This window comes from Nyctibius grandis, chromosome 11 (assembly GCF_013368605.1).
Source record: "Nyctibius grandis isolate bNycGra1 chromosome 11, bNycGra1.pri, whole genome shotgun sequence".
Lineage (NCBI taxonomy): Eukaryota > Metazoa > Chordata > Aves > Nyctibiiformes > Nyctibiidae > Nyctibius > Nyctibius grandis.
In genome coordinates, this window is record NC_090668.1 from 26150628 (window position 1) to 26289771 (window position 139144).

General features: G+C 50.0%; 4 protein-coding genes across 10 annotated transcripts; all 4 read left to right on the top strand.

Moving 5' to 3' along the window:
- The first annotated feature begins 15853 nt into the window (after nucleotides 1-15853).
- NOX5 (NADPH oxidase 5) lies at nucleotides 15854-24441 on the top strand. Its single transcript, XM_068410618.1, has 15 exons — nucleotides 15854-15973; nucleotides 16119-16269; nucleotides 17173-17383; nucleotides 18458-18692; nucleotides 19403-19556; nucleotides 20282-20457; nucleotides 20616-20798; nucleotides 20966-21098; nucleotides 21767-21888; nucleotides 22586-22657; nucleotides 23066-23190; nucleotides 23502-23586; nucleotides 23753-23852; nucleotides 23943-24109; nucleotides 24310-24441. The coding sequence occupies exons 1-15, from the start codon at nucleotides 15854-15856 to the stop codon at nucleotides 24439-24441; spliced, it is 2166 nt and encodes a 721-aa protein (XP_068266719.1).
- Nucleotides 24442-31684: 7243 nt separating this feature from the next.
- Nucleotides 31685-86595, top strand: GLCE (glucuronic acid epimerase). 4 transcript variants are annotated; one of them, XM_068410853.1, is made up of 5 exons: nucleotides 31685-31776; nucleotides 46994-47093; nucleotides 75087-75649; nucleotides 78798-79043; nucleotides 82542-86595. In XM_068410853.1, the coding sequence occupies exons 3-5, from the start codon at nucleotides 75100-75102 to the stop codon at nucleotides 83564-83566; spliced, it is 1821 nt and encodes a 606-aa protein (XP_068266954.1). In that variant the 5' UTR covers nucleotides 31685-31776; nucleotides 46994-47093; nucleotides 75087-75099; the 3' UTR covers nucleotides 83567-86595. The 4 variants fall into 4 exon arrangements, 3 of the variants coding, with proteins under 3 accessions (XP_068266954.1, XP_068266953.1, XP_068266955.1); XR_011049029.1 differs by lacking the exons at nucleotides 31685-31776; nucleotides 46994-47093 and adding an exon at nucleotides 59596-59686 and having other exon boundaries at nucleotides 82542-83702; nucleotides 84111-86595; XM_068410852.1 differs by lacking the exons at nucleotides 31685-31776; nucleotides 46994-47093 and adding an exon at nucleotides 59596-59686.
- A 3887-nt stretch (nucleotides 86596-90482) lies between these two features.
- On the top strand, nucleotides 90483-101378 carry PAQR5 (progestin and adipoQ receptor family member 5). 4 transcript variants are annotated; one of them, XM_068410313.1, is made up of 9 exons: nucleotides 90483-90711; nucleotides 92890-92936; nucleotides 93394-93619; nucleotides 93872-93999; nucleotides 94128-94333; nucleotides 94990-95116; nucleotides 96629-96725; nucleotides 97738-97879; nucleotides 98766-101378. In XM_068410313.1, the coding sequence occupies exons 3-9, from the start codon at nucleotides 93569-93571 to the stop codon at nucleotides 99011-99013; spliced, it is 999 nt and encodes a 332-aa protein (XP_068266414.1). In that variant the 5' UTR covers nucleotides 90483-90711; nucleotides 92890-92936; nucleotides 93394-93568; the 3' UTR covers nucleotides 99014-101378. The 4 variants fall into 4 exon arrangements, with proteins under 4 accessions (XP_068266414.1, XP_068266415.1, XP_068266416.1 ...); XM_068410314.1 differs by having other exon boundaries at nucleotides 92890-92932; XM_068410315.1 differs by having other exon boundaries at nucleotides 92897-92932.
- Nucleotides 101379-103031: 1653 nt separating this feature from the next.
- KIF23 (kinesin family member 23) lies at nucleotides 103032-119942 on the top strand. The gene is made up of 24 exons (XM_068409831.1): nucleotides 103032-103042; nucleotides 103173-103242; nucleotides 103378-103506; nucleotides 104874-104979; nucleotides 105799-105935; nucleotides 106605-106714; nucleotides 107257-107427; nucleotides 108367-108408; nucleotides 108845-108957; nucleotides 109109-109230; nucleotides 109747-109849; nucleotides 110176-110255; nucleotides 110346-110465; nucleotides 111228-111387; nucleotides 111925-112092; nucleotides 112320-112477; nucleotides 112848-113021; nucleotides 113725-113904; nucleotides 114302-114583; nucleotides 116502-116732; nucleotides 117768-117850; nucleotides 118140-118218; nucleotides 118337-118407; nucleotides 119927-119942. The coding sequence occupies exons 1-24, from the start codon at nucleotides 103032-103034 to the stop codon at nucleotides 119940-119942; spliced, it is 2916 nt and encodes a 971-aa protein (XP_068265932.1).
- Nucleotides 119943-139144: the final 19202 nt, after the last annotated feature.

Below are 139144 nucleotides of genomic sequence, written 5' to 3' on the forward strand. Positions count from 1 at the left end.
GGCAGGCACATTTTTTTTCCTTTTAAACAAAATGTAACTAGTTACACTTCTCGTTTTGTTTTTAGGGTATGTAAAGAAAATTCACAATCTGGGGGAGGGGGAAAGTACCCAAAAACCTTTTAAAATCTTTCCCTCAAATGAATCAACTGGCAATATTTTCTTTGAGCAGACGGACTTTCCCTTTAGCTGTGTGTGTTCTATAGGCTGTTTCTGCTGTCCAAAGACTTCCAGGTGTTTAAGATCCTCATTCCTGAAGTACAATGTGTAAAAAAAAAAACAAAAAACCCTCTATTCAGGAGTTCCTAGAGTGCATCCCCATTTGAAACCCATCTCAGGGTCTCAGTATTTGCATTAAGCATTTTGCATTTCAGCCGCTGTTGAGAGAGCAGAGTGCCTGTGGTGTCTCGGTACCTTGTGATTAAGCTATTTTAAGTAATGGTGTAGCCAAACAGCCTGGTGATGTTTTGAAACGGGTAGTCATCGTTCTGGTAAGCCATCTCGTGGTGCACTGTGGTGGAGGTGTGCCACGTATCTGGCGATTGCTGTACTGCATGTTGTATGAGTTGTATGGGGGTAGTTGAAATTGGGGACTTAACCTCAAAGTGAACAATCGCTGTGATGCTTCTTGTTTCATACCATGTTTCCTTGATTCTCCTCCCACCCCCAAAGTAGAGACAAGCCCTAGCAAAGAGGTGTGCAGTCGCACTGCATTCCTCCCGCTGGTGAGTTCACAGAATCACAGAATCAATGAGGTTGGAAGAGCCCTCTGGGCTCATCGAGTCCAACCATTGCCCTGACACCACCACGTCAACTAGACCAGGGCACTAAGGGCCATGTCCAGTCTTGTCTTAAACCCCTCCAGAGATGGTGACTCCACCACCTCCCTGGGCAGCCCCTTCCAATGGCTAATGACCCTTGCTGAGAAGTTCAAGCTGGCTGCTGCAGGTTTGTGAACGATAGGCAGTAGATCTAGACGCAGTGACACTGAGAAAGGGGCTGGTGCCGAACAGCATGCTGCTTTTTTATTTTATTTATTTATTACTTGAGAAAATGGATGCAATAAATGCCAGTTTGGGGATCAGCCAGCTGACCCTGACTGGGAAGTGCTGTAGGTCTGCAATAAGAGAAGTTGAGGATGTCTAGAATGACTTTTCTCTGTCGCAGATCTTGGTTTGCAGCTCCCCAACGTTCACACGCATTCACGACTGCCCCCCCTCCAGCTGTGGGTCTATTACTAGCCAGTTTGGTATTGACAGGTAAATCACTAAAGCTTCTCTAATGGAGCCAGCACTGCTGACCAGAAGGTGTTTGTCCCTCCTTGGGTTATTTTTATCTGAGTAATGTACAGGAACTTGATAATAGTTTGAGATTTTTTCGTTAATTTTTTCTCGGTGGAGTTTCTGAATTGCACAAAACTCACCGATGGGACTCATCACAGAATCATTTAAGTTGGAAGGAACCTCTTGAGATCAACTAGTCCAAGCCCCTGCTGAAGCAGGGTCAACTACAGCAGGTTGTCCAGGACCGTGTCAAGTCAGGTTTGGAGACTATATCTCCTCTGTGAGCAACCTGTTCCAGTGTCTGACCACCCTCCCAGTAAAACCAAAACCAAACCAAACCAAGAAAGTGTTTTCTTGTGTTGAGATGACACTTCCATTTTTTTTAATTTGTGCACCCTGCCTCTTGTCACTGGGCACTCCTGAGAGCAGTCTGGCTCCCTCATCTTCCCTCCCGTCAGGTATTTATACACACTGGTAAGATCCCCCTGAGCCTTCTCTTTGTCAGGCTTAAGAGTCCCAGCTCTCAGCCTCTCCTTGTATGAAAGATGCTCCAGTCCCTTAATCATCTTTGTGGCCCTGCACTTGACTTGCTCTGGGACAAGTCCACTTCTGTACTGGGGTGCCCAGGATGGCACACGCTGGTAATGAGCTGAGGACCTCGCTGGCTTTTTGCTTTCCACAGTTGGTCTCAAATCTCCATTTCAAGGGAGAGTGTTTTGTCTGATGTTTTTTCCAGCCTCTGTGACCACCATGAGGTGACTGGTGGGTTCCTGACTCCAGGAATGTATGAATTTGGGGTTTTTTTGAGACGAAAAGGGCCACAAGATACATGCAGGCTACAGCACACTTTGTGAGTGTAGAACCAACGTCTTATTCAGGAAGACCTTGGCTTTGTCAGCCCTGCCAGGTACTGGCCGTTTCTCTGTCCTCTCTTCTGTCACACTTTATGAAAACTTTACTCCATTCTTCCAATTTTTAGCTCTGCTTTGGCCAAAGCAGGTTCTCCACGAGTGTATTTTGTGCCATTCCTTTGGCATAGATTGGCCAGGAATTCAGAGACATCAGCAGCCTTGTTGGGGCAGTCACCAGCATAGTCAAGTAGCAGGGGGAGAAAAGAGAATTAAATCTCATGGTTAGGTAGAACGTACCAGTGGAGTCTGGCAGAGGTACAGCCGCTGTTGGGGGTGACTGACTGCCTGTGAACTCCCCCTGTGTCCCAGTAAACCTATTTCCTAAGAGCTTCTAAATACCAGTTGTTTCCTAACAAATCATTCTGTTTATCAGCACAGAATACTTCATACCACCAAACAGCAAGCAGAGCTGCAAGAAATTATGAGTATATTGTTAGGCTTGAGGCCTGAACGTATTTTCTGGAACTTAATGCCATCTCTGTGTTCCTGTTATCTCCGATTCCTAATTTAGATCTGAGATCTCTAAGGGGTTCATTTGACACTACTCTTTACTAGCACTTTCGAAATGTCAGGCATATGCTTGTCAAATTTAGAGCTGCTTTAAGCACGATTATGCATGCATTTAAGTGTAGTATTTAAGTGATTTCATGAACTGTATCAGTAAGTTTATACTAATATAATTACACTGATGCTAGCAAGTTTTATGAATTAACTGTATTTGTTTCCAAACAAATGTAGTTAGTTGTATTGTACAAAATCTGCGCGTAGACAAGCCCTTACTTTTGCTAATGGTAGTGTTACAAAGGTGGGGTGTGTTTTGTAAGATGCATCATAATATCCTTTCCCTTAAACAAGGGGAAACTGAGGAGTTGGAACAAGATGCTTTAGTAAAAAGTGGGTGTAGATTTTGTTTGGTTTGGGAGTTTTTGGGGTTTTTTTTGTTAGGTTGGTTTGGGTTTTTTTTTGTTTGAGGGAAGAGGGGGGCTGTAGATTTCACAGAATCAATGAGGTTGGAAGAGCCCTCTGGGCTCATTGAGTCCAACCATTGCCCTGACACCACCATGGCAACTAGACCAGGGCACTAAGGGCCATGTCCAGGCTTTTCTTAAACCCCTCCAGAGATGGTGACTCCACCACCTCCCTGGGCAGCCCCTTCCAATGGCTAATGACCCTTGCTGAGAAGAAATGCTTCCTAATGGCCAACCTGAACCTCCCCTGGCCAAGCTTGAGGCTGTGTCCTCTTGTCCTAGCGCTGGTTGCCTGGAAGAAGAGGCCAACTCCCACCCCGCTACAACCTCCCTTCAGGTAGTTGTAGACTGCACTAAGGTCACCTCTGAGCCTCCTCTTCTCCAGGCTAAACACCCCCAGCTCCCTCAGCCGTTCCTCGCAGGTCAGACCCTCCAGACCCTTCCCCAGCTTGGTCGCCCTCCTCTGGACTGGCTCCAACACCTCAACATCTTTCTTGAAGTGCGGGGCCCAGAATGCTTTTCCTATCAAAGCATCTGTTTTTTTTAAATGAATGTGTTGATGTTTCAGTAACGTTTGGGGGGGAAAAAAATGTAAAATCTTCCCAAACTGAAAGCGTGTTTTAGTTTGCCTTTCCCACCTCATTTCATATTTGATAGTGGAAAGGGTCTTGTTTGACTTTCAGACTTCACATGTTGTTATTTTTGGTGTTTTGAGGTGGTTCTTGTTTCAGCAGTTCCAGCCAAGGGCCTTGTTTGGAGCATCTCCTTCCCGTGGGTGCGGCGCAGGCTCGCAGGAGTTGCTGCCCGGGTGCTCGCAGGGGGCACAGGACGGCTGCCAGGGCCAGCCCTTTCCCCTCGCCCCTGCTCCCACCACGACCACCCTGGCAGCGGTGGTGCCGCGGATGCTGCAGGCTGGTAGCTGGGCCAGGCTGTTTTCTCCTCTGTTTTGAAATGCAGACATCAAAGTGGAAGAAATGTTCTAGTAAATTTGTTTTGAAACTCTAAAAGAAAACTTTCCTTTTCCCATGTGTTTTCCATTTTGTTAGTTTTGCAATACCAACTTTTCATCCTGATTCAGATTTTTTTTTTCAAAACCAAAAAAAACACACAAACATTTTCCTGGAACAGAAATCATTTTTTCACACATTTATTACCATTGATTTTTGTGGGACTACTGACATACATAAAGTTAAACAGCTTACAGAGCATAAATTTTGTAATAGGTTAAAAGTGTCCCGTCAAACTGTGGATAATAAATTCTGGATATAATAAATTGTTCACAACTTTTTTTTTGGGAAAAAAAAAAGAGTCTGCACTTCCCCCGGTGATTTACAATGGCTGGAACTTTTAAAGGGCCTAAATTCACTTTGCCATTTAAAATTATTTTAAATACTTCCATAAGGAGACAGTGATGCTCTGTTGGCCATACTGCTAATTAAATATTTACTATACTTCTGTACTGGTGGCTGCACCAGGAACTTGGAAGTGCTGATGCAGGCAGCCCCTCCCTTTGCTCTGCCTGCTCTCACCCTGGCACCGCAAGCCTTTCATCCCTAAACCTCTTCTGACTTACATGGATTTTATTGCCAAAAAAATCTCTTTGACAGGTGAAAATGTCTTTCTTTGAAGTTCCCTGGAGAGGCAGATTCCCCTTCGCTGCGCCAGCGCCCGCCTCGCTGTGTGTAAATGTTTGTTTGCTCCCTGAGCCTTTTGCCTCAGCTGTGCTCTAAATATTCCTCATTTAATGAAGCAAAGTTCTTTAATTACTATTGTTCTTTGTGAAATGGCTCACGGTCCCTTGGTCTTTTGATACTATCAGACTGAAAGGGAACAAAAAAATCCTTTAAACAATTTTCTGACTCCCTCTAGAGGATTTCTTTCCGAGCCCAGAAATAGCTCCGCAGTGGGAGAAGCCGAGCGTTGGGTCGCTGCGCCTGCACAGCCAGGTTTCACTGCAGATTACATCTTTTCCAGTACCCACAGACTCCTTTTTTCTGTCAGTCGCTGCTAATGTCTCCCAGATTTTATTCCTGCTGCTCTTTAAATATAAATGCTCGCAGTCCATTTTCCCTTAGGCAACGCGAGTCCTCTGCCGAAGGACCTGGCTGCAGTCGCTGCCCGGAGAACAGCCCTTCCTGTGATGTGCTAACTCGTCTGGACCAAACTTGCTGAGACTATCAAGTAGGAAGGTTGATTTTAACACCTTTTGGATGCCTCCTCTCCCATTGCAATAGTGAAATCCTAATGTCTGTCGTGAATAGCAACTCATTTTCATGATGGCATATTTTTTTTCCCTTTCATATCAAGAGGTACAAATAATTTTCTTGTATTTCTACCCTTTCCCTATTGCTGTCCATTGTGCCATGCCACAGGGGATGAAAAATGCCATTAAAGTTGGGCAGACTGGCGTGGCTTCTTTACAAAGGTCACAGGAGTGGAGACCTTTTTACCAGAGCATACTAATGCAGCCCTCCTCTGAAAGGTGATAACGTGGTGACCATGGTCTGTAAAGAAAAATGCTTCAGGGCACTCTGTGTGAAGCTTGTTTCTCTGACACATGTTTAAATGATAAGGAACTTATTCCTCATATTTCAGATGCATTATCTTACAGAATCCCAGAATCAATGAGGTTGGAAGAGCCCTCTGGGATCATCGAGTCCAACCATTGCCCTGACACCACCATGTCAACTAGACCATGTGATTATACTACTGAAGCTAGTGGCATTAGATATATTCTTTTCTGTGTTTCTTAGTACTAATTTTTAAAGGTGGTTGTAACTGCCTAGAAGCCACGTAGCTTCTGTGTGCTTATAAAAATATATTTACGCCCTGTCAGTTACAGGTTAAGGGCTGTTACTCCATCACGTCATGAGGGGCCTGGAGGAACATAATGTTCACGTATTTAGGGAAGCAGCAAGCTGAAACAGCTCGTCTGCAGTGCTTAAAGTAGCAATCTGGTGTGACTGCTTGAGCTTTTCTGCCACCAAGCGAGGCCGAGCATGAAGTGATGAGTGACTGGCCTGTCTTCTCCCCACAGTCGTCGTCTCCCGTGACTGATGTTGCTTTAAAGTTTCATTTTCTTCGTTGCATTTTCTACCTGTTTCTTCAAATTATTCTCTCATTTCAAAGCTTGTCATTTGTTTCACTGGAAGTATTTGATTATGACCCAAACCACAGGCATTTGCATAGTAATAGTGCATTAGTCTGTTGTTGATGGAAATGGTAACTTACGTCAAGACTTTTCTTGCTTAAATCAAGACTTTATCAAGAATGATGTTGTGAGTTCAGCGTGTGTCTGAAAGTGAGTGAGCAGGATGGGAAGCCCAGCAGCGTGACCCATGGAGTCACCATCTCTGGAGATGTTGAAGAAAAGCCTGGACATGGCACTTAGTGCCCTGGTCTAGTTGCCATGGTGGTGTCAGGGCAATGGTTGGACTCGATGTGCCCAGAGGGCTCTTCCAACCTCATTGATTCTGGGATTCTGTGACCCTGCCCACAGCCGGCTGCGTGGCCACGTGCTGCTGGTGCCGGCTAGCCAGGGCAGGGGGACACTTCTACCACCGCTGTTGCCAACCTGAGGAAAGCCCATGAATTTATTCCAGTCTGAGCTCTTGTCCTTCCGTAGCGAATCACTCTGTAACCTTCGACAGGAGCAGGCACAGAAGAGATCTGGCATTTCTCTTTGTACAGAGGTCTCTGCCCGGTGGTTAATTGCACGTGTGCCTGCGGGAAGCCGTTGCTCATGTTAGTCATGCTGCATAAACCACCTTTTTCCCTCTGATGGCTTGTCTGAGAAGACCAAAAAACTTTACATTCTTGCTCAGAGGTTCAGTGAACTAGAGTAAATTATGGCTTTTTCACAGTCTTCTCCGTACTTTTTTACGGAATATATATTTAAAATATTTAGCCATTATAGACAAATTTACAGAAATAAAAATAATACTAGGCTTTGCCTCCTGTATAGTTATAAAACTTTTACATTGTCTTCACAATCTTCTAACTGAATAGACTGTTAAAACACTATTTGTACCTCAAGGCAATGCAAGATAAACCTGTTAAAGGCACTTATTACCTGAAACCTTTACATACACTGTTCCTGGAGTGGTAGAAGTTGTAGGGCTGTTGCTAACTGAGGCATAAGGAACATTTGGAAAGAGCAGAAGGCGCTTGCAGGTGTCACCAAAGTTCATAATATTTCTATTTAGTTGGCAGCTTACTTGGTAGTAGCATTTATAAATGTTGATTTAGAGGAGGGGATACTTTCTCCCCTGTAAACCCTTGGAGATCCCTTAGATTTTCAGATTCTCCCATTGCTTGAATAGAAGTGTAGTTGTATTTTTTTTTCCTTGTTCTCAGGTTAATTTTTAGTCGTTAAGATTGTTCATCGAAATTATGAAATTAGAAAACTTCATGTTGTTGAAAGAACTGCATGAAAGTCTCTATAAAACCTCTTGGAGAGCCGATCGTGCGAGGAAAGCTCGCTGTCATCAAAGGTCAGATTTATTTTCTTTTGTGGTTCCAGCCTTGCACCAAACATCATTTCTTGTGTGGATGCTGTTCTGTAAACAAAGCTTTAGCTGAAAAAGTTACAGGATCTTATTTATTACTTACATGTTGAGGTATTGCGAAGCCTCCCAAAAGTGAGGATAAAGCCAGAAGTTTATTTGCGTTCTTCCAGCAAAAAAAACACACAGCCTTTTTAGCAAATAAATGTTGGTGTAACATTTTAATTTGATTTTAAAACAATTAGTTTTGTTTGCAGCTCTGTTTCCTAGCTTGGTGTTCCTGATTAACCATGAAGGCTTGTTGGGAAATTCTTATTATTTGACATTGCCTGTCTCAGAAAAACATAGAATTAGGAAATAATTTGGATTATTTTAGGTTGAGCAGTTACTGCAACACAGCCTTACTATTAAGCTTTAATATTTAATATTATCTTTGACATTTTTCCCTCTGCATGTCCTTTTAATTAGGGAGACTTACTGAAGTGCCATTTTAACATGATCTGGATAGTCACAGCGCCGTAGGAGCGGCTGTACAAATGCTGGGATTTCACTAGTCTTATTCTGCTGCACAAGTTATTTAATAGCTGAGGTGGGAACTTGCAGAGCTCCTTTATCTAGCAGTAGAAGATCAGATCTCATTTTTATATTACCTTTCATGTATTTTTTCCCAAGCTGCTCTTTTTGTATTGCTCAGGAGGGACCAGTCAGATTTTCTGTGCTCGTGCAGTGCCATACAGGCAAATTGTGACTAGCTTTATTTCTGACTCACATGATCAGGTCATCCTAACAATTTCAGAGCAAGGTGGAAGCCAGTCACCCCAAAATAAACCTCTGAGCTTTTGTGAGCGCTCTGAACGCTTTCAAGCATGTACCTGGGGGATCATGAGGGCAGGGTGGCACGGGGAAAGAAGATGTGTCATATTCTCTAGAAGGTCAATAATTGGAAGTGGTTGGACTGCGTTGAGTTAAAGGGTTGTTGAGAAACAACCATGGGTCATTAGCCATTGGAAGGGGCTGCCCAGGGAGGTGGTGGAGTCACCATCTCTGGAGGGGTTTAAGAAAAGCCTGGACATGGCCCTTAGTGCCCTGGTCTAGTTGCCATGGTGGTGTCAGGGCAATGGTTGGACTCGATGAGCCCAGAGGGCTCTTCCAACCTCATTGATTCTGAGTCACTAGATAGGGTGATTCAATATGTTATCTTTATTGAGATGCTACATAGGAAAATGATTCTTTAATTTTCTCTATTTTTTTTTTTTCAGACGTTCTGATCCTCCAAAGCATATTCCAGATTGGAAGGGAATCTGTGTTCCGGAAAAAATCCGTATGAATTTCAGAGTCCCAAAAAAAAAAAGAAACCTAACAGTAAAAAAGAGACCCCTCTGTTCTTTCACAATAGAGCTGTGCAGCTTTCCTTTACCAGAACTGCTTATGACATGGCAACTTCTATTCAAAGCAGAAGATTATACAGTACAGAGAACAGCAAATCCAAGCCTATGTATCAAATTGAGATCACGTAGTTTGTGTTTGTGCTGAGCCACTGATTATGGTTCTAAAAATTTTTCTTTCTCTTAGCGTTGCAGCACAATTTCAGGAATGTGAAATGTGTAGAGGTAATTTTAATGACGAGGAGGACTTGGGAACATGGATGTATTTGTGCTCACGGAGTGTGAGATATACTTTAAACAGAAGGATCCTCCTCATCCCAGATAAATATGATTAGCCACATTCTGGGGTACTTTTCATCAGTCTAATGTGTCTCATTTCTTTTTCCTTTGCCTTAAAGACTTTTTTCATTAATTACTCACTGTGTTGGTGCTACTGTGTACATGAGAAGCCAAATTCTTCTGCTCTTGAAACTATTAGGAAGCTTTCCTGTTGGTTTTCATGGGAGCGATGTCAAGGGAGACAAATGGGGATCCTAATAGGTTCCCAGTATGGAAAGACTTCCATAAATTTCATTTTAAAATTTGCAAGGTGAAACCTTTCATAAAGATGCTTATTTATTCCTAGCGAAGAGGATTAATTTCACCAAATTAATATATAATATTAAAAAAAAAAGTGTAAATTAAAATGTTGAGTTGAAAGTGTTCATTTGCAAGTTGGATTTTGACATTTTTAAACTTGAAAAAGCCCGTGTTCTCCCCCACATAGTGCATCTAGAGAAGCAAATTTATGAGTTGTGAGTAATATAGAATATTGTAAAGATATCCATGTAGAAATATGTAAAGAATATATTCACAAATATACTGTTTTTTTTTCATGGCCTGGTTCGATTGCTTCTTTACTAAAATTAGGAGCCTTAACTTTGAGTTTCCAGGCCTCTCCAGGCATAATGTTTTGATTAAAGTTGTCTCCTTCCACCCCAGTTTTTTTTTTATAGTAGTTTGTCTTAATTTGGACCTAAAAAATTCAGTGTGATGATATGGCGACGAATATTATCACTTCAATGAGCTGAAAGTCCTGATGTGACTGAAGTTATTTTCTGTGTTTGACAGATGATGGTGGATCATCCCTCCTCACCTGCTGAGATTTCTGCTGTAGACACGGTGCTATAGCCCATGATAAGAACTTTCCCCCTGCACAGGCACAACCCACACTTCAGCTGCATGCTGAGCAGCAGGACCTTTTTGAAACCAAGGAGCTCTTGAGGAAGGCATCCCATGCACGTTTCCCACGCTCATTAGGGCGTAAAAGCTGGAGCTTTCAAGAGCAGCGTGGTAATAACTCCATTTCACTGCAGCGAACTAGAGGATTCACTGCATTATTCATCCATTCAAGAAGGCAGGGCTACCCTCTAGTGTGGCAAAACTCATGGGTTTGCTGTAAATATGATAATTATTCTAGTGAAAGTGCATTTGTACTAAAGTTTATTTGTGATGTTGGCTCAAGGGTGAGTGTAGCAAATGTACATCTGACACTGGCATGAACACACAACTTAAAAGCTATTTAATACTCTTTTGCAGCATCTCAAACAACTCCCTCTAGGACAGAAGCAGCTGAAGAAGAGGAAACCCTGAAGATCCTCATGGACATTTTGCAGCAAGTCATGTGAAATGAAAGAAAGCACTTCAAGAAAGATGTTGAGGTGTTGGAGCGAGTGCAGAGGAGGGCGACCAAGCTGGGGAAGGGTCTGGAGGGTCTGACCTGCGAGGAATGGCTGAGGGAGCTGGGGGTGTTTAGCCTGGAGCAGAGGAGGCTCAGAGGTGACCTTAGTGCAGTCTACAACTACCTGAAGGGAGGTTGTAGCGTAGTGGGAGTCGGCCTCTTTGTGATTAATTAATAAATTGTTTGTAAGACTTTCTGCAAGACCTGGGGGAAGAATTTGGATGCAAAATGGAAACAACCTCCATGACATCAGCAAACGTCACTGACATACGCTCTAGTCGTCTCTGGGGTGCTTCTTGGCAAGAGCCCCTCGAAGTGTGTCTGACTGTGGGGTTAAAAATCAGATGTAAATGGACTTATCCCTCCTTCTGACTTCCAAAATACGGTACCATTGTGAACTTGGCCACGTGCACCGAGGAGCCACGTGCTCTGTTCTGGTTTTCAGAGTATTCAGGCTTCCAAAGTAGTTCCGAAATAACCAGGTAATTACGGAAATGTCACAACCAGATGCTCCTTAATGGCTCAGTTGAAATCCTTTTTGTATTTGACATGAAGAGCTTTACCAGGGCTGACTTAGCTGAGCCCTTTAAAAGGGTACGTGTCTCCGTGGGACCGAATCCACGGCTGACTGCGGAGCGTGGAGCTGGGAGTAAACCCCCCTGAGAGCTGTATCAAACCTCTGAACCAGGTGAGGTTCAATATTAAGAACACCATAGTACACTGTTCTCCAAAGAAAGATTTTTTTTTTGCCACTTTTAATGTAATCTAAACACTTTTAGTTTTCTGCTTCGTAGAAATATTTGTGTAAAATCTGCGCTGACTTAAGTATTTGTAGGTATAAGTTGCATCGTTTGTTAATACGTACGTCATTTCTTGCCTTAATGCAAATATTCTGAGAGCTGGTAAATATAAAACTATCTTAATTTTTTTGAAGAAAAGGAAAGAAGATATTTTGAGGAGGATTCTTTAGATTGATACATTTTATTTCCTCAGAAATTTTTGGATAGTATTTAAAAATATATATATATAAAATTATTTTTCCATTTAAAGGGTGTTCATTTCTCAAATCTAATTCTTAAATTTGTAAACATTTTATTTCTCCCGTGTCTGTACGTATTTCTTTGTTGAGTGTCTTTACCTGGAACCCAGCACTGGGGTATTAGAAAGGGTCATTAGCCATTGGAAGGGGCTGCCCAGGGAGGTGGTGGAGTCACCATCCTGGAGGGGTTTAAGAAAAGACTGGACATGGCCCTTAGTGCCCTGGTCTAGTTGCCATGGTGGTGTCAGGGCAATGGTTGGACTCGATGATCCCAGAGGGCTCTTCCAACCTCAGTGATTCTGTGATTCTAAGGACATTAAATGTGTTTATGTGTTTGATTTTGGTCTTGGAGTGACAGCCAGTTGAGGCGCCATCCGGTGAAGTTTTACAGGTGTATAATTTGACTCCAGAAAGTTGTTTTAATTAGTGATTTAACTGGAAAGAGCCTGCGTTGGGCTCCGCTCTAGGTTTTCGTAGAACTGGGTCCTTGTCTCCGGTCTAGCTTGCGTGGCTTGGGTTACCCTCGTACATTCCAAAAATTCTGTGTTTGTGGTCGCCTTTGGAAGCCCGAGAGGGGAATCTCTGCAGGCAGAGAAAACAGAAGTGCTTTTCTTGAGAGACTGACGCGTCAGCCTTATTTTCATAAACTTATATGAGGAATTTAAGACAAGAACTGAAATAAAACAGATTTATGCTGGTACATCTGCCAGCTCCAAGGGGAGTAAATAATCCAGTGTCCCACTCTGTGCAATGTCCGATGTCTGATTAGAATGATGTTCTTTCTGTAGCAGCCTGACCACAATTTATTAAGTCATATTAGCAAATTTAAGCTCTCTTCTTTTTTTTATTTTAGATATCTACAGTGTGTTTGTATAGGGGAGATACTCTGAGTACAAAGGAGGGCTTGTGTCTGTAGGATCCAGCACATACTTGAAGGGGATTTATATTTTACTCTCCCCTTTCCCTAGGAGATGGTTTCATGACCTTGGATTGCCAGTTTTAAAGTGAATTTATCTGGATTGTGAATGGGTGGTTTTAGCTCAGTTCAGAATTTGGGCTTGGTTTGTGCTGGATCCCAGCAGGGAAAGCTGCAACTCTGTGTAAAATACACACAGTGGGGAAGAAATACTGCTGGGAGAGTAACCCCCTGGGAAGTGCATTGCTGGGCAAGGGAGCTGCGTAGCAGGCAGTGTCTGCAGCACCCAACAGTGTGTCAACAGAATCCCAGAATCAGTGAGGTTGGAAGAGCCCTCTGGGCTCATCGAGTCCAACCATTGCCCTGACACCACCATGGCAACTAGACCAGGGCACTAAGGGCCATGTCCAGGCTTTTCTTAAACCCCTCCAGAGATGGGGACTCCACCACCTCCCTGGGCAGCCCCTTCCAATGGCTAATGACCCTTGCTGAGAAGAAATGCTTCCTAATGGCCAACCTGACCCTCCCCTGGCCAAGCTTGAGGCTGTGTCCTCTTGTCCTAGCACTAGTTGCCTGGGAGAAGAGGCCACCTCCCACTGCGCTACAACCTCCCTTCAGGTAGTTGTAGACTGCACTAAGGTCACCTCTGAGCCTCCTCTTCTCCAGGCTAAACACCCCCAGCTCCCTCAGCCGTTCCTCGCAGGTCAGACCCTCCAGACCCTTCCCCAGCTTGGTCGCCCTCCTCTGCACTCGCTCCAACACCTCAACATCTCTCTTGAAGTGCGGGGCCCAGAACAGTAAAAGGGTTTTAAGAAAGTGCACAAAACCAGATCTACCTATTTTAACCCAAATAAGAGCTGAGAAATAGCTGCTGTTCAGACCCTGCAAGCTAAAGCCTTAGCGTGGTTGGGGACATCAGCCCTGGTGTGAGGAGTGACTCGGTCGTGGCCCGAGGAGATGCTCAGAGGCAGGCAGAGCGAGGGAGTTTTCCAGCTGGGATCGGCTGCCTCGGCTCCGGCGATGAAGCAGAACTCTGCCGCGTAGCGTCCAGCACGTCTCCCTGCTCGCCCTGTGCTGCCTGGAGCCCCCTGAGAGCAGCCGCAGGAGTAGAGCACAAATGGTTTACTACCTGCTTTCTGGTTCTGACATCCCCATGGCAACCTCCTCCCAGCTTAGTGCCGTACAAGTAGGATTTGTTCCGAAAGGAATAAAGGTTGCAGTGTGAACGAGACACTTGCCCGTGTGTTCCTGATGGCCGGTGAATAAGGGTTGGAGCCCCGGGTGAATACGAGATCCTGGCTGGATGTGGCAGGGCGGGCGCTCACCGAGGTCAGGCTGCTTAATGGTGTGAGAAATGGGAAATAAAGGAAATTAAAACAATGATGTACAACAGCTGCCATCAGCTACACTTTAAATATCACGTGGCAACGGCGTAACCGGGCTGCGGCGACAGACCTGGTGCCAGCGCTGGGTGTAAGAGAGGAGAGAGGAGGGATTAAACCCGGCGTGGAGCAGGAGGGGGCTCGGGAGTGACCTCCTGGCCATGCTCCCAGCTCTATCCCTGCGTGTTCTCTCAGGGAACACCGTGTCCTTCTGCTGAAAACTCCCGTTTTCTGTCCCCCAGGAGCCTCTGGAGCAGGGTGAGCAGGAGGGGACGGGGCTGCGCGGCACGGGCTGGGTCGGAGGTGTAAAAAGGCTCGTTGAACGCAGCAGCTCCGAGTCGATTTTCTCCTGGTTTGCCAAGACAAGGAGAGCCGGTGGTGACAGGGTGTGGGGGATTCGGAGCTGCGGAGGTCTGAGAAGGAGATGGGGAGGGGGACGGGGACAGGGAGGCGAGAAGGCAGGGATGGAAGGGGACGGGGCCGAGGAGCAGCTGGAGAGGAGAGGGAAGGGGAGAGGGGGCTGAGTGCCCACGGGGAGCAAAGTTTCCCATCTCCCTGCTCTGGTTTTGTTCGCGAAGGGGAACCCCGGAGCATGTTGCTGCTGGCACCCTCCTTTCGTCCCGGCATGTTGCTGTCGCTGGGAGCTGTGAGGGTCTGGGGATGGTTTGGTCTGTAACACCGAGCTCTCAGAAGTCGGGGAAATCCAGGGATTAAGGTGTGGGAGTAACAAGTTCAGCCTCGCTGAGCACCCGCTGTGAAACACAACTCCTGGGTGACTGAAGGGACCGGGGCAGCCTGGGGCCTTGGACCAGAGGTATCTGGTTAACCTGCGGAGGCTCGAGAGCAGGAGAGGAAAGAGCAGGAGCCCGCCCTTCCTCCACAGCTCCTGGGGAGGTCGTGGGCTTGGGGCTGAGCCGTGAGCTGGACCGTGGGCTGACCCCCCCCAGATGCTCTGCTCCCATCCCGGCATCCATCCCGGCATCCATCCCGGCACCACCCCTGCACCCATCCCGGCACCACCCCTGCACCCACCCCTGCACCATCACTGCGCCCATCCCAGCACCACCCCTGCACCATCACTGCGCCCATCCCAGCACCACCCCTGCACCATCACTGCGCCCATCCCAGCACCACCCCTGCACCATCACTGCGCCCATCCCAGCACCACCCCTGCACCATCACTGCGCCCATCCCAGCACCACCCCTGCACCCATCCCAGCACTACCCCAGCACCATCCCTGCACCAGGGTGGCACTATCCCTGAACCCATCCCAGCACCATTCCTGAACCCACCCCAGCATCACCCCTGCACCCATCCCAGCACCATCCCTGCACCCAGCATGGCATCACCCCTGCTCCAGGCACGGTGGGGCTCAGACAGCCGCATCTTTGGACATGCCTTGGGAGGAAAGATCAGGAGGGAAGGAGTTACCCCCCATCAGTACTGCCACCACCTCCAGCACCGTGGCGGTCCTGAGCAGTGTTGGGCACAAACAGGGCTCTTTGGTACCTGGGAGTTTGGGGCTGGGTGTGATGCAGCACCCACACGCTCCTCAGACGTGTACCAGCGAGGGGTGCCCCAGCGAGCCGGGCAGAGAGCAGCCACCCCTTTTCTCTGCAGCACGGGGAGGCTGTGGGTGGGGAAAGCTTGGCAGGAGCAGTAAAAAAGCAGATTTTTGAAAGCTGCAGGGGGTGAGCAGGGGCTGCTGCCCGTCCCGCGCTGCGCCTCCCCGCAGGTTCCCGCACCATGAGCGCAGCCGAGGACGCCGAGTGGCTGCGGTGGGTGACGAAGCAGTTCGGGAGCATCGCGGGGGAGGACAAAGAAATCGACTTGGAAGAGTTCAAAACCGCTCTGCAAGTGAAGGAGGTGGGTGCTGGTGCCCGACACTGAGCTGTGGTCTCTTATTAGTTAGAGAAAATTAAGCTTAAAAATAGAATTGTGTGATGTTGTGTGAGAGAGGGAGAGAGAAACCTCGCTGGCTGTGTGAGAGCCTTTGTCCCCCTCCCCACAGTCCTTCTTTGCCGAGAGGTTCTTCACGCTGTTCGACTCGGATGGGAGTGGGACCATCAGTTTGGAGGAGCTGCTGGAAGCCCTGAGCCTGCTCGTACACGGGACCGCCACGGACAAGCTGAGATTCCTCTTCCAAGTGTATGATGTGGATGGTAAGATGATGAAAAATAGATTAATTGGGGTTTTTTTGGACCAAGATGTGATTTGCAGGGCAGCTCGGCTGCGGGGCTGGTGTCATGTCCCCTCGTAGGTTAAACACAGTTGGGTACTAGTGTAGGTTGGTCTTCACTGCTGGATCTTCACTAAAGGTGAGGGTCTGTCTGGCATAACGCTGCTGCCTTCATGCCGTGATGAAAGCACCAGAAATCCACCTGAAAGCCAGCGACTGGTGGTGTCAGGGCAGTGGTTGGACTCGATGATCCCAGAGGGCTCTTCCAACCTCATTGATTCTGGGATTCTGGGGAGCTCCGAAGCATGGGTTGGCTCTGCCAACGCCGTCGGTCCCGTCAGACCGCCTTATCCTTGACATCTCCATCGCGTTTTTGTGGGCCTTAGCACACGTGGAAATTAAACCAGCCACCACCCGAGGGTGTAGAACTGAAGCAAGTTAGTGGGGGGGTTTCTCTGGTTGTTTTTTTGAGTTGTGCAATGGATGAGGATTGTTGGACATTGGTGTCCACAAGTTCATCGAATTCTTGGGTCAAGAGGACACAGCCTCAAGCTTGGCCAGGGGAGGGTCAGGTTGGACATTAGAAAGAATTTCTTCTCAGCAAGGGTCATTAGCCATTGGAAGGGGCTGCCCAGGGAGGTGGTGGAGTCCCCATCTCTGGAGGGGTTTAAGCAAAGCCTGGACATGGCACTTAGTGCCATGGTCTAGTTGCCATGGTGGTGTCAGGGCAATGGTTGGACTCGATGATCCCAGAGGGCATGTGCCAGGCAGGGAGGCAGTTTCTGCATGGAGGGAGGCAAGTGATCTCTGCACTAAGGGTGCAGGATGAAGGTAGATCCCCAGGGCTGTCGGGGTCCCCGCTCCGAGCCCCGTGTCACCCGCGCAGGCAGCGGGGCCATCGATGCGGAGGAGCTGCGCGTGGTGCTGCGGTGGTGCCTGCGGGAGAGCGCCTTGGCCCTGCCCGAGGAGCGCCTGGCAGACCTCACCCGCGCGCTCTTCGAGGCCGCCGACAAGGACCGCAGCGGCTCCATCACCTTCGAGGAGCTCAGGGAGGAGCTGGAGGCTTTCCCAGAGGTCATGGAGAACCTGACCATCAGGTAGCTGCGGCGGCGGGTCCCTCCGGCAGCCCCACGGGGCTGTGGGTTCCCTGCGAGCACCCCCAGGAGACAGCCGGGGGGTTGTGCTCTTGGTAAGGCTCTCCTGGGGTGCCCAGAGCACGAGGTGCTGGGCAAGCACTGGGAGCAACCCAAGGGCCTCATGGTGCCGAGCTGGGTGCTGGGGGGATGCAGGGATGGGTGCTAGGATGGGTGAGGGATGGTGTTGGGATGGGTGCAGGGATGATGCCATGCTGGGTGCAGGGCTCAGGTGCTGGGATGGGTGCTGGGATGGGTGCTGGGATGGGTGCAGGGATGGGTGCAGGGATGGTGCCAGGATGGGTGCAGGGGTGATGCCATGATGGGTGCAGGGATGGTGCTGGGATGGGTGCAGGGATGATGCCATGCTGGGTGCTGGAATGGGTGCAGGGATGATGCTGGGATGGGTGCAGGGATGATGCCATGCTGGGTGCTGGAATGGGTGCAGGGATGATGCTAGGATGGGTGCTGGGATGGGTGCAGGGATGATGCCATGCTGGGTGCAGGGCTCAGGTGCTGGGATGGGTGCTGGGATGGGTGCTGGGATGGGTGCTGGGATGGGTGCTGGGATGGGTGCTGGGATGGGTGCAGGGATGGGTGCAGGGATGGTGCCAGGATGGGTGCAGGGGTGATGCCATGATGGGTGCAGGGATGGTGCTGGGATGGGTGCAGGGATGATGCCATGCTGGGTGCTGGAATGGGTGCAGGGATGATGCTGGGATGGGTGCAGGGATGATGCCATGCTGGGTGCTGGAATGGGTGCAGGGATGATGCTAGGATGGGTGCTGGGATGGGTGCAGGGATGATGCCATGCTGGGTGCAGGGCTCAGATGCAGGGATGGGTGCAGGGGTGATGCCATGCCGGGATGATGCCATGCCGGGATGATGCCATGCCGGGATGATGCCACACTGGGTGCAGGGATGGCGCTGGGATGGGTGCCGGGCTCGGATGCAGGGCTGGGTGCCAGCCTGGGCGCAGAACTGCCCCAGCTCCCCCCTTCCCTTGGGCAAACAGCCATCTGCTGCCTTTGCCCCCAGCGCCGCGAGCTGGCTGAAGCCCCCCCAGCCCCCCGAGAGGAGCCGCCGGCCGCGGTACCTGACCCGGCCCTACTGGCACAACCACCGCAGCCAGCTCGCCTGCCTGGGCGCCTACGCCGGCCTCAACCTCCTGCTCTTCGCCCTGGCCGCCCTGCGGCACGCCGGCCTGGGCGCGTGGCTAGCGGTGGCCCGGGGCTGCGGGCAGTGCCTGAACTTCAACTGCGCCTTCCTGGCAGTGAGTGCGGGTGCCAGGAGCGACGCCGAGCTCGGGGGGGTGATGGGGTGAGGGTGACCGGGGCTATTGACAGTCACCTTCACGCGGGGACCTTACCCCTGGGCCAGGGGCTCCGTGGGGGGAGTCCCTGGGGACTTCTGCCCTTGTGGGACCAGGGTGTCCCCTCTGAATAATTATGGATAAATAAGGGGTTTGGGAGGCTGGGGGCTCTTTGGGACAAGGGCACTGGTGGCACCCTGCAGGTGGGGCCTTGATTTCTGCCTCTGGGTGCTCTCCAGGCTGACACCCCGGCTCTGCAGCCCCAGGGGACCAGCTCCTGGCTGAGCCCCCCAGCATCTCCGATTGCCCCCCTACATCTCCAGTTGCCCCAGCATCTCCAATTGCCCCCCAGCATCTCCGATTGCCCCCAGCATCTCCGATTGCCCCCAGCATCTCCGATTGCCCCCAGCATCTCCAATTGTCCCCCAGCACCTCCGATTGTCCCCCAGCATCTCCAATTGCCCCCCAGCATCTACAGTTGCCCCCCAACATCTACAGTTGCCCCCCAGCATCTCCGATTGCCCCCAGCATCTCCGATTGCCCCCCAGCATCTCCAATTGCCCCTCAACTTCTCCAATTGCCCCCAGCATCTTCAACTGCCCCCAACATCTCTGATTGCCCCACAGCATCTCTGATTGCCCCCAGCATCTGCCTCTCTCCCTCTCCCGCAGGTGCTGATGCTGCGGAGGTGCCTGACCTGGCTGCGAGCCACCCCCGTCGCCAAGGTTTTGCCCCTGGACCAGCACGTTGTGTTCCACCAGCTCGTGGGGTACGTGGTGCTGGCGCTGGCGGCCGTTCACACGGGCGCCCACGTCGCCAACTTCAGTAAGTAGCAGCCCCGGGGCAGGGGACACCCTTCGGCTGCCACGGGTTTATCTTGGGCAACACCCGCTCTGTTCTGCCCCACCAACCCTGCGGGGGGGTCCCCCCTCCCAGTCCCTCGGCTAAAGTGGAAAGTGCCCCTCGGTGCAGGGGGCATCACCCACAGGGCGCTGAGGAAAAGCTGCAGGGGCCTGGAGCGAGGCCTGAGGGGGGGATACTGGTGTCCTGGGGGGCTGCAGGTGTCCCAGGGAGGGGATGCATGTGTCCCAGGAGGGATGCTCGTGGTCCATGGAGCGGGGATGCTCGTGTCCTGGAAGGATGCAGATGTCCCAGGGAGGGGATGCTCGTGTCCTGGGGGGATGCTCATGTCCCAAGGAGGGTGATTTGAGGCCTGGCGAGGGGGTGCCCATGCCCAGGGAGGCTGCGAGGCTGCAGGCAGGGTGCAGGCAGGGTGCAGGCAGGTGGAGGGTGCGTGCGGTGCCGCACGGTCTGTGTTCTGGCATCCCCCTCTAGTGGCTTCCCAGCCGGGCAGCGAAGGCTCCTGCTCCCCCACGCAGCTCCCCAGTGGGGTCTGCGCCCCCCAGCCCTGCGCCCCCCAGCCTTGCACTCCCCAGCCTTGCACCCCGTGGCCCTGCACCCCACAGCCCTGTACCCCACAGTTTGGTGGGTGCAGCAGGAACTCGGGTGGGTGCCGTGGGTGCCCGCGCTGACCGCCGCCGTGTGCCCAGGCAGGCTGGCGCAGCGGGACGGGCACCCCGCCCTCGCCCAGTACCTGCTGTCGGCGCAGCCCGGCACGGGGGGCCTGGGGGGCACGGCCTCGCAGACGGGGCTGGCGCTGCAGGGGCTGCTGGCCGCCATGCTCGCCTTCTCCAGCCCCTGCGTCCGGCGGAGCGGCCACTTCGAGGTGGGTCCCGCGAAGCCCCAGCGGTGCCCAAAGCTGCTCCGTGGAACCGGGGCGGGCGGGTGGGTGCCCGGCTGGGTGCTCACCACGCAGCACCCGTCAGCTGCACCGGTTTTGGTTCGTCCTCAACCCCAGCCTCGCCCCCCACTCCTTGCCCGCAGATCTTCTACTGGACCCACCTCTCCTACGTCTCCGTCTGGACCCTCCTCCTCCTCCACGGCCCCCACTTCTGGAAGTGGTTTGCGGTTCCCGGCTGCCTCTTCGCTCTGGAGAAGGTGGTCAGCTTGGCTCGGCGGCGTGCTGGGGGGCTGCACATCGTGGAGGTCAACCTGCTGCCCTCCAAGGTCAGCCCCCGTGGGGGTCCTGCACCCCTTCCCACCTCCCAGTTTGAGGCCAGTTCGAGGTGATTTCTTTTTGATAGCGCAGCTGGGCAGAGAATAGGAGAATAAAACCCTTCCTTAGGTCAAAGCTGTAAGTCCATCTTGTGCTGGCCGCTCTCCTTGTCCCCTAGGTCACTCACCTGGTCATCGAGAGACCCCAGCATTTCCACTACAAGCCCGGAGACTACGTCTACCTGAACATCCCGGCCATTGCCACCTACGAGTGGCATCCCTTCAGCATCAGCAGCGCTCCCGAGCAGCAAGGTCAGCGCCAGGATGATGTTCTGCATCACCAGGATGATGTTTTTCATCCCCATGATGATGTTTCATGTCACCAGAATGATGTTTTGCATCACCAGGATGATGTTTAGCTTCACCGGGATGATGTTTTGCATCCCTGAGATGATATTTTGCCTTACTGGGATGATGTTTACATCATCGGGACGATGTTTTGCATCCCCATGACGATGTTTTTCATCCCCATGATGATGTTTAGCTTCACTGGGATGATGTTTTGCATCCCCGTGATGATGTTTTGCATCCCCAGGATGATGTTTTGCATCACACAAGCCCCGTCTAGGTGGCTGGGTCCCCTCTGAGGGTCATGCAAGGAGGTGTCCGTGCCCACGGAGCAGGGCAGCATGTGTTCATGCATGCCTCAACTCACCCACCTCCATCTCTGCCTGTACACAAGTGCTGTATAAAAACATGCTCGGGTTATTTCAAGCAAGGCGTGGGGACCAAATGACACCCAAGTGCCCTGCCTGGCTCTACGGATGCCCAAGGTTTGGGGTTTGGGCTTCACCCAGGTGTTAGAGCAAGCCCAGTCCCCTGCTGCAAGCCCGGGGCTGATGTAAAGGATGTCGGTGGGGATCACTGCCGGGTCCCCAGGGATGTAGGATGCCCACCCACCGCTCTGCTTCACCCCACAGAGACCCTCTGGCTGCACATCAGGTCGCTGGGCCAGTGGACCAACAAGCTGTACGAACACTTCCAGCAGCCCGAACCGCCCAGCGGGAGCCTGGGGGGGACGAGACCCCAGCGCTGGGCGCAGGTGGGTGCGGACGGGGCTCGGCCTTTGGCAACCTCAGAGCTTGGACCTTACAACGAGCACCCCCAGCCAGTGACGCCTTGGCCTTGGCCTTCCAGGAGGGTCTCTGCAGTGGGGCCAGCTCGGAGGGGGTGTCCGTGGCCACTGGTGGGGACGGAGCCGTTCAGCTGACGTCGTATAAAGCCACCGGCGCTGCTGCCCCGGGAGAGGAGGACCCGCCGGCGGGGGGGGTGAGCACACGAGAAGCTCTCAGGATATTGATTGTGTCTGGGCTGGAGGAGCAGTGCTTGCAGATAATGAATTTACAGGCGTCATTTTTAATGAGTTTCTCTCCCTGTCCCTCTTTTGCTGCTCTCTCCCCCCTCGTGAGCAGAGGTTCCCCGCGCCTGCGCCCACTGCCCAGGCCAGCACGGTCGCTGCCAACCTCTTACTCACCCCCCAGCTGGGTGGGATGTGGATAATTGCCTTTTTGATCAATACTCCAATCGATAACGTCATCAGGTGCCACGTTCCTGGCGTTGGTGGGACGTCCCACCACAAGCACAGGCACCACGCTGGGCTTGGCTGGAGCAGCACCCTGGGGCTGACCGAGGGATGGGGCTGGCAGCGTGTGCGGCCCCGATAAACCCAACTGGGGAACCCCCCTCCCCAAAAAAGCAAAGCCAGGGAACAGGCAGGGTGTGCAGCTGGGGAGGAGGAGATGGTCCCAGCTCGCTCTGCCTCGCAGGTCTCCGTCGGGCTGGGTGAGACCCATCGGCTCTGCAGCGTCAAGGTGAGGGATCCCGCGGTCCTTCCCTGGCTCTGGTGAGCAGGGCTGTGCCCAGCGTCCCCAGGGGACCCACCCGTGTGCCCAGCCACCCTACATGTGTCACAGAATCACAGAATCACACAATCTTTTTGGTTGGAAAGGACCTTTAAGATCATCGAGTCCAACCATTAACATAACGCCGCCAAGGCCACCACGTGTCCCTGGTCACGGGTGGTCCCGGGGGGCTTCATGCTCCTGCCTGGCCCTCTTCTCTGCCTCTGCTCCCATAAAACTCCCAAAAAAGACCCCAGACTCTGCCTGGGCTCCCTAAGCGTGCAGCACACCCTGCGCGCTGCTCCTGCCCGCAGCCTGGGAGTTGTTCTAGCACCCACCGGCTGCTGGGTTTCTCCCCGAGGTTCTCGTCTCTCCTAGTGCTACATCGATGGCCCCTACGGGACCCCGACGCGGCGGATCTTCACCTCGGAGCACGCCGTGCTCATCGGCGCGGGCATCGGCATCACCCCCTTCGCCTCCATCCTGCAGAGCATCATGTACAGGTTGGTGCCGCCGCGGTCGTGATCCCCGATACGAGCCCTGACACGGCTTTGGGGGGCACAAGACCTAACGTGTGCCATGGTGGACCCATCCTCTGACACCTCTCTGTTGGCCCTCCTCACTGCTGCCCTCGGGACCGTAACACACGGCCCCCAGACCCACCGCTGCGTCCTCACTCGGTGTCAGGGGACTTCTGCTGCAGGGACCCCGCTGGCAGGAGGTTGGCCATGGGCATGGGCCAGAGCTGGTGGGGAATGGGTGCCCGGGGTCTCCCTGGGTGCTGGGGCAGGCAGGGCTGCGTCTGCCCGTGCAGGTACCGCCGGCGAAAGCGGAGCTGCCCCAGCTGCCACCACTCGTGGTGCGAGGAGCTGCGGGACGAGGAGATGACGCTCAGGAAGGTAGGAACGGGCAGAGGGGGATGTGGGACCCAGGTTGGCCCTGGGGACAGGGGCAGAGAGCCCACGAGCATCCCTCCCCGTCCGGGAGGTACGGGGCGGTGGGTGGCTGGATTTGCCCCCCGTGCTGCCTGCGGGCTCTGAGGCAGGGGCTGCTCTGTCCTGTCAGGTTGACTTCATCTGGATAAACCGGGACCAGAAGCACTTCGAGTGGTTCATCAGCCTGCTAACGAGGCTGGAGATGGAGCAGGCGGAGCAGGAGACGGGAGGTGAGTGGGAGGCAGGGCCTGGCCAGCACAGCCCCCATCCCGGGGGTGCCCAGCCCGGCCCAAGGCTGGACCCTGCCCTTGAACGCCCAGGGCGGTTCTTGGAGATGCACATGTACGTGACGTCAGCCCTCAGCAAGAACGACATGAAGGCCATCGGGCTGCAGGTAGCCCTGGACCTGCTGGCTGCCAAGGAGCAGCGGGACTCCATCACGGGGCTGCGGACCCGCACCCAGCCCGGCCGCCCCGACTGGAGCAAGGTGAGGGCTGGCCCTGCCCCGCCACCAAAATCCCACCCGTGGGACGGGAGCCACGTCCCCCAAACCCACTCTTTGTGGGGGACACCACAGGAGAGCCCGTTTCGGAGTGGGAGGATGCCCCGGGGTGCCCAGCCCCAGGGAAGCCTCTCCCTCCCGTGGCCCTGCCACCGCCGCCTCCTCTCCCCTCGCCTCCGCCCCAGGTGTTCGGGAAGGTGGCGGAGGAGAAGAGGGGCAAAGTCCAGGTCTTCTTCTGCGGCTCGCCGGCGCTCGCCAAAGTCATCAGGGCGCACTGCGAGCGCTTCGGCTTCCGCTTCTTCAAGGAAAACTTCTAACCACGGGCCCTCACCTCCCTGCCCCTGCCAGCCCCGATGCGGGGTGATGGGCTCCAGCGGCCGGATCCTGCTGCACCGCCCGTGTTGGCTCCCGGCTGCTGCTTGATCAGAGCTGGGGAGGGTGGGATGCATGGCGAGCAAGGGATGGGGAGGGGAGGGGGCTGAGCTGGGCCCACGGGGCTTTGGGGTGGAGTGGGACAGGGTCCTGAAGGGGATGGGGTCCTGCAGTCCTTTGGGGTGGAGGAGATGGGTGTCCAGGAGCATCTGTGCAGGGGTTTTGGGGGGGCGCAAGGACCAGTGTCCCAGAGCACTTTGGGGTGGAGGGGGATGAGGCCCTGGATCACCTTGCAGGGCTTTGGGATAGAGGGGTGGGGTCCTTTGGGATGGAGCCCTTTGGGATGGAGGAGACGAGTGTCCTCCATTGCCTTACGGGGCTTTGGGATGGAGGGGACAGGGTCCTGGAGCCCTTTGGGATGGAGGGAACGAGTGTCCTGGGGCACCCTGCAGGGCTTTGGGAGGGAGGGGACAGGGTCCTGCATCACCTTGCAGGGCTTTGGGATGGAGCCCTCTGGGATGGGGTCCTCTGGGATGGAGGGGATGGGGTCCTCGGGGATGGAGGGGATGGGGTCCTGTGGATGGAGGGGATGGGGTGCTTTGGGATGGAGGGGATGGGGTGCTTTGGGATGGAGGGGATGGGGTCCTGGGGACGGAGGGGATGGGGTCCTGGGGACGGAGGGGATGGGGTCCTCTGGGACGGAGGGGATGGGGTCCTGGGGATGGAGGGGATGGGGTCCTCTGGGATGGAGGGGATGGGGTCCTCTGGGATGGAGGGGATGGGGTATTTTGGGATGGAGGGGATGGGGTCCTTTGGGACGGAGGGGATGGGGTGCTGAGGGAGGGGATGGGGTGCTTTGGGATGGAGGGGATGGCGTCCTCTGGGATGGAAGGGATGGGGTCCTTTGGGATGGAGGGGATAGGGTCCTCTGGGACGGAGGGGATGGGGTATTTTGGGATGGAGGGGATGGGGTGCTTTGGGATGGAGGGGATGGGTGTCCCGCAGCACCTCGCAGGGCTCCGGGGTGGCGGGGCCGGGGTCCCGCAGGAGCCCACCACCGGAGCGGTGCCCACAGGAGGGCACTGCAGCCTCGGCAACCAGGGCCGGGCCGGCGGTCGGGGCCGGGTCTGCGCTGCCCTGGGCCCCCCTGGGCCCCCCTGGGCCCCTGCCCGAGGGTAGACCTGTCTGCCCCGAGCCCCACCCTGCACCCCGGGACGGGGTCAGCTCCAAACCGCTGGGCCCCAGGGTGCGGGGGTGGCCCCAGGGTGCGGGGGGGGGTCCCCACGCGTGGCTGGCAGCAGCGGGGACCCACCACTGCTCAAAATAAATGCTTGCGTGAAGCTGCCATCGCTGGCAGATTTATACGGGCTTTTATGGGCCACCTGGGCAACACGGTGATGCTTTTGTGGAAAAGCAAATAAAAAGAGAAGATTAATGTAGATGAGACACTTGTCTGATGGCAAAGTCACCCGTGGGGACAGCAAAGTCTAACCCGGAGGCGCTGGAGCAGCTCCGGCCATCCCGGCACGGCCAGGGCATCGTCCCGGCACGGCAAGGTGCAACGTGGGTGCCGAGGGACCCGCGCCCTGACTCACAGCCTGAGTGAGGCAGAAACCCCCCAAAATGGGGACTCGCACCTTCTTGCCCTTGTTTTTCTTGCAACCCCAGCGAGCCGCTGCCGTAGCCCCTCCTGCCCGAGGTAACCCCTGCAGGGGGGTGGCAGGTTCGCTGGGGTGACACCCAGGACCCCCTGTGCCATGCCATCAGTCCGCTCCACTGGCCTCATCCCAGACCCGCTGGGATGCTGGCACAGAGACTTTATCACTGAGCCTGAATCAGGATGGATTTGGGAGGCAATCGGCCCCAGGGATATGGTGAAATCTGGAGCCAGAGAGGAGAAATCATTTGGGGTGGGGGCTGTGACACAAACTCCGTGGCCAAATCTGCTTCAGACAGCACGAGGGATGTGTTGGGTGATGGGGTTACGTCCAGGGCTGACATGTGACATGAGATGGAGCCAGGCTCTTCTCAGTGACATCCATTGACAGGACAAGGGGCAACGGGTGCAAGCTGGAACACAGGAGGTTCCACATAAATATGAGGAAAAACTTCTTTACAGTGAGGGTGACTGAACACTGGCACAGGCTGCCCAGAGAGGTTGTGGAGTCTCCTTCTCTGGAGACATTCAAAACCCGCCTGGACACATTCCTGTGTGACATGGTCTAGGTAATCCTGCTCTGGCAGGGGGGTTGGACTCGATGATCTCCAGAGGTCCCTTCCAATCCCTGACATTCTGTGATTCTGTGTCTGTGATGGGTGCAGAGACAGCGACGAGCTCTCAGTGCCCCGTGAACATGCAGCACGGGGTGAAGATCTAAAGTCAAGTGTCATTTTTTCTTAGCCCTGGCTGATGTGGGCTCTTCACCTCCTCGATCAGCAGCAGCACGGACACGTAGGGCAGCTCAGGGATCTGAGCTCCTCCAGCAGGAGCAGTGTGGGAGGGGGGTTCCCTTTCCTCTCCATCCCACCGCATCCCTCTGACGACGTGTGCCCCCGCTTCAGCTCGCTCTGCAAAGAGCCTCCTCGGCTCTGCCCTCCCCATCATGGCTCCACGTCCCTTCCACGCTTCATCTGAGGAAACCAAGCTCAGGAGCTTTTCTAGAGACCCACACTGCGAAAAGGAGCCTGGATGTGACCCCAAACCCACAGGCTGATCCTCTGGGGGGGGGGCATGGACCAGGGCACCCGCTCACCAGCATCGCAGCCCATGCGCTGTAATTAAGGGGCTGTTTCAATCAGGGGATGATGTAAGATCCTGCTCGCCGCATCCGAGGGAAAACCAGGACAGCTGCAGCCTCCTGGGGCTTGCAGGGACAGAAACACCCGGAGTTACGGTGTTTTAGGGATATCTTGCAGCTACACTCCTGTACTCACCCGTTTATGCCCATATATCGTCACCAAAGACGCCAGGATAAAAAAATATAGCTGTACGTGGCAGTGTCACATGGCCGAGGCAAACACACTCGTCTCAATCCTAAAGAAGAGTTAATTACATCTCCCCCTTCTCCCTACGTTTCGAAGCGATTATAAACAGAATGAATCATTATGTGGCTGCTGATAAGCATCGTCATCCCGCATCCCCGCTGAATTGCAGCGTGCCCAAGTGCTGCAAGTAAAAAAAAGTGAATTTAGCTCTTTTTGAGCATTGTGACACCAGGGCACCCAAAGCAGAAGGATTTTTGGGGGAGAAATAATGCAAAACACCCAAGAAAAGGCGATGCCACGCTGGTGTAAACACGCAGCCGTGCTTTCAAAGGGCAAAAGGGTCTTGCGAGCCGGGTGGGCTTTGAGTTTTATCTTCCCATTAGACGAAGGTGTCGGTGTTTGGGGACAGAATCACAGAATCAATGAGGTTGGAAGAGCCCTCTGGGCTCATCAAGTCCAACCATTGCCCTGACACCACCCTGGCAACTAGACCATGGCACTAAGTGGACACGGAGATGTGCAGCGTGGCAAGGTGCCCACCAGCACACATACCTTTTGCAGTTGTGTATATGGTTCTTCAGGAGGAATTTGGTTGCTCCTCCTGTTTTTGGGGGCTTGCAACGTGCACCTTCCCCCCGGCATGATCCTGGAGTGTTTTCCATCACCAGCGGGCAAGCTGATGCTCAGCAGATGGTGGGGAAACTCTCTCCAAAGAGGGCTGGAAGACAGCATCAAGGTCAGCGCTGACACGCTGAACACCGAGCTGCTCACATCCCAGCCACGGCGATGAAAAATTAATGAATTTCTTCCCTTTCCATCCAGCAGAAGCTCCGTCAGCTGCCGGTTTTTTTCCCCCTCTCGCCATCTCCGGTTCGTCGGATGTTTCCTTTGGATCTGAGGAATAAATGATTAAAAGATGTGAAAGTTGGGGAAGGGGGGGGGGTTGCTGGTGTTCATGGGGTTTGGGGGCTGGAGCAGCGGGGTACAGGCAGCGTCAGCTCCTCAGCCAAACCATCCTCATCTGGGATGCCCAGAGAGGGGCTGCTCCCTCCAAACCCACCTTGTTTTGGGGTTGTTTTTCACATTAAAGCAACAGGAGGCTCCGAATGAGGAGCTGGGAATGCAGGGGGTGAGGCTGGATAATGATACACCTCCTGATTAATGCCTTCCCTCGGCTGCCTTCATTATTGTGATTACTCCCGGGCTGTAGCATAGCAACAGCTAATTGTTGGTTGGATGCAAAGCGCATAATTCCCTGTATTAAAATTTTATTAAGATATAATTGCATTCATCTCGCAGCAGCGGATGCTTCAAAGACGCCGAGAGGCAGCAGCGCTTGTCGGGGCTCCGCTGTGTTCACCCCGAGCCACCGCTCCCCCGGCGCAGCCAGAGAGGGGAAAACCTTCAAGAAACTGTATTTATTAACAGTATGATCACACTTGGCATATTCTATTACTAAGTAGTCGTGGTACATAGATATTATTCACTTAAGTAATCAATCACTGCCAACAAATTACAGGATACGGGGAATGGAATTAGCAAAATGAACTATGGATGTAAAATTCATCTGAAATTCGATTTAGGAGCAACATGAGCTGTCAATTAGGCTGCCCAACTGTTTGAGCATCGTTTTGTCTATCAGAATTTTTAGATAAATGTAATTAACGTTTGCTGTTAAATTGTTGTTGATTTCATTGATATAATTATTCTGCGGCTCCTAATATTTTGCTTGGATGATATCACAGAATCACTGAGGTTGGAAGAGCCCTCTGGGCTCATCGAGTCCAACCATTGCCCTGACACCACCATGTCAACTAGACCAGATATCTCATTAGCTGGTGGCTTCTAATTAGGCAAACGAAGGACCGGTGGTGATTGCTGGGTCTTCTTGTTCCCTCTGCCTGGTGGGGCAGGGCAGGGAGATGCTCCAGGGCTGGGGGTTGGGTCTGCTGCTTTTCCGTGCTCCCTCCGGGGCTGGGGTGCTCCCCAGGTCACAGGCAGCCCCTGCTCACAGCCAAGAGTTGTTTTTCCCTCCGAAAGAGAAATATTTTTGCCAGCCACATAATTCCCACGAGTTACTTTTAACAGACACAGCTTTCCCCCTCCAGCTCCACGGAGTTTGCGAGGTTATAAATCAAGCTGATATCTGACACACAGGCCTAACCCTGCCCCTACTGCGGCCGATGGAAATGTTTCCACTGACGTCAGCGGGATTGATCTCTGCGCACGGACTGTTTGTTCCCGAGGTTTTTAAGAATTCATCTCCTCCTTCCATCGCCAGAGACAGAGAGCAGCAGTGGAGGTAGAGGAGCCATCTAATAACCACATATTAATACATGAATCACCAGCTTAGAGCCCAGTGCAGGAGAGGCTGGGAGGAGAACAAGTGAGTGTGGTGTTGGGCTGGGGGGAAGGAAGGATTTCAGAGACAGCAGCTCATCTGGAACAAGATACTAGTTGCAATGTAAATGTTTTTATGCTGGCATCCCATACCTGGACACCTCATTTTCACTATTGAAGGAAACTGTCAATTTTTTTTTCATTTAATGCTACCTCCTGTACAGCACTTCAAGAACTTCTTGCCTGAAAGCAGAAAGATGAATTCTGCTCGACCTATTACAGCCGCCCAAGTCTGTACGAGCATCGGTGGAATTTTGAACTCATTTGCAATGGAAATTTCTCGGCGCGGCTGGCTCCGCTCGCACGCTCCCTCTGAGCACAAAGAGGAACAGCAGAAGGCAACAACCTTTCATTATCTTAAAATCTCTTTGCGTTTTACCCTATGATTTTGTTTTCACGGCGTGTGACAAATAAGACATAACTTAGACAAAGGAGCGGGGTGTGTATGTGCCTTTATTGCCATGGAAACAATCTTTGGGCCAAGCTAAAAGAATAATTCTTTTAAGACTGATCCTGCTTTGCAAAGCCACCAGAATCCCAAGGTTTGAGAAGTCCTGGCAGCACATGACCTTCACCAGCTCATGCAACACACAGAATCCCAGAATCAATGAGGTTGGAAGAGCCCTCTGGGCTCATCGAGTCCAACCATTGCCCTGACACCACCATGGCAACTAGACCAGGGCACTAAGTGCCATGTCCAGGCTTTTCTTAAACCCCTCCAGAGATGGTGACTCCACCACCTCCCTGGGCAGCCCCTTCCAATGGCTAATGACCCTTGTGAGAAGAAATGCTTCCTAATGGCCAACCTGACCCTCCCCTGGCCAAGCTTGAGGCTGTGTCCTCTTGTCCTAGCGCTGGTTGCCTGGGAGAAGAGGCCGACTCGCACTGCGCTACAACCTCCCTTCAGGTAGTTGTAGACTGCACTAAAGTCACCTCTGAGCCTCCTCTTCTCCAGGCTAAACACCCCCAGCTCCCCCAGCCGTTCCTCGCAGGTCAGACCCTCCAGACCCTTCACCAGCTTGGTCGCCCTCCTCTGCACTCGCTCCAACACGGAGCTGTTGGAGCGAGTCCAGAGGAGGCCACGGAGATGCTCAGAGGGCTGGAGCCCCTCTGCTCTGGAGACAGGCTGAGAGAACTGGGGCTGTTCAGCCTGGAGAAGAGAAGGCTCCGGGGAGACCTTCTAGCACCTTCCAGTGCCTGAAGGGGCTACGGGAAAGCTGGAGAGGGGCTTTTGACAAGGGCATGGAGTGACAGGATGAGGGGGAACAGTTTTAAACTGCAAGAGGGGAGATTGAGATGAGATATTGGGAAGAAATTCTTGGCTGTGAGGGTGGTGAGAGCCTGGCCCAGGTTGCCCAGAGCAGCTGTGGCTGCCCCCTCCCTGGCAGTGTTCAAGGCCAGGTTGGATGGGGCTGGGAGCAACCTGGTCTGGTGGAAGGTGTCCCTGCCCGTGGCAGGGGGCTGGGACTGGATGGGCTTTAAGGTCCCTCCCAACCCCAACCCTGCTGTGATTACTTTAATTAACAACCCCCTCACGGATTATTTCAATTAACCCCCCACAGCCCCGCGCCGATCGCTCCCGCCCTGCAGCGGCCCCGCCCCGCGCCCCGCCACGTGCGCCCTGCCAAGAGGCGGGCCGCCGCGCAGCCAATAGGCAGCGCCCCCACGCCCGGCGGGCCCGCCTCCCCCGGCTTCGCGTATCCCATTGGCTGGCGGCAGCTCCCGCCCTCACCCGCCGTTCTCGCGGGAAGTAGGGGCGGGGCCGAGCCGGGCCGCCCGCTCCCGCTCCCCCGCCCCCGGCGCTGGGGTTCCGCTGCGGCCGCCGAGCGCTGCCGCTCACCGGGAGGCCCCGCCGCACGCCCCGCCCCGCCCGCCATGTCGGCGGCACCGCGCAGGTAGGGGCGCGCCGGTGGCTGGAGCGGGGCGGGGAGAGGTGAGGCCGTGGCTGAGGGGGAACGGAGCGGGGGCGGCACAGGGGCTGTCCGCCGGTTGATGGGAGGGGCGGGAGCGGCCCCGGCCCCGCCGCGGGGCTGGTGTCCCCGGTGCAGCGGCCCCTCCCGCCCGCCGCTCCTCGCCCCGCCGGCGCCGCTGTCACGGCGCGCCGCGGGCCCCGCGCCGCGCGTTCCCATTGGCCAGAGCCTTCGGCGCGCCCCGCCCCCCGCGCTCCCATTGGCGGCGCGGCGGGAAGGCGGGGCGCGGCGCGGCCCCTCCGTGCGCCCCCGCGTCCCCGGCGCTGGGGTTCCGCCGCCGGCGAGGCCCGCGCCCCCGCAGGTAGGACCCGGCCCGGCCTCCCGCCGCTCGCCGCGCCTCCTCCGCCCCGCGGGGGGCCCGGTGCCCCTCCGCTTCCCCCGGGGAGGCCTCGCTCAGCCCCTCCGGAGGAGCCACGGCCCCGCGCCCCCTCCTCAGCCGCAGGCGGGCCCCCCGCGGCCCCCTCCTCCCTCAGCGGGTGGCCGGTAGCGGCAGCCTTGGGGCTCTCTGAAGGGCGGGTTGTGTCACCCGGCGGCCCGGGGCTGCTCGGGTGGGCTGGGGAGGGCGCCGGGGCCCCCCGGCCTCACCCTGCGCTGTGGGTGCCCGGCTGGGGTTGGGAGGTTTGGGGTTTCTCTCAGAGCCCGGCGGGGAGAAGGTGGGAATGGGGGCGGGGGGGTTGCAGGGGTAGGCGAGGAGCCCTGTGTTTTCCCCCGGGTGGGATGCCGGCGCTGAGAGTCCTGCCTAGAAAAACCTCCAATTGCAGGTGAACCGAAGTCTAGAAGCAGTAATTGCGCTAATTGAGGCCTCCCCGGTGAACCCCGCGTGTTTCTTGGAGGGGAGGCCAAGCTGCCTCCTTCGCCTCGGCAGCGGGACGGGGTGTCACCGGGTGAGACGCGGCGTGGTGTGTGTGCGGGGTCTGGGTAGGCTGGGAGAATAACCGGGAATCGTGTTTAATCATGTCACGCAACCCAGGGTAGAGGCGGGCGAGTGTTGTCAGAGGTCAGCTCCTCAATGACAGACGCAGCTCAGGCAGCTTCGCTGAACATATAGACTCAGACCAGGGATGATACCAGTCAGTGCTGGGCAGTCCCCGCTCAGGCACAGCTGCTCTTCTGCTCCATTAAGGCGTTTCGTGCGTGTTTGTTTCTGTACCTGAAATGTCGAGGTATAACCAAAACGACCCGCAGGCACTCGCAGTAAGGCTGAGATGCTCGGTCAGGCGGTCGTAAAGCTACGCTCAGCTCAGAATGTTTTATTATTCTTTAGTTTTTCACTGGGAACTTAAGGTGTGTCAGGCTTTGTCAACGCAAGCTCTGAAACACCTTCCAACCAGCAAACAGCAGGTTTCCCTTTGCTGGAATCAGTGAAGTAACAGCCACCTGTAGACATATTTATGTGAAGGATTGCTTTGTGCTGTAGCAGGTGTAACAGGATGAAATCAGCTTTGTTAGGAAGGCTGCAGCTGAGTGGGTTTGTGCTGGAGGTATGTTAGTATGGGAACAGGCACCCTCCTTACTGGGACTTAATTCAAAGAGACGTGCTCTTCGTTTTGCCCTCTGGAATTCACAGCCACTTGAACAGTCTGGAGAGGAGGAAACCTCATCAACATCCTCTCTGGGAAGGGGGAAATTAAAATCATATCCGTGTTTTTTGTAAGAGCTAGAATGAGCGCAGGTGAATACTTGGGTAACGAGGACAGTACATTCCAGGATCGTGTGTACTGGGGCTTCTTTCAAAATACAGCATGAAAAGCAGCTGCTACGGACCTTGCACATGAGGCTGTGGAAGATTTCTCACAATAAAAGAGATTTTGGGCACTTTATTGTAAGGCAAAGTCATGAGGACACAAATAAACATGTGCTTATGCTGTAGGTGCAGACATGTTTGAGCGTCTGTGGGCTGCTCTGATTCTGTCCATTTTGAGAAGCAGAAGCAGGATGCATGAGAGCTGTGTTATGATGCAAAGTTTCAGCTAATATATTCTGCCTTTAAGCAAAATTTTAATGTTGCAAAGGCAAATAGCTCCCAGCTTCCCAGGTAGCTGAAGAGGATCATTGTACACGCAGGAGCGTGATCTTCCAGTTCTTCCACACGGTGCTTGTTGGCTTCAGGGGAAGGCAGCACCTCAGACACAAAAAGTGTGGGGTTTTGGGGTTGTGGTTTGAGGGTTTTTTTCACTATTAGGAACTTGAGCCTTTTGGCTTGTTCCACTAGACACAGGAGTTGCCAGTAGTTAATAGTTCTCGTGGTTAGAGCTGGCCAAGCAAGAAAGGTTTTTAAGGACGTTACGTGCTTCTAGACTTGGCCAGTTGTAACAAGCCTTAACAATATTTAATATATCTGTAGAGGCGTCTTGCCCTGCTGTTGTTTGGCACAGTTGTGAAATCTGGGTGAAATATTGCACTCTGTTTATTTAAAGGCATTGCTTTCACTTCAGTGAACTGCTAACCCTTGTGATACAGGTGTGATCAATAAATGTAACTGAGGTCAAAGGCATCTCGATTATCCAGGTGCTCTTTGTACCTTTTTTAAAAAAGCGAATCCCTTCTTACCAAGATAAGACATAACTTCCACGAGTGTTTGTCTGCCCAGCTTGTGGAATGGCTTTTGACATTGTGCTCTAAAAAGGTAGGAAGTTTTCCTTTAATAAGGAGATACTGGCACGGGTTCCTTCAGGTGGTCTTAACTTTTCATGAGGTAATAATGTCACTGTCTGCGTTTGGGATGGTAGCTATTTCTTTTTTAAATAATCAATAAAAGTATCCTAAAGCTCTGCTTGGACAAAGCTGCCCCTTTTGTATCACGCAGCGTGTTACACAGCTAAAAATTAGTAGGGACCTGAAATGATTAGTATCTGGCTGGTGGCCCAGAAAGAGGGGAAGCTGGGTCTGGCAGCATTTGACAGTAATTTTCTGTAAGACAAGTGTCCTCAGCTCTTTCATTGTCCAATTGATTCTTTAACAATAGTGCTCCCATTTGTAACGCTGGGTCTGTAGTGCTGCTCCGGCAGGAGAAACAAGAGGTGTGTTGGTCACCAACCAGTGCACATGCTGCAGTCAATGAGACGTCTTGGGCGAGTGCTTCGGAGAAATAGGTAAAATGTTTAAAAAAAAAAAAACAACCCCAAAATCCCCCACAAATAGCATTTGACAGGAGGTGGCTTACAGTACTGGTGTAACATGGGCAGGTGATAATCAAAACTGCTGCTTTGTGATCTTTTTGCCTAATGGTCTTAAGTGGTCTTCTTTCTTTCTGTTCGGAGTCTCTACCCCTTTGGTAAGAAAAGGGAAATAGTAAGCTGAATTTCACTGAGGTTATGTTTAAAGTGGCATTCCTTCTCTGAATATATAATTGAGCCGAGAGATTAAAAGGCATCTGTGTTTCTTAAGCTGGTTACTTTAGTATTTGGGTCTGTTTTTAATGAACTCGCTTTCATGTCTGCGCTGCAGTCAAAACTTTAAGATCTAATTTTTGCTGGTTTTCAAAGCAAGTTGACTCATCAGCTTAGCCTTGTGCTGCAGACCTAAAATGTCGGAAGACGTTCCCCTTTTTACAGCATCACCATTTTGTGATTTTCCTTTTTTTTTTTTTCACCCTAATGCTAAAATTCCGACGCTCCTAAATAAAATTTGGGGATTAAACGCTCGTAGTTGGGGACTGTTTGCTCATGGAATTAAGCCTTGTGCAACTTCAGCTTTTCTGCGGTTACGCTGGATTTTCACTTAGCATTTCTAGAACGAAATGTAAATTTGCCTTCCTATCAGCACGCACTCTTCTGACTCCCCTCTGTGCTCCACGCTTGCAGCTTTTCCTTCTGTTTTTTCACCTCATCTCCTCGTAGCACCCTTTTTGCTTCCAGCTCCTTCACAGTGTCTTGACGGCGCTGGAATGTGGCACATCCTCTGTGCGTGATGGCTTTTTAATCCCTCCTGGCCACCAAACTTTGTGCCAACAGAGCCCCAGGTGAGCCTTGGCACTTGCATTAATCTGGGTGAAGCAGTGTGCAAACCTGCGGCAGGATAGAGAGACTTTGGAATGATCTAGCTAATATTTAACAAAGTTTACTTGAAAACCGTGCGTAGCTTCTGTGTTTTCAATGTTAATATTGAATTTGAAATCTTGGAGGTGACAGATAAAATACATGGTAATGAGATCCTGCTAAAGAAAGCTCACTGCTAATTCCAAAGGAAACGAGCTTTTAATTAGTGTCTTATCTCAAGTATGCCACCTTTTCTTTTTTCCTCGTTTATGTTGCTTGTATTATTAAAGATCAGCTGGTGTCCCCCGATATGGGAGCCAGTTGGCTGGTGTCGCTGTATAAAATCTGATTTACAGGCTCCTGATTACGTGTAGCTTGTTGATCACAAAATGAATTGGTTTGGCCGTGTTTTCAGGAGTTAGGATTTATTGTTGTCTGAAGTCGCACTTTTGGAAATTAAGATGTTCAGGGAATACCCATGTTGCTGCTCGTGCAATATCTACTGTGTAGATACTTCGGAGCACTGAATCTCGGCTCTTGCAGGAATAATATATCCCCTGTTTCATTATAATAAAAACCTTAACACAGAATTTTCTGAAGCAACTGTAAATGCTAAGCAGTAAGGCTGGCCACTCAAAAAACCCCAAAAAACCTCAAAAACCCTTTTAGCTTGAGCTTTAAAATGTATCTCCTGCTGGTAAGGTTGAGATTAATAAGGTTGATGTTTGATTTAAAGTTCTTTTCAAACGGGCTTTCCACAGCAATATTAGTTTAAGAATATGTAAAATAGCAGGTAGGATTTTTAAACTTCAGAAAGCGTGCATGTGGTTTGGATCCAGATGAGACACACATAGCTGATGGGGATTAAGGAGCCAAGTCTGCCTAACGAAGCTCACTTGAGCAAAGGCTTTCCATGTCTAGCAGGGTCCTACGTTTCTGCCCTGGATGGTCACTGGAGAAGGTGCTGGGGAGGTACCACGGTTCAGCACGTGCTCTGCAAATGGCAGTAGTGGTGGTGGTGGCCACCCGTGTTTGCTGGGTTTTAGGGCCACAGACCCATGAAAAAGCAAGGTAAGAAACAGAGGTGGAGTGAGGGAGCATAAAATGAGCTTGACTTGGCAGCAGAGCGCTTGATCATCTCATACGTGGTGGGAACTAGGAAGGTTAACGCTTGGTTTAGCTTCTAAAGTGGCTTCATTGAAGCTCAGTGTTTTCTCTCCTGCTTCTTGCCATGAAAAACGAAGCCTGTTCCAGAGTATTAGAACTTTTTCTGTGTCCCCATAGGGTGCTTCTGAGTTTGGTTTAGGCTCTGTGTTTCGGTGAGAAGCCTTCTGAACAGGCAAGTTCAATAGGAGCGTCCCCGAGCTGGTCTAGCATGGGACATGGGGCTGTTGGTGCGTTTCTTTTCCTCTTTTTAATTGCATTACGGTATGCAGGAAATTCCAGAAAGTTTTGAAACAAAAAGGGTTTATCAGGAGCTCCTAGAGCCGGTCAGGCCACGAGGCTTCCTTCAGAGGTGAAAACTCAGGATCTTTATTTGCCCTTCTCAGTCTCGGACATACCAAAGGTTGACCTCGCCTTCAGGAAGCGTGTCTTGTGCTTGAAAAGGCAGCTGTGTTCCTCTTCAACTTTGGTTTCCATGTTGAAAGGGAAATGATTTCCCCGTTTCTTCCTGGGTGTGGTTTTCCTGAAGAAATATTTTTGCTGTTTCCTTCTCATATAGAAAAAAGAAAGTCTAAATCTAAACAGAACGAGCTTATTTTACCAGTTATTGTATTTAATGAATATTTGAATTTCCAATAGAAATATTCTCTACCAATTAATTCCTGCAAAAAAACACTTGAAGTAAAAAATTGTTTTTACTGGTCAGTCAAAATGGGCAAATGTCATCCACGCTTCCTACCCTGCTTCCTTAACGGCACGTTGGCTCGGCTGCAGGCGTTCAGAGCCAGCCAGGCTGTGAAGGCGACTGTGGCAAAAAATCATCTTTAAAAATCATGCCCAGCAAGTGCAGCTCTTGTTGCTTATGGTGAGATACGTTCCCACAAAGCTTTCAGATTTGTAGGCTTGTTGGTATCTCCATTTAATTTTTGAATCCTTCTGGTATTTGCCACATTTTTAGATAGAGCGGAGTTATTTCACAGAATCCCAGAATCAATGAGGTTGGAAGAGCCCTCTGGGCTCATCGAGTCCAACCGTTGCCCTGACACCACCATGGCAACTAGACCAGGGCACTAAGGGCCATGTCCAGTCTTTTCTTCAACCCCTCCAGAGATGGTGACTCCACCACCTCCCTGGGCAGCCCCTTCCAATGCCTAATGACCCTTGCTGAGAAGAAATGCTTCCTAATGTCCAACCTGACCCTCCCCTGGCCAAGCTTGAGGCTGTGTCCTCTTGTCCTATCGCTGGTTGCCTGGGAGAAGAGGCCGAAGGTTATCTGGTCAGGTAACCTTCACACAGTATTTGATTTTACTTTTTTTTAATTCATATTTTCCCTGAATAGCTGATGGATGGATTGCTTTGTGTCGTTGGGTGTTATATGAGATGGCCAGATCCTGTTTTGACTGAATAAGAAATAATGGATGGCTGCTGGCTTAATTTTCTTTCTGATGATTTGTTTTAAGCAGCATTTGAACAGATATGAGGATTAATTGTTAAATTGCTTATTGAGCTGAGCATTTAAGAGCACGTTGGGATTTGTAACCAGTCGTCATAAGCGGGCAAAGCAGGGTTAGTGAGCTGGCCTGTGTGTGTTTAGTTGCTGAGTGTCTCAGGTCTTGAGAGAAAGATGTCATACGTCTGCAGAAGCGTCTGTCAAATCAACATACTCTTCTGAAAATAGGATTCTGGCTTGTGGTTTGAAATGGAAGGGCCTTTGAAAACACTTCTTACCATATATTGTTAAAAACTTTGACTTTGATTTTGGGGAAGTTGAGCTATGACTTCAAGACAGATTTATTCATCAAGCTCTCCTGTTAAAGAGGTACCTGAATATGAAGTTGAGTACAGAAGGCTGCTGGTTGTGTTGTCTTAGCTGATTTTGTTACGTTCTTTAAAAAAAAAAACCCAAAAAACACTGTTAACTGTACTGTGTATCTCAAGCTGAAGGACTAATCTGCTCTTGCCATCCCCGCTGTTTAATGTAGGCTCTCTTAAAAACCCTAAGAAGCTTTCCTCTCCTCATAGGGCTTTCAGATGTCTCTCTTTCTAATGATAAATGTCAACAAATGAGATCAGAGCATCTTCTGCTGCAGTAAAGGAGAAGTAATTTTCTCAATGTGGTTTGTTTTTTTTTTAATATGCTGTTTCTCCACGTTAACTGAGAAACCAAAATAGGTCACGGATTTCATGCTGCAAAGAAGGCAAGTGTTTTGGTGATGTGTGGATCCACTGGTGCTCTGGGACTGTCTGCTTGTACTAAACATGAGCCAGCGGTATGCCCAGGTGGCCAAGAAGGCCAATGGCATCCTGGCCTCTATCAGGAATAGTGTAGCCAGCGGGTCTGGGGAAGTGATCGTCCCTCTGTACTCGGCACTGGTGAGGCCGCACCTTGAATCCTGTGTCCAGTTCTGGGCCCCGCACTTCAAGAGAGATGTTGAGGTGTTGGAGCGAGTCCAGAGGAGGGCAACCAAGCTGGTGAAGGGTCTGGAGGGTCTGAGCTCCGAGGAACGGCTGAGGGAGCTGGGGGTGTTTAGCCTGGAGAAGAGGAGGCTCAGAGGTGACCTTAGTGCAGTCTACAACTACCTGAAGGGAGGTTGTAGCGCAGTGGGAGTCGGCCTCTTCTCCCAGGCAACCAGCGCTAGGACAAGAGGACACAGCCTCAAGCTTCACCAGGGGAGGGTCAGGTTGGACATTAGGAAGCATTTCTTCTCAGCAAGGGTCATTAGCCATTGGAAGGGGCTGCCCAGGGAGGTGGTGGAGTCACCATCTCTGGAGGGGTTTAAGAAAAGCCTGGACATGGCCCTTAGTGCCCTGGTCTAGTTGCCATGGTGGTGTCAGGGCAGTGGTTGGGCTTGATGATCCCAGAGAGCTCTTCCAACCTCATTGATTCTGTGATTCTGAGGGAAGCACCGAAAATAGCTCAAAAGAACATAAACGACATCCCTTGGTTGCAATGTACCCATGAAGCTAGGGACAGGATCCCGAGCAGAGCGGCTGGAGGACAAGCCCCAGAGCAGGCAGCACCCTCGCCAAGGGGCAAAGGCAGTGTGCTCGGGGTGAGAAATAGCCCGGTGCTTGCGATGCCACAGGCATCGAGAAGCATTTTAGCAAGCTCAAGGGCAGCAGCACATCTGTAACAGCACGCACCGAGCGCTGGGGGTCTTGGTTTGTCTGGGCTGTGGAGGTGACCGAATTCTTACTCTTTTCTAATCCTAAAACCTTGCTGGCATTAATTTACCACCAACATATGGCTGAGCAGGATGAAGCTCTTCCTCCCACCTACCCAAAACCAAGTAGCTTTCCAAGAGTGTAACTTCCTGGGAAATTCAGATGTTTCTGGAAGAATACTCACCGCATGAAAAACACAGCAAAACCCACCGAGATGTGGAGGAAGGTGGCTGTCATTGCACAAAGCAGGTGACACCTCAGTTCTGGAGCTGGCATATAATCAGGGTTTTAACTAAGTTCACCCTCTGTGTGGCAGCTCCAGTTTGAGGAAACCTGGTGGAGGTACCTGGCCCTTCACACTGGGAGGCTTGGCGAGTCCCCGCCGCGGCGTTTTGAAGGCAGCGAACAGCTCTCAGCACGCACCCAATGCGGGTTGTGCAGCAACTTGCCATGAAACCTCAGCTTGCTGTGCTGTACCTTCGCACTTCTCTTGGCACGGTGGTGATTCCTAGCTTGGATGCTCGCGCGCAGTGACTCCGAGGTGGCCAAGCGAAGTAGGTCAGTTATTTTTAAGCGTTATGATTAATTTATAAATGCCATTATTTTTTTAGAGGTGAGGTAGATCTAAGTGCTCAATCTGATGCGATGGGTGGCTGTTTACAACAGAAAACTGGTGCTTCACAGTAAATTGCAAGGGAGAGTTGGAAGTAAGTGGAAAGGATTATTTTTAAGCTTTAAGCTTTGCATATCTGGAGATTTTTCTTTAACATGAAACGGCTTTAGAACAGAAAATCTTTCGTGGTATGTAAAGCTTCCAAAACCCTTGGCAGATGGGTAACTTTGTTTCCAAACATCAAATGTTTTAGCTGTTTAATGCCTGGTTTTAAGCGTGAACAGCACTCTTGGAGAATGTTCACATGAAGCCTGCGGGGAATTAGGCTTTTAAAAAACTGTTTCTGTTATCAGGAAAAGCGAAGAATTATGGAAAACTTAACGCAACACTTGGACTCCTTTGCATAATACACAAAATAACATCACACTGGAAAAAAGAGGTCTTATTTCCACGAGATTTTTCAATAAAGGGCTTTTCTATCACTGAATGTGTCGTTTATTGGTGCTCTGGACAGGAGGTCGTGTATCCCTATGGGTATAACGTGGAGAAGGTCGGTCACGATGCACATCTAGTGCTTAAACTCATATTTGATCTTTGAACTGCATCTAGAAGTAAATATTTGGTGCCTAATATCTTACAGAAGTATTACATACAGAGGAGGGGAATTTGTTCTTAAACTTTAAGCCGAGAAGGTCACAGAGCTGAGAATTACAGTAAACACCAGCAGTGAATGTTACGCTTTAGACAAAGGATTTTGCACAGTTCTGAGTCTTCTTAGAAAGGCAAGTCTTGGCGTTGGCATTCAGTGAAGTATTCTCAGTATTTGTGGACTGTAAAATTATTATAGATTAATAGATATGCAAATGGGCTGCCACAACACTGCAGGCTGTATGGTAATGCATAATTGTGACATGTTTTTTAGCTATTTGCAACAATTGGCTTTCTTGCAGGAGTGAGTTTTATCAGGTTCTCACCTTTTTGAAGATATAATTGTCAAGTCTCTTACCTAAATACATTCTTTTTTTTTTTTTTTTTTTTTTTACATTTTATGGTATTAGTGGCTTGGGAAAATGAAGCTTACAGATCAATTGCAGAACTGCCACATTTTGATGGTTCTTTTTCATGTTCCGAAGACTTAAGGTGATGCTGCGTTTCTCTGATGCTTATTAATTGCTTCATCTCCCGACCAGTGTGTTTACAAAAAGGGCGTGATATCAGGAGGGCAAAAGTCGATCGGTTTCAGTGCCTGGAAAGCCTGGGTGTTCAAGCCCTGGAACAGTCAGGTTTACTCTCATGGTGTTTGCTGGGGTATAGTGCTTGCAAGGTGCATGTTCTTGTGATGGTGGAGCAGCCATCGGCTAAACATGAGCCAGCAGTGTGCCCAGGTGGCCAAGAAGGCCAATGGCATCCTGGCCTCTATCAGGAATAGTGTAGCCAGCCGGTCTGGGGAAGTGATCGTCCCTCTGTACTCGGCACTGGTGAGGCCGCACCTTGAATCCTGTGTCCAGTGCTGGGCCCCGCACCTCAAGAAAGATGTTGAGGTGTTGGAGCGAGTGCAGAGGAGGGCGACCAAGCTGGGGAAGGGTCTGGAGGGTCTGAGCTCCGAGGAACGGCTGAGGGAGCTGGGGGTGTTTAGCCTGGAGAAGAGGAGGCTCAGAGGTGACCTTAGTGCAGTCTACAACTACCTGAAGGGAGGTTGTAGTGCAGTGGGAGTCGGCCTCTTCTCCCAGGCAACCAGCGCTAGGACAAGAGGACACAGCCTCAAGCTTGGCCAGGGGAGGTTCAGGTTGGCCATTAGGAAGCATTTCTTCTCAGCAAGGGTCATTAGCCATTGGAAGGGGCTGCCCAGGGAGGTGGTGGAGTCCCCATCTCTGGAGGGGTTTAAGAAAAGCCTGGACATGGCCCTTAGTGCCATGGTCTAGTTGCCATGGTGGTGTCAGGGCAATGGTTGGACTCAATGAGCCCAGAGGGCTCTTCCAACCTCATTGATTCTGTGATTCTGTGAGTTGCTGCAACAGCCAGCAAGGGTTAGTCTGGGTTAGTCTGGTTTAACCCCGTGGGCATGAGTCAGGCTGGTTCCTCTTTCTATAGGACCAAAAATTACCCTCTCACCAGGAATACAGTTGGGTGAAGCCAAACACCGGTTTTAAAATGGGCAAAAATCAGAATGGAACCGAAATCAGCTCCTGAAATTAATATTGATTTTTTTTTTTATTATTTTTTTGGGGGGAGGATGGTACAGTATTAGTGCAGCTTTGTTGCGTGTGGGTTCAGACAATTAAGAATCCCACGTCTGCCTTGAATGTTTCATGAAGATTAATGCCATCCTCCTACTGAGCAGTTAATTGGGTGCTATCACTTTAACCACCTTATTTAAATTGAAAAGCGCCCTTAATAAATGACAAATGTCCGTGTGAAACTCGGTGTGTTCAGTGCACTGAACGCAGGCTGCTGTGCCTGCACCTTTTCTCCTCTGCCCTCTTCTAGCAGGCTGGTACTAACCTCAAACCCATGGGTCTTTGCAGGCCTGTGGCATCTCAGCTGAGACATCAGGTAGCAGCTCCTGACTGCCCGTACCGCTGTCCTGTCCAGCTGGGAGGCGACAGAAACGCTGCCTTAGGGAACAAACATCCCTCTCAGAATCCCAGAATCAATGAGGTTGGAAGAGCCCTCTGGGCTCATCGAGTCCAACCACTGCCCTGACACCACCATGGCAACTAGACCAGGGCACTAAGTGCCATGTCCAGGCTTTTCTTCAACCCCTCCAGAGACGGTGACTCCACCACCTCCCTGGGCAGCCCCTTCCAATGGCTAATGACCCTTGCTGAGAAGAAATGCTTCCCAATGTCCAACCTGACCCTCCCCTGGTGCAGCTTGAGGCTGTGTCCTCTTGTCCTAGCGCTGGTTGCCTGGGAGAAGAGGCCGACTCCCACTGCGCTACAACCTCCCTTCAGGTAGCTGTAGACTGCACTAAGGTCCCCTCTGAGCCTCCTCTTCTCCAGGCTAAACACCCCCAGCTCCCTCAGCCGTTCCTTGGAGGTCAGACCCTCCAGACCCTTCCCCAACTTGGTCGCCCTCCTCTGCACTCGCTCCAACACCTCAACATCTTTCTTGAAGTTTCAGTGCTGAGGCTGAGTTGGGAGAAGTGAAGCTGAGTGGGGCAAGGCTTAAAACAAAGCAGATGGCTCAGACCAGAGAGCAAATCTTGTCTCTACTGAAGGTTAGAAGTCTTCCATTTTATGCCTGTATTCGGAAAAGCTCTTGATAAATGTGCAACTGTGTGTGTGAATTTTGCCTTCAATGCGTGAGTCAACTGATTTTCTGCCGAGGCGCCTCCTGAGGAAGCCAGCGTGTTGGGCTGCTGCTTCCAACGTGGCTTTGGGCTCCTCTGAACAGAAAATAGCCGCTCTCCATCCCTCGGGGCTGTGTTAAGTGTCACTTGTGCCTTCTCCTGCTCGGTTTCTGTCCTCTCACCCTCTAGCTCCTGCAGTCCTCGTGGAGCTGGCTGAATGTCTGGCTGCGTCGAGATCTCCAGCCCTCTTCTGAAGGTACCGCAGGGATTTCTTTGCTGTTGGAGCGATGCCCTCCTCTAGCCCCCGGTGCAAGCTGTTTGCATGAGCTGCCTCTTGCCTTGCAAGAGAAATGGGGGTAACGCACCTGCTTGGCTGCTTCGTGCTCAGCCTCCAGGCAATCTCCTGGGTTTATTTCCAGGCTCTGCAGCTGTTCTTTCCCCAAGCCAGGAGCAGGCAGAAACAGAACTTGGCCAGCTTGACTCTCCTGACTGTGTCCAAGCTGTTGCAGGGATGCTCCGTGTTTATGCTCTGCTGCCCTGTTGTAACGAACCGGCTGGGCAAAGGCCCCCTTGCTCCCCACTGTCCCCAGCACCGATCTCTGCATCGGCGTTGGACAGAACTACACCAGTTTCTGGAATTTTACCAGTATTTTAGAGAGGGATTCTCCTCGATGAAGAGATGCAGGGATATTTCTGCTGCCTGTGTCGAAAACCAGAAGGAATGTGCAAATCTGATGTGTCAGTGGGTCACAGAATCAGTGAGGTTGGAAGAGCCCTCTGGGATCATCGAGTCCAACCATTGCCCTGACACCACCAAGTCAACTAGACCAGGGTCTTGTGCCTTCTAAGTCAAATGTCTCCAACATGTTGATTACTTTTTTACTTTGTGTCTTACAACCAGGTTTTTAAGACTTTTTTGGGCAGAATCCTCTGAATGGTTCAATTTGGGCAGGAGCTGAACTTCTGCAGGGCTGGCTGTCATCTTCTTGGCCTGAGACACGTAGCACGTGTGTTGGCACCATCCTTCGTCTATGGAGGACTGTCTCAGACAAAAATATCCCTCCTTTCTCCTGTTGAAAACGTATATTTCTTCTCTGGGAGTTGTTCCTGTATGACCAGAGTGCAAAACGGGGGAGTTCTCGCCTTGCCACTTGAAGGCAGTAGGGCGAACTCTTAAATAATAAAAATAAATCTCTTGGGGGAGCCAAGTGAAGGGCTTTCTGGTAGATGTTACGTGAACGTACTGTGCGGTCTTTAAAAATACATATTGTGTGTAGAGTGGTTCTCGTGTTCTGCAACCTGGCTGTAAGGAAAACACATGCGGTGCTTTGTTGGTGGGATTTTGGCTTTGTTTGCTTCAGTTTATAAATAAGTGCCAAGAAAATGAGTATTTTCTTGTAAAGATGTTTTCAAGGCCACGTATTTATTTCTTTTTCAAAGGGAATCGTGGAAGACAAGCTGACAATTTAATGGTGCATGATGCACTGATAAAAATGTCTGTGTGGTTGCGTTTAATCCTTTAAAGGAGAGAAAAGAAACACGGTGGTTATCAGCATTCAAAAGGCAAGACACAGGCTTAAGCGTATGCAAAGCCTTGGAGAGAGACTGAAGAAATGTAGTGACTATGTTGCAGAAAGCTTCTGACAGGCACATCACATCTTTGAAAGTAAGATTTGAATTATTAGAGCTGCCTTTGTTTATTAAATTGAGCCCCCAGCGAGAGTATTATAGGATGAAATACCGTGCAGGCTCAAGTTGGGTTGGCATAAATTTTAATGGGTGATATAATTTACTTTATTGAGCTAATTCAGGAAGAAAATTCAAATAGATTTTTTTTTAAAAGATCCAGGTGTGTCTGAGCTGAAGAAATAGACTTCAAGTGCACGAATAAGCCTCCTTTTATGGAATCCAGTTTGCTTTTAGCGACGGGTAATCCTTTTAAAACCAGGCTTCTTCGAGGCAAACTCCAACAGAAGAGGTTTTGTTCAATTTTAAATTGGGAGTGCGAGGGAAGGATGGAGAGAGCTAATAAGAGAGTAATTATACACGCTATTGCCAAGTTGAGGAAGGGCAGAGACCATTAAAATGCCATCTTAGGAGTTAATTATATGGCATTTCAAGTCGGTGCTGGTGTCATGATTGCTGTTTAATCCATGTATATTTAGGGTCTTGTGTTCATGAAATCTAATTTCTATTTTAAGGAACTTTAGGTGCTGCGTTATGAAATACTGTGGGAAAAAAAAAATAAAAATCTTCCATCCTCCCTGGGGTTTGTGCCTGTTGGCTTTGCTTAGGGAATATGCAAAAGCAATAAAGGAGATGGGAAAACCTGAGCAAATATTTTGGGACGGGCACACATACCATCAATAAAGCCTTGCAGTGGAATTTGGTTAGTTCAATCTCTTCTGAAGCTCATTTAATAATTGCAGAGCTGCTCGGATGTAGCCAGCTGTAATTTGTTTCAAGGTTAGTCTTTGACTCCTGTTTTAGTAGCTTTTCAGTTTATATTCTTCCGCTTGTGCAGTTTCTCGAGTGCAACTACATAATGGTTCAGCTAAAACTGGGATCCTTTAGATAAGGGCTTGAAATTGGAATTCTTCAGAAACGTTTAATGAAAGCTCTGCGTGAGGCAGATGTCAGGATTTACTCTTCAGGCGGGGGGGATTGCGGTGGGGGGAGCAGATTAGGCTCCTTTGCGGCTGATGTGCTGCCTGGAGGAAGTGACATTTATGCTCTTGATCCTTCAGTGATTCTGCATGTCAAGAGCTGAGCCTTGAAATTCGTCAGCAGCGCTGTCTTAAGAGCAGACAGGACTGAATAAGAGGATTTTTACCAATAGAGGGGGAAAAATTCAACTCCGATGGCTGTCGCAGATCCTTAAGTACTTCAATTTTTCCTTTTTTTTTTTTTCTCTCCACATCTCCCCTGTAGGAAATCGGAGAGGGAAATCACTTCAAATCGCCAACCGATATATTTTTGAAGTTGAAAAAGCTGAGATGCGTTAGAATTCAGAGACCTCCCTTTGCTTAAGGTAAGAAAGGAGCAGATTCTCCCTGTTCCCTGCTTAAAGAGTGTCTGTATTCGGTTAATGCTCGGGCCGGAGTTCCTGTAACGTGTTTAAAAATGTTTCTCCTGCTGTCGATGCCGAAATGGTTAACGTTCATCCCGTTTAATAACTCGCAGCTGCAGGAGGCATATGGCTGTGTGTTTGCAGGAGGTGTCAGTGATGAGCAGGTTCAGCCTGCCCAAGGAAGGGGAGCAGGCTGCTCAGCACGGGGACTCCCCCGGCTCCTCCGTGGGGCTCGGGCAGGGATGAGCTGGGGGTTTATGTGGGACAGCTGAAGGGCTGTCGTGCCTAAAACCTGATTTTCAGAGGTTTTTATTGTCCCCGTTTGGACGGTAAGTAAGCTCGGGAACTTCTGAAGGATGCTGGGGAGGGCAAGTAGGGTGGAGGTGGTGCAAAATCTCCCTTCGGAGAGGTAGGAGTTGCCTGAATTTGATGAAAGGTGAGACTTGGTGAGCTGTCTACGTTACTGTGGTATCTATAAATGACTCCAGTGTTAGTGCTTGTGAGTATCGATGGTGAATTACTCCGGGTAAGGTGGTGCGTGAGAACAGGTCTGCGTGCTATTAGCCTCGCTGTTTGTTTTTATGTGAGGAGTATGTTAACTACCTTCTTTTGTATGTCGTGGATAATTATCCGTGCTGTAAGCATGAGCTGGGTAGCACAGAAGACGCAGGATTTTTAACCTGTTGTACTTGCACGGAGGCTTTGGGATACTACATAAAATGAGTGTATTAAACTGCAGCTTGGCTTTCCATGACTCTAATTTTCAAGTAGAAGTTTCTCCTCATGTTAAATTTGGTGATTATTTTTTGTACTTAAGCAGTTCCTTTACTAGTTGTGGTATCTCTGTGTGCAACTTTAGGAAATAATTCAAAAGGAGAGGTGCCAAAAGTGGGAGAAAATCTTGTCGGGGGTTTCCAGCGTGCCTCGTGTGTTACAGCTGGAAGATAAAAGCTCTCTCGGAGTTGCTATAATCAAAATGATTAAAGAAAACTTTAAACTTCTGCCCAGTAATTAATACATGCTGCTCTTGTGTGCTTCATCTGAAATGGGTAAGATTTATTTTGCAGACTTTGGCTGCTGCTGTGAATCTGCCGAGGTTTATTTCAGAACTCCATGTACAGACGTCAAGCCTGCGCTGGTGTGTGTGATCTGTCATTCCCAATTACTTTGTGCAGCAGGACTGTCGAGGGCACCGAACGTTTTAAATTCTCTCATCGCTTTTGAATGAGCAGAAAAGAGCAGCTGTGTTAGCAATTAAAATCTGCAGTCGGAAGGAGGAAATGGATTTTTAACCGGACGGACAAACTTGTTTGGAAATTAAGGTGGTGTTTGGGGAAAAAGCATCCATTTTGTGTTACTGCGCTGTGCCTTTCTGTCCTTTGTGCAGCTGGAGGAGAAAACAAACACGCTGAATCCCTTGTGTGGTTTGTATCAGTTGCTTAAAACGTTCACTCTTCATATTCTCTGAGTCTACTCCGGAATTGTTTGACTTGTCAAACTCATCATCCTTCCCAGGCTGCTTCCAGCTTAACTGATCGTAGAATATGCTTTTTATTAACATCGAGGCAATAGAATCTGAGAGAATACTCCTGTTTAGTAGGGGAATAAAGTTTTGCTGCCAGGTTTTAAATATATATCCTCTTAAACATGCTTAGCAATCTGCTTATGTGAGCATCAGGAGTTTTTATATTTAAAGTGGAGTGATTTTTTTTTTTCTTTCTTTAGGATGAAAGTAGTTGAAGATCTGAATTGTGAGGGACAGATGAAATTAAGCTGCAGAAGCACTGATGGCAATCTACAAAGCTTTAATGTGTTAATGTGGTCTAGGCATTATACATATTTAGAAGCAGTCTAGATTGAATCCTGGAGAAAAAGCAGAGTTATTCATAGACTCCCGTCTTGAGCGTGTTTTCCTGTGATGGATGGTATGAAACCGTGGTTTGAAGGAGATGCTAGAAATTATTTTGCTCTGTTAGAACTGTATCGGATATTAATTGCCCCCAAGTTCAGTATTGGTTTAGAAAAATACCGTGGAGGCTGATAGATGAAAGAATGATGTTTGCAAAATTTCCTAGCTTTGTGGAGACCTTTTTTTTTTTTGCCTGCATGAATTATTCAGATTTTCAAGTTTGGTATATTGCTGCATTTAATATGTTTTAAATGACATTGAATCAGTTAATATGGTGAAGGAGAAGATCTGGGTGGACTAATAATTAATCTGCCGGGGGGAACAGCAGAAAGGAAGCTATTGACATCGACTGAGCAGTTTATTGTGTACAAACAGGGAGGGTTTTAGTATCAGCGCTAAAAGAGGTAGACCAGGACTGGGAAGCTTTCTGGAGCCAGTGTCTCTGTTCTAGTGCGTTGCCTTGACCCTGGCTGGAGCCTCTGGATGCCTTGCAATATAAAGTAATAATTTATAGGCTCTCAGTGGGGTTGGAAGAGAATAAAGAGTGGATGCATTGAATTTCTAGATGAAAAAGGGAGCCTGTAGCATCCAGAAGAAAATAGATTAGTTTTAATTTTATTTTTATGCTTGAACAGCTGTTGGACAGAAACTTCAGGAGAATGCTCTGTTCCTGGCAGTGGGGGGTGTGCGGGTATGACTTCGCAAAGAAATTTCTACAGTATTGGTGAAAACAGAATGTTTTGCCTACGTGTTCATTTGTCTCGCTCGCTATTAGAGGGGCCAGGTTACTACGGGCAGGAGCAACCCACTGGCTGCACCCTCGTCATAAATATGCCCACGGATACCAGGTTGTGTCTTCGACTTGTGCATCAGTTTGTCTTTCATGCGACATCTGCAGGTCAAATTGCTCTTCCAAAGAAGCGAGGGTATTATAAATTATTTTTGGAGGCTGATGCTCTTCTGTGAAGTCTTCTCATCCTTGGTGGTGGCCCCAATTGATGCTTCCAGAGCTGGTTGTTAAATTAGCTTTTTCTGTAGTAATTCTGTGATGGTTTCTTATTCTACACGTGCTTCAGTGGTAACTGTTGAGCTGTAATAATGAATGAAGTCTTTCTAGGTTGCTTGATCTATCGTATATTTTAAATAGCTGAGTCTGTGCATCTATAGGGCACCTGCTGGAGTTTAAGGTCCCCTCTGTCAGTGCCATGGTAAAACACGGGGGTGGCCTTTAGGCTGCAAAGGAGCTTTAAGCTTTTTGGTTTGTATTTCTGCTTTGTGTTAATTAAAACTTCAGCTAACTTTTAACTAGCAGCATCTGCAAAACTGTCACTTCAGAAGGTTGTTCTGAACTCTGCTCAAACAAGGTTTCAGTCCTGTGACGGTCCCGGCACGTGTGTGCGGCCACCTCCCAGCTCATCAGGAGCTTCTGGGATCTGATGCACCATGGCTGGGTGGAAGGAGATCATTGCAGCGAGCCTGTTAATTGCTTCTCGAGTGACCTAGTTCCCTTGCTGGAAACAAATCACAGAATCAGTCGGGTTGGAAGAGCCCTCTGGGCTCACCGAGTCCAACCATTGCCCTGACACCACCATGGCAACTAGACCAGGGCACTAAGTGCCATGTCCAGGCTTTTCTTATACCCCTCCAGAGATGGTGACTCCACCACCTCCCTGGGCAGCCCCTTCCAATGGCTAATGACCCTTGCTGAGAAGAAATGCTTCCTAATGTCCAACCTGACCCTCCCCTGGAGAACCTTGAGGCTGTGTCCTCTTGTCCTATGCATAAGCTTTCCCTTCCTCCTCTGTATTTTATGATCGTGGTAGAGTCTAGATTGGCACATCCAGAGCCGCTTCCCAAGCGGGGTTGTTTTTTTTTCTCCAAAGGACCAGCTTCTGTTTGGAAATTTCCACAAGCTCAGTGTGTTTTTGTGCCGTTTCCCCACGGAGGTGAGACAGGCTGTGTTTTGGGGGCCGTGCCCAAGCACGCTTTTCTGTAGCTACTGTGGAAATGTCACATCACCATATTTTATTACCCTAACGTGGGAATTTGTTTCTCCAAGCAGATGGCAAAAAGGTGGTTTGGTTAATTTGTACCTACTTGAAATAAGTCACTAAATGTGCTTTAAACCACTCATTCAGTAGGCCAGAGCATATTGCTGGTGGATAAGTGCTGATGTTAGGTTACAAGCTCAAGAACGCTGAGGAACTGGGCAAGTATCTGCAACTAAAACCAAACCAGACAAAATGTTTGACTTACAACTAATACTAGTTACTAATTCTTTGAAACCTGCAACAATGTAGTGTTTGTTTTCTGCCCAGCGTTTTGGGCTTTGTAAAGTGTGGTCCTTCATAAGCATGTGGTTCTTCTCATGCTTTAGTAGGTACCAGGTGCAGCAGAGATGCTTGTTCAGTTCTGGCACCATGTTCTCATTGCCCCAGGAGTTAATAACGTTCTGGGTGTCCTGACAGGAGGAGCTCCTGCACTTGCTGCAGCTGCAAATCTTCCTTTATCTTCCTGCTGTTCCCGCTCTGGCAGAGTGTCTCTGAGCATCGCTAAGCAGTATAAATCAAAGTGAAACTGGCCCAGTAGCCGGCTGAAGGCTGGGGAATGTTGCCATGCCCTCTCCGAGAGCAGCTTGGAGTTGTGTAAGCAGTTTCTCAACAGCAAGGGTTGTATCTAATGGAGCAAAAGGAAGCTGAGCTAACAAGAACAGCAAAAGGGAAACCAAAGTATTTTTCAGTTGTGTGTATTAACGAGGCTGTCAAAGCTGATAACCTGATGTGCCCAAATCAAGTTATTGAGAGCAGCCTCTACAGCAGGTCCTGGGCAGCTCGATGGTGAGTCCAGCTTTCTCTGGGCCGGGGCATGCACAGGCTGCAACTGGAAGAAGAGAAGAAGAGGCTCAGAGGTGACCTTAGTGCAGTCTACAACTACCTGAAGGGAGGTTGTAGCACAGTGGGAGTCGGCCTCTTCTCCCAGGCAACCAGCGCTAGGACAAGAGGACACAGCCTCAAGCTTGGCCAGGGGAGGTTCAGGTTGGACATTAGGAAGCATTTCTTCTCAGCAAGGGTCATTAGCCATTGGAAGGGGCTGCCCAGGGAGGTGGTGGAGTCACCATCTCTGGAGGGGTTGAAGAAGAGACTGGCCATGGCCCTTAGTGCCCTGGTCTAGTTGCCATGGTGGTGTCAGGGCAATGGTTGGACTCGATGAGCCCAGAGGGCTCTGCCAACCTCATTGATTCTGTGATTCTGTGTGTGATTCTGTAGAGCTTCCATCTCTACAGAAGGGGGGGACCTTCCATCAACTGGGCACCTTCCTCTAGGTGTGAGGACCTCGGCAACTCCAGATGTTGATATCGGGGAAGAGGGGCGGGGGGGATATCCATCCATCTTCTCCTTGGCAAAATGCTCCTTAAATTGGACAAGAGAAGTGACACGACTTCCTGGTAGGAGGAAATATTCTTGACGCAGAGTGTTTTAGTACATTTGTTGCATTATGAGGGTTCCATTAGTGCCAACTAATTACGTGGGCCATGTTGCATTTGAGTTGCAATTACATTGACCGATGTACAATAATTAGCTGTAATAGATGTTTCCGTGTGTAGGGGAGATTTAATTGCTTGCTGTTTTTTGACAAAGATATTGCTGTTTTCCATAATTGGGTTTCCCCTGTCTTCTGCAAGTGACTCTTGAGAACTAGCAACCACTCGAACAGGAAGATACAACCACTGACAGTTCTTTGAGATGAATATGGCATTAGTGTTCTCTCTGGCAGCTTTGCTAATGGCATTTTGTACATCTTGCTCACAAGCAAATACTTTGTCTTCACATCCATCTAACAACGTTAAGCCTCACGAGGGCATCTCCTGTAACACAGTGCTAGCTCCAGCTAAAATGGAAATGCTTTTGGATCCAACTCCTTGGTCTGCAGGAACTTACGTTAATGGAGGTTGTCTGCTTACACGTCTTGATGGTTACAGTTAACAAATTTTATATCAATCCACGTATTTTCTGCCGTGGAGTGATGGCACGGCAGCCCGCAGCCCTGTCTGCCTCCGGCTGTACGACGTGGTGGGAAGATTGCGTTGATGTCTTCTCTGCTGAAATATCAGGGGAAGTGATCGTCCCTCTGTACTCGGCGCTGGTGGGGCCGCACCTTGAATCCTGTGTCCAGTTCTGGGCCCCGCACTTCAAGAGAGATGTTGAGGTGTTGGAGTGAGTCCAGAGGAGGGCGACCAAGCTGGGGAAGGGTCTGGAGGGTCTGACCTCCAAGGAATGGCTGAGGGAGCTGGGGGCGTTTAGCCTGGAGAAGAGGAGGCTCAGAGGTGACCTTAGTGCAGTCTACAACTACCTGAAGGGAGGTTGTAGCGGGGTGGGAGTCGGCCTCTTCTCCCAGGCAACCAGCGACAGGACAAGAGGACACAGCCTCAAGCTTGGCCAGGGGAGGGTCAGGTTGGCCATTAGGAAGCATTTCTTGTCAGCAAGGGTCATTAGCCATTGGAAGGGGCTGCCCACGGAGGTGGTGGAGTCCCCATCTCTGGAGGGGTTTAAGAAAAGCCTGGACATGGCCCTTAGTGCCCTGGTCTAGTTGCCATGGTGGTGTCAGGGCAACGGCTGGACTCGATGATCCCAGAGGGCTCTTCCAACCTCATTGATTCTGGGATTCTGTGAACCCACCTGGTTCGTGTCGTGCCTGCAGTGGTGCCAGCAGTGCAAAGGGCAGCAGTAACCAGTAGTTTTAGCATTTTTTGTCTTTACTTGGTATCTTCCAGGCACCATCTTTTCTGAAAATCATCAATGACGCTCGGAAAGAAGTCAAAACCGCTCTATTTGCATTATTAGTCACTGCTTATAGTGCATAGAATAGAAATGCTTATAATGCACGCAATAGAACTGCTTATATATGCGTAGAATACTAAATGCTTACGTTTCTGCTGAAAATGTTTACTTTGAAAATTCTTTTTCTTTAAATCTTCACTAAAGCTGCTCGCACAGAAACACCGTGAATCACTTTATCCTGCCTGTATGTGCAGTCTCTTGCTGCAATGCATATTGCTGAATGTGTTCAGCATAAACAGTATAATCAGCGAAACTATTGTTAATGCTTAATTGCTAACTGGATCTTTGCGTGTTAGCAGAATTTTTTGGCGATGCCATTGCCAGTTGCTCAAAAGAAAAACTCCCCATAAAAAGCCCGCTTGTGAGTAAATTATGCTTGCAGGGCTACATTTGCCAGTGGCAGACCTATCATTAATAGAACAAACTTTTTAAGATGCAACAATAAAGCCACAACAGACGTTAAAAACATACTAAATAACTTATAAAATTTCAGATAATGCTTTGAAGTGTTTTGCTAATAAACCGTTTTTACAGTGGCGTGATGAGTGCCATCTGTGGAGTGATTTAAGGGTCTTCATCTTAATTGCTCTTTTGCCTGGAGCGATGTTCCATGGTCAAGATTGATGGTGAGGTATGGTACCGTTGTCAGTCTCAACACATTTTTCTTGATAAATTTTCATTAGATTAATGACCTCATTGTAGGATAGACATAACTTGTCTATAAAGCAATCGTTAGGTTTGTATATAGATTGATTGATAAAGCTCTCCTCCCTTCGTGGTGGTTCTCCTTCTTCTTTCAACTCTGCATTTCTTCTGTTCATCATCTCGCGTGGTGGCGAGCAGGGAGCCAGGAGGAACTGGTGCTGCGCGCTGTCACTGTGGCCAGTTGTCCTCAGGTGTTGAAGTTTTCCTCTCCACGTTCAGTAGACAGTAAGGTTTGGAGGTCAGCTCATGCTGTTTCCGAATAATCTCATCTGGATTTCCTATTTCAAGTTCAGGTTGGACATTAGGAAGCATTTCTCAGCAAGGGTCATTAGCCATTGGAAGGGGCTGCCCAGGGAGGTGGTGGAGTCACCATCTCTGGAGGGGTTTAAGAAAAGCCTGGACATGGCCCTTAGTGCCCTGGTCTAGTTGCCATGGTGGTGTCAGGGCAATGGTTGGACTCGATGATCCCAGAGGGCTCTTCCAACCTCATTGATTCTATGATTCTGTTGTGGCTGCCCCCTCCCTGGCAGTGTTTAAGGCCAGGTTAGATGGGGCTTTGAGCAACTTGGTCTAGTGGAAAGGTGCCCTTGTCCATGGCAGGACGGTTGGAACTAGATGATCTTTAAGGTCCCTTCCAACCCAAACCATTCTGTGATTCTATTCTATGATTCTATTCAAATATTCTGTTGCCGGGTTAAAAGTGGAAATACTGTATATTTTCCTGACATCTATGCAGCAAGCCCAGATGTTTATACTAATGTAAAACCAGGTAAAAATAGTGCCATTTGTATTTAGATGCTGCTGAAAAATGTGTTCTTTCTTGCTTTGACAATAAAAGGTCTTTAGGAAATCTAAACACAAGTATTTCAGAGCAGGAGGCAATATTTAATTGACTCATGGCCTCTTCTTCCCCGCTTCTCTGTCGATGAGTTTCGTGGTTTAGAATAAACTGTGTGGAGAGGAGGGAGAAGGTCAGTGCTTGTGTGTAACTGGGTTGCTTGGGAACCTTTTACTTCTGTGTTTTCTCTTCACTTTAAGTATTTGTAACTTTGCCGTGGAAGTAAATGAGTGAGAGTCACTGAGAGAACATGGAGAACATCCTCTGCGTGGGTCTTAGTTTCTGCACCAGTGTCTTGATAGCACTTTTTGCCACTGGAAAATGTGTGGGTTTGGAAAAAGAAAACAGTTTAGTCATAGGCACCTCACTGGGTGCAGGTCACACGTGGGTGCTGCTCTGGAGTTAAGCACGGGAGCAGCCTTGGAAGTGGGTTTATCTTCAGAATGACTGTGGAAGGGCGTTGGGTTGGCTTGGGGGTTTTTGCTTGCAAGTAGAATGCTGATCACTTTGGAGACACTTCTAATGAAGGAATTCTGAATTATATTGAATTTACTTCAATTTTAAGCTGTTCTTAAAGCTGCTTGAAGTTTGCTTTGCTTCTCCCCAAAATAACTTGATTGCATCCTTCCTGTTTGTTCCTTCGTACTTTGAAACCTTCCTTGCTGTTAAGCTTGTGGTAGCGATGCTGCCCACCTTTGCGGGGGAGAGGAAGAGTTGGGCTTGTTGACGTTCCACAGCAGTTTATTTAAAATAGCAAAATCGACTCCTACTTCTGCAGAGCACAACTTGGGTTGGAAAAAACAGGTAAACCACAAAACGGAGTTGCTTTTAGCAACAGGAATGGATGCATAAAGTGGTGACGATTTAACCTATTTTGGAAAAGAAGAGAATATTTTCCTGCTGGTCCTGACTTGCTGTCCCAATGCATTGTACGGGTGTGTTTGCATGAATACATATTCATACATTATTTATTGACACGGGAGATGTTGGTTGTTTATGGTCCATTAGATTCGGTCTCAGAGTAGTGATCAAAGACCACACATCTATCACAAATCATTCCCTTGTACCTGAAGCGCTGGGGTAGATGGAGGGAGTTGTGGCCTTTTTTTTTCAGGAAAACAACTAAGAGAACTGCCTTCATCCTGCTTGTTTCATGTTAATAGGTGTTTTTTCATAAATGGAATTCTCTAAGAAGTAGTAGGTAAATCTTGGGATTCTGATGATGTACATTGTGCAGCTTCTGTGAAAATGTCCCTGTCTTCTGAGGATGCTGAAGGCATCTTTGCTGATTTAAGTGGGGCTACTCAAAGTATTAGGAGGACTTTGTCTGGGCTGGTGCCTGCCTGGGTTCCAGCAGGAATTCATGTTATGTGGATACAGCCACTGGCACCTCGATTCCCCAGTGGGAATTTGTGTAAATTAAGATGCAAGAAGAGAGCCCAGGTGGCCAAGAAGGCCAATGGCATCCAGGCCTCTATCAGGAATAGTGCAGCCAGCCGGTCCAGGGAGGTGATCGTCCCTCTGTACTGGGCACTGGTGAGGCCGCACCTTGAATCCTGTGTCCAGTTCTGGGCCCCGCACTTCAAGAAAGATGTTGAGGTGTTGGAGCGAGTGCAGAGGAGGGCGACCAAGCTGGGGAAGGGTCTGGAGTGTCTGACCTGCGAGGAACGGCTGAGGGAGCTGGGGGTGTTTAGCCTGGAGAAAAGGAGGCTCAGAGGTGACCTTAGTGCAGTCTACAGCTACCTGAAGGGAGGTTGTAGCACAGTGGGAGTCGGCCTCTTCTCCCAGGCAACCAGCGACAGGACAAGAGGACACAGCCTCAAGCTTGGCCAGGGGAGGGTCAGGTTGGCCATTAGGAAGCATTTCTTCTCAGCAAGGGTCATTAGCCATTGGAAGGGGCTGCCCAGGGAGGTGGTGGAGTCACCGTCTCTGGAGGGGTTTAAGAAAAGCCTGGACATGGCCCTTAGTGCCCTGGTCTAGTTGCCATGGTGGTGTCAGGGCAATGGTTGGACTCGATGATCCCAGAGGGCTCTTCCAACCTGACTGATTCTGTGAATAGAAGAAAAAAATTTCAGGTTGGGGAGGTGGTGCAGAGAAAGGTCAGGAAGCGAAGATGTCTAGTTGAAAGTGGGCACATCTGCAGCCTGTGGTGGTGAAACTGGTCCGTTCCCATAACCATATCTCCACCAGAATCCCACAGTGTTTTGATTAACTTTCATGGCAAGTTGCGAGCCAATAAAAAGTCTACAATAAACGGAGCTGAAGAGTCAAAGATTAAAAAATGTGCGCTGATTTCCTGGAGGGTTTGTTCTGCAATATGGCTTTTCTTAAATCAAACTGCCTGCTTGCCTGGGAAAAAGAGCAGAGCATCGCTGAGCGTGATCCTGCTCCCAGTGAAATGGTGTTTTTAGCTGAAGGAGGTAGTTGTTTTCTCCCCCAATACCCACTTTTAAAAAGTATTTTAAAAAGCAGAGGAGATTCAGTGCAAGGTGATGATGATATGAGAGGTGCAAGGGTTTGGATGGGCACAAGCGCAATCCAAAAGCATTATGTGCAAGTATGTCTGACAGCCAGGTCGTGAGCTCAGCTAATCTGGGATGTTCAGAAGCATTTAGGGAGGAGAGCGAGTTAGGAGAATTTATTGACAGCAGCTGCTTGTATGCTGAAACAGTTTATAGATGACATCGTTGCTGTAGGGGCACCACGGCATCCCTGAGCACAAGAGCCATCGCCTGATGGCTGCACGATGTTTAGTCTGTCCTCCGAGCACTGGAGGTATTAAACCCTGCAACGCCAGCCACACAGCAGCTCCCAGAGCCCCATCCCACATTCTTTTACTGTGGAAATCCAACTGGGAGTGTCGCTGGAGGGCCTGCAGCTGAAGTTAATCCAATAAAACTAAGAGCCCGTAGAGGAAAGAGAAACTGTCGCGTAGGCGCAGAGCAAGATCAGTCTGTGCTTGTTAGGATCGAGGTTATTCCTCTGCCAGTTATTCCCCTTGAAACACATGAAGTATCTGTTGTCCGTGTCTTTTGTTTAATGATCTTGCTCGACGCTACGGTTGACGCTGGGGTTTTTTGCATGGGACTGATCCCAAGATGAAAAGCAGTAAGATTATGTTGTCAAGAGCGGTAAGTTCGGGTTGTGGCTTTCTCTTCCCACGTTGTCTGCTCCCACAGTGAAACATTTTGGGTATTCATCCAGGAGCTGGATGATTTTCATAAAGTAGTGGACTTCCACGTCGCCCTGTCTTCCCTGGGCATCGCGGCGGTGCTCCAAGGATGGCCCGGTGGGTTTAAAGACGAGCTGGGGTTGCTTCTTGGGTGGGTTCTCTGTGGGTTGCTCAGCATTTAGAGGTTGATGAAAGTTGAGTGCCGCTTCTTAAAGAATAGCGAGTGTCCTGTTATAAGATTAATTTGGTGTATTGCAACAGGAAGAACAGCTAAAATTTGTCTTGAGAAGTGGAGCCAAAGAAGATCGTTAGAGGCTCCCTCTGGATTAACATTGACTGCACATCTGCATTTGGAGCTCAACATTGTCTCTTTGTAAATTTTTTTCTTTCCTGAATATAAGAAATTCCAGTCAAGACACCTTCAGTCCCCTAATTATTGAGGTGGAAGCGGGGAAGAGTCTTAGTTACAAAGGCTAATGGAGAACAGAGTTTCAGAAGGAAGAGTGGTTGTGTATAGTCAGGATATTTGTGTAAGTTTATGATTTCTGAGGTTTAAGAACTCTTTATTGCTGTGACTTAACTGGTGGGTGATGGGAGGGACTGTGCAAACTTCATCGAGGCGATACCCATCTTTCATAGCAAGCGGGATTTGGCGTGTAGGCAAAGAGCTGCCTCCTGCACATGAGCTGTATCAAAAGGCTTTTCTATCCAAATGGAAATTACACAAGCCTCATCTTCCGAATCTGTTGTGAATCCAAGGACTTTGGAGTGATTTCATCTGTTTTTCTAGGCTGTGAGAAGCAATTCAGCGCAGCTGTGCCTCCAGCTCCCTCCGAGGGATCGAGGTCCGGTGCGTGGGAGGGCGTGTGGCCTCCTGCCCTGGGACCCCCAGGAGGGCTGGCATTGCTCTCTGCTTGGAGAAGAAACCACCCATCCCCTCTTTGCAAGGGTCTCCAGGACCCCCTGGGGGCAGCCACTGGGGAGAGCAGACTCCAAAGCCACCTCATTGTGGTGGAAGCAGAGTGTCCCTCTCCAGATGACGAGAAGGTGCAGGAGGGAGCAAAATCGGACGCCCACAACAGTGAGAAATAGGTATGTGGCATCTATGCACTAGCAGGGCAAGCCAGAAGAGGCCTGATGTCCAGAGAAAACATTTGTCACTTTGGGAGCTGCTTGCTGACTTCCATCTCTTGTGTTCCAGGATATCCAGATGAAGTCAAACTTCCTTTTTCAAAATTGAATTACTCTGGAGGCTGAGGTAGAGAAGGGAAACTTCCTTCAGAAGAGAGTTTGAGAGTTTAATAGATTGTTAGGACTTTTTTAATTAGTGCAAGTTAACCTAAATTGTAAAACACCGACTGGATGCAAGCTAGAGCACAGGAAGTTCCACCTCAACATGAGGAAGAACTTCTTTACTGTGAGGGTTACAGAGCACTGGAACAGGCTCCCCAGAGAGGGTGTGGAGTCTCCTTCTCTGGAGACTTCCAAGTCTGGATGTGTTCCTGTGTAACCTGCCCTAGACTGGCCCTGCTCTGGCAGGGGGTTGGACTCGATGATCTCCAGAGGTCCCGTCCAACCCCTGACATTCTATGGTTCTATGACTGGAAGGATGTAGCCACCAGCATGTACACAGACCTTTTTTTGCCAGTACAAAAAGCAACTTTAGGAACTTCCACTTCAAGCTGTTAGACAAACTGAATACAGCCATTATTGTAACCTCTGTCCTCCATTAACTGTTTCTAAATGTTGTAAAGCACAGCGAAATAATTTTTTTTTTCTTATTTCAATGCTACTAAAGACGTAATAGTTGTGAATGACGTGAAAAAAGCGGTTTCTGTAGGGGATGTGTGGGCGCACTTCTGTAAGGCTGCCTCTCCTAAGGACAAACCACTTGCTGAAGTCCATTAGACTGGGATGAAATTAATATAACTGCTCCAGGAAAAGAGATAAATATTCCATTTAAAAATAAAAAGTTTGTTTGTAACAACTGGTTTTGATATCCAAGCACTGAGTAGAGAGTGTGTTTGAGGAGCTGTGGGATGGATGAGACCTTTGAAGAGGTCTCTTCTCCCAGGCAACCAGCGCTAGGACAAGAGGACACAGCCTCAAGCTTCGCCAGGGGAGGGTCAGGTTGGACATTAGGAAGCATTTCTTCTCAGCAAGGGTCATTAGCCATTGGAAGGGGCTGCCCAGGGAGGTGGTGGAGTCACCATCTCTGGAGGGGTTTAAGACAAGACTGGACATGGCACTTAGTGCCCTGGTCTAGATGCCATGGTGGTGTCAGGGCAATGGTTGGACTCGATGAGCCCAGAGGGCTCTTCCAACCTGGTGGGGTAGAGCTGCTTCTTAGGCTTGTTTGGGTTTGGGTTACAAAGTGTAGATTTAAATCATGGATTAAATACTCCTGTCTACAAACACTAGAAGAACAGAGATTCTGACGCTAAAAATACTGGGGTAGAATGCTTGTAAAATACGAATTTATTTTTCTAGCAGGGATAGGCGTAAAAAAAAGCAGAGAAGTGAGGAATTTGGCACTACAGTGGAATTTTCATGTCTGGTATTTCCTGCTGTCTTTAAGAACGGAGCCTGTTGTTTGCTCCGACTGGCAAAACTATTTCAGCTTAGACGTGGCCTTCCTGACTAGAGCTGGAGCGTAGACAGGTACGTGGTAACCCCCAGCCAGGTCCTGCTGCTGACTCTGATCCCACCTTGGGGCTCTGAATAAGAAGTGTGAAGACTTTGCAGTTCTGTTTCTTACAAAGAAACTGTCTTGACGGATGAACTTCAAATCCTATTTTGTTTGCTAGAATTTTAAAGCTCCAAATCCTGCCAAGCCTGTGTCAAGTTCTGTGTTGGACGTACAAGTCTGTAATACTTGTAGGTATGCAGCCCAGTTTTGTTGGAAGCGAAGAACCGAAGGAATCTCAAAAACCAGCAGAACACAGGAGCTGTGGACAAAAATATTCCATCTCTCCCCATCAACAGTTCTTTGCACTTCACCGACCTGCGTCTCTTCCTGAAGAGGGGAGTCACAGAATCCCAGAATCAACCAGGTTGGAAGAGCCCTCTGGGATCATCGAGTCCAACCGTTGCCCTGACACCACCATGTCAACTAGACCAGGGCACTAAAGTCTTCCCTGAAAACGTTTTATCTCTTCTCAGCAGCCGTTCCGACCTTTCCTTTCACTGGTAATTTTTTTGTTGTCTATTGGATGTTTAATAGTAATCACCTCCTGTACTTAAATAATTCACTGTCGTAGCTACACGGAATAATTCATGGCCAAAGCAGTTTGCTATCAAGTAGCTTTCAGCATGTTTTTATATCACTTCTAATTTTATTCTGCCCTGCTTTTTCATCAGCTCTTCTAAGGAGCTGGAAAGTAGGATGAAAAAAGGTAAAACAAAAGGATATCTCTACCTGATGCCTTATTACATGCCTCTATGCATTCAGGGGCTGTGTTCTAAACAGAATTAAAGTTACTGCTGTGCCTGATGTAAAAGGTAGCTCAGCCTTTGTGGGGAACTTCAATAAAAGCAGGATTTGTGTGTTATCTTGGTCTCCCCAGTACCCGGCGCTGCTGCCTCCCAGTAATCTCTGGCATGCTGAATATGAAAAAATCTAGAAACAGAAGGTTTCCAAACATGTTTGCCAGGGTTAATGCCAGAGTCTAAACATAAACTCTGCAGGGACAGACTGTTATTTGGAGAATGAAGTGCCAGACTGGGCTTGATTTGAAGGCTTAGGAGAAGGAAACACAGCACCTCTCCCCAGGAGCAGACGTCTCGTGGACTGGAAACCCCGCTGCCGCGTGTTTGCTGCTCTGCCTCAGCCCTGTTCCCCGTTACCTGCAGCTTGGCCACCCTTACCTGGTGCGTATATTGTTGTGTGCGGATCCTTAGGAGGCAGCAGGTCGGATGTGGGGCCACACACAGGCACTGCCTTGTGCCAGCATCGGTTGGATGCTCCTGGTGCCCGTCCGTGCTGGTTTACACAGCCGGGCTGTGTCTAAGCCGGGCTGTAAAACCCATGGCCAAGGTCTCTGCCCTCTCTCTTTGTTGTTCAGACCAGCACATATGGAAAACTTTATGCTTTCTGTTGCTGCTTAGCTCATGTTTACCAATATTGAAGTTCAGCCACTATTAATATATCACACCGTGTACTTCAAGGAAAAGTATTTTCAGTGTTTTTTTCCTAAGTGAAAATGTCCGTGAAACCAATTATGCTCAAAGCTTCAAAACCCCCCACTTCAAGAAAGATGTTGAGGTGTTGGAGCGAGTGCAGAGGAGGGCGACCAAGCTGGGGAAGGGTCTGGAGGGTCTGACCTCCGAGGAACGGCTGAGGGAGCTGGGGGTGTTTAGCCTGGAGAAGAGGAGGCTCAGAGGTGACCTTAGTGCAGTCTACAACTACCTGAAGGGAGGTTGTAGCGCAGTGGGAGTCGGCCTCTTCTCCCAGGCAACCAGCGCTAGGACAAGAGGACACAGCCTCAAGCTTGGCCAGGGGAGGCTCAGGTTGGCCATTAGGAAGCATTTCTTCTCAGCAAGGGTCATTAGCCATTGGAAGGGGCTGCCCAGGGAGGTGGTGGAGTCACCATCTCTGGAGGGGTTTAAGAAAAGCCTGGACATGGCCCTTAGTGCCCTGGTCTAGTTGCCATGGTGGTGTCAGGGCAATGGTTGGACTCAATGATCCCAGAGGGCTCTTCCAACCTGGTTGATTCTGTGATTCTGTGAAAACCTCCAGGCAAAATCTCTTTAAGAAAGTTTTTAAGTGGCATTGCTTATCGTTGTCCACGTCTTGCTCTTTAGAAATACTTAGTTGGTGAAGCAGCAAAATTTCACTGAAACCTTTAATTCTGCCATTGAGTAACTACCATCAGTAACTCCTTCCCGGAGGACCATCTGTACCGAGTGCCAGGGTTTGCTAAGCGAGAAAAATGAGGCATTTTTAGCCAGTTCCTCCAGCTTAAAATGGATTTTATTTATTTCTCTGCTGTAAGCAGTGTTACTTCCTTAACCTCTGCTTTTTGCATAGTGAAAGAAAAAGCCAATGAAGCTGTACCTTGAGAGTACGTATGTGAGAGTACGGCTGTGAATGGTTTATGCCAATAATAAACATGAGTTAACCAAAACTGGGGGGTTTTGGGCTTCACAGGGATTCGAGCTTTTGGGAGAGCACTTAGGAGCAGTGCACGAGGGAGCTGCTAATGCATTTACTGCTGTGACACTGGCTCTCGCAGCGCTGTTGTGTATCCATTGCTTACTGGAAGATAAGTCATGATTCTTATTAGGAAGCATTTCTTCTCAGCAAGGGTCATTAGCCATTGGAAGGGGCTGCCCAGGGAGGTGGTGGAGTCACCATCTCTGGAGGGGTTTAAGAAAAGCCTGGCCATGGCACTGAGTGCCCTGGTCTAGTTGCCATGGTGGTGTCAGGGCAATGGTTGGACTTGATGATCCCAGAGGGCTCTTCCAACCTCAGTGATTCTGTGAACTGTGCAGAAATCACATGAAGCTCGCTAGCGGTTGCCAAACAAACATGCTCTTGTGAAGGTGTTGGACCATGTCTTCAAAGTTCATCTGCTCATTAGGAACCGTGTCATTTTTCAGGCACACCCTCCAAAGCCTCGTGCCCACTCCTTTTAAACTGGTGTTCAGACTGGGAGGGTCCTTCTATTTTTATTTGAAGGCTGCGTGCGAGCAGGCACGCCGAATACTTGCCAGCTGTCAGTTGTAATTTCAGGCACACTTTGTATTGAATTCTTGTCGGCGTTGTAATGAGTTGGCAGCAGAAGCGCCTGCAGCTCCGTCCGCTCTGTCAGGAAAGAAAACACCGCTCCGTCTTCCCCACTGAAATGCAGGTTGTGTATCAGGCTGCTTCGTGGCAGGGAGAAAATGAACGTATTGTAAATCATTGGGGTTTTTAGTGCTGACTCCTAGAGGGAACCTGGTAGGGAAGAAATGAAAAGCACAAAGTGAACTTGGGCCTTTCTGGGCAGCGAGAAGAGTCACCAGGTCTGGTGCGGTCAGGATCACTGAGCTGTGCTGCCTCTGGTGGCACTGGGGTAAAAGATTGTCCTCTCCTGTTTGTGTCAAAGGTGTCTTGGTGTCTCCTTCTCTCCAGATATTCAAACCCACCTGGACACGACCCTGTGCAACGTGCTCTGGGTGACCCTGCTGTGGCAGGGGTTGGGCTGGATGATCTCCAGAGGTCCCTTCCAACCCTTAACCATTCTGTGAGTCTGTGTCTTGGAGCATATGCTGAGAGCAAAATACATAAATGCTTTTTTTCAGAAGGAAGGAAACTCCTGCTGCTTTGGCTGCTCGATACTTGCAGCCATTGTTTCCCAGTTCATTAGGGAAGCAAAGGAGACGGAGCACTGGACCGTGAGCTGGCTCGGTGTCATGCCTGGGTGACGGTGTCGTCTCATTTGGTGAAAGAATTTAGTTGCTAATGTGTACGTAACTGCATGAGACAACTTACAAACCTTTCTGATAAGCCAGTAAAGTGAAAAATCTCATTTTGCTCCTAGGTTACGTGTTCACTTCCCATTAATTTGCAGGGAAAACACACCAGCTTGTAGAATGGGCAGGAGCGATGCTCTGCGCCAGCAGCCAGGCAGCTCCGCGGGTCTTTTTGATGTTGCCGTCTCTTTTAAAAAATGAGGGAAATAAAGCTTCAGGCTTTGAGTTTAATTCGTCCAATGCTGGTCTAGGGAAGTGATGGTCCCTCTGTACTCGGCACTGGTGAGGCCGCACCTTGAATCCTGTGCCCAGTTCTGGGCCCCGCACTTCAAGAGAGATGTTGAGGTGTTGGAGCGAGTGCAGAGGAGGGCGACCAAGCTGGTGAAGGGTCTGGAGGGTCTGACCTGCGAGGAACGGCTGAGGGAGCTGGGGGTGTTTAGCCTGGAGAAGAGGAGGCTCAGAGGTGACCTTAGTGCAGTCAATGACACTCTCCTGCACATTTCAAACTACTCGTACTCATTGCAGCTGAGCATTCGAGTAGCTTGAATGGGTGGGGGGGCTGGAGCATCACCCCTGGGTGCCCAGGACCCTCCCGCTGATGCGGGAGGGAGACAGGAGTTTTTGGAGGGGGAGAGTGAGGAGTGAGGAAAGATGTTTGCTCTCTCTTGCTTTCTTGATGTGAAGTCTGCTTTTTCTTATTCAGGGCTGTGATCAGATGCCTCGTTACGACACGTTACTAATGATCCAGAGGAACAAAACGATCCAATTGCTTGTTCTCACCAGCCAGGCTGCACGGTGGGATGGAGTAGGTGATCTGTCTGTGTCCCCAAAGCAGCGAGTGCTGCCTGCATCGTCATTTAGATGATTTTTCTTTGCTCTCAGTGATTAACCCACGGTGAGACCTTTCCTGACCGTCCACTCCTCGCATGCCACCAAACAGCACTGTAAAGAAAAAGCTGTGAGTAAGGGGCTCCCCCTGTTTGGTTTGTTGGTGTGTTTTTGCTTTATGAAGACAAACGGTCGGAGTGAGGCATTTTATGTCGTTCTAAGAAGGCAACAACGTGTTGCTGAGCAGAAAAACCAGCAGCTCTAACGCCTGTGCCTGGCAGTGCCAGCAGAGCACGTACCTGTGTGACCTCCTGTAAGTTAAATACCCCTGGCAGGTGCACTTATTTTTCCCCGTAGGTCCCAGGATCGCTGTAAACCACAACCAACAGCTCAGTTACTGTTTAAAGTCGCTGACCCTCACCCCAAAGAGAGAGCCCAGCTCCCTGAAATAACCCTGCAAGGCTCCTCCCGAGAGGCTGGTTACAGCCCTGGATGCTGCTGTCTTGAGACTTGCTTTCAAAGCCTAAATATCAGGGAGAGTGATGAAATGGTTTCATCTTTTGCTTCATTAATCTGCGTAGTAACAATATAATACTTGATAGCTTGGAAAGGGGCAGTGTAATGCCTCCGTGAGCAGCAGCTGGGTTTTGGAGTTATTGTTTGTGCCATTAGTGAGGAGTTTAATAGCTTAATCCATTTGGAAAGAAAGTAGATTTATTAGACCGTACAATAAACGGGCTCATAATTACAGCAGTGGTCCCTACTAACTGGTTTTCCTGGTACAGCGTAGAAGTATGATATACAAGTAACTTCATCTTCAGAGTTTTGTAGGGATATTCTGTGCTGGATTTACTAGAACGAAGGCACCTTGATAGTCTCTGGTGCCTGGGAGCCTTTGCAGTGGGTGGAACTGGCCAGCTGGTCCGAATGCAAAGAAATAGGGATAAAGCCACCGTTGGCAGGTGTTGAGAAGGACGACTGGTGCTTGCTGTGTAGGACCAACACGAGCAGATCTTGTGTTTTCTGTTGACTACACCAATGTGTGTTCTTAAAGTTGTGCGTCTGGGCTGGATTTGTAGGAAAGCCGAGGTTGCAGGGGACGTTTGGAGATCATCTAGCCCCACCTCCTGTTGAAAGCAGGGTTTAACTAGGTTACCCAGGGCCTTCTTGAGTCTTGAAGAACTTGTCCATGTCACTGCAATGAAGTGTGCAAGTTTTTTCCAATTTAAAAATTTTTTTTTTTACAATTTTAGATCAGAAAACATTCCTGATTGCAGTCAAAGGCCCCTCAGTCACTAAAATCCTCCTCTTGTGCAGGGAAATAGTTTGCTCTAACTTGTGTTAACCATCTTGCGTGCAGAGAAGTGTCTGTCTGTCCAGAGGGCAGGAGCAGCCGGATACCAAGCGGGGTGAGGGGCTGCAGTCGCTCCTGACGGCTCTCAAGGCAGCAGCTAAACTTGCTTGAACACCTTGGAGATTGGATACGGGTATGGAATGTGCCTGATGCTGCATTAGGTGCAAATCTCAGTTTCTAATAAGAAATGATAACAGAATCCCAGAATCAGTGAGGTTGGAAGAGCCCTCTGGGCTCATCGAGTCCAACCATTGCCCTGACACCACCATGGCAACTAGACCAGGGCACTAAGTGCCATGTCCAGGCTTTTCTTAAACCCCTCCAGAGATGGTGACTCCACCACCTCCCTGGGCAGCCCCTTCCAATGGCTAATGACCCTTGCTGAGAAGAAATGCTTCCTAATGGCCAAGCTGACCCTCCCCTGGCCAAGCTTGAGGCTGTGTCCTCTTGTCCTAGCGCTGGTTGCCTGGGAGAAGAGGCCGACTCCCACTGCGCTCCAACCTCCCTTCAGGTAGTTGTAGACTGCACTAAGGTCACCTCTGAGCCTCCTCTTCTCCAGGCTAAACACCCCCAGCTCCCTCAGCCATTCCTCGCAGGTCAGACCCTCCAGACCCTTCCCCAGCTTGGTCGCCCTCCTCTGGACTCACTCCAACACCTCAACATCTCTCTTGAAGTGCGGGGCCCAGAACTGGACACAGGATTCAAGGTGCGGCCTCACCAGTGCCCAGTACAGAGGGACGATCACTTCCCCAGACCAGCTGGCCACACTATTCCTGATAGAGGCCAGGATGCCATTGGCCTTTGGCCACCTGGGCACACTGCTGGCTCACGTTCAGCCGGCTGTCGATCAGCACCCCCAGGGCTCTTTCTAACCACTCTTCCCCAGCCTGTAGCGCTGCAGGGGGTTGTTGTGGCCCAAGTGTCAGACCCGGCACTTGTTCTTGTTGAACCTCATGCCGTTGGTCTCGGCCCATCGATCCAACCTGTCCAGATCCCTCTGTAGGGCCTTCCTGCCCTCATAGATGTGTTGATACAACTAAAACTGTATTAGGCTCTAATTGGACTGCAAAACTGTAGGATAAGCTGCTGGAAATGGCTTCTTCACTTTATATTTTAGATCCACTCTGTCTAATCGTCCACAGATGGAGCGCTGGAAGCAGCGAGGATTAGACAGTAAATCTGCGCTAAAGAGCCGCCGGAGAGGCTGGTAATCTAGATTGTTATGGGAGATACACACGTTTCTGTTTGTACAGTCTTGTAATTTCCTAGCACTTAAGGAAAAAACATCTCGACAATGCACCATGTATTAAAATACCAACTGCATCCAGGCTCTGTGCGATTCAAGAATAAATAAAATATTAGCAGCTAGGCTTGTCTGCTGAAACCAGCTTGCCCAGGTTGGCGTTCTGATAAATTGTACCTATTGCCAGAATATTTGTAATGGTTTTCCTCAATGCATCGCACCTCTAAGGCCCGTGTTTTGCAGAGCAGTGCTAGTTTGTATGCAGGGCGGGGAAGCAAATGCATAATGCAGCAGATGATGGGGAGTATGGCCAAGGAGCCAACGCGAGCAGGTTGAGGGCGCAGGTAAAGCATGTTTGGGAAATGTGGAGCTGTCAGGAAATTAGATGACTCATAAATATCACATTTTAAGACACAAGTAAGCTTTGGCAAAGGATCTGAAATTTTGATGTTGTTACAATTTTCAAAAAAAGGATTTTCCACAGTTGTTGAAAACAATTCCCAAGTTCTTTGTGTTTTCTATTACATAACATTGTAACAACGAGCCTGAATAGTAGTTTGCTGCGTGTAATTGAACAGGGAATGGAGGAAAAAAAATTCTGCCTGAGGTTTGTGTGTAACTGAGTATAACTTTTAGGTCTGGGTATATACAGGGTCTTCGTCCCTCTGTACTCGGCACTGGTGAGGCCGCACCTTGAATCCTGTGTCCAGTTCTGGGCCCCGCACTTCAAGAGAGATGTTGAGGTGTTGGAGTGAGTGCAGAGGAGGGCGACCAAGCTGGGGAAGGGTCTGGAGGGTCTGAGCTCCGAGGAACGGCTGAGAGAGCTGGGGGTGTTTAGCCTGGAGAAGAGGAGGCTCAGAGGTGACCTTAGTGCAGTCTACAACTACCTGAAGGGAGGTTGTAGCGCAGTGGGAGTCGGCCTCTTCTCCCAGGCAACCAGCGCTAGGACAAGAGGACACAGCCTCAAGCTTGGCCAGGGGAGGGTCAGGTTGGACATGAGGAAGCATTTCTTCTCAGCAAGGGTCATTAGCCATTGGAAGGGGCTGCCCAGGGAGGTGGTGGAGTCACCATCTCTGGAGGGGTTTAAGAAAAGCCTGGACATGGCCCTTAGTGCCCTGGTCTAGTTGCCATGGTGGTGTCAGGGCAATGGTTGGACTCGATGAGCCCAGAGGGCTCTTCCAACCTCATTGATTCTGTGATTCTATATTGAAGTTCTAGTCTTGTTGCTTTATTTTGTTAAATTGGGCGGTGTATCTTTTCTTTAAATATTGAGTTTAATCTCAGATTGGCAGTCATTGTTCAGGGTTTTTTTTTTTCTCTATGCTAAATAGCTTAGTCTGGCATAGAGGCTTCAAAGTAAATAGGTAGCTTATCGCTATTCAGCAGAAATCCCTGGTCTTAAATAAAAAATACTGGCTTTCTTCCTACCGAGCAAACACAGAGCTGATGTGTTAGACTATTTGGAGACCTCTGAGACTCAGTGGGCAACTTACTTTTGATTATTATTTAAACGCAGAGAATTGAAATGCGAATGCTTTAACTTACCGCCAACCGATGTGTTCTTGGGGAATGTACTTTGTGATGTGGTTTCTTGAGTCCTTACTCAGTTATTTGGTCAGGGAGATGACCAGTATTTTTAACCAGCTCAAAACATGTTGTGCTCTTTGGTCATGCGAGTAGGGTGGTTGCAGAACTGGGGAAGTCAGGTTCTTGCTGCACGTGATTCATCTTCCAGGGCTTTTAATTCGAGTTCAGTGCAAGTCACCTCTGGTTGGAGAATTATTGATCTGGTTTATTAATCCACGCAACTAGAGCAAAAAAAAATGACAGCACTGAAGTAGCCACCGGCAGCTTGTATCTCGTGCTTATCTGAAAGTGCAGTTTGTATCTGTCACCCAGGTGAAATGGGCATAATGGTTAAAAACAAAAGCACGCGGCCAGCAGCCGTATTCCTGTCTGCGTTCATCCTGCTGTCACTGTCACCACAGTGTCACCAGTAACCTGCACAGATGGGACCTTCAGGAGCTGTGAGAAAGCTTTGAGTAATTCTTGCCTCTAGCCTGGGTAAAAGGCATCAGCCCTTCTGCAAACTGGTGTGTCCAGTGTCAGCACGTGCCACTGGTTTAATAGTTTTTCTTTAATTCTGAATGCCAGTGAGACTTGAAAAACACCTGAAGATGTGTTTTTTCGGAGGGGCTGTGGGCAGCAGGACGGTGCCGCTGCTTCGGGATGCTCCTCGCAGCAGAGGAAGCCCAGAGCCGGGCAACCAGCGATAGGATGAGAGGACACAGCCTCAAGCTTTGCCAGGGGAGGTTCAGGTTGGACATTAGGAAGCATTTCTTCTCAGCAAGGGTCATTAGCCATTGGAAGGGGCTGCCCAGGGAGGTGGTGGAGTCACCATCTCTGGAGGGGTTTAAGAAAAGCCTGGCCATGGCCCTTAGTGCCCTGGTCTAGTTGCCATGGTGGTGTCAGGGCAATGGTTGGACTCGATGATCCCAGAGGGCTCTTCCAACCTCATTGATTCTGGGATTCTGTGATTCCCAGCTCCTGGGAGGCACAGAGGGTGTTTCCCAGCCTCGGGAGCAGCATCTTCCCACCTGGAATATCCCCTGAGGTCTTCCTGTGCTGGAGGGCATCGCTTACAACCCCACCGTGCACAGAATGACTGCAGCATTGCCTGGGGGATTTACTACATCAATGGTTGTATCCAAGAGAGGAGCCTCCCGGCTTCGTCCTGGGCTTTGAAGCTGAGCAATGATGAGTGAAGCACCAGGATGGTTCCCGCGCTGAGTGTTTCTGCCCGGGACTTGGTGCCCATCCTCTTCTCCACCTGCCCATCACACCCTGCTCTCCCACAAAGCACATCCCCTGTTTCTATTGGTGCTTTTATGAGCTTTCAGCAGGAAAAGAAATTGCATTTTGCTCTTCTGTAAGGGCAGTGAAAAGGCAAACTACAGAACAGGAACTGTAAGTTAATTCTTTTAGCTCTGTTTTGAAGAGACAACATGAAAATGAATTTGTCTTCAATGGGTCCATCTCCGAGTGCGCTGGTGAAGGAGCGTGGGGGTTCAAACCTATTCCTGCTCACACTAAATGGTGAGGATCTGACAGTGGTGCTGCTTTGGGGCTGGGAGGACAACATGCAAGAAGACACCTGTTAAACCAGGTGCTGAAATGGGGAATGGTTGATCTTTCAGGAAAAACTGCCTTCACATTTAGTTGGGAGACATTTGGGCGCGCAGCCTCGGCGAGGCCAGGTACGTATGCTGTCCTGCAAAACGAGGAGAACACAAACATGGGTCTGATCAATATGTTACTGCATAACTTAAAACTCCTTTCCCGTGTTGTACTCCTTAAATCTTTGAAGTATGGTATGATGAGATCCTTTTCCTAAGAGCAGCAAGGGAATAAACCAATTTAACACAGTCCCTTTGTGGGTTTAAATTACCCCTTTCTGCTGTTGAAATTCTGAATTCTTTTTTTTTCTGCAGTTGAATAAAAATCCATCTATCCATTTAACATGTAATAAGCCTCTCTCCTGTGCTGATAGTTCTAGATTTTTTTTCTTCCACTTCTCTTTCTGAGTCCTCTTCAGTTCATTTATAGTTCATAAAAACAGAATATTTCAGCAGCGTTGCCAGGAAGACGCGGATGCGGCTGGCCCCGACCTGCAGCATCTCCTGCTCTTCCCTGGAGCTGCAAGGCGAGCGTAGGAAACACTTTGCACCGCTCCAAATCCTCTGCTGTCCAAAAAATAAAATAAAAGCTGTGTAGAATGGCTCAGGCTGGACCTTTTTGCACTTATGGAGTCTTTAAAACCCTGGAGTAACGGGCGTGGGGTAACAGGGTTGTAAGAAGTGTGGTGCTGGTCTTTCTCCTTCCCTCTCTCCCCATCCCCTGGTAATCCAGATGGTTTAATTAATGGTGAGTTTTATAGGTAGAGGTGAAATGTGTCAGAAAAGTCGTTCCCTATTTAAAAGTGAATTATCCCTTTGTGTAAAAAAAGAGCAGAGCGTGTTTGTTGAGGTCATCCTGAAAGCATCATCACTAAAAATTACCTGCTGGTGCAGAAAATTGGATTTATTCTTATGCTAGCATTTCCATAAAAATACAATTATATCTAAATTTATGTTCTCTGAAAGCTGTAGTAAACTGGGCTTTCAGAAAATAAGACACTTATCTTTTAAAGTCCACTTTTAAGTGACCAGATGGTGCTTACAGGCTGGAAGCGTAAAACGGGGGAGAGATAATTAATTATTTCCATTTAAAAAGGGGGGTGGGGGGGAAACTCGAGGTGAAACTTAATTTTTATGGCTGTATGCTGAACTCCTGCCTCGCAGCAGAACATCTGCAGGGGCTGCAGCCCTTCCTGGAGCACCTCGTTGAAATCCCCGCTGGGGCTGCATGAGCGGCCCCGGGGATGTCCCGTGGGGCTGCGATTAACCAACGGGTTTATTAACACTTAACTCAGCAGCTCTGCTGCTGCGGCGTGCTGGGGAGGTGGAATTAAACTTCTGATTAATAAGGATTTTATGAAGCGTGTCTTAAATATTCCTGCGCATTTGAGACAGGCGCGTGCCGTTTGTTTGAAGGGCTTAATTCCTCAGCAGAAGTAGGATCTTGTGAGCAAACATGCTCAAATCTTTAAGGTCCCTTCCAACCCAAACCATTCTATGATTAAATTGCTCCAGCTCGTGGATTGATTCGGTGCTGCTCAGCCTTAGAATCACAGAATCAGTTTGGTTGGACCTTTAAGATCATTGAGTCCAACCGTTACCCCAGCACTGCCAAGACCACCACTAACCATGTCCCTCAGCACCACATCTACACGGCTTTTAAATGCCTTCTGGGATGGTGGATCCACCCCAGCCTTGCTCCTTCCCAGGGCTGTAATGGCGGTGCTGGAGCACGCTTCATGCAGCGGGAGGTTTATCTTGCAGAAAACAAAAAAAATATAAAAGAAAGTCCCGAGAGAGGTTTTATGTAGTTTCTGCCTTCTCCTGGGAGAGCAGGACATGTGAGCCCCCTCATAACAGCCTTCCAGTGCCTGAAGGGGCTACAGGAAAGCTGGAGAGGGGCTTTTTACAAGGGTATGGAGTGACAGGACGAGGGGGAATGGTTTTAAACTGAAAGAGGGGAGACTGAGATGAGATCTGAGGAGGAAATTCTTTGCTGTGAGGGTGGTGAGACCCTGGCCCAGGTTGCCCAGAGAAGCTGTGGCTGCCCCCTCCCTGGCAGTGCTCAAGGCCAGGCTGGATGGGGCTGGGAGCAACCTGGTCTGGTGGAAGGTGTCCCTACCTGTGGCAGGGGAGGTGGGACTGGATGGTCTTTAAGGTTCCTTCCAACCCAAACCAGTCTGTGACTCTAGGTCCCATCCCCAGGGCAGCCTCGTGCTTTCCCAGTCCCCCCTTTGCTGTGTCTGGAGGCTCCTGCCTTGGGGCCGCTGGCACCGTCCCCTCCGGGGCTCTGGCCATGCAGCCCCCCGCTCCCAGCCCGCTTGCTCCTCCTCGTGTAAACGTGTATTTGAGATGCGGTAACATCAAGAATCAATCCAGCCTTGAGCATTGAGTTTCTTCTCAGAAAATGTTTATAGCTTGTGCTTTAAAAAAAAACAAAGGGCAAACCCAGCCGTCTGTGTTTGTGTGGGTATCTCAGGGATTTCAGCTGTGGCAACTATGGGGATTTCTAGGCTTCAGGCTTTGATTGTAGGGCTGTTTTGATGGAAATCCCTCTTTCACGGTGCTGGGTAGGTGGTGGCTATATTCTGCTGAGGATTTCTCGTTCTCTTGTGTGCCGAGACCGGTGGGAGTTTGTTCGCTGATTCCCGGTGGTTGCTGAGTGTCTCGTTGACATCAAGCTTTTCATTTAGAGGCAATTGCCCTGCGGTCACCGCTGTTCTTTGTTTTTTGCATCCTTTGGATTTGGTGAAACAATCTGTTATCGCAGCCAGGGGGTGAATCACGACTTGGTGTGTTTGATCTCGTTGCTTATGGAGAGCTGGCAAAACCCAAATTCTCTTCCAGGTGCCCCCGCCTGTCCCCTTCCCACCGAACACCATCGTGGTCTGGCTGTGGCAATGCTGCGGGCTCCAAATCAGCAGAACAGAATCACAGAATAAACCAGGTTGGAAGAGCCCTCTGGGATCATCGAGTCCAACCATTGCCCTGACACCACCACGTCAACTAGACCAGGGCACTAAGTGCCAAGTCCAGTCTTTTCTTAAACCCCTCCAGAGATGGTGACTCCACCACCTCCCTGGGCAGCCCCTTCCAATGGCTAATGACCCTTGCTGAGAAGAAATGCTTCCTCATGTCCAACCTGACCCTCCCCTGGCCAAGCTTGAGGCTGTGTCCTCTTGTCCTAGCGCTGGTTGCCTGGGAGAAGAGGCCGACTCCCACTGCGCTACAACCTCCCTTCAGGTAGTTGTAGACTGCACTAAGGTCACCTCTGAGCCTCCTCTTCTCCAGGCTAAACACCCCCAGCTCCCTCAGCCGTTCCTCGGAGGTCAGACCCTCCAGACCCTTCACCAGCTGGAGGGTATGACCTCCAGAACCAACACCTCCAGCTTCAAGCGCCGCCACCTAACAATCTCTCCCCTCTGTGTTTTGCAGGTATGGTGTGAATATGCGTTGCTTGGCAGCTCGGGTCAACTACAAGACTCTGATCATCATCTGCGCCCTCTTCACCCTGGTGACGGTGCTGCTCTGGAACCGATGCTCCTCCGACAGAGCCGGCGCGTTCCCCCGCAGCCTCGCCGGCCCCGAACGCCGAGGAGCCGCCGCCGCCTCCGAGAGCGACCCGGCCCGGCAGCAGAGCGAGGAGGCATCACCCCAGGAGCAGCAGAAGGCTCCCCCCGTCGCGGGGGGCTTCAACGGCAACAAAGCCCCGGGGCTGAAGTACGAGGAGATTGACTGTCTGATCAATGACGAGCACACCGTTAAAGGGAGGAGGGAAGGCAACGAGGTCTTCCTGCCGTTCAGCTGGGTAGAGAAATACTTTGAGGTTTATGGGAAAATTGCTCAGTACGATGGTTATGACAGGTTTGAATTCTCTCATAGCTACTCCAAAGTATACACACAGCGAGCACCTTACCACCCCGACGGGGTCTTCATGTCCTTCGAGGGCTACAACGTGGAGGTCCGAGACAGAGTGAAGTGCATAAGTGGCGTTGAAGGTTTGTGTTGTGTATTTTATTTTATTTTTTTAATAGTTGAAACACTTCTTAAAATTTGCTGCCATCATTTGAGGTGCAAAGTGATCTTAATTTTGTGATACCGTCGATAAAACCCACTTACTCTGAGAAATCGTGCACGGTCTGCAGTCGCCTCGCAGCAAGGCGAGGAGGTTTTGGAGAACTGGAGGCTCAAAAAGCTCTTCCAGTCATCGAAGCATCCCTGGATAAAATTAATATACGGTAAAACCTTTCCAATTTGCACTTCTGCTAAACCGTGCGATCGGTAATTAGGACGCGAGGTCTGCCCGCGCCTCGGTGAAGATTTGAGCGCGGAAAATTCTTGTTGGGTTTCATATTAAAAAATTAATGACTTTATAAATCTATTATGGAATGTGACACCGTGACCCCTCGTAAATTAAAGACCACAAAGTAAAATTTCAGTTTAATTTTCACACATCTCAGCGATCGGCAATGCTCTGCTGTGTTGATACGAGCTCCTCCCGTGATACGGTCCCTGCAGAACGCTGGCGTGTCATGCAATTAATTTGTGTGTAAAGGAGTCACATAAACAAATTCATAGGGTATGTCAGCTGGGTTTTAGTAAGGTTACTCTTAAATTTTTATTATTTTTTTAACTCTTATCCTCATTCCTTCTGCTAAGGAACGGAAACAGGGCTCTGAAACTTGGGGCTCTCCTCAGGGCAAATGCATCCTGGTAACTCCACACACACTACGGGTGAGCATCGCCCTGCTCAGGGTTTACACCTGCTGTGAGGAGATGGCTTTCCTTCCTCATTGCTCCAGTCATTGCTGATTCAATCCAGCTTGTGAATATGAGTAATAGCCATGGGTGCTGTGTTTGGTGATGAGGGTGGGTATGGACCCAGGTCTTGCAGCCCCACCAGTTTGTGTATGAGATGTGGCAGGTGCTCAGGGTGCCCCTTGCAACCAGACTCCGCAGTTCTTGGGATGTTTTTCAGCAGAAAGCCGAAATTTGGTAAGAACTAATCGAGAATCAGGACAGATCCAGCAGCCTCTTGCCTTGCCAGATGTGCACACGAGGTGCTGTGCGTAGCTGCTCTCTAAACCTCGAGAGACCAGCGAGTTTAACGCTCGACATCGTGGTTACTTATCGATGAACCTTGCTTTTTGAGATGTGATTTCAGAGCTGTCGTTGGGAAACGTGGTGCCAGAGCCTGGGTTTTGTACAGGCAACGGAGTTACTGGCACCCAGCAAACGGGTCGGAGAAGAGAAGTAGTTGTAGTTTGTAGGGAAGGGGTTTTAATATTAAAACACGTTCTCAGTTTTAGGCTCTTGCATCATTCCAGCCTTAGAGACTCTCAGATTGCTGCATGAGGAGAAAAGCCTCGTGTTATGTTTTCACCTCCTCTCTTTCTGCAAGGTTAATGTGGTGGTATGTCCTATGACCTGGAGAATTTAATCTTGTCATCTTGTAGAAATTTCAAGTAAAGCTCTTCTAGCAGATTTCTTTATTTTTTTTGCATCCTTCAGTCTCAGTGAATGTGCCCTTAACTGAAAATGTTTAGCATTAATAAACGAGCTGGCTTCCAGGAGTCGAGATAATACGTGGGATTTGAATATTTCCCGTGATGGTTTTCTCTTTAGGCAGCACTAAGCCATCACATCTCCATCCATAATATTTATTAGTCACACAAAGCACCAAAATATGTATGAAAACGTTTCTTTTTACATTTAGTTTAAGTAATCTTTTCGTTGTACTGGATTTGAGAAGAAATTGGTTTCTGAGCTTGACATTGCCAAGGGGGAAAGTGGTGCAAGTGCCAACTTGTTTATTTTCATCTTCTTTTTTCTTTTCTTATGTGCATGCAAAGGTTTTTTTATAAAGGTTATCTTTATAGATGATCTAGACGTAGCGATTGAGTGCACCCCCAGGAAATTTGCAGATGACACCAAGCTGGGTGGGAGTGTCGATCTGCTGGAGGGTAGGAAGGCCCTACAGAGGGATCTGGACAGGTTGGATAGATGGGCCGAGACCAACGGCGTGAGGTTCAACAAGAACAAGTGCCGGGTCTGACACTTGGGCCACACCAACCCCCTGCAGTGCTACAGGCTGGGGGAAGAGTGGTTAGAAAGCGGCCTGGCGGAAAGAGGGGCCCTCCTTCTCCTTCTTGGCCCCAGGGGCACATTGCTGTCCCATGGATAACTTGTTGTCCACCAGGACTCCAAGGTTCTTCTCCCCGGAGCTGCTCTCCAGCAGATCACCTCCTAACCTGCACTGGTGCATTTTATTCCTCCTTCCCAGGTACAGGACTCTGCACTTATCCTTGTTGAACCTCATTAGGTTCCTGCAATGCATCAGGCTACAGAAGATGTTCTCTGTGATCTTCCTGCTTTGGATCCTCTAAAGAGGTGGTGCTCCAGGGGGTTCTTCTGGTCCGTGCAGGCTTTTAAATCTAAAATCACCCAAACTCTAAATTAAGATTGAGAAGTGTGCTCTCTTGCAAAGCCACCCACTTTTGGGACAGGGAGGCATGTGCAGAGGGTTAATCCCAGGGATGGTTGGGCTGGAGCAGTAGCTCTGAAGACAAGGGACAGCTTTGGGTGAAAGAATCGGGGCATATTCTGCTGGTATGGCATGGAGAGCTGGGCTGGGTCCTGCAGGCATCGCTTCGGACTGCGCTTGGAATACTCTTAGGGGAGCCAAGGTAGTTGGAGCAGGTTTTGGGACGCTGGGTGAATTGTTCTTTTAGCATGAAATAACTCTTACCAAAATCTAGTCATAACATATACACTAAATTAGCAAAGATTTATGTGGTGTTAAAGGGATGGTGTTGGATGTAACATTGTTTGGAGATTAGTGGTCCCTGGGGTAGGGGGGAAAAATCTGCTAGGGCATTTTAAATGTATTTTAAAATAAGTAGGAAGCTTCAGTAAACAAACGAGAATGTATGGAAGCCCGTGATAAGGACTTCGCTGCCACTCAAATCTGCTTAGTTTTGACTCGTTATGGATCTCAGTGTAAATGGGAGCAGTTCCCTCCTTGAGCAGGACTTGCCTCGAGTCTAGAAACATCATTTGCCATCAGTAAAGGAGTGGTGGGGTACGGAGGTGGAGTGGGATTTGAAAACGTGCTGATAAAATTCTCCTTTCCTTCCTCTCTGGTAGGTGTGCCGTTATCCACGCAGTGGGGACCTCAAGGCTACTTCTACCCCATCCAGATTGCACAGTACGGGCTGAGTCACTACAGCAAGAACCTGACGGAGAAACCACCTCACGTGGAGGTGTACGAAACGGCCGAAGAGAAGGACAAAGCGGGCAGGTCCGCGGACTGGACGGTGCCGAAAGGCTGCTCCCTCTCCACAGTACCTGACAAGGCCAAGTTCACTAACGTCAAACAGTTTGTCGCTCCAGGTGAGTTATCCCAGATGTGTGCCAGCAAAGCCACGTCCATTAATAGGCACAGATGATGTCAGGGGGGCTTTAACTTGCTGGGATTAACGTGTTTTCATTTATCCTGTGTGACTTCCCATCCTTAAGATCTCGCCTGACAATGTCATCTCGTTTCTGTACCTCTGGAGTCTTCCTTTGCTTCATTTTTCTCTCCATCACTGCTTTTTCAACATCATTTTAGTGAAAAAACGAGTGGACGTATGCATGGAGGACAATGAGAAGCTACAGCCCTGGGGGTGCTGATGGACAGGCGGCTGAACATGAGCCAGCAGCGTGCCCAGGTGGCCAAGAAGGCCAATGGCATCCTGGCCTCTATCAGGAATAGTGTAGCCAGCCGGTCTGGGGAAGTGATCGTCCCTCTGTACTCGGCACTGGTGAGGGGGCACCTTGAATCCTGTGTCCAGTTCTGGGCCCCGCACTTCAAGAAAGATGTTGAGGTGTTGGAGCGAGTGCAGAGGAGGGCGACCAAGCTGGGGAAGGGTCTGGAGGGTCTGACCTGCGAGGAACGTCTGAGGGAGCTGGGGGTGTTTAGCCTGGAGAAGAGGAGGCTCAGAGGTGACCTTAGTGCAGTCTACAACTACCTGAAGGGAGGTTGTAGCGCAGTGGGAGTCGGCCTCTTCTCCCAGGCAACCAGCGCTAGGACAAGAGGACACAGCCTCAAGCTTGACCAGGGGAGGTTCAGGTTGGCCATTAGGAAGCATTTCTTGTCAGCAAGGGTCATTAGCCATTGGAAGGGGCTGCCCAGGGAGGTGGTGGAGTCACCATCTCTGGAGGGGTTTAAGAAAAGCCTGGACATGGCCCTTAGTGCCCTGGTCTAGTTGCCATGGTGGTGTCAGGGCAACGGTTGGACTCGATGAGCCCAGAGGGCTCTTCCAACCTGGTTGATTCTGTGATTCTGTACAGTCACTTTTCCTGAGCCTTTCAGCTTCTGTCTCAAAATAGAAGCAAAAAAAAAAAAAAAATGGAAGCAGTTTGAAGCCTGGGGACTAGCGCTGATGGGTGATAAGCAGCTGCTGACAGATGATAGATACGGTCTATTTTCAGCCTGGAGCGAGCGGAGCACGTGCAGCTCCCCGGGATCTCTGTCTTCATTGGGATGCAACTATTTTTGCAAAATTTGAGATCTTAGTTGTGGCTAATCCAAGTTGCTTTAAACAAGGCAGCAAGAGGGAGCAGCTGCCCTCGTGGGTGAAGGTCTGGGGCCGTATACGGGCTCTCCTTCACCTGCAGCCGTGCAAGATGCATTTTGTTGCCGTCTCTTCAATTTACTGTGTTCTGTTTGGTACTTAGCAGGGAAATTCATTATTTCATGCAAGAGTTTCCTTTGTCCTAAGACAGGCTCATTAATAAGGGCGTAATGTGTTTTTCCTCAATCAATACCCATTAGAATTAATGAGTCCATTACTTAAAAAGACAATGAAGTAATTTTCAGTTGGCACCTTAGGCCTGAGTCTCTAGGGAAAAAATTGTCGAACGCTCTTGTGTCTTTGTAGGAGATAAATACGGGGAGAGGAAAGGCTAAAAGATCTGTTCTGTATTCTCTCCTCATCCTTTATTGATGGCAGAGTAATCTGCAGGGCTCAAAGGCCGCCGTATGCATCCACTCGTCTTAGATGGCCTTAAGTAATGGATTTATAGGCGCTTACGGCAGTGCAAACAACGGGCAGCCTTTACTTCTCCTTTGCATCTTAAAACTCTTTTTTTCCCCCCCTTTATTGTAATTCACTTGGTTATCACACGAGCATTTATTTCCAAGGAACCATAAAACTTCCTTGACAGGAATTGCGAGTGGGGTTTTTTAATTAGATTTTTTTCATAGGAGCAAAATGTGTAACAAAGCGCTCGGGTTCTTCTCCCGAAGCAGGTGCTGATCTCCAGAACTCAAGGGAGTGAAGGTTTTACTTTAAAAGATTGGAAAACATGACATTGAGTCAAAATAATGGGTACTGTGCGATGGCACCTTACAGCATGGGACGATGACAAGGGGACACAGCCTCAAGCTTGGCCAGGGGAGGGTCAGGTTGGACATCAGGAAGCATTTCTTCTCAGCAAGGGTCATTAGCCATTGGAAGGGGCTGCCCAGGGAGGTGGTGGAGTCCCCATCTCTGGAGGGGTTTAAGAAAAGCCTGGACATGGCCCTTAGTGCCCTGGTCTAGTTGCCATGGTGGTGTCAGGGCAATGGTTGGACTCGATGAGCCCAGAGGGCTCTTCCAACCTCATTGATTCTGGGATTCCGTGATGCAAAATGCCAGAGGTTGGTTTGGGAGATGGGGAAGAGCCTCCGCTCTGCAGAAAAGCCTGACCAGAACTCGATGGTTGCACATAGGAACGTTGATGGGGTATTTCACACATCGAGAGGTAGCAGAAAGGAAACAATTGTCTCTCGTGAGGATTTTATTCTATGGAAAGCCGTTAATTCAAGATGACTGTCTTTAAGTGTTTATCATCCCTCTGTGCCTTCAAAGCTACAGGATTTGCACACAGCCTTACAAGCTAATTAGCCCTTTGATCTCCTCGTATAGGTTTTTCGGGGAGAAGTTGATTTTACATTTTAAAATCTAGCCTGCGAGCGATTTTGTTATGTAGCCTAGGAGCTTTATTTAAATTTCTTTTTTAATTAAACTGAGTTTTGCCAATGGAGAGGTTAATAAATACTTTACTCATAGAATCGTTTTGGTTGGAAAAGACCTTTAAGATCATCAAGTCCAACCGTTAACCCAACGCTTTCTATATTCTTTTCTTTTTCCCCCCATTAAACTCATCGGCTCACTGGTTTCTGCAACGGTCAGGTTGGGAAAGAAAAAAGTCCAGATTTAAAACCCCTCCTTGGTGGCCCTTTCCCTTCCCCCAGATCCTGCTGGTGTCCCTTGTTCTCATCCATCCATCAGGTAACAGAAGAGTCTGATAAAGCCATCGATCGAGCCCCTGGCACTTCTGCTCCGCGGAAAAGTGCTGCAGCCTCTTAATGTAGGATGCAAACGAGTTCTCCCCGGTGCTGCAGGAGTCAGCCTTTGCTCATGGATTTACTTTTACCCTTAATTAAATAATATATGATAGTGCACAGAAAGAAGGATTGAATTATTGATGGGCTGCCCTGAAAGCTTTTGGATCCTGCCTGGTAAGAGGGCTCACCTCTGGAAGCTGCACTTCACAGCTTAAAGGCTTTGGAGATAGCCTCATAGCTTTGGTTGGTTGGACATTAGGAAGCATTTCTTCTCAGCAAGGGTCATTAGACATTGGCACGGGCTGCCCAGGGAGGTGGTGGAGTCACCATCTCTGGAGGGGTCTAAGAAAAGCCTGGACATGGCACTTAGTGCCCTGGTCTAGTTGACGTGGTGGTGTCAGGGCAATGGTTGGACTCGATGATCCCAGAGGGCTCTTCCAGCCTGGTTGATTCTGGGATTCTGTGAGACGTGAGTGCTCTACCACTGAACAAGGGGTTTTGTGTTTGTTTTGCAGAAAGCACCGAGGGGGTCTCTCTGCAGCTTGGGAACACCCGAGATTTTATCATTTCTTTTGATCTCAAATTCGTAACGAACGGGAGCATTTCTGTGGTTCTCGAGACGACGGAGAAGAACCAGCTCTTCACTGTACACTACGTCTCCAACACCCAGCTCATCGCCTTTAAGGACCGAGACATCTACTACGGCGTCGGCCCCAGGACTAGCTGGAGCACCCTCACCAGGGACCTGGTGACCGACCTGCGCAAAGGCGTCGGCCTCTCGAACACGAAAGCCGTGAAGCAGACCAAAATCATGCCCAAGAGAGTGGTGAGGCTGGTGGCGAAGGGCAGAGGCTTCCTCGATAACGTCACCATCTCGGCCACCGCTCACATGGCGGCTTTTTTTGCTGCCAGCAACTGGCTGGTGAGGAACCAGGACGAGAGGGGTGGTTGGCCCATCATGGTGACGAGGAAGCTGGGGGAAGGATTTAAGTCCCTGGACCCAGGCTGGTACTCGGCCATGGCGCAGGGCCAGGCCATCTCGACGCTGGTGCGGGCGTACCTGCTGACCAAGGACCACGCGTTCCTCAGCTCGGCTCTGCGGGCCACGGCGCCCTACAAGCTGCCGTCGGAGCAGCGCGGGGTCAAAGCCGTCTTCATGAACCGACACGACTGGTACGAGGAGTACCCCACCTCGCCCAGCTCCTTCGTGCTCAACGGTTTCATGTACTCCTTAATCGGGCTGTATGACCTGAAAGAAACGGCCGGGGAGAAGCTGGGGAAGGAGGCGCGGGTGCTCTACGAGCGGGGCATGGAGTCCCTGAAGGCCATGCTTCCCCTCTACGACACCGGCTCAGGGACCATCTACGACCTCCGGCACTTCATGCTGGGCACCGCACCCAACCTGGCCCGCTGGGACTATCACACCACCCACATCAACCAGCTCCAGCTCCTCAGCACCATCGACGAGTCGCCCATCTTCAAAGAGTTCGTCAAGAGGTGGAAGAGCTACCTGCGAGGCGGCCGGGCAAAGCACAACTAGAGCTCACAACCAAACCCCTCGGTCCCGCTGCCTCGTTTCGAAGGTCGCGCCCTAAATTTTTTACGGACCGTTTCAAAGAAGTGATCCTTAAAACTGATCTCCTGAAATCGTTGCATTCCAGTGTGAAAACCTTTGGGTAAGGATTCGGGAACGTCACCTGTCCTCAGTGCTCCACGGCGAAACCATCTGCACGAAGCAAAACCCCTTTGTGCTCCTGAGTTTGGGAACGTTTTTGGTTCTATTTTTTTTTTTTCCTTTTTGTAGGAAAATATTCACAGAAGCCATATAGGTCTCTTAAAGTCCAGCACTTGCCTGAAACGTTAGTCTGTGGCCTCTTAAAACGGAGTTATGTGTGTATATGTTGGGACAGCGTAAGAGATCCCGTGGTGTAACGCCGTAAATGTGTATTTACTCGTAGCCTGGGTAGTGGACGGTGTTTTTTTTTTAAAGCTGGGGGTTTTTAATATGGATTCTTGGGGTGAAAAACACACTTTTTTTGGGGGTTTCACTTCTCTGATCCTTTAGCCGTGTGGTTTCTTTACAGGCGCGTGGGCAGAAAACGTGCCGACAGCGTGGAGGCTTCGAAGTCCCGTCACGTACGCACAACTCGGGGCTCGCGGACCTGCGCCCACGCCACCCCCCGCTTCTAAAGCCAAATGTGCCATCGGGTTTGTGGTGTCATCTCCTCCCTGGTAGCTGGAATCTCTTGTCGTGGAGCCCCATGTTTTGTGCTGACTTTTTTAATTATGTCTGAGGGGTTTCTCTAGGCTTTGGCAACTTTGTTCTTTAGGAGACTTGACGTGGGGCTCATTTGGAGTCGCGCGTGGGAAATTCGATTGGAATTAATTAAGGTTTTCCTGGGGTGTTTTTCATTAACCTGCTTGAGCATATCGAGCATTTTAAAGATTATAAGATTACCCCAGAGGGCTTTCCAGCTCCACCTGTGCTTTAACACCAACACCTCTGTCTTACTCGTCGTGTAAGGGGGTCGTTACGTCTCCAGCGCTGGCTTCGTGCGTGCGCTTTGTCTTCGTGGCTCTGCCAAGCGAGCGAGGGTCCTCGTGTGATAACCCAACCCAAACGCTTTCACTGTGCTCTTGTAACGCAGAAGAATCCAGGTGGTTTCTTCTTCCTCTTTCCCAGTCTTTTACACCCACCGCTAGCCGGCCTTGTCGGCGCAGGAGAGTAAAACCAACCCCTTGTATCGTTGGAGCAGGGGTTGGAGTAGCCAAGAGCGGGTCATCGGCTCTGGTGAGGCTGGTGGTGGCTGTCAGACCCCAGACTGGAACGCTCCCGACGGGGGAAGGATGGGGCTTAGCGGTGGGGTTTTTCCACTGATCCTACTCCATGTTGTACGTGTAGGTGGGGGTTAAGCTTAAGATGTTCATCCTGAGGACAAAGTTCATTCAAACCACAAAGAGGCTGGGCACAAGGACAATATCCATCTTGATGATTTTTTTTTCTTTATTTTTGATGCTTTTTCTCGCAGATGTTTGAAACAACTTTGTAACTACTCGATCTTTGCAAACGCATGCTACGACCGTACCCATTAACGTGAGAAGTGGATGTCACAGGAGAAATTTCAATACCAAAGGTAGCAGAGGTGAATTTTTTTTTTTACATACATGTGTATACGCACACGCACGCACACGCAACCCAGACAAACGTGCTTCCTTTATGAACGGCTGGTCCTTACTGCACACACACAAACACCTTTCTCCTGCGTGTTTCCTCCATCTTTGGTCCGTTTTGGATTTGGAGAATCTAGAGAGACTCTTTGGGTACTGCTCAAGAGATGGTATCGGTGCCTTACGGAGGCCACAATCCCCTTTATTTGTTTTTTTAATTAATGCCAGCTGAAAAATCGCAGTGCCGCTGCTCCGTCGGGGCTCTGTGGCAGTCAGCCCGGTGGCTGTTGGGTAGGGGAGGTGTCAGGGCAATGGTTGGACTCGATGATCCCAGAGGGCTCTTCCAACCTCATTGATTCTGGGGAGCTCCGAAGCGTGGGTTGGCTGTGCCAACGCCGTCGGTCCCGTCGCACCACCTTATCCTTAACAACTCCATCGCCTTTTTGTGGGCCTTGGCACACGTGGAAATTAAACCACCCACCACCCGAGGGTGTAGAACTGAAGCGAGTTAGTGGGGGGTTTCTCTGGTTGTTTTTTTAATTGAGTTGTGCAGTGGATGAGGGTTGTTGGACATCGGTGCCCATAACTTCATCGAATTCTTCTCGCAGGCAACCAGCGCTAGGACAAGAGGACACAGCCTCAAGCTTGGCCAGGGGAGGGTCAGGTTGGCCATTAGGAAGCATTTCTTCTCAGCAAGGGTCATTAGCCATTGGAAGGGGCTGCCCAGGGAGGTGGTGGAGTCACCATCTCTGGAGGGGTTTAAGAAAAGCCTGGACATGGCCCTTAGTGCCCTGGTCTAGTTGCCATGGTGGTGTCAGGGCAATGGTTGGACTCGATGAGCCCAGAGGGCTCTTCCAACCTCAGTGATTCTGGGATTCTGTGAATTCACTTAAGTTGGGTTTTGTTTGTTTTCAGTCTTCAAACTGACAAGGGTCTTAGTCCCTAAGATCTGTTTAATCCTCCCTGTACGCGGACTCCACCGTGCGCACGGGTGCGTGCAGACCAGTGACACACAAGCACAACTGTACACGTGTGGCAGCGCCGTTTCTCTCGGCCATTGTGCAAGACAGTCACTCAAAGCTGCTATTTTCATTCACCTTGTCGTTGTACTTTATTTTTTTCTACATTTCTTTTTTTACATGTGGGATATACTCCATGTGTTGAATATGCAATAACATGTTTACAGGATGCCCGTGGAGAGGGTGGTCCTTTGTAAAGCTGTACAGACGTTGCAGTTTAAGCACAATGTGCACACGTTAGTTTTCTATTCGGCGAGACGTGACTTTTTGCAGAGGGAAAGGTTCTATTATGTTTATATACAGAGTAAATGGGTCAACGTTTGTGCTTCATGTAAAGCTGCTTTATAAGACTGTAAAATAAATTTTTTTATCTTAAGACAAACGTGGGGTGTTGTCATTGTTTCCGTCGGTCCCTTCTGCCCTGCGTGTGGCTGCAGGTGAGCCCTGAGGAGCAGTTGTCTTGGTGCTTCTGAGGTGTCACTTAGTGCCATGGTCTAGTTGCCATGGTGGTGTCAGGGCAATGGTTGGACTCGATGAGCCCAGAGGGCTCTTCCAACCTCATTGATTCTGTGATTCTGTCTCCTTTTAGGGAATTTTAGAAGGTTTTTATTCTAAGGAGGATGGAAAACGTTCTTCAGCAGTGAGGGGTTTGCTGGTTTGGGATAAGGACCACAGATGTATATAAGAAGGACACGGAGCTGTTGGAGCGAGTCCAGAGGAGGCCACGGAGATGCTCCGAGGGCTGGAGCCCCTCTGCTCTGGAGACAGGCTGAGAGAGCTGGGGCTGTTCAGCCTGGAGAAGAGAAGGCTCCGGGGAGACCTTCTAGCACCTTCCAGTGCCTGAAGGGGCTACAGGAAAGCTGGAGAGGGGCTTTATACAGGGCATGGAGTGACAGGATGAGGGGGGACGGTTTTAAACTGAGAGAGGGGAGATTGAGATGAGATATTGGGAAGAAATTCTTTGCTGTGAGGGTGGTGAGACACTGGCCCAGGTTGCCCAGAGCAGCTGTGGCTGCCCCCTCCCTGGCAGTGCTCAAGGCCAGGTTGGATGGGGCTGGGAGCAACCTGGTCTGGTGGAAGGTGTCCCTGCCTGTGGCAGGGGGTGGGACTGGGTGAGCTTTAAGGTCCCTCCCACCCAAACCAGTCTGTGAGTCTATGATATGCTCTGTCTGTTCAAGTACAGTTCACTCAGTGTGTTGCCAACATGAGTTATTTCTGCTAAATGCATCTCGTTTTGAGTTAATACAATTCTTAAATAACAATTTTAACTAACTGGTCACTAAATATCCCCTGACAAAGATGCCCGGTGGTCTGCTGAGGTTGCTTGTAACGTGCAAGAAATGAACCAGTCTCTTAACTCCTGTTTTCAGCTAAAAATGTGCGAGTCCTGTCAAAATTCCCCCCCAAAAATTGGGACTGAGCCTCCCTGCCCCGCTGCCGTACCCCCACCTCCGAAAATTTAACAGTCGTGTCAGCGCTGGCACATTCCTCCCTCTCACATGCCCTGTAAGCAGAACGTGTCAGCGTATTCATTTTGTAATTAAAGATATTAATTAAGGCAGGCTGGAGCCAGAAATGTGTTGGGTGAGCTGGGCTGTGCCAGCAGCCAGGGCTGGCTGCGTGCGGGGGCTCAGGGGCCCCATGGCCGCCCGGGATGTGCCAGGGGGGGTGATTTTGGCCGGACCCCCCCTGTTTCCATCCAGGCTCGGCCACCTCGGTGCTCCCCCGTTGCTGTCGGGGTGCGGGGGTCTCCAGCGGGGTGTGGGAGGTGGGTTCCCCGCGGGAAGGTCGCTCTTGCCCAGCTTTCCCTGCCCGTTGCAGCCCCTCGCCCTCCCCGGCACCCACCGGCGCTGGGCATGGCAGGATCGGGCCCCGCGGGGTTGGGGGTGGGGGGGGGTTGCACTGCAGAGGCAGCGCTTGCAGCAGACCGTGAATAACGCGGTGAGGAATTAAATGTGCTTAATTAAACACGCGGGCTCAGGGCTAAATTAAATATTAACCAGTTCTCCCTTCGCTCCGCCGCGACGCTGCGGGGTTCGGAGGCTGGGGGACCTGCCCCAGAGGGACGGGGTGAGCCCAGTGGCCCTAAGTCCCCTGGGACACCAGGCTCCCTCTGACCCCCCAGGATCCAGCATGGGGCTCAGCACCAGCCAGCAGACCCCACGGGTGCTGGGCATCACTGGCCCCATTGCCCAGGGGTGGTGAGGGGGACCCTTCCCATGCTTGGGCTTTGCCCAGACCATGCCCAGACTCTCTAGAGAATAAAAAAAAGCAGAAGAAATACTTGTGTGGAGCATGTTGCCATCAAACCGCTTTTCTGGGGTACGGCCAGCTGGGAAAAGTCCCCTGCGTGCTGCTCCTGCCCCCTTATAAGTCAGATAAAAACCAGAGAATGATTAAAACCCTCACTGACGAGTGCTGGCACCCAGGGCACGGCCTCTGCTCTGGTCCCATGGGTGGGGGCTACCAGCATCCCCTGCTCTGTTGGGGGGTAGCTGTCCCAGGCTGTGCAGAGGCTGCGTGGGGGTGGTCACATCTGCATGGGTCACATCTGCACGGGGCATATCTGGGGCGTGCGTGGCTGCAGGGGTGGCCGTGCACAGCTGGGGTGGCCGTGCACATCTGCACGGGGCTGTGTCTGTGCCCAGCTCGGGGGGGGGACGGATGATGTGCAGGGGTGTGCGTGTGCCCAGAGCTCCCCAGGGCTGGTGGCAAAGCAGCTGCGGAGCCAGCGCTGTCCCTGTCCCCACGCTGGGGATGTCTCTGCAGGTTTAAAGTTGTCCCTGGGTCTATTGCAGCAGCAGCAGACTTCATCCTTCCCAGCTCACAAACCCGGGCAGGCGAGGGGGTAAGTAGAGTAAATCTGTGTCTTGGTGCCTGTGGGCACCGGTTTGGAGGGGAAAAGAGCCCAGGAGGGGGTTTAAAACACACGCTCAGTGCCAAAGCATGGTGTGGGCAGAGGGGCAGCGTTTCCCCCCCGCTCCCTGCTCTCCTGGCCTGTAGCCCTGCGGGGACGGGGCTGCGGGGGGATGAGGTCAGGGACAACGTCCCCCGGAGCCCAGCTGTCCCCTGCCCTCCAGCTGGCTGCAGACGTGCGTGTGCCCAGCCCGGCCGTGGCCTCACAAACCCTAATGTCGTGCCAATTTGCTGGTGAGGGTGGGGGGGGAAACGCAGCAGGAGCTGCGGGTGACCCTGGGGCACCCCATCACCCCCGGCACAGCTCCTCCTTGAGCAGGACTGTGATGGACCCATCTTCTGGCACTGCCTAGGGATGGCTTTATCTTCTTCACCCAAATTAAAGGGCTGTTTATAAACCCAGCCCTGGGTGGGCTCACACCAGCTTCTGCTGGCACGTGTCTGTCCCCACATCCCCGGCTCATCCCTGCCCCGGCGAGAACACCTCCAAGCTCCTGTTTGCTGCCAGGGATGAGTTTCATGGTAGCAGAGGTCCTGGCCGTGGGGTCTGGGCTTTGCTGGCAGGATCTGGCCCTCTGCCATCTCTGGAGGGGTTTAAGAAAGACTGGACGTGGCACTTAGTGCCATGGTCTAGTTGCCATGGTGGTGTCAGGGCAATGGTTGGACTCGATGAGCCCAGAGGGCTCTTCCAACCTCAGTGATTCTGGGATTCTGTGACTCTGTGCACATTCCCAAGCCCTGATTTCCAATGACCCCTATTCCTCCTCCCTGCAGCCCAGTGCATCACGCCCGGCTCCACTTCTTCCAACTACTGAACAACGCAGGAGCGATGCCCTGCGTCCCTCTCGGCGACTCGCACTCCTCCATCTCCCGCTCTGTTCAAATATTGTGAAACCCCGTTTCCAACGGCTGCAGCGAAAACAGAGGCTTCATCGGGGGGGGGAAAGGGGAAACACTCTGGGTTTGCAGCCAGCGCTGGCGTGGGGAGAGCTGGTGGTGGCCGACGGGACCCCACCGCCCGCCCGCTGTGGTCCCTCTGTCCAGCTGTAAGGACTCTCTCCGGTTTGGGACCACCTCCCTCTTCATCTCTGGGAGGGTTTAGCTTTGCCATCGCTTTGGAGACAGTTAAGCCAGTTTCGGGTGTTTTCTGGCGCTGGAGCGGAGGCCCCCGGGGAGCTGAAGATGCACAGGGAGGTCTGTGAGTTAATATTTTTTCCTGCCCCGGGCTGAAGCTGATCCAGAGGACGGTCGGAGCGCGTTTGGCCGCAGTTATTTCCGGTTTTATTTTGTTGCCTTTTTCCTGTTCCACTCTAAGGACGAGCCAGAATTAATTTGCTCCTAATCTGGGAAAGCAGCCGCCGGGGCTCACCTCCGCCGCCTCCTTCCCTCGGCGCCCAGCCGGGGCGCGGGGACCGTCCCTGTGGGTGCGGGCACCAAGCGGGGGGCGTTGGGCAGAGCCCTCCTGCCCTTCCCAGCCACCCACGCCCCGGCCATGTGGGCTGTGTTTGTACACACATGAGTAACGCGCTCGCCCGGAGCCAGCGATCACGCAGCCTCCAACCCAGCCTCACTCCCCGCAGCTGTAAGTACCAACCGCTCGGCTTTTTTTCCTCCCCCCAAATCATTTCAGCTCGCTGCCCCGGGGATGCTGAGGGTTTGCACACAGGAGCTCACTCGGGAGTTTTTCGGACGCGCCGTGGGTAGATGAAGGTGGGACAGAGCTGTGCGTGCCCGCGCCGGTGGTACCCGCTTTTCCCTGCCCTCCTACAGCCCCAGCAGCTCGTGGCTTTGCTGATCACTACAGAATTGATGGTGGTTTCACTTGATGGTGGTTTCACTTGATGGTGGTTTCACTCAGCAGCATTTTAGGAGCAGGACGGGGCGCTGAGAGCAGCCATCCCCCCCCCGAGGAGGACGCCTGAGAGCGCTGGGGTTGGCAAAGAGCTCAAGCACGTGCCTGAGACGCACTGATCCTGGCCAGCCTCAAGCTCAGGCGTATGCTGGGGGCTGTCTGCTCGTCCCCGAGCCCCAGCAGATCCCAGCAGCCACCCGCAGCAACAACAACCTCCAACAAAGCCTCCGCTGTTCTGCTGGAAAAGGGCTTGGCGTGTTCCGGGGCTGAGCGCTCCGAGGAGCCCAGCTGCTCGCTTTACAGTCCAACTCGTCTCTCTCCTTGCGCTGCCGTTAAGAAAGTCATAAAAGTTAATGATTAACAGCTAAAATATTTTTTTCCCTGCGTTGAAAGCCGCTGGCTGGGGCTGGGGCTGGGCGGGAGAGCCCCCGCAGCCACGCTGCAGCTGAGGCCAGACACACGGTGGAGGGACGGTGACAGGGGACTTGTCAGGGCTCCTCTGGCCTGTGGCCTTGCAGGGTGAAAGCAGTGCCAGGCAGGAGCCCTCCCAGCAGGGACCTTCCTTGGGTGAAGGGGGCACAGCCCAAAGGCTCCCAGGCTGGGCGTGCAGCCTGCGGTGCCTGACGTCCCCACGGGGCTCCGTGCGTGGCCATGGGGGGACGAGGAGGATGAGGAGGAGTTGGACAACTCAGGTTGGACATTAGGAAGTGTTTCTTCTCAGCAAGGGTCATTAGCCATTGGAAGGGGCTGCCCAGGGAGGTGGTGGAGTCACCATCTCTGGAGGGGTTTAAGACAAGACTGGACATGGCACTTAGTGCCCTGGTCTAGTTGCCATGGTGGTGTCAGGGCAATGGTTGGACTTGATGATCCCAGAGGGCTCTTCCAACCTGAGTGATTCTGGGATTCTGTGAGGACGAGGAGGAAGAGGATGAGGAGGAGGAGGAGGAGGAGGAAGAGGTGTGTTTGCCACCAGCCGGGTGAGCCTGTGGAGTTTGTAAGCTGCCGTTTGCCCAGGAGCCGTTTGCAGAGGTCAGAGCTGCGCCGTGTCCCCGTCCCTGGTCCCACGCCATTGCTCCGGGGTGGAAGGAGTCAGCCGAAGGAGGAGGAGAGCGCGGGAGGGCAGGGTGTGCCGGGCTGCGCCGCTGACTCATTTTGCTCTTAAAAAAAATACCAGTTCTTCGTTAAGGCTGGGCCCGGTGCTGCCCACGTCCCTCCCGCAGAGGCAGCCGGCGTGGGGTGCGTGCAGGGGACCTGCTCCCTGCTCCGAGGCCCTTGTGCCCTGCCCTCACCCCCTGCCCTCACCCCCCACCCTCCAGCCAGGTCTGGGGGCTCTGGAGGCCACCACAGGGACAAAGTCCCCTTTCCCCCACGGAACCCCGAGGGCATCGCGGGGGGCTGCAGCGTAGCCGTGAGGCAGCACGGCTGTAGCACCCCAGCCCAAACCAGCGCCTGATTTAAGTCTAATCTTTAACTAAAGGCATTTCCAGTTTAATTTTATGTGGGGTTTATTGCTCTCTTGCCTCGTTAATTTTTTCCCTCTCTCCGACACGCCCCGCACACAGTGGCCCACGGCGTTTTGCCCCTGTGGGTTTGCGCTGGAGAGGTAGAGTATGGAGGGGAGGAAGAGCAGAGGGTGATGCCAGGGGCTGGGAAAGGGCAGCAAAGGGGTTGGGTTGGGACTGGCGAGTCTCTGCAGCACCGGTGACACGGGCTGGAGCTCCGTGTGTCCCGGTGGGAAGTTACGGGGCGGCTGGGGCAGCCGGGTGCCATCCCAGGAGCAGCTCTCAGAGGCCGATCTCACCAGCAGAGCCGCGGGCTCCCTCCTCGCCCAGCTTCCCCCATGCCAGGCGCTCCCTTCCAGGAGGATGCAGGAGATGATGGTGATTTTTTTCCACTTTTATTTCACAGAGCGTAGGTGGAGCGGGGAGAGGCAGCGCTGCCGAAGCCGTCGGTGGGTAAGAGATGGAGATGCTGGGGGGCTGCACCGTGGCGCTGGGATGGGATGGGCAGAGGGGAACCAGCCTGGGCGCTGCCTGGGACCCCGTGTCCTCCCCACTGCCCCGAGGGGACCTGCCTGCACCCCACAGCCCCCCAGCCCGTGCCCAGGGATTTCTGTGTGACCTCGAGGTGCTTCAGGACGTGGGTGCTGTTCCCGCGTCACCCCTGGCTCTGTCGGGGTGATAACGGGGGGTTCAGCCCCTCTGGGCGGTGGGCACAGGGACATGCTGTCCTGCTCCCCCTGCCCCTTTCAGGTGCGGGTGGTAGGGAGGGATCCTGGCATCCCCTGCCGGGATGGATGCCATCTCCCCTTCCCATGCCACGGGAACCCCCCAGGAAGCGTTTGCCACGTGTGGGTGTGGGACCTGCACGGGGACACTGTGCCCTGTCCCCACAAATGCTCATCTCCCCCAGGCACCGCTCCTGAGCGCGGGGAGCATCGCTTCACCCAGCCCAGGGCAGCCCCGTGCCATCGCTTCCCCAGCGGGGTGTGAGATGTGGCCAGGCGGGGTGTGAGGCACCACCGGGGCTCGTCCCCGGGGAAGCTGAGCCAAAAACGTCCCTCGGAGCCAGAGCCCCGACCCACGCGATGCTGAGCCTCAAGTTACCCCGGCTGCTCAGCATCAACCAAGTGCCTAAGGTGAGAGCGGAGCTTTTCTTTTTCCTGAGGCTTGGTGGGGTTTTGGGGGGTGGGCAGCGTGCTGGGGTTGCCATCCCCTCCCCGGGGCAGCGCCAGCCCCTGCCCAGCACCACCTCCCATGGGGGGACCCAGCTCTGTCCTCGCAGCAGGGCCCTGGGCCCTGAATCATGGGCAACCTTCCCTCCTTCCTTCTCCTCCCATTTGTCCTTCCTTGTCCCTCGACTGCCAGCGGTGCCAGTCCTTGCCTTGCAGGGGTACCGGGAGCAGGGCATCCTCTTCGGGTACCGCCCGCCCCGCAGCTCGGCAGCAGACTGCCTCCTCAGCGTCTTCCAAATGACGAACGAGACCCTCAACATCTGGACGCATTTTGTGCCCGCCTGGTAGGTGGTAGGGTGGAGTCCTGGGGCTTCAGCCCAGCGCCGTGCCCTCAGCACCCGTGGGAGGAGGCGGTGGGAGCAGGGATGGGGGACACCCAAGGGTGCCACGCTCCCCTTCCTCCACCCCGCAGGTACTTCGTGTGGACCCTGGTGGGGCGGCTGCGGGGGCCGGGGGGCCGGGAGGACCCCCACACCTGGCCCCTCCTCGCCTACCTGCTGACCTGCTGCATCTACCCCCTGGCCTCCAGCTGCGCCCACACCTTCAGCACCATGTCCACCCGCGCCCGCCACATCTGCTACTTCTTCGACTACGCGGCTCTCAGCATGTACAGCTTGGGTGAGGACGGGCACGGCTGCGGGGCTCTCGGGGGGTGCCAGCCCCCAGCACCTCCCCGGGACAGCGAGGCAGCGGGGACGGGGCTGAACCCCGGGTGCTCGGGCAGCTCGTACCCATGGGACAAGCAGAGATGGCAGCTGCTTCTGTGTAGTTTCTACTCTTCCTCCTCCTCCTCCTCCTCCTCCTTCTCCTCCTCCCTGCAGCCTGGTGCTTGGGAGGGACCGTGAAGCATCTCTGACACCACCACAAATAATTTGGGGCTGGGTTTCGTACCGGCTAGCCCTGGGATGGAGGCCTGGCTGTGTGACCCTCTTCAGTACTTGTAGTAAATAGAATACGTTAAAAACCCCACATTAAAGACAAATGCTGTCGGTGACGTCAGTGGCACGTCGCTGGGGGCAAGCCCAGGGCAAGCAGCAGCCCAGCCAGGGTCTCCTCGTGGCACAACTCCTCGGGCTCCTGCAGGAGCTGCCTGTCGGGGCGTCCGCCCCACGCTCCCCTTCACTACTCAGCTGCTCCTCTGCCTTAACTCACACCTCCCTCTCCCAAGATCACCCAACGCCAAGCGCCAATTTGCAGATTCACGGCTGCGCCCGGGAGGATGATGAGGGTCCTGGTGGGACCCGGCACCAACCTGGCCCCTCCTGTATTCCCAGGGTCCGCGCTGGCGTACTCGGCGTACATTTTCCCAGCAGAATGGGTCAACAGCACCTTCCACCACTGCTACGTCCCCATCGCCGTGTTCAACACTGTCGTTAGCACCAGCCTGTCCTGCTACTCCAGGTAAGCTGCTGCTCTACCGGACATGACTGCTGCAGCACAATCATTCACCAATCAGTTGGCCTCTTCTCCCAGGCAACCAGCACTAGGACAAGAGGACACAGCCTCAAGCTTCACCAGGGGAGGTTCAGGTTGGACATTAGGAAGCATTTCTTCTCAGCAAGGGTCATTAGCCATTGGAAGGGGCTGCCCAGGGAGGTGGTGGAGTCACCATCTCTGGAGGCGTTTAAGAAAAGCCTGGACATGGCACTTAGTGCCCTGGTCTAGTTGCCATGGTGGTGTGAGGGCAATGGTTGGACTCGATGATCCCAGAGGGCTCTTCCAACCTCAGTGATTCTGGGATTCTGTGGGATGGTGCCCCAGATGGTGCCAGTGTCCCCATGCCCCTCTGCACGCCCCACGGGTGTGAGCAGCCCCCGAGACCCCCCGCGAGGCCACCGGCACCTGGGCCACCCCGTTCCCTACCACAGGGCGCTGCTCACCGATGGCATTCGCTTCGGTGTCACCCTCGGCTGAGTCGCACCAGCCAAAACGTCCCTCCGAGGCAGGGGTGGATGGACGGGAGTGGACCTGAAACTGAATTGTGCAACGGGCCATGATGCTCCCGAGCTGGGTGCGCCCGGAGGGGACCTGCCTGGGCACTCCTGCTCCTGCCCCGCGGCAGCGCAGCAATGCTGTCGGGGCTGCTCCGCCAACCGCACCCTGGGCAGGGCTGTCACCAGGAGCCGGGAGGGTCCGTGGCCACCGGGGACCTGGGGTCACTTGAGGAGACGAGGCGAGGGTGCAGCGATGTGGTGACGGCAGGGGCTTGCAGCGGGGCAAGGCATTTGCTAAGCTCCTGCACCAAATTTCAGCAACTTCTCAGGAAGATTTTCCAACCCTGGATGGCTGGTTGATGAGCCAACAGTAAGAATCTCCCAGGCAACCAGCGCTAGGACAAGAGGACACAACCTCAAACTTGGCCAGGGGAGGGTCAGGTTGGCCATTAGGAAGCATTTCTTCTCAGCAAGGGTCATTAGCCATTGGAAGGGGCTGCCCAGGGAGATGGTGGAGTCCCCATCTCTGGAGGGGTTGAAGAAAAGACTGACCATGGCCCTTAGTGCCCTGGTCTAGTTGCCATGGTGGTGTCAGGGCAATGGTTGGACTCGATGAGCCCAGAGGGCTCTTCCAACCTCAGTGATTCTGTGAAAAGAAGCAAAATCAGCCACAGCAGGATGGTGTAAAGAGGATTGTTTTGAGAGCTGCACCTGCAAGAGCCAAAGCATAGAAGAGGGGAGGGTGGCTCCTAAATCCTTCCTCCCCCAGCTCAGCCTTCAGCCACGTGAGCTGAGGGTGGTCACAGCTTTAATACTCCCAGCACATAGAAATCTCATTGCTCTGGCTGAATTCATGGCCATCCATGGAGAAATGGATGTGCAGGGCACAGCCCCCAGCAAACGAGAGAGACTCCAGCACCTACGTTAGCCTAACCTGCTGTGTCGTGCTGCGTGAAATACCTTCTCTGTTTCCCTCTAGGTTCCTGGAGGTGGAGCGGCCCCGGCTCAGCAAGGCTTCCCGCACGCTGGCCTTCGTGTACCCGTACCTCTTCGACAGCGTCCCCCTCTTCTACAGGGTACGCCTCCCCCGGCCCCTATTCGCGGCACCGAGACGTTTGCTTGCTGCGGGGTTGGAACTATCAACTGCTTCATCTTTGTCTGAAAATATTTGGGAAAATACGCCAGCCTTTTATTTTTTTAAAGGAAAACAAACTCCGGCAGGAAAAGAGATTTGGTTATTTTTTCCTGCACCTATTGACAGGCAGATTCCTTCCACTTCAAAGCTCCGCGCTCAAACTTTGCCCGTGCTGGAATGTTACTGCCTTTGAAAGCTGCAAGTTTTCCAGTTCCTAAACTGGAGCGGGGTGGGAGTTTTGCTGCAGCGGGGTCTAAGGACAGGGGGTGCGGGGCTGGGATTTGCATGAAATGAGGGCGACAGCTCTTGTATTGAGCCGTGGGTCATGCACCACGTGCCCTGGGCCCCACACGTCAAGAGAGATGTTGAGGTGTTGGAGCAAGTGCAGAGGAGGGCGACCAAGCTGGTGAAGGGTCTGGAGGGTCTGACCTGCGAGGAACGGCTGAGGGAGCTGGGGGTGTTTAGCCTGGAGAAGAGGAGGCTCAGAGGTGACCTTAGTGCAGTCTACAACTACCTGAAGGGAGGTTGTAGCGCAGTGGGAGTCGGCCTCTTCTCCCAGGCAACCAGCGCTAGGACAAGAGGACACAGCCTCAAGCTTGGCCAGGGGAGGTTCAGGTTGGCCATTAGGAAGCATTTCTTCTCAGCAAGGGTCATTAGCCATTGGAAGGGGCTGCCCAGGGAGGTGGTGGAGTCACCATCTCTGGAGGGGTTGAAGAAAAGCCTGGCCATGGCCCTTAGTGCCCTGGTCTAGTTGACATGGTGGTGTCAGGGCAATGGTTGGACTCGGTGATCCCTGAGGTCTCTTCCAACCTCAGTGATTCTGTGATTCTGTGGGTGATGGGCAGCCAGAGACGATGGGGGCTCGGGGAACGGCGCTGCCTCCTTTAGCAATGTGTTGTCCTCCTCTCTCCCTTGCACGGTGCCCCTGCGTGGACACGTCTCTGCTGCCGCAGTTCTACCTGTGCGCGGCGCAGAGCTGCACGGAGGCTGCCATCCTGGTGCACTACAAGCACACCCTCTTCGCCTTCCTCACTTGCTTCATCTTCGCCAGCCATCTGCCAGAGAGACTGGCGCCGGGACACTTCGATTACATCGGTAAGTGCCGAAAGGGTGAGTTGGCATTGTCTCCTCATTATTTTCAGGAAGAAAGCACATTAACTCATGAGTGACTCCCCGAGGTTATCATATATTCCCTGCTGGAAATTCGCAATGTGGTTTGACATAAGCGTTACAGCAGTCCTGCGAGGGAAGGTGGGAACAGCTCCAGAAGCATGCTGTTTCCAAAATGTTTCACAGAGGGTTTCATGACCGCAAAGCACTCATTTGTCATGCAAAAAAACCTCACCTGTGGCACAGTGCCATGCCAGGGCACCGCAGGAGCAGCCGCCGAGCGGACTGGATGGCAGTCCTGGATGGCAGTGCCCCTGCTCCCCCTGCCACGCTGCTCCTCAGCATGTCATAGAATCATAGAATCACAAACTGGTTTGGGTTGGAGGGGACCTTAGAGACCATCCAGTGCCAACCCCCTGCCACGGGCAGGGACACCTTCCACCAGACCAGGTTGCTCCCAGCCCCATCCAACCTGCCCTTGAACACTGCCAGGGAGGGGGCAGCCACAGCTTCTCTGGGCAACCTGGGCCAGGGTCTCACCACCCTCACAGCAAAGAATTTCTTCCCAATATCTCATCTCAATCTCCCCTCTCTCAGTTTAAAACCGTTCCCCCTCGTCCTGTCACTACTTGTCCTTGCAAAAAGCCCCTCTCCCTGTCGCGTGTGCCAGGGTGGCAGCAGCGAGCTGCACGTCCCTCGCTTCCATTACAGCCTGTTGGAAAGGCCCTGGTGGCACAACGATAAAAGCCACAGAAATTAGTAGAATAAATATTTAACAATGTGATGCCTGGAGGCTATGGGTGCTCCGCAGAAGGTCTGTTTTAATGAAGCCCCAGGAGTTTCTCGCTGAGTGCTCTCGGCTTTGTTGCAGGGCACAGCCACCAAGTCTTCCACGTGTGCGGGATCGTCGGCACGCACTTCCAGATGGAGGCCGTCATGCTGGACATGGCCGAGCGCCGCGGCCGCCTCCTGCCCACCCCACCGCTCCCCTCCTCCCTGCAGACCCTCGGGTCGATGGGCGTCTGCGTGGCCATGAGCCTGGCTGTCATCGGGCTCTGCTCCGTGTCCCTGCGCTTCATGCCGGAGCCTCTGCAGAGAGAAAAGCCACACGGGCATTAGGCTTTGGGTCTAGGTGGTATTTATGCTGCTCCATAGGAGGGACCCTAAACAATACGTGTATGGGGTGGATGAGGAGGGATTTATTCCCTATGCTCTCTGAGAAAATATTTAGAATTTTCTCAGGAGCGAAACATATTGCACTGATTTTTGTACATAGAGCTTTAAAGCTGGGAACAGATTATGAAATGGTTTTAATCAAGTTGCTCTTTCCCCACAAGAATTATTTAAAATAACCTTAACTTTTTCTGTAAAAGGGAGATAAGTGCTAATACTTTCCACAGCAATAGGCATTCATCAGGTCTGCCTTACGGAGGGATCGGGGAGGCGAGTGGATGTGGATAACGCTGGTCGTCTGGTGACACAGATGTCCTTGTCATCAGTTCAGACCGATAGCCAACACTCCTTGGCGAAGGCATCAGCAAGGGCTCTCCCAGGGGCTCCCCAACTTAGGTTTTCACCTTGAAAGTGGCATTAATTTGAGGATTAAACCCTCAAATATCCATGTTACACAGCCTTACACTAAACCCAAGTGCCTGACAGATGTGGGATTGAGAGAGACTAGTGTGCCTACATTTTAAACTCAGCTATTTCTAATCATTATCCAGAAAGGGTTATTCTAGAACTCTCCATGGGATGGTCCTCCAGAATAGCTTTTTTGTGGGTTCCAATTGCGGTGCATAGGTGAGTCCTGGAAAATTAATTCCCACAGGAGAGCCGAGCTCTACTCTGCGTGGGCGATGCCACTGCAGCACGGGAGGCACCGTCCCTCCCTCCTTGCACCGGACACCTCCGTCCTCTACTCACAGCTGGGCTCCTTCTCTCACCTCATTTGTGGCATCAAAGGTAGATGGGGGCAGAAATACCTGCCCCCGTGAGGTGACGACGTGGACTTCCTTGTTTTGTGCCATGTTTAGCACGGATGTTCAGCAAAGGTGTGTGACACCTCGTTGAGGTCAACGGCTGAGAAATTCATGACTACGACGTCGAGGTGTCCTCTCCTGGGTGTTTCTGGAGGAGAGACAGACCCTTGGTCTGAGGGTGTGACTGATGGCAGAGCCGTCACCTCGAACCTCTCTAGTTTCTGGTCCCACTCGTACAGAAGAACGTTTTTCTTTTCATGAGTGAATAGGATGGGGGTGTCTGGGGAGAACAAAACATCAGCTGAGCGAGGAGTGGGAGGCTGTAGAGCGTAGGGGTGTGAGCACTGTCGGGTGGAAGGCAGGAGGTAGAACAGCTCAGCTGGTAATGCTCGGGGGGGTCAACACCTGTAATTTGAAATAATTTCCCGAGTCAGACCTCTGCTCACCCTGCAACAGCCTTATGTGTAGACTGTAGCTCCTTTCTGTCCTTTGCTGCTGCATCTGGATTTTACAGGCAGAAGCAGAGAGCTCTGGAGAGAGCCTGGGGGTCACAGCGTGGCCTGGGCAGGGGGGAGGCAGCCCGTGGGGGGAGCTCAGCTGGTGGCTCCATCCGTGGAGGTTGTCACGTTGGATTTACCAAATCCCATGCAGGAGGTAGCGGATGCAAAGATTACTGCTAGGGAATATTATCAAGCTTCTTGATAATCATACGGGTGTATAATTTGTTTTGCTTATAATTACCTCTATCAAGGTATAATTGATGCACTTTTGAGTGACAGTACAACAGCTCATTAAATATAGTATGGGACAAATAAGTCTTTTGAAAAATAGCTTTCTTTTGAAAGCTGACCAAGATTTATATTAATATTTATAAGCACTGGAACATAATTGTTTATTCAACAGTTTTATTTCATTAAAAGAGAAAACTAATATAACTATCGCACTGATATATGCTAACCGGGTTTGTATAGTTTCATAAAAATACTGTCTGTGAGAATGAATCACTTCAGAGATAATTGCTGATAATTGCAAACCTTATTTACCTTGTGTGCTCTTGTGACTGGAAAGGAATCTGGCTCTGCATGCAAGACATGATTTACGAGTCTGTAAACAATTTACATGAATCATCATATATTTTTTTTCTTGGTTGTTTAACTTTTGAATTTGAGAAGTCCTCTCGTCCTCTTCAGGTGAAATTATTTGTAGGAAAACTACATTAAAAAATATAACACCATATTATACACTACCAGAATCCCTCTGGATCCTGCAGCACTTTGCATGGACCCTTTGGCTGGTGCATATTCACACACTAAAAGTGAATGTTTGGTCTTGAAGCAGCACAGGTCAGCCAGATTTCTTCTTCAGCTGGAGACAGGCCTTCAAAAATCTATTCAATGTACTAAATTTTATTCACATAAAGAAATAAAAACTCCGTGTCAAATTGTTACGAGTAAATAATACAGGATATTTATCTGTTGGAACATGTTTCGTTGTGTGTCTGCACCCAATCCAGAGCAAATCCCAAATAAAATTATTAACTTTATGACCAAATCCCAGAGAACATCCCTCATCTGCTCCTCAGCCAAGCAGATCTTCCTGCACTGATGAACCATGCAGATATAGAAGATTTTTAGGTCTATAGAGTTCCTTTGGGTTAAGGTAAAAGGTGACTCTGAATGTCCCTGAATAATCCTTAATAACGCTGGGTTTAATTTGTTAAGTCCTAAGGAGTCTGGGATGGACGAGAAGACGCTGCCGCAGCAGTCAGTGGACACATGAGCAGAGTTTTTTGCTGCACGTGCAGCGTCAGGAGCTTTTATCCGTTAGTTCTGAGGGCTTTGGGAATCCAGTCTGGTTTTTAGGGTGGCAGCCCCATCTTACCAGTTTTAGGGTGCAGAGCAAGGATGGTGGTGGCTTGCGAGACACTCCGTGACAGCGGGACTGCAGGCGGGGCTCTGGTTCTGCTCCGGGGAAGGTCGGTTCCGTTTGCTGTTTGTATCCTTGAAGAACATTAAGAAATGTGACAGTTTCAGTGTATTTTAAAACTCTGTTTAAGAAGTGAAGGCTGGCCCAGGACAGTGGCTTGTTCTGATAGTGGCCACAGTAAAAAAGACAGCTTTTTGTGACTTCTTTGCACTTTTATTTTTCTTTATTTCCCTTAAGGGAGCAATGAACGATGTAGCTAAACTGGACTAAAATAAGAACTAACTGGAGGCAGTGGTTTAAGCGAGACTGAGTTCAACCCAGAGCTGCTACCCAGGGTTAAAACTCAGGTTACTCCATCCTTTACCCCAGTTTCCCCATTTGAATTAGAAGCGTGTTTCCTTCACAGGAAGATGATCTTTCAAGGGACTTGTTTGGCCAGGCCTTTTATGCGTGTCTTAATTTCACATTTCAGGCTTCCTTTTCCACCATGAAGCATTTCCTATAGGCAAGGAATTAACTCGACTGCCTCCAGCCGCAGGGAAGCCCTGGCACAGCGAACCTTGCTGGATTACACCAACCTTTATTTGACCCAAGCAGATCAACAGGCACAGACAAGCTCCCGCGGCCTGGCCTGAAGCCCGGGCCCTGACCTCCAGCCACAGCCTGTCTCCATCCCTGTTCAAGCGCAGGGCGGGTCGGCTGCCGGACGAGGGGCCGTGGGGTGGGAAGCGGGGTGTGGGGGGCGCCCACGGCCCTCCCCACGGCCGCTTCAGCCCTATCCCCGCGGCAGGGCCTGGCTCCGGCCTCCAGGCCCAGCTCTGGGCCCACCCCGACTGGAGCACACCCGGCCCGGCCCCGGGGATCGCCGCAGGCCGCAGCGAGGCCTCGGGGCTCCCGCTTCCTCCCTCCCGCGGGGCTCGGCCCCGGGGCGGCCGCGCGGGGTACGCCGGGCCCAGCAGGGGGCGCCCGCGCTGCGGGCCGCGCCCGTTGGCGTCGCCATAGCAACGCTTGCGGCCCACGCCCCGCCAGGGGGCGGGCGCGTGGACGGCGCCGCCGTCACGTGGCCGCGTGCTGCGCGGTGACGTTGGTGGGGGCGCGGGCGCTGATTGGTCAGATTTGAATCACAGCGAGCGCGCGGGCGGCCGGCCGGAGGCAGCGCGGAGCCCGGGCGGCTGCGCCCGCCTCGGTCGCGGTACCCGGCCCTACCCGCCCTGATCGCGACACCCCGCGATATGAAGGCGGCGTAAGTCGCCCCCCACCCCTGCCCGGCGGTGGGGCCCGGCCCGGGCCCGCTCTGGATCTGCCCGGCCCTGGTCCGCCCAGCCCGGCCCGGCGCTGCGGGGCCGCCCCTCACGCCTCCCTCCTTCTCCCAGTAGGGCCAAGACGCCGCGGAGGCCGGCGGCGAAGAAGCCGTCCAACCCCAGCCTGAAGGACCCGGTGGGGGTGAGTGCGGGGGCGCCGGGCGGGGAAGGACCGTGCCCGCCCCGGTGAGGGGTCCCCGGGGGCTCGGCCCGCTGCCGCCCTTGGGGGCTGCTCTGAGGGACGCCGGGCCCTGTCCCCCCCGCCCTTCCTCCCCAGGTGTACTGCAGGGTGCGGCCGCTCAGCCGCCCGGAGCAGGAGTGCTGCATCGAGGTGATCAACGAGACCACGGTGCAGATCCACCCGCCCGACGGGTACAGGATATTCCGCAACGGGGAGTACCGGGAGGTAACGGCCTGCGTGGGGGTCGGTGGGGGACAGCCGCGCGTGTGCCCTTCAGCCTCGGAGCTGTGCTCGGCTGAAGGGGCTGCCTGGAGCTGGGGAGCGAGGTCCTTGTCCCCGCTATCTTGTGGTGTCTCTTGCAGTTTGTGCCTTTAGAAAAGCCAATTTTCAAAACCAGAAAGCCATCTAGAGCAAAAATGCACCCTTAGCCCTCAAAAATACTCTCTGTGTATGAAAAGGCTCCAGCAGGGTGGAGGAGGGGGGTAAAAGGAGCAAAAGGAGAGCTAGCAAATATTTAGATTGCTTGAAGGACTTTTTCATGTAGGGCTAATTGAAAGAAACCAGCTCTAAGCTAAACCAGACACAAATTAATTAACGGCTGATTTATCCCAAACTTAAGTTGGGTGAAAAGCCATGTTTCCCTATTTCTATAACATATATGGGGGAAGGCAATAAGTTATGTCTACAAAGTGGTGTCATGAAGTGTGGAAAAGTAGCTGGCAGGTGACAGAGCAGTTCATATTGTTACTTGATCGATAGAGGTGTTTCCTAGAAAAGGAGGGTTTAGGTCGTGTACAGAATGAGGAGCCAGAGTCTTGTAGCACTGAAGATGATTTGGTAGTGAAACAGTTACCTGCAGGTTCCCAGCACAGTTCTGTGTCTCAAAATGAGACCAGGTCATGGTGTTTCTGAGAAGGAAGAATAATGAATGTTAGTTGGGGTGTAGAATACTGTGTTTCTGATTTCAGTATGGGCAATTCTTACAGGAAGGACAGAAAGTGATCTTTAAAGGCTTAAATAAAATAGGCAAACAAACAAATTTGGTAAACAAACCTTTAGTCAAACCCACAAAATTCAAATTGTTTATATAAGCAGGTGTTATGACTGAAAAGTGACTGGATTCATCATAAAAAAAGCAAACCTGTGACTGGAAACTGAGGCTAGACTAGAAAAAGGCACAAGCTTAAAACAAAATGGTTCCATGCTGGAACAACTTGACTTTGGGCACTGTGGGTGTTCCTTTGCTCAGTGCTTGTGTAAATGATGGTGGGAGCTCAGGCAGAAATTTGAGCTTGAAGCTGTGAATTGTGAGGTTCTCTAGTAGTGGGGAGGTCAGGCTGTGGGATCGTTCTGGTTATTTCTGCACTTAAGCTCTGTGAAAATGAGACAGTTGCTGCTCTTCATTATATACATCTTATTCTCAGAATAGTAACTGTGTACAAACACTGGTATAATCCTAAAGTAGAACCTTTATCATTCTGGTAAGCTGATGGAAAGTGGTTCTGAGGTATGAAACAATGAAGCATTTTGAAGCAATGAGCTTCTGGACAGGGAAACTTAAGGTTTATGATGGTGTATCTTCTTTTCTTCAGACGCAGTATTCATTTAAAGAAGTGTTTGGCACCCTTGTTGTTCAGAAGCAGCTTTTTGACGTGGTGGCTAAACCTCTAGTGGAAGATCTCATTCGTGGGAAAAATGGTAAGCAAGTACTTGTTCTCTACCACTTTTCTGTATGTCTACAGTGCAGTTTCTTATATTGTTATGATTTCATGTGTCTCAAGGTTTCTTAGCTTGTCTAGGTAAAAACATGTATTTTTACACGTCTGGGTAAAAACATGTTTGCAATGAAAATAGTTGTGGTTCAGTTCCCCTATACAACATCCCTGGAAGCTCTTCTTGCCTTTCATCACTTCTAAACCTGTTGATCTTTGTTATGATGTGCATGTTACTTGTGTCAAGGTCTAATCTTTTTGTACACCATTAACTGGAGAAGCTTTTCTTCTGCAGGAAAGGATGACTTATCCACCTAAAGAATGACTACGGACATAAATCAGTTTGTAGGGCTTTACCTGGGCATGGTTTGATATGGTGCTGGCCCTCGAAGTAGGGACATGGGTTAGTGGTGGACTTGGCAGTGTCAGGTTAACGGTTGGACTTGATGATCTTAAAAGTCTTTTCCAACCTAAATTATTCTGTGTCAGACTCCTCAGTAACAGTCAAAATAAATCAGGCCTCTACACCTGGGACTTAGTGGCTTCCTTCCATTTTGGCTTCCAAATGCCCTCTCCCCAGAAGGGATGATAGGTACCATCAGTTGTTTGAAGTGACTATCAATGAGATGCAAACACTAGTGATGACAGTGGCTTTTGATGGGCTGGAAGTTTACTGTTAACTGTTCAAAAAGTGTTATTGTTTTTTTCCAAATGCATTTGACCCAAGAAAGGCAGGAGGTGTGATTGTAACAGCTTTTTTTTTGAGACAGCAAGCATGATTACACCGATTTCCTGTCCCTCCTAGGTCTCCTTTTCACCTACGGTGTGACAGGCAGTGGGAAAACACACACCATGACAGGATCTCCAGGTGATGGAGGACTTCTCCCGCGGTGTTTGGATATGATCTTCAACAGCATAGGACCATTCCAGGCCAAGCGATTTGTGAGTAGTTTTGCACTGAATTCTCCATGCTGTTGCTTGTAACAGCCTAAAAACACTAGGAAAAAAGGTGCTTTTCAGAGTGGTTGTCTCCTGTCTAGTCATGGGACTGGAACACTTTAAAAAGAAAACCAACCAAAAAGATTGCACCCTCTTGAGATTTGAAGAGCAGGGCCAAGGAGGCAGGTGGCAGAGCAAGGACAGACATTTCGTGAAGATGTATGGTCTGACTGTCCTTATACTTGTCACTCATTCTTTAATTAACTTTTTTAAAACAATAAAAAAGGAAAGAGGAAGCTTTCTGAGTTTTGGAATGAAATTCAGCCACAAGATAGAAAAGCCACGTGAAACCATATCTAAAGTAATGTAGGAGATGATGTGGAGCTTTTCTTGTGGTCAAACATCTCTGGAGTTTTGATATCTAAATATATTTGAAATAATACTGGAAGTTTTTTCATTGGTAGCATGCTAGCTTGGGAGCTTTTCTGAAATATTGTTGTCTTGGAAATACCTGTTTTCTGTCAGATCTGCTTCATATTAGCCAACAAATCGAGCGTTAGTGAGTGGTATTTGTTCATTGCTAAACAGCTTCATCAAATAATTTGTTTGGCCACCCCCTTGTGTTCTCTAGTGTTTGTCATATTGTCTAAACATACTACACTCGCTGCTCAGGTTTTTAAGCTTGATGACAAGAATGGTGTGGAAGTTCAGTGTGAAGTAGATGCTCTATTAGAGCGCCAGAAAAGAGATGCCATGCCCATTCCAAAAACTCCATCTGGCAAGTAAGTAACTATTGTAACCTGCAGAATGAATTTAGTTAATATAAATGTTATTCTGTTACTGTGGTTTTAACTTACCTTGGTCTCTTTTGAAAAAAAATGAAAGAAAAATATTAATGGAAAGTTAATATATTTCATGTGGTTTGAGCAATTGCTTAATTAAGTATTTAGGTTAGAAGACTTAAAATCAGGCAACATAAGTCTATTTTTTTGTACCCATTAACCCATGAGTAAAATGTTTGCTGAGTAGGAATACTGTGAAGTTAAACTTGGGGATATTTTGCTGATTGGAGGATAGAAATGTTGGCTCTCCAGGAATTTTGCAAGGTAATTTCTTACTGCAGCCCAGTACAGCAGTGCCAGATGGAAGTTTATCTGCTTAACCTTTTCAGAGTGCTTTTTTTAATCTGGATGTGTTGTCATTAGCACTTCCATACTCTAATTACGCTGTCAGTAGACCTGCTTTTTAGTTGTGTAGTCACTGTCTGACATGTTAGCTGGCTGTGGGTGCTCCACTGCAATCCCTTATTGGGTGTGTTCAACAGGCGACAAATAGATCCAGAATTTGCTGATATGATCAACGTGCAAGATCACTGCAAAGTGGAGGAAGTCGATGAAGATAATGTCTACAGTGTCTTTGTCTCCTATATTGAGATCTACAACAACTACATATATGACCTCTTGGAGGAAGCTCCCTTTGATCCCATAAAACCAAAGTTAGTATGAACACCATTACTGCTACTTGGTTACTCTTTTGTGGGAACTACAATATGTCTTTGCAGCTGTTGTCTTGACAAGTCTGGCTCCATTCATGGGAATCCCTTAAAAAAATCACGTGAAAAAGGGGATGGCCAAGGAGTCCAGACAGCAGTATTTGTGAGCCAAGTACTGATGGTTGGTCTGTTGCTGCTAAGGCTTGGTGCTCCCTCCCTCATTACAATGAGAGATTAACAAGTGAATATTTAATTTCTGAGTGTGTTGTATCCTGGTGGGGTTCTAAGTCTATTCATGCTGTTCTGTGAGTACTGTTCCTAGCAGGTGACTAACTTGGAGAGTAAGCCCTTCCATAGCTGACTTTTTTTTTTTCCTAGAAACAGTGTATTGGGTGAGAGTTGCTATTTTTTTGTTGCTTTACAGTTAATGCAAATTTGTGTATTATTTCACTTGATGCCAATAATTTCTGTAGAAACAGAAATGAATAGTTTCATAAATGAAATTCTGGGTATTTTTTGGAAAGGTGTGTACTTGGCTGTTTTCTAATACCGGTAAATCTTGAGACCTTCAGAAAAACAATCTGCAGATTAAACTTTGAATTTGTTTTTAAAATTCTAAATCCATTAAAGAAAACCCTACGCATATGTACGTGTGGTAATTAAAGAGCTGGCTGATTTACAAAGACTAACTAGAGCGAAACAAGCCATGCTCTGAACCATCAAGAGCTGTCTCCAGGGTACTGATTTGAAAAGAGTTTCTGTGAATGCTTTTTAAAGAAGAATAAAATTATTTGGGTTAGTATTGTGCTTATGTCCAAAAATCAGCCTCTGAGGAATCTTGGATTATTTCTATTTAGGAAAGCTACAGTGTATTGTATATAAAAAGATTTTTAGACACAAGCTGAATGACTTAATATTTTTTTAACCCTGTTTTTTTGGTAGGTGGAACAATTGCAACACTCCTGTGCGAAATGGTGACTTTATGTATGTGCACAAGCATATTATTCCCAATATTGAACAGTGACATTTTCTTTTAGTAGAAGCAGAAAACAAACCCAGACTGACTCCCTATCTTTTCTTGCTTTACTAGCAAATATAGAACGCTGTTGAAGCCATCTTGCTTCTGTATGAGTGTATGCATGTAGAAAAACAATAGCTGCCATCCAAACCCATGATTTCCAGTAAGAATTGCAATTAAACGTAGCTTCTAAATTAAAGCAGTAGCTGAAGTGTAACTAATCTTGGCTGGGTGTGTGTCCATGTACTTGTACTTTCTCTTCTATCTGCTGTGTGGATAATTGACATACTCAGTATGAATTTTGTACTTAAACAAAAGAAAATTTGCATGGCACAATGTAGTGCTGTGCATAAAAATCCCTCAATTTTAGTGTTTTTGTTTGATTTCCTCCCTGTCCTTAAGACCTCCACAATCCAAAATGCTTCGTGAGGACCAGAATCACAACATGTACGTCACTGGATGCACAGAAGTAGAGGTGAAATCTACAGAAGAAGCTTTTGAAGTGTTTTGGAGAGGTAAATCTTAGAATATAACTTCTTAAATTCAGTACAGATGTGTAATCCTTTACACTCTCACGCTGAAAACAGAATTGGCTTTGCCAGGTGGCAAGTCTGTTAAATAAATCAGGTTTTTTGGAGGGATTGTTTGTGTTCTTTTTCTGAACAGGTCAAAAGAAGAGGCGTATTGCAAACACGCAGCTGAATCGAGAATCTAGTCGCTCTCACAGTGTGTTTATTATAAAGTTGGCTCAGGCACCCCTGGATGCAGATGGAGATAATGTGCTGCAGGTGAATTAAAGGAGAACTCTGTGTGTGTGTGTAGGTTCGAAAAGGTGGTGACCCTTGCAGCATGGCCTACCAAAACAGTTACCGTGCTCGTTAGCAATTTCATTTTGAAGGAAATAAAAATTATAACTTTCTAATCTTTGACAGAATTAGTCTCCTTTTTGTAATGAAAGCAGAGCATTGAAATGGAGTGCAGAGCTCCTTATTCCTTTGCTTTTCACCTCCACTTCTTTTAAGCAAAAACTTTTAAGAGTCTAAAACTTGGAGGATTTCAATGAGCACAGTTATATCTGTGGCCCAAGACAGAAGGGATCTGCTAAACTCATTCACAAAAAAAGCCAGTGGTGCGCTGCTCCTTGCATTAAGGGCTATAAAAACACCCTCAGACTTTAAATAAAGGCATATTCTTTTTAAGTGTGCGTGCTGGTTTAGGACTGGGGGGGTGGGATGTTCCCTCTACCACATTAGAAGGAATATAGAGCTAATCATTAGCCTGACATACTTTGTTTTCTCTAACAGGAGAAAGAACAGATCACTTTAAGCCAGCTGTCTTTAGTTGATCTGGCTGGAAGTGAAAGAACTAACAGAACAAAAGCTGAAGGGAACAGGTTGCGAGAAGCAGGTATGTGCCACCTTCAGACAGCCTGGTAATTTCATGTGCTAATATATGCTCATATTAGGCTTGTCTCCTAGTAAACATGACAGGAAGAATTGAAGTGTTCTGTTATGATGTTCAGGTGTCTGATTTGATGACCTCAAATCCTGCAGTTTGGAAACCAGGAGTTTTTCGTAGCACTTATTCCGATACTTAAGTTAATTAGAGCAGTTATCTGTAACAAATGCAACTTAAGTCCAAGCAATGTATTCTTAAGTAAAACGCTGAATAATTTGGGAACATGATCCAAATGGCTGCTCACAGAGTTTTATCTTGTGGTTTTTTTTTTTAAGGTAATATTAATCAGTCACTAATGACATTGAGAACATGTATTGAAGTTCTACGGGAAAACCAGATGTATGGAACAAACAAGGTATGCAACCCATTATCTAATTATCTTTTGATTTGATGACCATCTGGTGTAATGAAAGCTTACTAGATCTTTCATGTACTTTATTTCAAGATGGTTCCGTACAGAGATTCCAAACTGACTCATCTCTTCAAGAACTATTTTGATGGTGAAGGAAAAGTGCGTATGATTGTGTGCGTTAATCCCAAAGCTGAGGACTACGAGGAAAGCTTGGTAACTTCCTTGCAGATCTTACCTCATTCCCTCCTCCTGTTTTTTCATGTTTGTTACTGAATTCTATTTCTTTAGTAGACGAAAGGAATGATAATTTTTGTTGCTTGGGTACTTCAGGTAATCAAATATTATAGGGCAAATGTGCCCTCCAAGTCTGATTTTTCCTCTTAAAAATTACAACTGCTACTTGCTTGTAAAGTAATTGCAGGAATCACAGAATCCCAGAATCAATGAGGTTGGAAGAGCCCTCTGGGCTCATCGAGTCCAACCATTGCCCTGACACCACCATGGCAACTAGACCAGGGCACTAAGGGCCATGTCCAGTCTTGTCTTAAACCCTTCCAGAGATGGTGACTCCACCACCTCCCTGGGCAGCCCCTTCCAATGGCTAATGACCCTTGCTGAGAAGAAATTCTTTCTAATGTCCAACCTGACCCTCCCCTGGCCAAGCTTGAGGCTAAGAGGAGTCCAAATAGCCACATTTAGGTGCTTAATCCCTACTATGACAGTACTTGCAAAAGCTTCAGCTCTCTGCACAGTCGGTTTCATGGTTCCTTGGGGGCTGAGGTTGGGGAGGCGTTACTGGGAAGGTTTCCAATTGCTCCACTTCAGAATCACAGCTAGCTAGTTGGGAACTACTTGAGATTATAGCTTGATGATGTCTCCTCTAATACTTTTATTGACCTAAAATACCACTTTCAAACTTAGACTGGACTGCTTCTGATTAGTTTTGTTGTTAAGCTTGCTTTTGTTCTCTTGTAGCAAGTCATGCGCTTTGCAGAAATGACCCAGGAGGTTGAAGTAGCAAGACCTGTTGATAGACCACTCTGTGGCTTGACACCAGGACGACGCTTCAGGAACCAGGCCTTCAGAGAGGAGCTCTCACGGAGACTGGAGATGCGGGGTGGCCCGATAAATGGAGGTAAATACTCGAGTGCGAGGTGATTACAGCACAGGGTTTTTTCTGTTAGGAGTTGAAGGCGATTTTAAAACAAATTATTTGAGCCTTGAAAGTACAAAAGGAACTTAACGTAGTTGTGAGCCTTCTCTGCAATGGGTACTGCGCTTTTCCTACTGCAGTGCTACTTGTAGTATGAACTCAGTTACTGTGTAACTCTCAAAGTAATTTTTTGGTGATGAGTTGAATTCATGGTCCCATTATTGCAGCTCCTGAAAGGAAATTGTGCTGCTGATGATACTTTGATGTTTTTGTATGCTATGGGCCTCCTTCAGAAATCAAGAGTTGCCTGGAGGTATTATAAAGCAATGAATTGACAATGTCACATTTAATCTTTCCTCAACTCTGTCATCTCTTCTGAAAACTTCTAGTTCTCATTAATTATTCTAAGCTCTGCTTCATGATACTGTGGAATGAATGATCTGTGGCTGTGCATTGTCAAACGGAATGTTTCTGCTCTGTAGCTTGCTGACAGACTTCCTGGGCTTTTAAATCTCACAGAAACAGAAGAGCAATCTGTCTCAGAAACGTTTTTGCAGAACTTTCCTCCGCTGCCTTCGTGTGAGCTATTAGATGTTAATGATGATCAAACGCTTCCAAAGCTTATTGAAGTCCTGGAAAAACGCCATAAACTACGACAAATGTTGTCAGAGGAGTTTGCCAAAAACGGTAAGAATCTGAACATTAGTGTGGAGCTAGATATTTCCCTTATTACTACTCAAGGGATCTCTTCTGTACCAACAGAAAATAAGTATCTTGTCTAGATTGATCATTTAAAAAACCTTTTTTGAGCTAATAAAATAGCTGGTAGCGTTAAATTGGTAAGAGAAAAACAGAACTGCTTTTGATATTGTGGAGATACGGTGAGAAGATAAAATATATCTATTCTCTTGCAGTGCTTGCATTTAAAACCATGCTGCAAGAATTAGACTCCAGTGTTGTATCCAAGGAAAACTATATCCAAGGAAAACTGTCTGAGAAAGAGAAAACAATAGCAGGACAGAAAATGGAGCTAGAACGCCTGGAGAAGAAAACTAAAACTTTGGAATACAAGGTCAGTTTTGTCATTGTCTAAAGCCAAACACAAAATGCATTTTCCATGTACTGTTTGGCAAACTTCTTGACGTCAAGTTGCTTGCAAGATGGATGTTAGAAACAAGATTAGAAGTGTTTTGGGGGGAACTTTACTGGACACTTTTAGCCTTTTGGCTTTCTTATGAGGTGAGACTTTTCTTAACACGTTAAGATGGGCAACTTAGAAGAAAGCTGTAAAACCCTGAAACTTCTTGGAATTTATCTGGGTATATTTGTACAACAGCTAATATATACTAGAAGATGTTAACAATCAAATATAAGTAGCAATTCTGGGTTTAGATGGTTGCACTTCTAAAAAGAATAACCAAGTCTTTCCTCTCTTCCTCCAGATTGAGATTTTAGAGAAAACTGCAACAATTTATGAAGAAGACAAGCGTAATCTTCAGCAAGAACTAGAAAGCAAGAGCCAGAAATTGCAACGTCAGGCTTCTGACAAGCGTAGGTTGGAGGCACGGTTGCAGGGCATGGTGGCAGAAACAACCATGAAATGGGAGAAGGAGTGTGTAAGTACGCTACCATATCTATTAAAAATGTGGAATGCAGCAATGCTGGGGGGAGCTGGGCAGCTTGTGTTTGTAGGTTTTTTTATATAGTAGTAGCATTAAGAATGGAGATGTGTTTGTCTTAATTATGGACTTGAACAGACACTTTGAACTTAACTTTTATAAAAGTAGTATGATACAATAAATTCCTCAAGGACTTTTGATGCAGCTAAAGCAGCTCTCTTAAGCACTGTGTCACTTCATTTCAATATCTAGAATTTATTCTTTTGGGTTTGTGGCACTCTAAGGAATGATTCTCTTGTTCTGTCTGTTGTCAGTAGAAGCCTAATATCATGTTTCTGCTTATCCTCATGTAAACTCTTGCTCAGCTATGCACTTGACAGCAATAAGGACAGGAAATCTGAGGGATTAATTTTTACTGCTGCAGGACTGCTTACTACTTCAGGATCGTTACTAGAACTATAGCTGGACATGTTCCCATTTGTCATAATTTAGGAAGCAAAATGATTATGGCATTAAACTTGGTATTATTTTATAGTCTGGAAAGTCTTTCTTTAGCTTGGTATGTCATTATTTCCAACAGCTTGTATCTCAGTGGGGAAGAGCTTCATTCCACGTGGAATATGCAATTCCCTTCAAAATTTCAGCACTACTTGTGCTTTTGTGTAAGGTACTTCATGCTTTGCCTCACTTCTCTTTGTAGGAGCGTCGTGTAGCGGCAAAGCAGCTGGAGATGCAGAACAAACTTTGGGTCAAAGATGAAAAACTGAAGCAACTGAAGGCCATTGTTACTGAACCAAGAAATGAAAAGCCAGAGAGGCCTTCACGGGAGAGAGACCGAGAGAAGCCTGTTCAGAGATCAGTGTCTCCTTCACCAGTACCTGTAAGTTGCCTTTAAAACACTTCTTGATAGAGGGAAAAGCATATTTGTAAGAACGAACTAAAGTACAGGCCAGTTCTCTTTAGTGGCTAGAAAATAGTTCCCAAGCACAGAATTTGGATAACTTAAACTTGCTTTGAATTCATCATCTCCTGTTGTATTTATCAGTGCTCTTTACTCGTGTTCCTACCTTCTAATGCTACTAGTATTGGTAAAATACTCGATTCTTAATGCTGTCACTGCAACATAATACCTCTCCAAAGCCACAAGCTTGCATAGCTGAATGGGCACTGTGCACCTTGTCAGTATTCATTGTTTTATTGCCTTATAAGTTGACGTTCTGTGTGTTCACTAACTTCTTTCCTGTTCTCTCTAGCCTTCTAGTAACTTTATTACTCAGGTGCCTAACAGCCAGCGGCTCGTGAGCAACCCGCAGGCGCACAGACGCTCTAATTCTTGTAGCAGCATTTCTGTGGCATCCTGTGTTATGGAATGGGAACAGAAAACCCCTTCGCACAAGCCTACCAGTGGCACTTCTAATGCAAGGAGCAGACAACAAGAACCAGAACAAAGTAGAAACTATAACACCTCAGACAGAAGGCGAGGGATGTGCTGGACTGGAGTCATTGAGGTTCCCAGGCGTAGAGATGAGCTAGAGATAGAAGAGGATCAATGCTGCAGGGTTAGTGCTGCTCCTGTCAAAAGCTAAACGTAGTATTGCTTAGTCTGGCTCAAAAGCTCATTGCGACTGCTCTCACATTGAGCACACCTAACACAGAGGGGAGTTTCCCCTCAGTGTGTTTCTCATAGGACAGTACTGTTTCAAAGCTGAATCTCACTACTCTTCCTATTTAACTTCTTAACTTGACATTTAGAAACTCCTTAAAAGCAGTATTTCTTGCTAGCATATAGATAGCTCTGGTAAGGAGCTCCTAACTAGCTAGACCTTTTCTCTAGCTGTGAATGTCCTTGTGTTTTAACTTGTGTCTGTCTCCTCAAATCTATCTTGCAGCCTGCAATTTACCATAGTCTGTTTGGGCAGCTTAAAAGGTGGTCTTGTGAGCCATATCTGCAAATATCTACGGCAAACAGTGCTGGGACAAACACCTCACCTGTGTGGCTGTTAACTTTAACTCTCCTAGAATAGTCTTCCCTAATTTTCACATCTGCATTAAAGCTGGGGGCTTTGCTTACAGGTGGGAGCCTGTTTTTTCATCAAATTCATGCGTGCAAAGGTCTGTATTGGTGGTGTGTCCATCACATTATTGCACTGGCGCAGTGGCTCAGGTGAATCAAAGAGCATTGTACAACCCCAGCCTCTTGAGAGAGCCTCTCAAGAGGAGGAAAGCTTATCACAGCACGATTCATTTTTGAGAGTGTTCTCAAAATTTCTGCCACTTGCTGGCCCTTTGAAGTCAGGGACATGCTTTCAGGCAAATGCTATTCCAATTAACTAATACACGTACAACTGTTGGCAGAATAAGGGATGTGGTCTCTGCCACAGTAACATGTGACCAGTAGTAGCTTAGAACATAACTTCTAAGGCACCTTGGCAGAATTGTTTCAAAAAACCATCAACGGAAATAAGTACTTGCCCACTAAAAGGGGGAGGGAGGGGAGTATTGAAATTCTCTTTGTGTCTTATTTTAATGGAAGATTTTTACTGAAAGCCACATTTCCCTGTAAAAGTTTAATTTTTAAGAGCTGCTTTAGACTTGTAAGAAGTTTATCTGTAAAGGGTACAGCCAATCTCATGTCTGTTGGTCAAAGAAATCCTAATTGATGCTCATCACCTAAAAATACAGTGGATGGGATTATGCATTCATAGGTTTGGGTTATGTCACCTCACCATGACTCGGAGGTCTCTAAAATCAGTGTGTAAACAGAACAGAGAGAGTCTACAAATACTCTTTCAAAAGCCCATTCAAAGATATTGAAGGGACCCAGGTTTTTAAACAAGTTTCCAGAATGTTCTGATTTCCCTGAGCAACTGTCAATAATGTTCTTGTTCTTTAAAATAAATACATGAAGTTCAATCACTTCTCATGGGTTTCCAACAGCTGAGTTCAGAAGCGACAGTGCTAGGACAGGGGATGCTTCCTCTGCTTTATTTACTCAGTGTTGTGAGGCCTTGCATCCTTTAGAGGTGTTGGAAATCCATCCTCTGCTTGCTTTGCTACCTCGGAAATACATTTTGATCCATGAATGCATCCATGGAAACATAAATTTATCATTTCTGGTTGGTTAATGTGTTCGTAGCAATCCGTTTTGATTTGGTAGCTCGGGAGGAGCATTACCAAAGATAAAGATGTCCTCCTTGAGGAAACTTTACTAGGTATGGAACGCAACAGATTGGATAACACTTAGCTAAAACTTATAAGAAATAGGAATTAGCACAGAAATAATCCATTAATAATTTCATGCAAGGCTCTTGATAATGGTGCCTTTCAGGGTGCGCTCTGAAAGCACTTTAGGGGCGAAGCTTTGATCTTCGTACAAACACATCTTAACCAGCCCTGCAAAGTTCACTTCTGCTAATGATATCCTCTGAGAGATTTGCTGTGTGCTGATTTCTTCTGATTCTCTTCCACTCTGATCAGAACCCACCTCCAGTTCGCCTCAGACACAGACGCTCGCGCTCAGCTGGGGAGAGATGGGTAGATCACAAGCCACCTTCTAACCTGCCCACTGAGACAGTCATGCAGCCGTGTGTCCCTCACGCCATCACGGTGGCGGCTGCAAGTGAAAAGGCACTAGCTAAGTGTGACAAGTACATGCTGACGCACCAGGAGCTAGCCTCTGATGGGGAGATTGAAACAAAGCTAATTAAGGTAAAGCCAACGCCTTCCTCGTCAACTTGTGATAACCCTCTCAAAACCTATTTCGGGCAATGTCTGTGTGCTACGGGCTTGGTGGCTTGTGAAAGGGTACGTTTGGCTCAGTCTGCTGGGAGATTTCATTTGAAAGTTGCAGTTGGATTCAGGGGAGCTTTTAGAGTCTGAAAATACTTTTCTTGAACTTTGTCATTACTTCATATAGACCATTACAAGCTTGTTCATCTCACTTATCATTTTCCTTTCAAGTAACTCATTTTTTTTTTCCTCCAGTAAAATGCAATAATCCATTTGTAGTGAAAGTTTCTTAGACTTGTGGCTGCAGCTAATCTTGTGGAGTCAGTCTTGTTGGAGGGATGTTATTTGATTTCCACTAGCAGTATGAGTAAGCTTGCTGCAGTGATGGATGCTTGGATGCTCCAGGACATAATTCTAGTAGTCAACTGACAAATAAATTGGTGAGACAGCCTAGGCTTTGAACACTTGCAGTGTTTATGTCCCAAAATGCTGACTGTGCTTACCTGAGGCAAATTGAGAGCTCTCTAATTTGTAGCAAGAAGCTTTTGGTTCATTTTTCCTGTAGTCACAAGCCTTCCAATATTGCCTTTTTTTCTTTTTCAGTTTTAAAAAGGCCCTCACTCCTGTAAGGTAACCTTGTAGGTTCCAGCGATGTTTCCAGAGGCAAAGTCTTGCATAGCTGATGACATACCTGTTCATGCTGTGACATGGAGTTATTGAAACTAAGCCTATGACATGATCTCTGTAGTATTACTTAGTGATCTTTGTCATCGTAGTGACTGCTCTGTGGGTGTCTTGCATGATCATCAGGGTAGATCGTGTTCATTCTTTATTGTCCTGTGTAAATAAGAGAAGATATATAACGGGGGAGAGTGCATTTGTGCACGTGCTTGCTGGCTGCTAACCTGCAAGGGAGTGACAGTTGATGGCACTTAAGTTTTCGGGTGAAAACCAGCGCTGTAGCCATCATACTGACCTGGTGACTGTGCCTTGTTGCCTGTGTTTGGTTCCCAGGGTGATGTTTTCAAGACCAGGGGTGGTGGACAGGCTGTGCAGTTCACAGAGATAGAGACTCTGAAGCAAGAATCTCCAACTGGGTGAGTTGTGGCCTTGATTTTAGGTTCTGGCACTGCTGGAGATACGTGACTCCACTAGTGCACGTGTAACCACTTGTGCTGGGAATGATTGAACAGAAAGTTGTTGCATCCAACTTGAAATCATATAAAAGTAACTCAGAGAGGCTTATAGATACTGTAGCTGCTTCTAAGGTTGGTCTGCTGCCGAGAGCAACCTATTTATCTGCAAAGTATAAAATGTATTCTTGTGTGTGAGAATCTGCCAGAATACAGGATACTTGTAACTTTTTTTTCCTGTATACTCTTCCAGTCGAAAGCGATCATCCCCTTCCAATCCTGACCCACCTGAGGACGCTTCAGACTCGGAATGGACTGATGTAGAAACCAGAGTAAGCTCTAAAGGAAGGAGGGGGACATCTCATGCTTGATCTGGATGAGAATTTGGGGTATTGCTGATAGCTGGAGGGGGGACCTGGCAGTAGGGACTGATGTTCTGTGTCTTCTCAGTGCTCTGTGGCAGTGGAGATGAGGGCAGGATCAGCTCTTGGGCCTGGATATCAGCATCATGCTCAGCCCAAGTAAGTGCATCTCTCCTCTGTAGTAGGGGTATTGCATTCTCTTTCCTGATAACATCTGCAGGGAGATAACTTTATTTTTTTCCCCTTGACCTTGCTGCCCTTCCCACTTTAGGTCTGGGGTGCATTGCTCTCTAATGCTCTAAGATAAGCAGGTTTATTCAGTGTTGGGAACTGGTGACAGCATAGATCTGTAGGAGACTAAACAGAATCATTAACTTGTCTTCTGGGTAAAACACTGGCATTCAGTGCAGTGAGCACAATGTTAACTTTGATCTTGTGCTATCATGACTGTGCAAAGCTGGGAGCTGTAGGATGTCTGGCAGGTCCAGAGTGGAGTAGGGTTAGGGATGGCAGTGACAAAGTACTGAGCTGTGTCCCTCTTCGGTCCCCCTAGCCTTTATCAGATGCTGATGTAATAAAGAATACTCTTTTTTTTTTGTATCTTTAGGTAATTTTAAATTAAACAAGGTTACAATTTCAGTATGAGGAGGGAACTGAGGCGACTGTAGGATATACCTAATGGTATGCTTGAACATAGCTAATATTCCAGCTGCTAATTGTCAAGGCACCTACTGAGGCAGCATGGGCTCTAGTCACACTAGAAGTAACTTTCCTCTTTTTCAAATGCATAGATAAGGGTCTGAATTCTTCAGGGCTGTCTTAGTGTTCTTTAACGTGCTGGGATCAATGGGGGTTGCACACAAATGCAATTTCCAGCAAAAAGTCCAAATGCTCCTGCAGTTTGTAAGGCTAGTGCCCAACACTTGAGCCCCCACAGCTAACAAAACGCTTCCCTGACAAAAGGTATGCTTCAGGTGAGATGGATTTGTTAGACAAAATGTTGCAGAACATAAATCAATATCCAGATGTGGCCTCTTGCAGGTAGATGCTGGCAGTGCCATGGAGGTCGCCTCTTCAGCTCAGGGGAAGAAAATTTGCATTTTGCAAGACATATTTACAGGCAGGAGAGAGGGCTGGAGAGGTAAAGAGGTTTCTGTGAAGCCAAAATTAACTAAACATATTGCATTTGGAATCCCAAAAGTTTACAACTGTGGTGAAAGGGTGTTTTGGAGAGTATCTGAAATCAGTAATCCCCTTTCAGATAAGGTGATAATATATTAATCTATACCTTTCATCATGGTAGCATACACTTTATGGCATCTCTTATTAGAAACTGAGACCTGCACGAGGTGGCTGCTGCTACCTGCAGCCTTGTAATAGTGTAGTAAATCCTTTAGTTTACCTGTGCATTGAGTTGGCCCTTGTATTTATTTAAACTTATTAAATAATTGAAATAAAACTTTGATTTAAGCTTAAAAAAGAAAGCAAAATCCACCTGTTGCTTGGGAAATAAGCTCTTTAGTTTTCTTGTGTTAATTGTAGCATGTCTTATCATAGGACATAGGTGAGATTTACATGTACAGCAGAATAGGTAATGAGGCAGCTGACTGCTGTTAAGGGAAACTGCTGCTGGGTAAAATCTGAAAGTTCTTTGTGGCTTTTTTTCTTCTCCTTTTAGGCGAAGAAAGCCATGAGCTTAACATACTACTGCGTTGGAATCCTCTTGATTTTATCAGACTGATGCAATATCTGCTGCCAGTGATCAGCTTGATGAACTGCTTTGTTATCACCACAGGCTTGTATTTTCACAGTGGCCTGTGCTAGGCAATGGTTAATGGGAAATACTTTTTTTTTCTGATCCCAAAGAAGTACATGTGTGGGTGTGTATATTTTCAATAGATGTCAGTGGGGTTCTGCCTCTGGACTTCTACAGAACACCTTCTGTCTCGTGTGGATGAAGCCCTTGTTATTAAGCTCTATCTTTATAGACTAATGACACAAGGCTTTTGCCTTGCATATTTTTTTGGCATTTTCTTTTTATAGTGCAAAATCCTTCTCTTCTGGTCACTCTCCTTTCCTTGTCAGGCTCTCTGTTTTGAAGAGGCATAAATGCTGCTATTTATTTAGGTGCAGTAACGCACTTTAAGAGTGTTTCTATGCCATTTCATATTTTATTATAACTAGCAACAGCTTGGTAATATGGATTTCTTGGAAGAATTACCTTTGGTTATTTAATGTGCTTGTGAAAGTCATGTTCATCTTCAGAGCTTCATAGCAACGAAGCAAGAAAACTGATATGATGAGTAATGGTGACTTAACTTCAGACCTACCTTATTTTGTAGTGCAAGTAAATAATTAAATGTTTTACCCTTTTACCCCGTATCTAGAGATGTAATTTGCACATGGATACGGTGAGAACTTTATATGTGTGTCTCTGCAAACATGTTAAAATAAATACTTTTTATTCAATGGCTCTTACAAACCATGTTCTTGTTACTTAGGGGTATGCTAAGCTGCAGGAACTAAGGTAAGCTTCGCTTGTTGACTGTCTTGTGCAAAGAGCTGTGAATGAATGCACCTTTTGGGATGCTTCTGAGGTGTAAACCAAGGAATCTGCTTGGATCCCATGATAAGTTTTGGACAAGCTTGTCTTTGTGTCTGCAAATTGCTTTCAAGGGCAGTTGGGAGGTTCAGGTTGGACCTTAGGAAGCATTTCTTCTCAGCAAGGGTCATTAGCCATTGGAAGGGGCTGCCCAGGGAGGTGGTGGAGTCACCATCTCTGGAGGGGTTTAAGACAAGACTGGACATGGCACTTAGTGCCCTGGTCTAGTTGCCATGGTGGTGTCAGGGCAATGGTTGGACTCGATGAGCCCAGAGGGCTCTTCCAACCTCACTGATTCTGTGATTCTGTGGTTCCATTTCGGGTGAGTGGCTGCCTTGTTAAAAGGTGTTGAAGCTTTGAGCTTTTCTTACCAAGTAGTTTAAAAAACGCTTTTTCTAAAGCCCAGGCGTGCGTCTGCTCTGTGTGTGCTCAGGGTGCAGCTGAAGGACGGTTTTGCTTTTAATTACTGCCTGACTCGTTAAATGCAATGTCTTAGAATACAGCTGATAAGGCCTATGTGGCAAACAGAGGGAAAACACACGAGGGGAAGAACCAGGGGAAGAACCAGCCTGAAGAAACGCGTGGGTTTGTTCCAGAGGCTTCTGTGAACTTGAACTCACAGTGCTGGGTGAGCTAATGCCACTGGGTGGTGCGAGATAACCGTGGGCTGGGGCTGGAGCCCTCCTTGGGCATGGGGCAGGGAATTCCTCCTTTCAATTAACTCCTTCACATGCACTAAAATAATTAATCTACTATTAACGATGAGCAAGCTGTCACACGCATTCTCTCTTTGATTTGGAATCAATCATCCTGTCATCGGTGTAAATCATACTGAAGGTGTTACTGGGGAAAACTGGGAGGGGGAGACCTGAGAAACTGATATTCAGACCTCTGTAAGGGAAAATATTTAGCTCCAGAATGTGTCTTTATTTGGAGATGTGAAAGGTGTTCTGAATTGGCTCTCAAAGTGCTGGTTTTTATGTCACTGGTGGCAAAGGGCGCGTGGCCAAAGGGTTTCTCAGTCCTTGCCAGGTTCTGTATTTTGACACATGATGTTTTGCAAGAGCTTTGCTCGGAAGTCTCTTGTTTTGAAGGAGAAAGCTGTTAAGCACAAAGAAAACAGTTGCTGCAGCCACCTTGTCCTCTTATAAAGGTTAATCAAAAGTGCAAATATAAGACCTCGCTGAGGAGGAGATCTGTCCTTGCCAGTGCTGGGAGGAAGGTGGCAGCATGGTAACGACTTGTCTCTGGTCTGTGACGTGTTCTTGGTGTGCCTCAGCTGCCCTCAAGGTCTATCACTGACCTAACTGTGCTGCCTGCAGCAGAGCCTAAGGGTAGGGCAAAGGCTGGGCTGGGCTACCTGGCTTGAAGTCTTGACTAGTCATCACCCCGCTGCAGCCAACACAGCCGTACTGCACCCCCCTCCTATCTTAATTAGTTACATCTTTAATTACTCAAATGCTATTATTACCTCCTGTGATGGGTGCTGTAGATAACTTTAAAGATTAAAATCTAATGAGTGAGCTTTGTGAGCTGCCCTGGGTTCATGTTGGAAAGAAACAGAACTTGGGTGAGGGCTTGGGCTCATCTCATGAAGCCTGGGGGAGGAGAAGACACGGGGACTCATGTGGCAGCAGTGGCAGGAGGAGCTCAGCGTGCCCATCGAGCTCGGTTTCCTAGCCCAGGTCTAGCAACGCTTTTCCATCAGTGGAGTTGCGCTTGGTGCCACGCAATCCCAGAATCACTGAGGTTGGAAGAGCCCTCTGGGCTCATCGAGTCCAACCATTGCCCTGACACCACCATGGCAACTAGACCAGGGCACTAAGGGCCATGTCCAGGCTTTCCTTAAACCCCTCCAGAGATGGTGACTCCACCACCTCCCTGGGCAGCCCCTTCCAATGGCTAATGACCCTTGCTGAGAAGAAATGCTTCCTAATGTCCAACCTGACCCTCCCCTGGCCAAGCTTGAGGCTGTGTCCTCTTGTCCTAGCGCTGGTTGCCTGGGAGAAGAGGCCGACTCCCACTGCGCTACAACCTCCCTTCAGGTAGTTGTAGACTGCACTAAGGTCACCTCTGAGCCTCCTCTTCTCCAGGCTAAACACCCCCAGCTCCCTCAGCCGTTCCTCGGAGGTCAGACCCTCCAGACCCTTCCCCAGCTTGGTCGCCCTCCTCCGGGCTCGCTCCAACACCTCAATCACATTCCTCTGAAGTCATTCTTCATGTCTTTGCATCTCCTTCCCGTATTTACTCTCGCACATAGTCCTGGCAGTGTTTACTCTGCAAAGACTCCTCTAAGACTCAGCTAAGCACACAGTTTACTCAGCTAACAAGGGCTGGCATTTCTTGTGGGTATCTTTGGGCGCTTGTCGTGCTTTAGCCTCCGTTGACATTCAGTGGGAAACGTTAAAGCAAACAGCAGCAGGAGGGCTGCCTGTACCGAGGCTGCGGGTTGATGTTGGCCAGAGCCAGCTCCCACCAGGCTGCTGTCAGTGAGGCTGGAAAAGCCTTGTTGAAGCAAGTGGGCTTTGGGGAGAAATATTCATCTTTGGAAACTCAGCTTTTTTTTCCTTCGCAGTGCCTCTATACCTGCCTTGATTTTTCCCTTGAGTTTTGCACTGATTGCAGCTAACGTTTCCCGAGAGCGGGTAAGGAAGTAGCCCTGTGGAGTACCTCCAAATTCAAGTGTCTAGCAAGCAAGCTTTGAGGGTTCAGCCCTGAATTTGTTATTGCCCAATAATAGAGCGATTTATGGGACTGGAGCGATTTATAGAGCAGGGGCTCTAAACCCAGGGGCATGTTGGGGTCTTGCTCTCGCTGGCAGCAGCAGGAATGTTTGCTCGGGACCTGTTTGCTCTGTGCTGGGAAGAGGCAGCTGTCCGCTGCCTCCCTTTGGGATACTTGGACCTGTTGCTGAGGAGAGCTCAGTTACACATGGGAACAGTGACCAAAGGCATGATAATTTATGTGATTAGTGCTTTTCTTCATTTAAACAGGCTTCACTGCAGGTCACAGAATCCCAGAATCAATGAGGTTGGAAGAGCCCTCTGGGCTCATCGAGTCCAACCATTGCCCTGACACCACCATGGCAACTAGACCAGGGCACTAAGTGCCATGTCCAGGCTTTTCTTAAACCCCTCCAGAGATGGTGACTCCACCACCTCCCTGGGCAGCCCCTTCCAATGGCTAATGACCCTTGCTGAGAAAAAATGCTTCCTAATGGCCAACCTGAACCTCCCCTGGCCAAGCTTGAGGCTGTGTCCTCTTGTCCTAGCGCTGGTTGCCTGGGAGAAGAGGCCGACTCCCACTGCGCTACAAACTCCCTTCAGGTAGTTGTAGACTGCAATAAGGTCCTTCTGTTGTTGCCAGCCCTTCTGCTGGCCAACAGGTTCATGCCATCCTCGGCGTGATGCATCGTGCTGTTTTGCAAAGGCTTGTAGCCCGCTGGTGAAGGCAGCTCCTGGGTGCTGCTGTTTGGAGCCTTGTTCCTGTGATGTCTGGTCCGTGCAGCTGGACCCTGCAGAATTTCAGCTCTTCCAGCCAGGTTCTTCTCTCCAGAGGAGAGGTGCCGAGCAGTGGATGCCCTACTTGGTGAACAAGCCTGGTGTCAGGGAAGAATCTCAGTCACTTTGCTTGCCCTTTCACTCCTTGGCGAGCCAGCGTTGGTCAGGAAGACTGAGCTGAATTCATGTTTACCTTTTGAGGTAACAAATTCCTCCCACAACGGGCTCAAGTCTGAAGCTGATGCTGCCCAATCTTCGTGCCAGCTCTGAATCGTCAGAGTTTCCTACTGGCAAAAGGTGAAGGCTCTGGACTCTGTTGCCTGCGTTGCTTGGGTGTTCTTGGCATTAATTGGCTGCAGCCTCTGCTGAGTAATGAAAAGCAGAAGAATAATACGCAGGCTCAGCCCTGGAATTGTAGCCACGGGGAGCTGGAGTGGAGCCTCTCATGAAGTGGGGCTGTTCCAAAGTCTGCTGTTAAAAACAGGCTGCGATGGGGTAGGGAAGTTCAGGACCCAAATCTCCTTCCAGGTCGTGTTCTGCCCCTCTGCGGCAGTGAATCACCGTGAAGGATGTACCAGAAGGCTGTAGGATTAGCTGAGCTCCTTCCCGTGAAGTTAACGAGGTTTTACTGCCTGCCTGCGCTTCTTGCCAAGTGCTTTGTGAAAAAAAAATGAACTAAAATAAAAACCCCCGACCCCAAGGGCTACGGCTGTTCTTAGCCACCCTCCTGAGCGGGGACCGTCGGTCCCCTGAGCCCACGTTGCCTGGTGAAAGGTATCTGCAGAGAGGGATCAAAGGCAAGGCCAGAAAACCTGACTGTCTTGGGGTGGTGGGGGCTGTCCGGGGGGGAAAGTCAGCTTTTGCTTTGAGTTCATTGCGGAGCATCTGTGCCCAAAGGGGCATGAGCCACGCTGGCAGCTGTGTGATGGGGAGGCACAACGGGCTGCAGGTACAGGAACCGGGGCTTCTGCTGCTGCCCCAGCTCCAGGGAAGGGTCAGGTTGGACATTAGGAAGCATTTCTTCTCAGCAAGGGTCATTAGCCATTGGAAGGGACTGCCCAGGGAGGTGGTGGATTCACCATCTCTGGAGGGGTTGAAGAAAAGCCTGGACATGGCACTTAGTGCCCTGGTCTAGTTGCCATGGTGGTGTCAGGGCAATGGTTGGACTCGATGAGCCCAGAGGGCTCTTCCAACCTCATTGATTCTGTGTGATTCTGTGATACTTTGGGCAAAAACATTTATCTCAGTGGGGAGGGCAGCTGGTGTGAGAAACAGCTGGTGTCCGTGAGAGCTGGGCGAAGGATGGGTTTTGATCCCTCCCTATAAACAGGGCAGATGTTTATGTGCAGATCCTCCTTTGGGCAGGACCTGAATGACACAGAAGGAACCATCTTTCCCAACGAGCCTGGCTCCGTGCTTCCCAGAAACAGCATTTGGCTCCAGTGTCTTGATTTATGTCGAGTTCAGATGCTGTTAAAAATAATCCACCCGCATGCTAAAATCATATTGTCTTGAATTAAAGTCAGCTTTGTGGATGAAACACCTATAACAAGGTGAGTAAATGGGTGGTGGGGTGGTGGTGGGGAGCAATGGTTGTTTTCTGTAGGAAAGGGGGTTGTCCTTTGCCTTGGCCAGAGCCCCTGTCCAAGGGCAGGGAGACCGGAGTGAGCTCCCAGGGAGAGGCAGCAAACTGAATCCCAGTTTGTCCCTGCAAAGAATTCGTGTTATCTCCCCAGGACTGGATGTTCAAGAGTTAAACACATCACTTAACCTGTGCTTCAGGTGGGAACTCCTTAATTAGTGAGCAGGGACCTTTAGCTGCTGGTGGAGAAGCCTCGTCCTGCCCAAGCTTGGTTGTTCTGGAGCTTTGGATACTTGGATTTATTTTCAAAATACCACGAGCTGCTCTTGTTGTTTTATTAGGAAAAAAAACCTGGAGCCTGTAAAATACAATTCCCTAGGATAGAAGGCTAATCCTCTTATTTCTACACATTTCTGGATGATTAAATGGCTGGATTATTTAAGTAGTGATTTGTTACTAGATTGCATCGTCAAGGAGGTTTTAAGGCATAAATATTAGCTTTGGGCTTTTGGCTCTTTGCTGCTGAAAGGGGTAGAAGGTGTTCTGCAGAGAAAAGTCAGAGAAATTAAATTAAATGAGCCTGTGGAGCAGCGGGTCACGGCGAAGCCCCTGAACCCGTGTTGGCTCGCGGAGCTTTAACCTTTACAGAGAACATGTACAGTAACATCAGCTTTGCCTGGTAAATCCTGTATCCTACTGTGTTCTGAAGTGAACTGGCCCTTCTGCTGGACTTGGAAACGTTTCTAAATCATTTGGAGCTTCTTGGGCTTGGATCAGCCTTTCCCGTGCGCTGCTCCAGGTCCTGCAGCCGTTTGTGCAGCCCCCGCCTGGCAAGGGGAGCGCAGCGGGGCTCGGGGTCCCACGGCAGCCCCTCGCTGTGCTCCTCCTCCCTGAGCCCGTGGGGTTTGCACCAGCACCAGTGGGGCTGCCTCCTCGATGCTATACGTCCCGTGTGGTCGCTGGTCCATGCACAAACAGAACGGGGTGGCAAAGGCCTCTTCTCCCAGGCAACTAGTGCTAGGACAAGAGGACACAGCCTCAAGCTTTGCCAGGGGAGGTTCAGGTTGGACATTAGGAAGCATTTCTTCTCAGCAAGGGTCATTAGCCTCTGGAAGGGGCTGCCCAGGGAGGTGGTGGGACATGGAGCCGTCCTTCAGAGGCTGCATCCCCGCAATGCAGGCGTCCCGGAGGTGTTTTGGGACAGCGGTGGGAGTAGAGCTGGTGACAACACGGCCGAGCACCCTTCCATGGGATCACAGAATCAATGAGGTTGGAAGAGCCCTCTGGGCTCATCGAGTCCAACCATTGCCCTAACACCACCATGGCAATTAAACCAGGGCACTAAGGGCCATGTCCAGGCTTTTCTTAAACCCCTCCAGAGATGGGGACTCCACCACCTCCCTGGGCAGCCCCTTCCAATGGCTGATGACCCTTGCTGAGAAGAAATGCTTCCTCATGTCCAACCTGACCCTCCCCTGGCCAAGCTAAGGAAATGTGGTTTTGCCTCTAGATAGAGAGGGGAAGGTGAGCGTGTGTGGCTTTGGCTCTGGATGTGGGGCCAGCAGGTCTGGGGCTTTATTTCTGCGTGTGATATGGTAAAATCAGCGGGTTTGAATCTTCTCAGGGTTGTTGGACAGAGGGATGGCAGGTGGCTGAAAATCAAGGAGCGCGGTCAGCAGGGTGAGCCTTCTGCAAAGGGTTTGAGCTTCCGAGGCTTGGAAGAAATGCTGTTGGAATGAACCAAAGCAAAAAAAAAATAAGTTGCAATAATAAAAGTATTTTAGACACAATACTGATATTAAAATTAGCGTGAGCAGGGAGGGTGTTGTGCTGTGGACTTGAAACCGGAGCGGAGCTGGAAAACCCAATTCCTCAGCGGCTTTAAGAAATGCAGTTGAAAACTAAGACAAAGTAAATATTTACTTGAGCTCAGACTATCCGAATGCATTATTGCATTGGGAATTCTTCGCTCTGGTACGTTAATACGTTCATCTGTTGTGTTAATAAACCCTCTGACAGCGGGGCTGGAGCTGGAGCCGGGCACGCGCGGGGAGCTGCCCGCGCTCCCGCACCTGACACCGCTTGTTTAAACACAAACTCTGCTTTTTAATGAATTCTACCTTCCATGCAAATTAGGTTCCAAATAATAAGTAATTAACTTTATCAAATTGACATTACCGTTTATAACAAAATGTCAACATTGCCTTTATAAACAAGGCAGAGCTGCTGTTTGCAGAGCCGGGGGGAGACCGACGCGGGAGGAAAACGCAGCGAAACCCAGATGAGAACAAATGAGCCATTGCTGGGGCTGCAGCTCCTCGTCTGCTGCCGCTTCAGAGGGTTCAGGGTGTTGGGTGCACACGCAAAGGCTGTCGGGGCAGGATGCCTCCACCCACCCCCCCAGGCAGGTATCGCAAAAGCCTCTGTGGTGTTCTAGGCGAAGCTTATGGATAATTTCATCTTTAAATGGTGTTTAAGTGGAAAAGCCAGGCTTAGCTGATGGTATTTCCCAAGGTGTAAAGCACAGGCGAAGAGGTCAGGCTGTGGTGTTGGGATTCAAGCCTGGATTTCACAGAATCACTGAGGTTGGAAGAGCCCTCTGGGCTCATCGAGTCCAACCATTGCCCTGACACCACCATGGCAACTAGACCAGGGCACTAAGGGCCATGTCCAGGCTTTTCTTAAACCCCTCCAGAGATGGTGACTCCACCACCTCCCTGGGCAGCCCCTTCCAATGGCTAATGACCCTTGCTGAGAAGAAATGCTTCCTAATGTCCAACCTGCACCTCCCCTAGTGATTTCCACCTTCTTCTCAGGGTCTGGGGTTGCCACCTCTGGTTTTATAAAGAGAAAAAAAATAAGTTATGGATTAGAAAACACAGCTCTGGATCTGGAGGGGAGGCCAAGCCCCTGACAGATGCATGTGCCTAATGAAAATGGGAAAATTTGCAAACTGGGAAGTTCCTTTAAAAAAAAATCCAGTGTGTTTAGGGGGAAAAAAAAGGTGTTTACTCTCCCATATGGAAAGAAAATCCCTTCTCCGTGTGCATTGGCGACAGGATTGTGTATTGTCTTGTTACCCAAGAACTGAAGTTACTCATTTACCTCCAGTGTCCTCGCAGGCAGAGGTTAATAGCTGCAATAAGGATGAAGTTAATCCTCCCTCCCGAGAGCACAAATGTGGGGCTGCGGCGTCGGGGCAGAGTTTAAACCCGTCAAAGCCCCGCGGTTCCCGCGAAGGAAGGAGGAACCACGGGCCGTGCCTTTGGGTTCTGGGGTGTTGTGCAATGGACCCCGCAGATTTCTTCCACGTGATTTTATAAGGAATTATTTTTACAATGGAAAATATCCGTTTTATTGGCACGGGTGTTTCGGTGACTACGTCTTTTTACTGCGATTCAATGCTTCTGGCAAAGGCCACCAAAAGTTTGGCAACCGAAAAGTAAGTGTTTAAATAAAACCCTCAGTGGCCTGGCAGCTGGGGGGGTATCTGCCCCAGGGGCTGGATAGAGGGGCAATTAGGAGCTTTAATGCTCTAATGACCTAGGTGCAAAAAAAAAAAAAGCAATTTTATTTAAATTTATTCTTCTAAAAGTTGCTATTTAGCATCCAGCCATTCAAGCAAATGCCAACGGGCTTTGTGGCCTTTCTTTTCAATTCATAGAATCATTTAGGTTGGAAAAGACCTTGAAGGTCGAGTCCAAAATTCACCTCTGGGCAACAATAAACAGGATAAATTTCAATTTAAAGGATAATTTCTTGGGATTGGGGAAAAACGGGATGGGAGGAGGAGAGCAGCTCCCCACTTCACAGAATCACAGCACGGTTAAGGGCTGGAAGGGACCTCTGGAGATCATCCAGTGGGACGTGAAACCATTTGAAAATACTTTTGTTTCAGTCTACCGATCCATCTTCTAGTTAAGATTAAAACCCACCCATTAATCTCATCAGTGGAAATAATCACGTTGGGCCTATGATTTTAATCTTTTATGTCACAGACATCTGGAAAAGTAATTCGGGGGGGGGGGGGGGCGGAATAATATAAACTTGGCTGTATAAACCCAAGGAGAGCGCGGCTGCGCCGAGCTGCAGGTCGGTGGCCCTTTGTCACCCGCCTCCCTGGGACAATATTGACTTTATCCCACCTCCACTTTGTTCTCCTCCTCACCGGGCCAGCTGCCGAGTGCTGCTAAAACAAACATCACGTGCTCCGTGGGGCTCTGACAAGGTTTGCTATCGAGCGCTCTCTAATAACCGCTTAAACACTCTCGTCGAGCTTGTCCTTGCTGTTTGCTTTAGGACACGGTGTTTTTCTCTACACTCTATTTATTCTACGGGAGCGATAGTCGGAGCTAGAGGTCACCCAAAGCAAATGCAGGTGGTGGTTTTTTTTCCCCCCCTGGTTGACTCTTGTTGAGTTTGCCTTCCTCAGCTGAGTGGATACGGCTCTGAAAGCGTCGCCTTGGGTTTGTTTGGGGTTGTTTTTTTTTTTTGAGGTTGGGTAATCTGAACTGAATGCGGCTCCTTGTTCTCTCCTGGCAGGTTTGTGACAGCAAACAAGAGGTGACAAGAGAAATAAGGGCTTGTTCAGCAGGAAGAGGGGGATCCACGCTGCCCACGCAAAATTACATCCCGCCTTTGCACGGCCTCCAAGGTCAGAAACTGGATCAGTCGCCCACGAGAGGAGTGAAGGTGGAAAAGCCAAGTGGGTGCTCAGCCCTGCCCATCCCCTGCCCTTTGCCTTTCCCCGTCCCATCCCGGGGCAGCTCAGGGCTGGTGCCGCTGCCTGTGGGTTCTTGCTTGGCTTAAAGCATCCGTGCACGAGCAGAACGGGGTGGCAAATAGTGTTTGGCCATGTTGTCACTTAGTGCCCTGGTCTAGTTGCCAGGGTGGTGTCAGGGCAATGGTTGGACTCAATGAGCCCAGAGGGCTCTTCCAACCTCAGTGATTCTGTGATCTCTGAATAAACCTTCCCTCCCTTTTAATCTGAGAAAACCTGCTTGCCTCTTACAGGGAAGCTGCCACCTTAGAGGGGACAAGCCACGGGGGCCTCACGGGGCACGCTCTGCCTGGCACGGGGACCACTCTGTCCCAGCAGCGGATCGATGCGGAGGCCTGGATGAGGATGCAGTATTTAAATCATCAGAGAGACCATTTAAATGGGAAATCGGTAAGTGAAGCATGAAAGATTGATTTTAAATAATTTTTATGGCTGGGGACTTCAAGCTGGTGTCAATATTTCTGCATAAATAACGAAAACCATTCAAAGGTGGGTAGACATGAGCGACAGCGTGCCTAGATAAACCCCAGGGCTGGCGGGGTCTGGAGGTGTGGGGAGCGCTGCAAATCACACTGCTGGCACGTGAAGCCACTGTCACACCATTTATCCTCCCGTGCTGACAGATCGGCCCCTGCCTCGCCAACACTACCAGCAGCAAGCTGCTTATGAAAGCAGTGCTGAGTTATAAAAGGGAAAAAAAAGGTTATGATAGGAAACGATGAGCTGTTGCAGTCTACAACTACCTGAAGGGAGGGTGTAGCGCAGTGGGAGTCGGCCTCTTCTCCCAGGCAACCAGCGCTAGGACAAGAGGACACAGCCTCAAGCTTCACCAGGGGAGGGTCAGGTTGGCCATTAGGAAGCATTTCTTCTCAGCAAGGGTCATTAGCCATTGGAAGGGGCTGCCCAGGGAGGTGGTGGAGTCACCATCTCTGGAGGGGTTTAAGAAAAGCCTGGACATGGCACTTAGTGCCCTGGTCTAGTTGCCATGGTGGTGTCAGGGCAATGGTTGGACTCGATGGTCCCAGAGGGCTCTTCCAACCTCATTGATTGTGTGATTCTGTGATGTTATATCCCATCCCAAGCCCACTCTCACCTCATCCTCTGTCCTGCCGTGACGCCTCTGAAACAATAACCAGGCGGTAGCTGGCACCCGCTCACAAAACATCCAGTACCTTGGTCTCTGCAATCAAAAGCCATTTATAGTAAATGTGTTTGCTTTGTACTGAATTACTCACAATGCTGCCAAGTACAACCACACCAGCTGTTAATTAGAGTTTAGCTTTTATTACCAAAAAGTCTGCTCTGTTGATATGGAAAAATGGGAATAAAAAGTCATTTAACCTATTGTGATGTGAAAATAAACGATGACTTGTTGGTTTAATTAAACAGTCTATTTATCTAGCTGTCAAAGTGTTTGAACATACGCAGGATTATGAGTGGCATTACCCTGGCTTGTCTCCTGGTGTCTGAATAATCTGCCTCGTTTGAAGTGACGGTTACCTGCTAAATGGCCCGTTGAACTCCACGGGAATCTTTCAGCGGTGAAGTCCGATGCATCGCTGTGCTTCCCTCTGAGGTTTGTTTTTGCTTTGCTTTCCTTCCCCGCACCGAGGAACCACCACCTCCTCCCCACCACGCTCATGCAGCTATTCCTGCTGCACAGCATCAGCCCTTCCCTGCGCTCAGACGTGTGTGCCTGTGTCCTTTGCTTCCCCAGAACATTTTAGCCATGGGAAGGGGCTGCCCAGGGAGGTGGTGGAGTCACCATGTCTGGAGGGGTTGAAGAAAAGCCTGGACATGGCCCTTAGTGCCCTGGTCTAGTTGCCATGGTGGTGTCAGGGCAGTGGTTGGACTCGATGATCCCAGAGGGCTCTTCCAACCTCATTGATTCTGGGATTCTGTAAATCCCACAGCGGTGGCACGGAGCACACGCGTCCTCCGCAGAACCCCGTCTCCACGAGAGTGCTAAACTTGTCACGGCTGTTTACTTACGCTTTCGCACTGTTTGTGTAGCCAGAAGTCTTGATCTCGTATTTATCTCCTCTTAAAACAGCTACAGTTTATAGTTTAAACACATTAATCATTTCCAAGCCTTTAAAGGGCTTTTAAGTGGAGACACTGGTTTTGTTTGCCTTTTAATTTTTTATTTCAAGTCTCCCTTCCGAATCAGAAGGCAAGTGCTTTAAAGGACATTGAAGGAGCACGGTCTCACATAAACTGCCAGGCGATAAGTATGTCCCCACACTAAAAAGCACCACAGCGACTGGTGCTTTGGAGCTCTGCATGGGAGCAGCAGCCAGGGCATCGCTGCTGGGGCTGGTTTGGATCTGTGGAGGGGGGTTTCACTGCAGCCCACCCTCGGTGGCAGGTCCCTTACTGAGGGCACGGGGCTCCTCGGGCTGTTCAGGGGTTCACGGTGCTGCATGTCCAGCACAGGGGAGCAATTCACAGAATCAATGAGGTTGGAAGAGCCCTCTGGGCTCATCGAGTCCAGCCATTGCCCTGACACCACCATGGCAACTAGACCAGGGCACTAAGTGCCATGTCCAGGCTTTTCTTAATCCCCTCCAGAGATGGTGACTCCACCACCTCCCTGGGCAGCCCCTTCCAATGCCTAATGACCCTTGCTGAGAAGAAATGCTTCCTAATGTCCAACCTGAACCTCCCCTGGCCAAGCTTGAGGCTGTGTCCTCTTGTCCTATCGCTGGTTGCCTGGGAGAAGAGGCCGACTCCCACTGCGCTCCAACCTCCCTTCAGGTAGTTGTAGACTGCACTAAGGTCCCCTCTGAGCCTCCTCTTCTCCAGGCTAAACACCCCCAGCTCCCTCAGCCGTTCCTCGCAGGTCAGACCCTCCAGACCCTTCCCCAGCTTGGTCGCCCTCCTCTGCACTCGCTCCAACACCTCAACATCTCTCTTGAAGTGCGGGGCCCAGAACTGGACACAGGATTCAAGGTGCGGCCTCACCAGTGCCGAGTACAGAGGGACGATCACTTCCCTAGACTGGCTGGCTACACTATTCCTGATAGAGGCCAGGACAGGGTGTCCCGGCTCAGCAGGAGCGATGCTGGCTCTCCTTCAAGCCCTGCTGGGGATGTGGCACTCCGGAAGGCTTTTGGTAAATACCGGCACGCTTATTTGCTTTACAGGGAGGAAATTCTGCCAAAAGTGAGAAAACTCACGCAGCATCCATTTCATATAGACATAATGAGCATTGTGAAGGACTAATTGCTTCAGGGCATCGGTCAGGCTCACAAAGCCACTCATTAGCGAGGGGTTGTGACCTCAAGTCGTCAGCGTCCGCCTGAAATACATGAGATGAGGCTGATGGTTTCTGCTGGTCACCTCTGGGCAGGTGGCAGGGCTGGGAGCTGCCCAAAGGCAGAGTTTGGGTCGTTGCCTCGTCCTCCCCAGCCCCTCGGGCTCGGCACGGCTGCTGCCCAGCTCCGTGTCACCGGTCCTTGCCCGCAGAGCTCGGCGTTGTTCATCCAGCAAATCCTGCAGGAAGCAAACAGGGAGAAGGGGCTGCTTGTGCTGTCACCTCCCAACCCACTGGCCCAGCCAGCACGTCAACACCGACCCTCATGCTTAGTGTCCCTGTCCCAGGAGGCACCAGGAGCTCTGGGGAGGGAGGGGTGCTGGGGAGGTGCTCATAAATAAGGGCACATTTTCCACCTCTCCCCCACTGCAGCCGAGGTGTGAGGTGCTGCTGTTCAATGGGGGTGCTGGCGTTCCTCCCGCAGCGGTGTGGGAGCGGGACCCTCCGTGCAGCCCTGTTTTCTCTGCTGTCAGCAGCTGTGAAGGTTGGTTTGCCAGAGCCCGTCTCCGTGCCATGCTGAATTAGTGTTGTTATCCTTGGATCCCTGTCCAGGTGCTGCAAACGGCTCCAGATGTTTGGATCCAGCCCATCTGGATCTGCCAAGAGGCCCCAATGAAGCAAAGTGTCACTGCAAAGGGATCTGCACTGGCAGGGGCCGGGTCGTATCTTCACATAACGGGGTGGAAACCGGGATGTGTTTCATTTTCTCCCGCCCTTCGGGGTGGATCAGTGTCTGCATCCCATGTTGCCAGGGCTGGAGCCTTACTGTAAGTAGCTTTCCTCCAGTGTTTACAACCTCCTCAAGTTTTGGCCTGCAACGTTATCATGGCAATAGAGAAAGGAAAGGCGAGAAATGGCCTGAGGACTATTGGAAGGGGCTGCCCAGGGAGGTGGTGGAGTCACCATCTCTGGAGGGGTTTAAGAAAAGGCTGGACATGGCCCTTAGTGCCCTGGTCTAGTTGCCATGGTGGTGTCAGGGCAATGGTTGGACTCGATGAGCCCAGAGGGCTCTTCCAACCTGACTGACTGATTGACTGATCCCGCTGCCGGGGCTGGCGTGGGGGGGTGACTAGAGATGGACCCCTCTGCATCCTCCTGCCTTCGAGCTCCATCCTCCTCCTCAACATCTTCTGTTTCTCTAAGGCAGAGCCCAAAGGTGTCTCTGGAAACGCTGTAGGTACCTGAGCAGTGGCTGGGTAAGCCTGTGTTTAACCTGCCCTTGCCCCCTTTATTCTTGGGCAGAAGAGCCCCAGTTCCCCCGGGGCTGGGGGCAACCGGGCAGAGCCTCTGGAGGGGACACAGGTAATTTCTGGAGGTGACTTTCTGTCAGGTCTGCATCCTTCCCCGGCTCCTCTGCTGCCGCTGCCTGAGCAGGGACAGATCATCCCCCACCTTACAGCGATGCTCAGCACCGAGGAAGCTGCCTACATCTTCCTGCCGCTGTGCAAATATTAGCTAATTAAGTGGCAGCAACCTTATCTAAAGGGCCCTTGTGACGGCGTTGTTCATGGCCACAGCAGGTAACAGGGAAGATTAATTCCCTGCGGTCGTTTGCAAAGAAGAAAAAAAGAACAAGGTGGTGTTGGAGCTGACAAAAATCTCCTGGTTATTGTGACCTTAGTGCAGTCTACAACTACCTGAAGGGAGGTTGTAGCGCAGTGGGAGTCGGCCTCTTCTCCCAGGCAACCAGCGCTAGGACAAGAGGACACAGCCTCAAGCTTGGCCAGGGGAGGGTCAGGTTGGACATTAGGAAGCATTTCTTCTCAGCAAGGGTCATTAGGCATTGGAAGGGGCTGCCCAGGGAGGTGGTGGAGTCCCCATCTCTGGAGGGGTTTAAGAAAAGCCTGGACATGGCCCTTAGTGCCCTGGTCTAGTTGCCATGGTGGTGTCAGGGCAATGGTTGGACTCGATGAGCCCAGAGGGCTCTTCCAACCTGATTGATTCTGTGATTCTGGGATGGGTGAACAGGCAGCGCGGTGGGGTCCAGCTCTGCCCTGGGCTGGCGATGCTGCTCGCACACGTTCTGCTTTTTACAGAGGGAAGGACAAAGCGCCCATTTGCCAGTGGGCTTTGGTGCCCTGAAGGTCCATGTGCATGGTACCTTATGCCTGGTAACTCGAGATTCCCTCTTCCTTCCTTCATTAATTTCTAGCAAATTCATGCTGTATCTTGCTGTAGAGGTCAGTGCATCAAAAGACTTTTTTATTTTAATAAATTATCAGGAACAAGTGAGGCTGGAGGTGCAGCGTTAGGTTTGCAGCCACAAGACCTCCTCCAGGTTGTGCCTCGCAGGAGGGGACTCACAGTCTCACTTATATTGCTTTAACCTCGGAGAAATTCCACTGATTTATGTTCAGCTTATACCACAGCAGACGAAACAGTTTCGTTAGGACAAGGAAGGCAACAAAATTCGGGACTTTACGTGGAAAATGTGTCCTTTAAGCACCTTGGTTGTAACAAATGCTTTTTCCATAAGATGTCAGTGTGGCACAGGAGTTTCGCTGCTTGGTTGTTATTGTGGGAGCAATCCATGGAGAGCCATCTTCTGAGCCGCCACCAAGCTCCAGCTCATTTACACCTCCCAGCCTTAATTACTTCACTGGTGGAGAGGCGAATCGCTGCGCTGATCCGGTGCCACGAAGGGACGATCTCTCCCCTCCAGTGTTAAAATCGGTTTGTGACTCCATAAAGGTGGGTAAATGGGGATATTTGGGCAATGTTTTCGCTGACCATTTCATGGGATATTGTCCCCCCAGATGCCAACGTGTGGGGAGAGCTGGAGGTGCCTTCACATCAGGCCAGCCACGTGCTCAGAGCCAGACACTTTGCTGGCTGAGCCCAGAGGAAGAAATAAGACCTATGAGGAGAAATGCAGCCTTATGGTGGCAAACGAGACAAGGCAGGGCCAAGAAAACCAGCCAGGAGGGCTCCAAGCCACGAAATGCAAGGAATGACCCTGCAAGGCTGCGGCTCTAACGCAGCGGGGAGTTTTATTTAACTCGGGGCTGTGTCGTGCTGGTTTTGCACTAGAAGGTTTTCAGCATCAAGATTTGGCTCCTGATGTGGGACTGAGCTTCTAACTAGAGCCCCATGCCAGCTCCTCCTGCTCTCTGTGACCTCCACTAGAGATGTTCTCCATGATGCCCCCCGTGATGCTGTCCACCGGCCACAGCAGCCATCCCTGGGGCAAAAGGAGGAAGGATGGAAGGATGCTTGTCCTCCTTGGCTTGGCCATCTGCAGGGAGGTGGGCTGGTGGCAGTGCAGTGCTCCTCCACTCCCAGCATGGGCTTAATTGCCCCGCTGATGAAGCTGTGCTTGTCTAAGGGCTCTTAGTTTGGGTTTTGTTAGGAAGGAGCAGCTCCAGAGGCTGCTGAAGCCCATGGAAAGCCTCCTGTTGACCTCATTAAGGGCTGGATCGATGCCTAATGGCAGACAAAGGGCTCTCCCTGCGCAGCGCTCCGGCCCCCGCTCTTCCAGCACAAGGACTTTGGGGGCCGAGGGGATTCATTTCCTCTCCGGGTAACGGGCACGCTTGGATAGTTCAGATATTGCATAGTCCTTTTCCTTCTCTAGTTTCAATTCCATATTTAAATTCACTAATATGTGTAATAATCTGCGTGTCTGGGATTAATATAATGTTATATGTTTCTTGAAAGCCTCGCTGATCCCGTAGTTAATTTAATCTTTTATTAACATTAACTAGCTCACGTGGTGTCCAGCAAGCCCGGGGAATAAGCTTTCCAATACCAACAGATGACAGAGAGATGAAAACATAATAGCAGATGAATTCCTCCTGTACCGCAGAAGCGGTGAGGACAAGAGGCAAAGAGCCTTCTCCTGCTCACGAGCGCTGTCTCCCAGGCAGAGCAGGACGGGGACTGCCAGGAAGCGAGACGTATTGTCGGGGCTTTGAAAGGGGAAAGGAAGAGATTATCACAAGGCAGCTCTGGCCTAGGAGCAGCCTGCACTTAACAGCTATCGCTGCCCGAGCGCCGGGGGGGAAGCGTTAACCTCCCCGGTGCCAAAGAGACTCGGCGGATCCATTCGTTGGCCGCTGCGCAACGTTATAAACCAGAAATAACGGCGTGCTGGAGACGGGCCATTGCGCTGCTGGAGAGGCTGCTCTTGTGTGAACGCCAAGGCTCTGCCTCTGCCCGGGTCACAGAATCACAGAATCCCAGAATCAACGAGGTTGGAAGAGCCTTCTGGGCTCATCGAGTCCAACCATTGCCCTCACACCACCATGGCAACTAGACCAGGGCACTAAGTGCCATGTCCAGGCTTTTCTTAAACCCCTCCAGAGATGGTGACTCCACCACCTCCCTGGGCAGCCCCTTCCAATGGCTAATGACCCTTGCTGAGAAGAAATGCTTCCTAATGGCCAACCTGAACCTCCCCTAGCAGTTTCATTGATTTCCAAGGGGATTTTTGCTGGTGCAGCTCACTTCTCTCACCCAAGCAAGGTGATCGGGCGCAGTTTGCCGTCTCTGACACCCGCCCGCGCTGGGATAACACTGGCATTGGATCCAGATGGGGAGCAGCTCTGCTCCGGCCGTGCAGAGGGAACCCATTAGCAGCACGCCGTATTCCAAGGAATTCCTTTCCAATTTCCTTCCCAATTATACCTCTTATCCCCCAGCATGAACCCTCCCCTGGTCTCCTTTGGTTTATCTCCACACTAACTCTCCTGAACTTGCATATTTTCTTTTCACTTCATCCTACGTTGGCAATTTTCTTGGAGCTGGGCAGCCTGGACGGGCCGTGCCAGTGGGGAGCAGGTCTGTGTGGGGTGGTCTGGTGCCTCTTCTGGGTCATACTGGAAGATGGGCCGTGGGGTACATGGATGCAGTCTACAACTACCTGAAGGGAGGTTGTAGTGAAGTGGGAGTCGGCCTCTTCTCCCAGGCAACCAGCAATAGGACAAGAGGACACAGCCTCAAGCTTGGCCAGGGGAGGGTCAGGTTGGACATTAGGAAGCATTTCTTCTGAGCAAGGGTCATTAGCCATTGGAAGGGGCTGCCCAGGGAGGTGGTGGAGTCACCATCTCTGGAGGGGTTTAAGAAAAGCCTGGACATGGCCCTTAGTGCCCTGCTCTAGTTGCCATGGTGGTGTCAG

What these genes read in the sequence shown, in the direction of transcription:
- KIF23 (XM_068409831.1), top strand. An exon ending in GCCTGAAGGACCCGGTGGGG is followed by an intron (nt 103,243 to 103,377) that starts GTGAGTGCGGGG and finishes CTTCCTCCCCAG; the next exon opens with GTGTACTGCAGGGTGCGGCC. An exon ending in TTTGATCCCATAAAACCAAA is followed by an intron (nt 107,428 to 108,366) that starts GTTAGTATGAAC and finishes TTTTTTTGGTAG; the next exon opens with GTGGAACAATTGCAACACTC.
- GLCE (XM_068410852.1), top strand. Translation starts at nt 59,631, where the DNA reads ATGACGAGAAGGTGCAGGAGGGAGCAAAATCGGACGCCCACAACAGTG. An exon ending in CCCACAACAGTGAGAAATAG is followed by an intron (nt 59,687 to 75,086) that starts GTATGTGGCATC and finishes TGTGTTTTGCAG; the next exon opens with GTATGGTGTGAATATGCGTT. An exon ending in GTGCATAAGTGGCGTTGAAG is followed by an intron (nt 75,650 to 78,797) that starts GTTTGTGTTGTG and finishes CCTCTCTGGTAG; the next exon opens with GTGTGCCGTTATCCACGCAG.
- NOX5 (XM_068410618.1), top strand. Translation starts at nt 15,854, where the DNA reads ATGAGCGCAGCCGAGGACGCCGAGTGGCTGCGGTGGGTGACGAAGCAG. An exon ending in CAGCGCTCCCGAGCAGCAAG is followed by an intron (nt 21,099 to 21,766) that starts GTCAGCGCCAGG and finishes TTCACCCCACAG; the next exon opens with AGACCCTCTGGCTGCACATC. An exon ending in AGGAGATGACGCTCAGGAAG is followed by an intron (nt 23,587 to 23,752) that starts GTAGGAACGGGC and finishes CTGTCCTGTCAG; the next exon opens with GTTGACTTCATCTGGATAAA.
- PAQR5 (XM_068410313.1), top strand. Translation starts at nt 93,569, where the DNA reads ATGCTGAGCCTCAAGTTACCCCGGCTGCTCAGCATCAACCAAGTGCCT. An exon ending in TCTCAGCATGTACAGCTTGG is followed by an intron (nt 94,334 to 94,989) that starts GTGAGGACGGGC and finishes CTGTATTCCCAG; the next exon opens with GGTCCGCGCTGGCGTACTCG. An exon ending in AGCCTGTCCTGCTACTCCAG is followed by an intron (nt 95,117 to 96,628) that starts GTAAGCTGCTGC and finishes GTTTCCCTCTAG; the next exon opens with GTTCCTGGAGGTGGAGCGGC.